The sequence below is a fragment of the Pelecanus crispus genome, chromosome 3 (assembly GCF_030463565.1).
Source record: "Pelecanus crispus isolate bPelCri1 chromosome 3, bPelCri1.pri, whole genome shotgun sequence".
Lineage (NCBI taxonomy): Eukaryota > Metazoa > Chordata > Aves > Pelecaniformes > Pelecanidae > Pelecanus > Pelecanus crispus.
In genome coordinates this window covers 9603321-9745060 of record NC_134645.1, presented here as the reverse complement: position 1 = coordinate 9745060, position 141740 = coordinate 9603321, and the positions used below count along the sequence as shown (strand labels likewise).

Here is a 141740-nt window from a genome sequence, read left to right as displayed (position 1 = left end):
GGAAAGTGCTTTCAGCTACAGTGGGCGGGGGAAGCCGTATTTTATGAGCAAAAGAGGAAGCCTTTTTAGATAGAAATGAAAACTGTTCTTTCTCAGCATGTTTGAATTGCTCTATTGGTGCAGGTCCTGAATGATACTGTCTGTAAAACCAATGCACCACATTTACTAATCTCAATTCATTTGTAATAACAGGTAGAATGATAAGCAAATCTAAAGATACAATACTGACTAGAACTGACAAATGGTTGGAAAGATAGTGCCTCTCATTGTATCCCTCTTAACACCTACATCTGTCTTTTCATTTGAAAGAAATCAAAGGGAGTCTGTCCTTATTTTCTTGCATATTTGTGAAGCATGTATAAATTGCCAAGATTTGTGAGGTGAGGGAGATGACACTTTTCAGATCCAGTAAGGTGCAGCTGAAAAAAACGGTCAAATGAAAGGGCTCGGGATGCAGGGGAACCCTGCTCTTTTTGCCTAGAAAATGAAGAATAGGACTCTCCTTAAGACCAGAAGAAAGGTGTGGGCCACAGAAGCCTTGTGAAGTTGTAGGTTAATAGAGTGATTTTTGGTTACCTGTTGGTTCATTTTGCATCACTGCAGGGTGCTGGATTTCAAATTGCTAGAGCAAGTGCAGATGTATAGTTGTCTCTAGCATATGTGCATTTACTGAAACAGTGGTTGTAAATGCTTCTGATCTGTAGATCTTGTCGCCCAACGTGGTGTGATTAAATGTCCTGATAGTAGGATTATTTCTTTGGGTACCCTTTTCAGCTCTTGGTGGTAATTAACAGCCCCCAAGGACTTGAAGCCACAGATTGAAAATCACTGCATGAAACTGTTTGTTTGTTTGTTTTCTTGACTGGGTTATAAAGAGTGGTCTTCTGATTTCCTAGACTTACTGCCAGTTCTGGCTAGAATAAACTGGGGATAAAAATGCTTTCTGTATCTTTGACCCTGTGCCTGTAATAGTATCACTGTATCAGATAGCTCTCTGCAGAACAAATGTCTAGAAAAAATTTGCAAGATTAAGACTAAAAGGTTACATTTTTCTTGAGACTTTCCTGTCTGCATAATAATTTCATGTAGTGATCTTATTTGCCTAGCAGCTGATGAGATTTCTTGATGGCATCAGCTGTAGCTAGGGTTGGTATAATTGGCTGCTTTTTTCTGAAGACATTTGTTCTGGGGAACACTGATAAGAGCTGTGGGCTGACTGCTCAAAGACCTTGCAACAACTGGAGGTAAGTACTGCATGCACAAGAAAGTGTTAGATTTTCTTCACTGATGTGCTTGTCTACTGCTGTTGTGAAGGCTTACTGCTTTTGTTTAACTCTGCTAGAGATACACGTTTCGGTCTGACTTGTGAAGTTCTTATCTTCTTGCAGTAACTGATTAGGCAGCAGAGATTGGCCTGTACAGGATACTAATGAGCTATTAATGTATGTTACTTCAATCTTGTGGAAACAATCACTTGAGTTATTTTAAGGTGGTACCTGTTTTATCACTGGTCATGTGTTGGCTGACTGGTTCAGGTTCAGGCCAGTACAAATTCTGAAGGTGATGAGTCGGGCAACAAACTAGACCCATAATTTAACAGTGAACTACCAGAGTCTGAACTGAAACAATGCCAAAAGGTCTTAATTTGTTCTTTCTTTTTCCTGTGGCAGAGACAAAACTGGGGAATTGCTTGATTCTTAATCTCGTAACAGTTTGAGTTGGGGACAAATTTTGAATACCATTAAGTAACCTCTTCCAAGAATGATGTTGTCACGTGGGGTATTTTTTAGCTTATCAGTATGTCTTGCAGGGATTTTAATGAATGTAGTGTGAAGTTCTGTGTCTATTAACTGTTTTTGTTGTCATGGAAGAGAAGAATAATTGTATTAACAAATGCTGTCTGTGGTATGATATGGTAAATTGCATCCATCTTAGCTGTGCATTTTTCCATAGCTTTGATTGCCATGATCTCATTGCTCATGTTTTCATTTACAGTGTCATCATTTGTGTGAAAAATAAAATTAGCTTGTTAGAGCTTTCAAGGAAAACATGATGCAGCATGATCACATGTATTCATGTAAATGTACAAGGCCCCTTCAGCTGAGAAGATGTGACCACACTGAGGTAAGCACTGCATGTGTGTGATTCTCCACTCCGTGCCTCTGTTCTATGCAGAGATTTTCTTGGGAATTTATATTGAGGACTGTGTGGTTTGTAGTTTCAGTTTGAGAAACAGGAGGGAGTATAACCCCATATGGCAGCTAGGTCTCTTTGCCACAGGATGTGATTTTTTTTTGCCACGGGAATTCAGAAGTGCATCTAAGAACTCCCGAGGAACTAATTTGGTGCTAATACAGAATACTACCTGTATTTTCATAGCTGTGACAAGTTTTACTACTTTAGCCATGATGAAACTGGTTTTGATGATGCTCTTTTCTCAAGGTCTGAAACACCTAGTCTGTCATCTGTGCCTGTCTGTCAGTGTTGGGATCATCATTGGATACTGCCTTTTTCTTACCATGGTAGTCTTCAGATACTCTGGATCTGTAGCACAGGACTAGAAAACCCCCTCAGCTCCTTGGTGGTAGGTGAAGATTCCTGCTCTGCTACTTTGAGTAGAAGAGTGAAGTTACTCTCATGCTGCTGGATGGGGATTCTGTGTTTTGTTCCCATAAAGCACGTTCAGGTCCTCAATCCAAAGTGTTTGGACATCCTGGGTTTTATCCTTTCACCCTGATAGGGAAGGGATAGATTCTGCTACTGAATGCTTGGTCTTTGCACTTTTAGCATAGTATGGTCACCTAAGGAATAGCTAAAAGGTTTAGCTTCCTGGCATCCTCCTCTTCTTTAGAGAAAGAGTAATTAAAAGACTGCAACTTTTTTTGTGCAGGATCGTTACAGCTGCTGGGAGCTATTGCTTTGCACATAGGTTAAAGAATCCCTTACAGGAACTGTAACTTGGCTGGACTTGCTGTTAATCTGTGTTAATCTGAAGATCTTGTGTGATTTAAGTCTTTGGGCCTTCATGTTGCAAAAGACTGCCTAATTAAAAGGGGCACTTGCCAGGGATGGGGTGCAGCTTGTTACTGTGGTACACTGTAAGTCATGGTGCTTCTGCCTCCTACCTATTTGGCAAAGTACCATCTACTTTCTGGTGTGGAATGGATTTATAACTTAAGTGGATTTAACGTTAGCTTCTGACCGGTCATACTGTTGCTGAACTCTCCCACAAGAAATTTCCCACAAGAAAAAGAAATGGAGTTTTTCCTTTTCTGGAAGGACCTGCAGAGTTTCCAGAAGAGATTTCAGAAGTCAGAATAACGACATTTGCTCATATTTTCATATCAGACTTTCCCCACTACTGCTGTCTCCCTGCAGACAAAAGGTGTCTGTAATGGAAGTGAAGTTCCTAAGTAAATACCATGAAATTTTGGATGACTTAGGCATAGAGTACTATTTTTCTTCCCTCTGTCAATAGGGAAGAATTCTCCTCTCTGGAAATCATGTTTTATTTTGCAGTCTGCTTTGCATATTGAAAACAGCTTCAGATTTTGTACTATAAAGCACCACCATTGGAATTTTACTACAGCCCAAACAATTTTACCACTGGATGATTATCTCCTCAAATGTGCTGTTCCTAGTTTAAGCAGCATATATCATACAACAATGGATACTCCAGGCTGTGCTCAATGTGAAATCTAGTTTCAAAAAACCCACTCATGTAAGCTTTGTCTGTGGCAGGAAGAATAAGATCAGTAGTGATTCTAATGCTTTTCAGCTGGTGGGGAACTCAACATTTTGTGGCTTGGGTGCATGTGTTTATGCATAAATAACCGAACAGAGGTTTAAGAGAACAGTATCACACAAAAAAAGACTAGTGCAGATTACTCATTATCATAATACTAATGAGATGAGACTATTTGTGTTGAAGAAAAATTATATTATTATGTGAAGAACTTCAACTTTATGTCTTTTCCCATTCAGGTGAAGTTGTTACATGACCCTTTCTGCAGAGTTAGGGATAACTGGTAAAATTGCAATGGAGAGTTAATGCACAGGTAGGTGAAGTATACAACTGTACTTCACAATACCATGCGAGCTCTGTAATGCATGTAAATCTCGGTATTAAAAAAAAAAAAAATGAACACTTGTTTAGTGTTGTAATAAGCACGTTATCTCTGAGTAATGCTACAACTGCATGGGTTGAATCTGGATGAATATTTACTGAGGTGTTGTGGTTTAGCCCCTGTTGGCAACCAAGCACCACACTTGCTCACCCTCCCCCCCTCCCTGGTGGGATGGGAGAGAGAATTGGAAGGGCAAAAGTAAGAAAACTCATGGGTTGAGATAAGAACAGTTTAATAATTGAAATAAAATAATAATAATAATAGTAGTAATAAAAATTTTAATAAAAAGGAGAACAACGAGAGAGAGAAACAAAACCCGGGGGGGGGGGGGGGGGGGGGGGAAGTGATGCAACTTCTCACTGCCTGCTGACTGATGCCCAGCCAGTCCCTGAGCAGCAATCGCTGCCCCCCCAGCCAACTCCCCACAGTTTCTATACTGAGCATGACGCCATAGGGTATGGAATAGCCCTTTGGTCAGTTTGGATCAACTGTCTTGGCTGTGCCTGCTCCCAGTTTCTTGTGTACCTGGCAGAGCATGGGAATCTGAAAAAGTCCTTGCCTAGTGTCGTACTACTTAGCAACAACTAAACACCAGTGTGTTATCAGCATTATTCTCATACTAAATCCAAAACACAGCACTCTGCCAGCTGCTAGGAAGAAAATTAACTCTATCCCAGCCCAAACCAGGACAGGTGTATACAGGTCTGCTGGACCCACTATTCCCAAGGTAACAGCAGCCTGTGGATGAGACTACTGCCATTCTGACAAACCTTCTCAGTGTAGTTGCAGCCAGTGTGTTTTTCCTGTTATAGCTCACACCAATTTTGGACTAGAATAAACAACACTGTAGTGGCTTTTTGGTTAACGTAATTTGCAGTTTTCTGGCTGACTTGTGCTCACAGTATTTTGCTACCTTCCTGTTGCTAACCAGCAGAGCTAAAAGTGTAGGACATGTCTGAGAAATGTTTATGTTCTGGCCCTCTTGCAAATAGAAACCATTGTGAGAAACACCTCATGGCATGGTGAGGCAGCATGCTACTTACTGATTTTGGCATACATAGCAAAGAATAAATACAGCTCATCAATACTATTTTGCCCTGCTGCATATGAACTCTTCAGCTCTAGCAATACTTTGAGCAAGACCTCACTAGCAAGCAACTGAAAGCTTTCATTCTCTGTGCCTGCATCCTGTCATCATACCCTGGGATGAAGGAGACTAATAAATGGCTCAATACCAGGGAATACATACCCAGTCTTCTGCTGATCAGATACAGTGGCAGTTACTACTGGATTTAGCTCAGGGAAGAGAGAAGGGCTGCTGTTAGGGAGAAGGAGGAGCATGTATGTAATCCTCTTGCGAGTGAACTCCTTTCTCCCTCTGCTGACCAGGACAGTCTTGATCAATAGCATGCCAGATGTACCCACATCTGGTACAGTGAGAGAGTTTGTCCAGTGTGTATGGAGGCTTCCTCTTTTTCTCAGACACATAAATGGAGATCTGCCTTTTATGTTGAACAATCTGCAGCCCTTCTTGTGTGGGCTGTTAGGTTTTTTTTTTTTTTCTTAAGCACTGCTGTTTTGAGTGCAATAAATAGAGTATATTTTAGATGAATTCTCCAGGGAAATAATTTTCAGTATAACCTGGTTGTCAACACTCAGAAGCCTTTGGATATAGCCTAAAACTGTTTGTTCCAAACCTTGGGAGGTCAGAGCCTTTGAAATAGTTGTGTGGAGTAAGCAGTGTTTTAAAAATAAAACAAAACAAAAAACTTCCCCAGACCTGAGCTGTGTTGCTTTCAGAGCCTCTCAGTTCCTACAAAGTCTGAGTGACCCGGCAAATGGACTTTTTAAAGAGGAAATGCTGCTACCTGATCAAGGCCCCTGAAGGCGCTAAAAAAAGAGTAGGCCATGTCTAAAGCCAGTAAAGCTTGTGGTACTAAGATGGAAAACATCCATCATTGAAGCATTCGGAGCTGGAATCTTCTAAAGTGCTTGGGACCTGTGGATAAAGCACTAGATTCTTGCAAGTTCTCTAACTGAAGTAAAATACAACTTAAACAGGGACTGTGCCATCTTTTAATTCATGTTAATGTGGAGTGAAATATGTATAAGAATTTAAAAAAAAAAAAAAAAACAACAAACCAAAAAACCCTTGCAGTACTGTAACTTCAGGTTTGGGAACATATCTTGTTTGCACAGTGTTCAATTCAGTGTTTGGTTTGTATAATCATTGAGGAAGAACTGTCTTCCCTAGCGGTAAGTCCTTTAGTTTATTGGTATTTTAGTAACATTGAGTGCACATTTTACTGCTCAAATGGTTAATTTGTTAGTGAACATGTACATTTATCTTGTTCTGAATAAGTCAGTGTTTGTTCTGACTGAATGCGTACATCTGTAGATGCATGCAATAGAACATTATGGAAGCTTAAAATACTCAGTTCTTGGCATCATGGTAGCCAGTTTAAGCATTTGCTCAAGGTCTCCATTCATGGGACGCCAGCTTTGAGCCTTCTCCTGTGTATCTCATGACAGTTTTGGGATAATTATATTTTGAGAGAGTTTGGGTTGGGGGTAACTGCAGATAACTTCCAGTTAAGAGATGAAAATAGTTTCTCAGGGATTGTCTGGTTCCACTGAGCTATGAGATTGAGCTGGAAGCGTGCCGAATCCCTGGGCAGACCAGTGAAAGGCTGTTGCTGTGGCCAGCCCCTGTTGCCTGCTCTCTTAGAGCTAGCATATAGGCTGTCCAGCATCCTTACTGTCCCCGTGTGTTGCGTAGTCCTGTTCAGGAAGCACACCTTGGTCAAATGTGCCCTAGTCTGTAGTAATGTGCTCCTGCCGGCCACGGTGGTGATGAAGACCACAGAACATGTCCAGACATTCTTATCTGCATAAGGTTTAGCTTACACCCTGTTATTTCTGTTCTGTTTTATGGGATTACACTTCAGTGCCTCAGTGCTAAGTTTCCTGTAGAGTTGGGGATGCCAAACCTTGATCAGGACCACAGTGATTCTTTGCTGCAACTATTAACAAATCTATCACTTTAACATCTATGAGGTGGATAAGTGTTAACCCTGAAGTCTAAGACAAGTTTTCTCGTGTACATGCTTTTCTGGATGTCACTTTGGGAGCACCTCCACTGACACTCTGTTCACACCACTGAGTTTAAATAGAGGATTTTTACCACCAAATTTGTCGCTCATTTGCTATGTGACCTTACATACTAGGTATCTCAGGTGGGCATGTAAACTTTAAGGCCTCTTTTGAAATGTCCTGTTTGAAAGGCAATAGCACTACTAGATGGAGAATTCAGAAATTCTTATACAAATACAGAGTGTATTTCTATGTGCATTGATATTTACATAGTACAATCCGTAATTACTAACAAAAAAAGTACATGATACTCAAATATGTACAATATATGATAAATTCAACATTGCTTGACATGTCCAGCCTAAATACTTGCTTGCAGAGGAAAAATTAAAAAAAAAAACAAACCCAAACTATTCTTGATTTATAAAAGTTTCAAAGTGTAATATCAGCAGTGTTAGGTGAATTTTTTAATTATCTGCAAAAATCTTCATAAGAGATAGAATATCTTGGTAATAAAATTTCAGGTATTTAAAGGGAGAAAAATCTTAAAAGCTTCATATTTTCTTTGCTTCAGTACTACAGTCTAAATGCGTGGTGAATGCAGTTTTTTTAAGTAAAGATAACTCAACTAAACTCTTTACTGTCATGTTTAAATGAAAACAGCATCTGTAAGGCTGTGTACCATAAAAGTTTGAAAACAACTAAGAATGTTAAAGGTATTAATGAGAAAATCTACTTCGAGAATGGTTAGCTGTACAATAAGCAATTTACCGGACTCTCAGCACAACTGATAGCTCTAGTGTCAGTGTTTGGGGATGTCTGGTCCCTTGCCATCTTGTAAATGTGAATGAATGTTTTGTGAATTAATAATAACGCATGGTTTTTAAAGATAAAAGGAGATTTAGTTTGACCTAATTATCTGGTTACTGCCTTTTGCAATAACATGCCGCTCCCTGCAGCTATAGCTAAATACTCAGTTGAAACAAAGATCACTTCTATAAATATATAAATATGTCATCACTGAAAAATACTTTGATAGAAGATGCTAAAGCTGTAAACCTTGGTGTTTGAGAAGATTTGGGGTTGATTTGGATGGTCTCTGAAGAGATAGTCAGATTCTAAGCTGAGTTTCTTCCCTCAAATACCTTCATTGTCTTCAGTAATAAATTTGCATGCGAACTGGAGGAAGGCGTTTGGCCTATTCTTAGAGCAAGTCAAAATTACACTCTGCTTCTTCATGAACAGCTGTACGTCTTCCTATTATCTCTTGTCTATCAACAGCTTGTGAAAGGCACAGAAGAAAGTCTTTGCCTTGGAGGAATTTACAGCCTAAATGTAAAGGCTGAAGTGTTATTCTGTGATTTTATTAAGGTTAAGATCTCACTATTCTTTACCACTAGGTTATAGTGTGCAGATAGATGCCAGGTGTGTATATTGGCTCCTGCTGTGCTGCAGGAAAAGAAGAGTATACACTGTTGGGTTTGCCTTTTTTATCTACTTGCATGAACCTGCGTGTGGCTGCCTCCTAACTCACTTCTTAAAATATTATCCCTCTTAGCTTAAGCACTTGATGTACCTGAATTTTTTCTAAAGTTAATTACTCTGACAGCTGGGTTGGGGAGCAAATACACATGTAGTTATGTTGGCAGACTGGGGAGAAGGGATAAAAATTTCAGTGAAAGAAAAGAGCAGTAATAAGTGGCTGGGAGTAGAAGTCTCTTTACTTGCCCGCTGTCCAAAGCACCACCTCCAACCACAGGTGTAGTTATTGACACCCATCGGGTGGGTAAAACTCGATTTCATTAGCAGACTTGAGACCAGGGCTGGAACTGGGTCACGCTGAGAGCTGGAGGGAGTGTAGTGCATGTGGACAGGGAAGAGCTGGCAACAGATGGCATCATAGCGGAAAGAATGAGGCAGCTCATCAGCTGGCAACGTTTCTGCCGCATTTTGCCAATTATTTGTTTTTCTTCAGGAAGGAATTCAGTGTTTGGTTAAGTTTTGTCATTTAGTTTTTATAGTCATTGATCTGAGGAAATCATCTTGTCTACTCTGAATTTAGTATTCCTTAAATTTAAAGCGATTTTAGATGCTAGGGAATATGGGTAGTGATGATATTTTAGGACTGGATTTTCTTAATCAAAAAAAGTCTAAGTTATACGTAAATGTTGTGGCAAAGGGTTCCCCAAAACTCTAAGCAGAATATTCATCTTTGTGGCAGATGGTTCTACTGCAATTACTGATGCATAATCTTTTGAAAAAGGAAGTAAGCTACGAGTTTATGAACTAAGCATTTCAACTAAGTTAACTTGTTTATATCATCTTGCTGCTTTTACATTAAGCTTTGAGTTAGGAAATACTGCTTGTATTTTACAAGTGGGGTGATTTAGTTTAGTGATTACATAGAAGAAAAGGACTCATTCATTTTTTATTTAAATAAGTATTTCTTAAGCTTTGTTAAACAATGAGATAGTTTGATTAATCATTCTTGGGTTTCTTAAGCAAAAACCTAAAATGTGTAAAACCAAGCACTAACTTCATCTCTCGGGAGTTTAGCAGTGTAGTTTTCAGAAGGTATGGCATTCTCATTGACTAATTTTTCATGTGCTTTTTTTTAATTCTTGCCATACATTTAAATTATCATTAATTTACTAATGAATAATAGTGATCATTAAGCTTTAAAATGTTAATACTTCTTTTATATCTGTTTAGTTAAAAAAATATGAATAGCTGCCTCTGAGAAGGACAACTGCCTTCTTGAAGGGAAAATTTATCTAATTATATATAAACATTTATTCCATGCTCATCACCATAGTAACTGAGGCCTCAAGTCAGTGTGCTTTGCTGAGCCGGGTTGCAAATGCTGTAGTGAGCCAAGGCCTGAATTTCTGTATGAAAGTGCAGTTTCACAGTTGGTTGAGGCGCACAGCTAGTCACTGCTGCACCTTCTTTGCCTCTCCCTTGTGCCACTGTTTGTATTCCTGTGGCTGCAAGCGTGGTGTAATCAGGGAGCTAATGTGACTGAAAAATAACCCCCCCCCAAAATTAGCGTACAGCAAATCATCCTGATCTGGCTGACCACATGACTGGATGAGCACGAGTGAGGCACTAGGAAGAGTCAAGAATGTGTGATTGTGGCAAGAGTGGGGAGAGACAGCTACAAATTAAGCTGATTACAAAGCTGCTGCTGAAGCTACTTGTTTAGGGCCTGACTATGCTGTAGCTGAAATTGTTGAAAACCAGGTATTGGGTTGGGAGTTAAGCCAGTTTAAGTGAGGAAATGATGTAACCTGTATTAATTTTGAAGTGTTGTGACTTCAGCAGTATGTTCCTGAGCCAAGTATATCTACTGCCTATATTGAAGTGCTGTTCTGAGAAAGGAAAATGCTAAAAGGATGGAAATTCGATGTCTCTTCTCATAGGCTGGCCTCTGAAAAGTGGCTGCAGTATTTTATCAGAGTGTTCACTTCAGGAGCTCTGTTACAATCAGTTCAATGCATCTCTTTATTTTCAGTTTTATCTTCTTTTTATCTGTACCTAGACAATTGCTTTCAGAGAAGCCTCAGTTTTTTACTTCAGCTTTCTTTTTAACAGCAGCAAGGGTAGTAGCTCGCTATTTCTGTAGCCTATTTGTAAATAAATCTCAGATGTATTCCTTTTTCAGCTGGTCCCTCTGCCTTATAAAACATTGCACTAGAATGTGTTTTATAACTACAAAACTTTACAGACTCGGCTTCTAAAACATATTTATCCTAAACACTTGATGAGCCCTTTTACTTTTCATCTGCTACAGTAACCAGGCCTGCCTTTGGAGCCTTTAAAATTATGGTGCCATTTTATTTTCCAGTGTACTTTAGATCATCACTTCTCCATCCAAGGTCCTGATCCCATGGAGACTTGCACACTTGTTTAACAATGGATGTTTCAAGAGGTATCACTGATTTATTACTCTTCGTGTACTGTCATCTGATTTGATGTCAGGTACCCAGTCAGGTACTGGGGCATCTGTTACTTCTGCAGTATTTGCAAAAAGATAAATGATTTGCAGGTGTAACACAGCACTATAGTTAATCATGCTAGCAAACTGCAGCATGAAATGTGATCTTGTATAGCCATTTATAGTCTTGAGTTTTTAAGAGCTGTAACTCTGCTTTTGGCTTGGTTAACTTCTGTGGCTGTTGCAGATTACGTTTGCAATCAAGTTGTTGCCAAGCTTCCACTCGGTGTTAAGGTCATGTTTACTACTGCGCAGCTGCATAGTGAACAGTTGCAGTAAAAGCAAAATAAACTTTAAGACTCTTGACGAAGCAGCTTAGTGTCACTCTATGGGAGGCTGATAGCAACTGGATGTTGGGCAGAAGCTTGAACTGACTGTAGACTAAAGCAGAGTGTTGTTGGCAGCAGTTAAATTTTACTGTTTCATTATAGCTGATGTGTCCTTGACTGCAGCGCTAATAAAAACATCTTGTGCATGTTCTGAGTACTGTTTAAAAAAGAACATAGGTGTAAGAAAACTGGAGTCTGCAGCTCTCCATATGTGGTGTTAGTACTGTGCAAGGTTTTCATGTATTAGCCAGACTGAGTGATCTGGTAGCCTCCTAAAAGAACTGTGCACATTAAATTTCTGGCACTGCTGATGAAAAGAATGCTGTTGCTGGAACATTTGAGTTCCTGTTACTTTTCCAGGGAATGGATACAAAGGCTAAATGTGGTCCGCCCAGATGAGGGTTAAAGTATGCTAGCAGTGAGCTGCAATGGAGCTTACATTATGGCTATAATTGTTCTGGATTAGACATCCACACCCACACACCCCTTTTTGTTTTAAAATCTTGTAGATAGATGCATCTTTGCTGGTGTGAATGCCAGTAACTTTGAGCTTTAAAAAAAAAAAAAACCAACCCATGGCCAAGGGAAGGAGTATTACTGCCACTGACATTTTGAGAAGCCTTTTTTAGCTAGCTTTAAGGAACAAGGTGTATGCAGTGATGATCAGCTGCATTTAACAAGAAAAAATTCTCCAAAATACTAAGTTCCCTGTGTCAAAACAGGCCACAGAGCAGAGGAGAAAGATTTTTATATTATCCTTACGGAAGGGAAGATATATAAACCTAATTTTTGTTTAACACCAAAAATCCATAGAGGACTAACACCTTATTGTCCCACTTGTATAAAAAGCTTCAACTGGAGGTCTCAACTTTTTAAAGATCAGTCAACCAAACATGGAATATTAGTGCACAGGAAACCAAACTTCTTTATTTCTGGTAGTATGGACAGATTTTTTTTTCCTGGTTTTCAGTTTCTGAAAAGTTGAGACATCTGGTATTTGGGGGGATGATTGTGCTAGCTTTCTGGTGTGTTGCAAATACAGGTGCAAAAGTTGATGGAACAGTATTAGAATTGGAGATATAATAGAGTTACGGCCTGACTCAGTGTGGTTTGTGTAGTCTCAAATCCCAGTGAACCTGATGGGGTCCAAAACCTTTTATCACAACTGGACTCAGCCTTTTTTACTACTGTCAATTACTCCTGCTGATCTGTGGTTTTTTTTAGTATTATTTCCCACTATAGACATAAATAAAAGCAATTTGGAATAATTCCAATGTTCATGTGTATCAGGGAGGAACTAAACTACCAAAAAGGGATCAATTTTGTTTCCTCCAGTTATGATCAGTGTGTTTCAAATCTCAGTGAAGATGCTCATATGCTTTCTAAATAATTTTTCTTAAGTATCGGGTATTTTTGCAGACAATTTTAATTTTTAGTTACTTACACTTCTACTTCAATGCAGACACTTTTGCAGGCTCCTGCTCTTATTTAATTGTTGTAGTCAAAGTATGGAAAGTAGGAACACTTTTGTCTCCATTGGTATTTCACAGATGCAAATTACTCAGAAATGGCAGTGCATCGCACAGAATGTTGTAAATGCTGTCGTTTACCAGGCAAATCAAATACCTTCAATAAAGCCATTCTAGACTGTAAAACTTCTAAAAGGATTCAATGCCTTCTGTAAAGCTTCATACATGTAATGATGTCCAAGCATCATGTGAGTGTTTCATGTTCCATAAAAGTGAGCTTCCAAATCAATGTATTGACTTTGCTCCTAAGCTGGAGGCACTGTAGTTGCCAAAGTTCAAGTTTCACACTCAAATAGCAGTCTAATTGAAGCAGAAAAGTCCCAATAACTGTTCTCTCTTTCTGTGCTCGCTTTGCCAGGCAGGAGTTAAATCATGCCCTCTGGAGACTGCAGTTGGACTCTCCAGTCACATCCCCTTTTCTTTAGTTGAAATTGTGGTATGTCTCCTATGCAAGAGTAGCACAAAAAGGAACCATATTGGGATAAAATATCTGGTACTCATTAATGTTCAGGGTTAAGTAGATATGTAGCTTAGTAAGGATCATACCATAATATTTATTTTTGCTAATTTGGAATAAGAGAAAGGGTTGAGGCCAAGAGAACCTTAGAGGGCCAAATGATTATTTTAACCCGTCATCTTGTTAGAGAGCAATACTTAGAAGGACGCCCCCCCCCCCCCCCCCCACACACACACACTTGACATTTATCAGTCTTATGTCTATGAGCCATAGTAATTTTACAGGCAGGCTACAGAGGTAAGTAATCTGTAGTATTACTTAGTTATATACAATCTTAGTTATGAAATACTACTTATGGAGCTCTTCAGACCAAAACAGGTTTTTGTAGAAACTTTTCTGTTACAAGAGTTTCCAGCTACTAGATCAAACAAATTAAGCCTCCCAAACTTCCAGTTAACTTCTTGTGTGTAAATATTTGGTTTAGGTAAGGTTTTAGTTGGCACATGTTTTCCTAAACTTTATTTGAAAAGTAATTTTTTAAGGTTCTTTAATATTAGGAAATGCTTTAAATAACAAGGGACAATTGTTCCCCTTTCAGAATTGTCTGAGATTTTTCTGATTCTTACAGATTCTAATGGCCCTTTTTCTTTCAAGTCAAGTAAAGCAGAGAGATGCTTAACAATTCTGAAATTCAAGCTATATATCTAGGTATCTAGCTTTGGTTAAAACATTCTGTATCAGTTTATAAGAGTGATTATTGGAACTGGAGTGAAACCAAGTCATTCTTGTTTCACAGACTTGAATTCTGATTACCTACCTTGTACGCTGTGACTTTTTATCTTAAAGTCTACTCCAGTGTTTTGTGTTTCTCAGTTGGCAGTTTCAAGTTGTAAGGGAGTGATTCTTTTCAGGATCTTTAAAAAGTCCATAATTTCTTTTCAAATGTAGCCAAAAAAAAAAAAAAAAACCACCACCTACTTAAAGAAATAGAACAGGAGTCATGGAATGAGTGTAAAAATTGACAAGCTGTCTTTGTAAGCTACAAGTTCTACTGGGAAACTTGATGTCAAGTTCACTTTAAGCCCTTGTACTCAAAAATAAGTCAAACGAGTGCTGAAAATGCAGTGTTCCTCAGTAAAGATTTTTACTTGACCTAAGGAGATTTAACCTTCCAAGATGATCTTGGCTACCTTCCGAAATTTATCACCGAGGACACTTTTTTTATCTGCTTTCTATGTTCAAACTTTATCAGTATTCACACTGAACTTTCAGGAGGCTCTGGATATTTCATTTTATGAAACATCAGCAACAGATGTAATTATGATTTTAAAAAAAAAGGGACAACAAAGGCAGCTTTACACAGCTGTCCCTTTTCCCTCTGGGCCTTATTAAGTGCTATACAAACAAGACTCTCCGGTTGCCTTTGCTTGTATTGGGACTTGCAGTCTTTTCTCAAATTATGCTATCTGGCCTGCTTTGTTTCATTATTAGTATTTTTTAGTAATTTACATTTACCATATAGCATGATAATTTTGTAGGGAAAGTGCACGAAAAGTTTTGTTCTGAAAAATTACCTTGAGCATAGAGTGTGATCTGACATGGTCTGCAGATTGTTTGGATGTTGGGGTTTTTTTCCTAAAATGTTAGATAGGGCTTTCATTAAAGAAAATCTAACACCACTAAATTGTCACACCAGAGCTGGCTTTTCTGACTTAACATTTAGCCTTCTGTTTAGCTGACCATGGTCTGCAGCTGAATCTGTCTTTACTAGTGTTGATTATGTGTAAGCCAAAACACAACCCACATGCTTATACCATAGTTGGCTTTGAAGTAATAGCAAGTATGGAAGACGGGGAAGACTGGTAATATTTTTTAAGTTATGACTTTAATAGGAGGAGAGAGTTCTGAGCAGCATGTGCTATTTTTTATGTGGCTAGTCATAAATCAAGATTGTAAGACCTTTGGAGCAGAAGATGTATTTTGCCTAATCCTTTCTACCCCATTTTGCTCCACAGAGCTTTGATCTGTGATTGGATCTGTGTGTATAGATCTGTGTACATAGCAGTTAGTTATTCATGGCAGAACCGTTTCTTGAAACTCCTACAAAGCTGGAAACTAGGTGAGTAGGGTATCTCTAGTGCTCTGAGTGTACAAACCGATAATGCATTCTTAAACACAGAAACTGGTGCCCAGGCTTATTACCTATCACAAGCAAAATATGTTTACCCTGATATTTCGAAATTACTACTACAACAGGCCTCGAGGGTTCATTGTCCCCTTTGCGTGCATGTGTTATTCCCACTGTTGATGATGGGAATTAGTTATGTATATCAGGAGGAGGTTATACCCATTGGACTAAACTTAGACAGCAGGGAATATGAAATTCTCTAGCTATTAGATGGTGAAAACAGCACAGCTTAAGCATCACTCCCACTTGGCTTGTCAGCTCAGCATTTTGTGATTTTTTTTTTTCCCCCTCCCCCCCCCCCCCCAAAAAAAAAAAAAAAACAAACCAACAAAACCCAAAACAGTAGTGGAAGTAGCAGCTGTGAAATGTGATGACAGCACAGTGCTACCTTGATAGAAATTGCAGCTCAGAGCTGCAGATCAAGTATGGCACAGAATTTTGAATGATGGAAGTAAGCTGTCTTTCTGGAAAAAGCAGCCATCCAGGTTAACCCTCATAAAAGCTGACTGTCACTTGCTGGATTAATAAGTGGTTGTTCAGAGAAAGGATTGCTTTCATCTGTGTCCTTTAAAATATATTTTCAAATTTGTATTCAGTTATTTCTTTCAGCTGTTAGGCCAGATTTCTTCTCAAGATGTTACGTTCTTTGAATTGCTGTGATTTATTGTTCCTCTTCTAGTACTGTCTGGATAGCCGATACCTTCAGTCACATGTGTGACGTTTATATATGTCAGATATGTCTGGACATAAGCGGCGTTGGACTTGACTTTCTCAGGTTTTTCTGCTATATAAGTAATTGATTTAGCGGGGTAGGGTGGGGAGGAGTAGTAGTGTGATATAACACAAAGGTCCAAGAATGGTTTAGCTTGTAAATGTTTGATCTTTCGTTTTCTGGGTTTTTTTCCTTCATTTTCTGAATCTTCTTTGCTAATCCTGTGTGGAAGCTGCCAGGCGTGGGGCACTCCAGAACTGTTCAGAGCTCCTACACGTTTGCAAAATGAGAACTGCGAAAGAGATTCAGTCATCTTTGCAAGAGAAAAGCTCCCTCCTGTGGAAGAGAGGAACCTCTGCAGTGACTACGAGCAACGTTAGGGCGTAATACTGTGATTTTAAATTAGCAGAAAAAAGGGGCACAAGCCCTGCAGGGGTTTACAGATGGTGGAATTCAACACCCTGTTCCCTGTTATTTTTTCCTAAAGCAAGTTCTTCAGATTTTGTATGACTTCTTTCTAAAAATGTGTATCAGTTATAGCTGTTCGCTGTGTGTGAGCAAAACTGGATAGTTTGAATAATACAATGTGGCCACAGTGGAATCTTTAGTGCTACAGGGGTCTAAAGCAGCTGATATTTATACAGATTTTGCTTTCTGTAGCTCTTTTCTGAAAAACCTCAGTATTTTTGGCACTTCTGTGAATTCCAGTTTGTAGAACTGACATTACTTTTTTTTTTCCTTAATGCTTTTTATTTTTTGCTTTTCTCAGAGTAATAATCTGTTCTGTATATCCTGAAGATCTGTATCAAAATGATTTTGGATTTTGCTGCAATTGGGGGTCCTTGGTAGAAGGCTCTGCTGAGCTTAAAGCCCTGTCTGACTTGGAAAATACAACTGCACAGAAAGCATAAAGACGAATTTGTGACGGAGGAGCTGGAACTAGAACTCATCTTGATATCATATTTCTGCTAGAAACAGTATTTTTACCTTTGAGCTGAATAGGATTCATTCTTGTGATCTGAAGGTGGAAGGCTCTAGGTCGTTAGCACATCAGCAAAACCCTGAGGCTTTTACTTCCATAAATGCTAATGTTGTTCCCCTGAGAATGAAGCACTTTGGAGGGGGTGGGGAGAGAGATCATTTAGCATTACGGTGGAGATTTAAATTTACCAACTCAGATTCATTGCCAGGTAGAGGAGTGAGACAGCACAGAGTGTGCTGACCCACTGCAGAAAAATGCTGTGTTGAGATTAGGTCTTGGGATCCTGTTAACTGGCAAAATGCTAAATTATGGTCTTATTCAGAGCTAGCTGGGTTCTAGCCTGTGGCACACAGCAACATGGACATAACTTTGGTTACAGAAGCATGATTGATTTGATTCTGTCTTTAGAAATTTATGGTGTACCTGCTCATTTTGATACAGTTTGGAGTTACCTTTGAAGTGGGGATCGGTTGCTCTATTAAGGAAGTAGTATCCTCACTTATAAGACCTATGAAGGTGCTATAGCTTGGATGAGTAGTTGTTATGATTGTGCATGTCAACTAATGCAAGCTCCTGAACTTGTGGGAAAGCAGAAACCTCTCATGAGGCTGCATGCAAGGAAGGCTAAAGACAGGGTAATGAGGGATGCTGGCAGAAGTGCCCTATTAGTGAGGTTCAGTAGTGCGTGAGCGTCCCAGAGCTCACTCTGTCTCTGATCTTCTGGACCACAGAGCACTCTGTGACTGCTGCTCTTCAAGTGCCAATTTGAATTAAATAGTGGAGTTCCTTTTGCATATAAGTACTTGCACGAGGTTCTGCAAGACTGTAGTGTGTTTGCATGGGAGGAGAAGTGGCCTACACAGTTACAAATGGATTGGGGAGTCTTTTTCATGTGGCTAACGGCTTACAGATGGCTCCTGGGTTTTTAAAGTTCCTTCATGGTACATATTTCCTCTTAGTAGCACCATCTAGTGATTGCCTGGAGTAATTTTGATTGCTGTTTTTTCCCCCTCTGGCAATTCTAGTCTCGTTTCTTAAGAAATTGAAGCTTGTGTTGAGCACATTTTGTCTTGCTGCTCTTCTTCCTCTGCACCCCTCCACCCCCAATGTTAAATGTTTTTCATGAAAATCGAAAGAAAGGATGATGTCCAATACTGAGTTGCTTTGAGTTTTATGAAATTACGTATCTGAACAGAGTACAGTGGTTGAAATTAGTGTCCATAATGACAGAGGGGCTGCAATATGAGTTGAACCGTAATAGTAAACCACCACAGAATCCACAGGAGATAGACAGGAAATAGTCTCCATAAGTTCCATGGTTCATTGTGATATACTACCAAGAACAAAAGTAAAGTAAAAGTTTTACTATGTTTTTAGTATTCACATGGCAGTGATTTCTGTGAAGCAACTGTGAGCTGGAAGAACATTGCTTCAAATCCCTGAATCCTCAGCAGTTAATTTTCTTTTACTGGAGCTGTGGGAATTGAAATAATGATAAAAATACAGGGGAGGAAACTTACCAGAGCTGGGCATTTATTCTTGACTGTAATGACTAATAATTTGTACCCGCTCACTTTAAATGAAGTCTTGTTTGAAAATTTGTAGACCATAGATGAAACAGAATTGCAGAGAAATGTTCTGGTATTTTTGCAGTAATTTAAAGCACTGGTTTGGATTACCTGATGCAGATTGCACTAAAGCCTTGTCCTCCTCCAGGAATTCTGCTTCAAAGGGGCTGCACAGCAGGTAACTCATAACTGATCTGAGATTATGATAGAGCCAGCCTACTTTGTCACAGCATCCTAAGAACCATTACCTCATTTAATCTTTCATTTCTATGGTATTTTATTAAAGGCACAGAAGGTAAGATTCTACTTTCTTTCTCCTGAGAGTTCTCCAGTATAAAATAAAATGTAGAGTAAACCAAGCTTGAATCCCATGAAATGAGAGGTGTTTACGTAACACTTGTAATGAGCACATAAAGGGGAAAGATTTCCTGGATTTGACACCTGAACTTGCTGTTAACTTGGGTTTTGGCCCTTTTTATTTGTAAATAATCTTTAAAATTGGGGCTAATGTTCAACACATTAAAACACTTCTTTGCATGTGATTGTGTGTATGAACATACATATGAGTGTGTCAGTTCTTCTCATCTTGCTGTCCAGAAAGTGAGAACTGGATGTATTGTAAAAGAGAAAACTAGGTGGCTATTAAATAATTTCTTTGTTTGTCTCTGAGTTTTCCTGGGCTATCACACAGTGTTTGCCAGAGAAAACACTTCCTTTCTATAGGGAGAACAAAGTAAAAATGATGCCTTCTGCAGGACTAACCTCTTTGGATTTTAGGATTCCAGTTTGTTGATTTTTCACAGCCAGGTGTAGGTTGCATGAAGTAGGATTGCTAAATAGTTTAGATTTGTCTTTTCTTTGGAGTCAGAGAAGTAAAGACAGGTAGTGGGTGCTGACCAGGAAGAATCTGTGCCTATTCTCCCAGTATAAGATTATTCTCTTCATAGTCTGCTCTTCTACAGAATCAGTAGTGACATAGCAGGTAAGACAGCTGTGATCGTAACATGGTTAATGTCTAGATTTTTGGTATTTTGATTAGAATGAAAATGGGTGAGACAGTTGCTAAGAGGCTAGCCCAGCCATGGTGTGGTATAGGTTAACATGGTGTTCTACCCAGGCTTCCCTGTAAGAATATAGCAAATCAGTCTTGATTTACACCTGGACTGTTCAGCAAGGTTTCATTTCTGTGAGGAAAATAGGATGCAGCAGTCAGAGGAAGGGGGCTGCTGCACATCCAGATTTTATCCTGGTGTTGAATTTGGGTTCAGGCAGGGCATGAACCCTGACCTGGGAACTAACAAGGGCTCTCTGATTTCCTTAGCCACCTGTTCTTTGTTGTAGCTGTGCCTCACAGGAATGCAGCTCAAAGACTGCAGTGGTGCTACTTGAACCAGAGTAGAAAGTGGCACAGAATCAGAGCAGTGAACCCTCCCTGTCCAAGCTGTGCCAACTTCTGCTTTGAGTACTCCCTAGTATCTCTCAGGGGTGCTGCTTCACAGGGTATTGATGTACTCAGTTTGTATGCCCTCCATGTAAGGGCTTCCTTGCCCATCCCATAATGTGGAATTTAGTGCTGCTTCCGCCACCCCCTTGGATTATTACATTAAAAGTTATTGAATGACTGGGGACCTTACAAGTTCTGTAAATAGCTACTTACTGCAGAGCCTTCAAGGCAAACGAGTAATAGATTGAACAGCAAATGGTGAGAGAACAGAAAGCCTTTTCTGTCTCTCCATTACAGATGAAAGGTGAGACAGGACATTAGGGGATCGTAGCCAAGCTATGACAGTATTCACTAGGAACTACTGACTGCCTGTACGATGCTCTAGTGACATCTGAAAAGTTTTGAGATTGGTATGAAATCTGTGGAAAGTTAACTGACACAGAGCTTAGTGAGCCAGAAGCTTAAAGCTACTTACCAATAAAAACCACAGGAAGTTCTGTAGGAGATTTTTGAGGTTAGGAGAAGTCTTTCTAGCAGAACCTGGGAGAGTATTAGAGGTGACTGAGATGGAGGCTACCAAAAGAATTTTTTTTTTTTTTTTGGGGGGGGGGGGGGTGGGGGGTGGGGGGGGGGGGTGGTGTGTGTGTGTGTCTCTGGTGTTGTTCTGTTTTCATATGAAGACTCCTAGTGACTGTTTCCCCCCACTGCCTGTGGGTCAAAAGCTCAGTGTCTTTGAATACGCTTCGACATTCTCCTGTCTCTCTCGCTGGTTCTGTAGTACCTTGACTCCAAGCTCATGCCCCTCCACTGTTTTCCCTTTAGATATATGGACAGAAGCTGGTGTCTCAGATAAGGCATGATCACTCGTGGATTTGTAGAATGGAGCGCATGGGGGGGGGAAAAGTGTACTTACCTTCCTAGTCATGGTTCTCCAAGCATAAAGGCTATAGGAGGACTGACGAGGTGGCTAATAATCTCCCTTTCCTGTGCTGTTTGAATCCTATCTCAGTCCTGGAGCTAAGTGTGTGGCAGCATTCCTTCTTTGCTTGCTTATTTGTGCTTGAGGGCTGCTGCTGCTGGCATTGCAAGGCTGAAGCAGAAGGAAGTAAGAACTGATAGCTGGTTTTATTTTAAAAACAAAAAAACACCTGCAAGAAATTTTTCAGTTCTGGTAGCTCATTATGTAACTGATTCTGTACCTGTATACAAGCACAAGATGTTAGTTGTTGATCTCTAGAGAAAAAAAAAAAAGATTTTTCTAAGATAGGGCAAATGATCTGTAGAGAAAATCTTTTCACTGTATTTAAAACAAAAAAAACCTTCCTGGAAGTATTTCCTCAGTCAGTTATATTTCATTTGTATTAAGATGGATAGGTCTAAATTCTTACAGTTCTGTTTTAAGCAAGGGCAGTTAATCCATGTATTAGCATATTGGGGTGAATTTGTCCCTGAAGTTAACTCCATACATTTTGGTGGAACTTTGTACCAGGAATGCATTGGCACCTTTTCTTGGTTTCTTAACCATCCACCTCAAGGGTAGCAAAGTTCAGTGTAAGCATTGTGCATTTGAAAATAAGATGATCAGCACATTTAGATATGACTATTGCCTTGCTCTGATAGCAAAATGTTGCAAGCCTCTTGAACAGTGTTCAGTCTGCAACAGAACTGAAAGATGCATGAAGGCTTTTTTGTTTTGTTTTAATGCTGTTAAATCTTTGGAGTGTAGTCACATAGTTTCCATACAGAACAGGGATGACTGCAGTTGTGTTTCTGCACAGTGGTATTTCTTGCGTTTGCTCAGCTTGCCTGTAGTGTAGTATTTAGACAGAGAGATGTCTCTGAAGCCAGAAGTAAAAATAATACAGTTAATTAAAACTAAACCAAAACAAAAAACCCACTGACTTTAGTCTATATATTCTATACATAGAATTGGCCAGGGCTTGTTCTCTATACTAAGTCTGAAATGTGGAAGTACCTTAGGTGAATCTGTTGGCATAGCAACTTAGACTGAGCAGAAGAGTGCCATCATAGTCAGAAAATAGTATATGTTGTGATATTATTGCATGCTACTGCCATTTCTCTGCAGACAAGGCCCTGTGGGGTTCACATTAAACTCATAATGATTCAGCTCAAGCTTCTGAGAACATTTGGTCCCTGTAGCACATACTTGTAGGTTGATGTAGATATTACTGACGATGTTATCACAGTCACTCCTATAAGAGCAGGATGGCACTTAACCTTGTAGTTACCATGCTGAGAAGGTCCATCGTACCTCCAACACAGTCAAGTGGTTCTTGCCTGTGCTGCCTTCATCATCATCAACTGATAGTTTATTATTGCTTCTCTCAGGATTGTTCAAAGGCTGCAGAAGTTACCGGATGGGATACGAGGCTGTTCCTTGCTATTTGGGATAAAGGGAGTAGGAGTGTCTGCTCTCAGGGGGGTGGTGGTGGGGAACAAAGGCTTTATGAATAGCATATGAAACACTTGTATATGGCAGCATTGTGCGTCGAGTTTGTCCAAATGAGGAAAAACTGAATATCAAAGCCTTACACTTGGTCAATGCAGATGTGCTGTTACAAATTATTTTTTAATTTAAGATTTTTGGCATTGATGTTGATGGAAAAGCTGTCATTGCTTTTAAGCCTTGTCTCCGACGGAGATCTGTTTCTACCTATGTACTCATACCTGAGTGGTGCAACTCACTGCGGGTCAAAAGATTACAAACTCCAACAATTGCGGTGGGAGAGCTCACAAAAGCTTATGATTCTTTACTTGTGTATATCTTACTATACAGAGAAATTCAGTGAGTGTTAGAGCACCGTGGAAACAATCTATGTAGTTGTCGGAGTTCTCCAGCACTGTCGTGGCAGACTCTGGAGGACCTCCACCACTAACCATCAGCAGTGCTTTGTGTAGTCCATCTTCACTTTATTTTTTGGTAGCTGGTCATTTTCTTCTTATTTATAGTTGGGATACAGTTGGAATCCCTGTGACATTCTTCTGCAGGAGGAGGCAGAGAAGGTTATATGTAATGTGTACATTACATGGGGTAATCCTTCCTGAGTGCACAGAACTAAGCTGTGTTGACTAATAAGAGAAATAATCAACAACTTTGAGGTAGGGACAGAGAAAACGATGCCAAGAGGAGTGGTTTGGCTCTTCCTGGGCTGATGCAGTCTTGTCCTTCCTAAGGCTGAAAGCCAGGGCTCGCAGGGATTTGAAGCCTTAAATGCTGGTCTCAGGGAGAGGGGAAGAGGAAGCACTGCAAGGAATGCTGGTGAAATCTGCCAGGCATGCAGCAGGGAAGGCTTGTGGGCAGGAGTGCCTGTCTCTCCTAGCCAAAGATCTGGATTAGCTGCACTAAGGGGACTTTTCAATCATTGCTTGGGAGCTTTGTAGAGCTAAGGGAAAACATGAATGTTGTAAGACTCCTTATACTGCTGCTTTGTGCTTCAGGGTCCACCAGCTATTAAGGCAATGCTCAATGCTTTGAATTCTGAAAGCCACAGCCCTTGTTTCAGATCTCAAAAAGAGGTTAGCATTTACAATGTGCCGTGTCCTTAATTAATCAAAGCTTTTACACGGGGGCTCTAGAAGAATAGAACTGTTCAACATAGCACATGCATCAAAATTTTACGTAGCAAGTGAGGCAGGTGCTCTTAACCAAATGGAAAACAACCTCTGCTGGCACATAAAAACCTTTTATTACAAAACTTACAGCTTCATTGTACAGAAGTCCCGTTCACATCTTTTATAGGAATAATGTAATTAATGAGGTTTTCTGGTACTCTGCTAGTCTGGAATCGCTAAGGGTCACTCTTCAAACCAATGGACAGAGCCTCAGCTGAAGCCAGTGAGACCTCCCTAACTTGTGTTAGTAGGGCATGGAGACTTCAGCAGTATTATTTCTTTTTCAGATACAGTCAGATGGTAGGAGATGCCAAAGCCTGTAGTAGCTGTGCTAAACACAAGGCCTTGTGCAAATGCTGATCTAATGCAAGCCCTATGCAGGATTGCAACTGTAATAATCATGACTAATGACTTGCTCTTGGATCCTTTTACTCAGCAGCCTGAAAGTGCTAACTGCTACCTAAATATAGATGAAAAAGTGACTCTGAAAGATTTGGTATATTTGTTTCAATCTTTCTTACAAAAACTGGATACTTAATGAGAAAAACCTTGAAGTCTCTCATGTATGTATGCACTTCACATATGAGTGCTTTGTGGTTTCAGCTGGACTGACACATTGTCAGCATTTTCTGACATTGTAGTGGATAAAAATAAATACATATTTAAGCTTAGTGTGTTGTGTCCTGTTCTGAATTTTGGAGTTCTGCCCAAAAATGGAAATACTCATTAGAAAAAGGTGCGTAAAGAACAAGCTTGTCTGGAGGTTAAATGCTGCTGACTGAATAATGCATAAAACCGTCACAGCAACAGTTTTTTAGTGACTCCAGCTTTATGAATATTTACTAGAGTTGTCCTGGATGAATTCAAAACATTACTTTCAGAGAACTGCTTGGGTCTCCTTTACTAGGAGAAAATGTTTGCTGTGTTAGCAAAGCACTTGTTGAGCAAGGGGAAGTTGATGGGACTATTTTGCTTTACGTATGCAGAGTATCGGCACTGTCATCCATGGTGGTACAGATACTCAGCAAACATCACACAAAATCTTCTATTTAGGCAGGAATAACGCAAGGCTATCAAGCCACATTTCTCTCTGCTTAAACCTCATCTAGGGGAGAAGGCTGTAACAGCTGATAAATGCCATTTACACCTTCCCCAAGATAAGCTGTTAACCAGTCCTCATCCTTCTTGTCACTGCCACTGTCTGTGAAAGGGGTGCTATGGTCCTGGGCAGCAATGTTCAGTATCAGGATATGGAGCCTGCAAGACACAGTTGGTCTGGCTGTTCTCTCCTTCCTTTTAAGAGCAACTCAATCCCTCTTCAGGCTCTTTCTTGACCACCCTCTGAACTGAATTTCAGCTGAATTGCTACAGGGCTTGCTAGGACATGAGAAAAGTGCTGCCCTGTTTGGCATTAATATGAACATGAGTATTTCTCTTGGGAAAGGTGTGCTTCCAGCTAGCTGAGAATAATAGCCCTCCTGTGCCAGGATAGGCTGGATTTATTCGTTGTAATGTTTCTTAAATGCTGGAGGTCTAGGACATCATGGGCAAGGATTTCATAGAAGCTGAACTCAAAGTGAAGGCTTGTCTTACACGTTTTAATTTCACAAGGACAGAAGTTTCTCTGTTAATTTATGTATCATACATACTTCTTGCTGATGAGCTTTCAGTTCATATCTACAAACAAGATAAACCAAAGTCTGCCAATTGTTGCAGAATAAAATCGCTTTCTAGTAGTGCAGAGAGAGAACTGATTGATGGCTGGAAGTTTAGTATCATTATAGAATCATAGAATGGTTTAGGTTGGAAAAGATCTTTAAGATAATCCAGTCCAACCATTAACCTAACGCTACCAAGTCCACCACTAAAACAATTAAGGGTAGAGTAATAATTAATTTCATGTTTCCTGGCTTGGTGGCTGGATTATTTTTTAATGAAAGTAAAAACTAGGAATCATTAAGTGTTTGGGTCTGCCCTGTGAGGGAGGAAAGGCGTTACTGTCCTGACAATTCAGGGGGTGGCTCTGGCTGTCCAGCTGGTTCCTTATTCATCCAAACATTTGAAGGCTTTATGGGCATAGCTGCCAAACATGTTGGACCCGTAGACTGCTGTCAGCAGTCATGTATTTCTGTGATCTCTTGTGCACCTACATCACCCAACTTTTAACTGAAAATAATTGGAAGCCTCAGCCAAACCCTGAATGCAGAGTTGTTGCCTCTGACAGAATGTGGTGGTTCATCCCCCCCCCCCCCCCCCCCCCCCCCCCCGCCTCTGTTTTTCTGTTCCGTTTTTCCCCTTTACTTTGGCCGCTTTACAATCTCAGGAATTCCAGGCCGCAGCTTTTGTGTAGCGAGTTGGTCAGTTAAGCGCCCCTTAATTGTACCAGAAACTCCTACATGGCTGAAGCAGAGAGCGGCCCTGTCCTTATCAAGATTCATATTATGGCTAACGAGGGGAACGAGAACAAACAGCTACCCCAGACAGCCTTGAAACAGAGTGGTATCATCGCTGCTGGAATTCCAACAACAAGCCGACCTGAATTGTGGCTCGGATGGAAATTTACTGGTGATTAAAGTCAATCATCTCACAATCCTATAAACAGCAGTCCTAAGTGAGGCCCTTTGAGCTCTCCTGGACTGCCGCGGGCTGCACCAGCATCTTCCTCTGATCGAAACGTCTCTCAGAGTCAGCGAAAACTAGCAGGTTCCGAAAGTCTGCTGCCGCCAGAACTCCATTGCCAGAGATGGACAGCGGAGCCTGGGCTGCTGATATTCTTCACTCCTCAAGGCTCTGCTCTCGCCCGTTGAGAAATGCCAAGGCATTAGACGTGAGTATTTCACTAAACTCGAGGGGAATTTTGAACAGGTATACCATTTTCATATATGCATTCATATTTGTGAGTGTGCATGCGTGAATCAATTTAAGTAGTGTGTAGATGTATGATTTAATTTTAAAGGGAGTTTTATACTGCTGTATTGTTCTTATAGCATTACTCTCATAAACCGTTGACCAAGTCTGAGACTAAGAGTGGGCCCAGCCGCACCTAGGCTCCTCTCCGAGAAGGAGCTTAGAAAGCAAGGGGGTCCATTCTGAACCTCGTGACTCAATGGGAGGGTTTCCGTATCCCCTACATTTGACTTCTCCCTCCCTCCCTCTCTCTCTCATGTAACCCAATTTCCTTTATACACTTTTCCTATGTACTAGATATACCTATATACATATATTATCCTTATTCATATAAACCGTTGACCAAGTCTGAGACTAAGATTAGACCTAGCCGCACCTAGGCTCCTCTCTGAGAAGGAGTTTAGAAAGCAAGGGGGTCTATTCTAAACCTCGTGACTCAACGGGAGGGTCCTCCTTATCCCCTATATACGTAATTCCTTTATGAATCATTCCAACTCAGTGTGATTTAATTTTCTTTTATGCGCTTCCACGTAGTAATAGAGTGAGCCTTGCCATCTTCGAATCTGTAACTAAGTCACTGTTTTGATCAATTTTGTCTAATCACTTTATTAATCATTGATGATTGAGTGCTATTAAAAATATTATAATCGAATCCTGTGATTTGCTACAAGTAAATTCTAACTGTTACTAAATCAAACTGTGTAAAGTCGCTCATTCATAGTGAATTGACGTAATCAGCAGGATTCACAAACCTGCATTCCTGACACGGAAGCCCTTCCTGAGCCTTGGACTGCCCGAGCATGGATTGGATCATAGAAAAGAATCATAGAATGGTTTAGGTTGGAAAAGACCTTTAAGATCATCCAGTCCAACCATTAACCTAACACTACCAAGTCCACCACTAAACCAATTAAGGGTAGAGTGGTAATTTCATGTTTCCTGGCTTGGTGGCTGGATTATTTTTTAATTGAAGCCTGTTATCTGGAAACTTCTGCTAAAGTACTGGCAATAACACTTCTGTCTGAAGTACAGAATTCATGTGAATTTGCTCAGTTCAGTTTTTTTATTTTGAAGAATTCTTTCTGTAGTCTAGGAAAGAAGTTAACACAGAAGACTTTCTAGAATTCCATCGCAGTGAAATTTGCCTGTGTAATATTGCCTCAGAGTAGAGATGCAGCTGGCTAGCTCACTGTTCCAGTGGTGTATTACATCAGTGCTGCTGTCAGGCTCTTTTGTCTGTAGAAATCTGCAAAAAGTCAAGCTTTTTGATTAATAATTCAATGGACAACAATATTTCTTTGGTATTTCACTTCAGTCCTAAATCTCCACTTTCCACTCTATGTTAGTGCAACAAAATGCAGTTGAATTTTATCAATAAGCTCTATTGAGTGTTATCACATTAAGTGTCTGCATTTTAGCACATTGGATCTATTTCCTAGAAGCAGTAGGTTTGGGTAAAGAACATACGGTACTTCGGACTGGATTTGCAGAAAGCACTGACTATGTACCCCCTGCTGTCTGACTTTCTAAAACCACTGCCGTTTTTGATACGGTATTTTCAACTTATTTAGATGGTCATACCAGAGAAGAAATTAAGTCCTTTATTACAAAGATCAAAAGTCATGGTTACCATTTACATACACAATTTACAAATTATTCACAAAAGGAATAACAGATATGCAAGAACTGACAGCTTACTTCAGCCCAAGTTGGGGATGGGGCAGTGTGTTTGTTTCCCTGCTTTATTTACTGAAAGAGAAGATATGTTTATTTTTAATTGTCTGTAGGTATTAAACACTGATCTAGTGTTTATGTAGCACCTTTAGTCATAACAATGCAAATGCTTACATGCTTATCTTTATTTGAAAGAGTGCAATGCATGTAGAAACATGCACTGGGATCTGTACTCTCTTCACGCTGCTGAGTGTTTGTTGGTCAAAAGTCCCGTACAATGCAGTGGTCAGGCTTGAAAAAGTTGATTTGCAGGATTTTACTGATTTGAGCAATGCATCATTAAAACAAAAATGGAGATTACTATCAGAACTCTTACTCCAAGAACTAAATTAAGTATGGCTGCTATATCTTTCAAGAATACTATATGATCTCTAGGTAGGTATTAGCCATGTTGTTAGATGTCTTTGATACCACACCTGATTCATTGCTCTTCCTTCATTCAAGTTAGCACGTTTTATACTGTTTCCTAAAGCTATGTCAGAGACTGGGAAACTGAACAACAAAGAATCCTGTATTGAGAGATTTGGTAAATCAGCAAACTTTTCACAGAATATCTTACAGCACTTAACAAAAGGGAGAATGAGTTTCCAAATCCCCTGATATGAAATCACAATATCAACAGTGCAGTAGCTGCCATTTAGCTAAACCTACAAATATCCCTAATTCGCACTTTTTGCTGTCCACTGGGATGACATGTATGACAAAATGCTTGAAGGAGCACACTGATTTAGGAGCAAACACAAATATAAATACAGAAATCACCAATGTGATGTTGCATCCAAATTCTAAGCAATAAAGCAAAACACTTCACAAAAGTTGTTAACGTCTAGTGGAACTGTTTAGTGGGCATAATCCAAATACTTATGACAGTATTATGATGGTATGACTTTCTACCCAGCTATCAAATATTCTTTACCATGAACTTTACAGTATTCTCAGGGTGACAGATAAAGAATGTTGCAGATGCCATGGTAAAGTTAAAATACAGTAATAGGCAAAGATTTTAGTGGCACCACCTGTATATACAACGTAGTTGTTGGAACCTTATGGAACAAAGCAACGTTACAGTATGCCTTTGTTAAGGCTTCTTGCTGGTTTAAAAAAGTAGATTCTTCTTTAGGGAGATTGTCCAGCAGTATTGGTTTCACATCTCTTCAGTGGAAGGTCTCTTTATTGATCCACATAAGACTGCGCGTTTCGTTTGGTTTGCATTCGTACTCAATACTACCAAAACTGTTTCCCCATTGGCAATGATCCCGTTTGTGGTAGTTGTAGAATTTGACTTGCCAGACTGTTTCAAAAACGCCAATGTCATTAAACTGCGAGGAAGAGGGAATATCAGTGTTAGCGAGCTGATTATTTTGTTGGTTTCCCTCTATCAATGAGAAACAACACTCTTATGAAACTGCGGGACATAAAACAGCTGATGCAAGGGTTATTGTTCCTCAAGTCAATAAATCAAAGATCTGTAAAGCCTGCTCTAGCAGTCATAAAGTTTTTTATGCTTAGGTGTACATAAAACATGAAGGATCAGATTCTCCATGTACTGTCCTCTTGCACTTTTATCTGGGAAAGGCAAGGGAGTAAAAATGTTCAAGTTCCCATCTGGATAAATGTTATTAACAGCAAGAATCAAAGCTATAATCCTTCTTAAGATGATACAGCAGTAGTTGTCATGATGATCTCAAAGTGGCTTATATATACTTACGATGTAGCAGTGATCTGTAGTGATACAGGCTGTCACTTCACCTTTGTACCATACCTAGAGGCTGCAGTTACAACTGGGAAGATTTCTTCTTTTGCTCAATCTGAAATATTTAATGTCTCTGTATTTTGTAGCCTTGTGTTTGCAGTGTCTTGACTGAGACATGCTGCTATTAGACCACTTACTCCTTCCCTAGGATTTTGTTCTGCATTTTACATGAAACTTAAGCAAAAGAAGTTCTCCTTTGTGCATTTCTGTCATTGCTAGTTGTACTGTGATAGTGCAGCTTTTCTAACTTAGGTACGAGTAATAGAGGCTAGGAAGGAGATAATCAGTGCATGTTAGTGTCTAAGTGTCTAATACAGTGAAAGGGTAGTGAGGCATGGACTGCAAGTTGTCCGATTGTGCTTGCAACTTTGAAGTGAATGAGACTGGCTATACTAAGTTCTGCAAAATAAAATCTCTCACTTTTTGAAGCCATTGCTAGATACCCTTGCAATATCAGAAAAACTATGTGAATGAGGCTCAACAAGGGTAGATCATTGTGGTGGTACATCCCCCCCCGCCTCTGTTTTTCTGTTCCGTTTTTCCCCTTTACTTTGGCCGCTTTACAATCTCAGGAATTCCAGGCCGCAGCTTTTGTGTAGCGAGTTGGTCAGTTAAGCGCCCCTTAATTGTACCAGAAACTCCTACATGGCTGAAGCAGAGAGCGGCCCTGTCCTTATCAAGATTCATATTATGGCTAACGAGGGGAACGAGAACAAACAGCTACCCCAGACAGCCTTGAAACAGAGTGGTATCATCGCTGCTGGAATTCCAACAACAAGCCGACCTGAATTGTGGCTCGGATGGAAATTTACTGGTGATTAAAGTCAATCATCTCACAATCCTATAAACAGCAGTCCTAAGTGAGGCCCTTTGAGCTCTCCTGGACTGCCGCGGGCTGCACCAGCATCTTCCTCTGATCGAAACGTCTCTCAGAGTCAGCGAAAACTAGCAGGTTCCGAAAGTCTGCTGCCGCCAGAACTCCATTGCCAGAGATGGACAGCGGAGCCTGGGCTGCTGATATTCTTCACTCCTCAAGGCTCTGCTCTCGCCCGTTGAGAAATGCCAAGGCATTAGACGTGAGTATTTCACTAAACTCGAGGGGAATTTTGAACAGGTATACCATTTTCATATATGCATTCATATTTGTGAGTGTGCATGCGTGAATCAATTTAAGTAGTGTGTAGATGTATGATTTAATTTTAAAGGGAGTTTTATACTGCTGTATTGTTCTTATAGCATTACTCTCATAAACCGTTGACCAAGTCTGAGACTAAGAGTGGGCCCAGCCGCACCTAGGCTCCTCTCCGAGAAGGAGCTTAGAAAGCAAGGGGGTCCATTCTGAACCTCGTGACTCAATGGGAGGGTTTCCGTATCCCCTACATTTGACTTCTCCCTCCCTCCCTCTCTCTCTCATGTAACCCAATTTCCTTTATACACTTTTCCTATGTACTAGATATACCTATATACATATATTATCCTTATTCATATAAACCGTTGACCAAGTCTGAGACTAAGATTAGACCTAGCCGCACCTAGGCTCCTCTCTGAGAAGGAGTTTAGAAAGCAAGGGGGTCTATTCTAAACCTCGTGACTCAACGGGAGGGTCCTCCTTATCCCCTATATACGTAATTCCTTTATGAATCATTCCAACTCAGTGTGATTTAATTTTCTTTTATGCGCTTCCACGTAGTAATAGAGTGAGCCTTGCCATCTTCGAATCTGTAACTAAGTCACTGTTTTGATCAATTTTGTCTAATCACTTTATTAATCATTGATGATTGAGTGCTATTAAAAATATTATAATCGAATCCTGTGATTTGCTACAAGTAAATTCTAACTGTTACTAAATCAAACTGTGTAAAGTCGCTCATTCATAGTGAATTGACATAATCAGCAGGATTCACAAACCTGTATTTGTGACAGTATGACTTGAGTTATGATGGTGATGTAAAATTTGAGTTCCTGTGCCTTGAGACCTTGCAGAGAGTCCAAAGTGTGGGTGTGAAGCCTATACACATTGTTGTTGGCCCCAGTTAGTATGGTTTTTTGATTGTGCTATGTTGTTAGAAGATACTAGATAGTGGATTCAGTGCTACTGAATGACACTCTGTTCTTCAACATTTTTTCCTTTTAAATATTTCCATCACTCACTTTAATGACAGCTTCTTCACTTGACTATTTTCCATTCCCATCATGTGCCTGCAAGCTGACCTTTGATCATCTGCCTATTATAATCACATTTGCAAAGTCGGTATGAAAGCCCTTTTACACAGTGACTCTGCCTGAGTTGCAAGCAGAGCCTTCTGTATCCAGTTTTCTCAGAAGGACATATTGGGGTTTTTTTAATTCAAGATGTAGTTTGTAAGCTGCTACTGTGTAATGGACATTGCTTTAAACCTTCCCCCAGCCCATTGTGGTAACTTAAATTTAGCCTTGACAACAGCAGGAATTGCTGTGCTGTTAGTGGAAGATTTTTATTTGGCTGCAGTTGCAAGTGTTACCTTAAAGAAGTAGCTGCAATGTTTCTGCCACTTTCTTTGACAAAGAGAATCAGATGTACAGGCTATTTTATCTCTCCCAGCAACTAAAACCTTTATTAAGGATATTTTTATTAATCATCTCTGATAAGAATCCCAATATACTAATAATGCAAGATAGCAAAGGTTAAGCACATTGGATATTACTGTGCACAATCCACACAGAGAAGTTGTCAGAGAGGATCATCGGCCACCCTCAGTCTGGAAACTGAGGAAGAAAAGGCATTTCTAATAGCATTTGTAGAAGGTGATATGATACAAGAGCAGCACTTCATTAATGTATGGAAGATCTGGATTTCAACAAGATAAAGGAAGAAGAATTCTGTCTTCCTCCAATGACCCAGTTTGCTGACATGCCCTGAGTAGTCTGACTGCTGTGGATTTCCAGGAGAAGGAGAGAATTAATTGCAGAGCTTTTCTACTACCATGTGCCTCCCCCCCAGCCCAGTACTTAGCAGATGCAGCAGCTCTGTGGCATAATGAGCATTCTGCATCCTCGGAGCTCCCCTGAACTCCCGTGGCTCCTGCAGCTGAATCCTGGCTCCTCCACTGGGCCTGTATATGGGCTTCCCCAGGGAGGAGGGGTGGCCCTACTCTTTGTAGGTCAGGCTTAGAAGCCTATTTCCCTGTCTGCTATTCTCTGTCATCCACTGCTATAGGTGTGAATAGTTATTTAATCACTCCCTCTGAATTTGCATGCTAGGATGATTTGATGGCTATTTATTATGGGAATGGAGGTCTGGCTTCTTTATCCAATCTTAATCTAGTCTGACCAAGAATAAAATGAGATCCAAGGAGAGGTTTCTGACTTAGTTTACATCATTTCCTAGTCAGTTCAGTGGTTTCTGGATAGTGTGCATACTTGAACATTCAGGTAACAAATGCATCCTCAGATACTGGAATTCAGAAATGGGATTGTTGTTTTCCATGTATAAACTATGGCTGTAACAGGTAAGATGTCTACCAGCCAGTTAAAGTAGGAGCACAAAGAATTATTTGTTTAAAGTTTTAAAGCAGATGGGAAATAAATTCTTATGGACTTTCTGGCTTTTAGGCATTAAATTGGCAGTATCAGACTGTTTTTTAACTGCAGGACTGACCTCACAGCCTATTTCTAATGTGACTTCAGATTTTGTGCCATAAATAGTGTTCTTATCTCCCTAGGATGCATCAGGATCCTGACTGTTACAGAAAAGGAAGTAGAGGCTGAAGTTCCTCATAGTTGAAGGAAATAGGAAAATTTAAAGCTGTACGCAATAAGCCTAGTTTTGAAGATTCACAAAGTAGGTATTAGAAGTAGTTTTCAAGCTGGGGTGTCTGAGGCTGGTTCCCTAAATCTGTTATGGCTCTGTCTAGCTAAGCAGCTAAATGATGAGTTAAACTCAGCCCTGTTGAGTTGCCTATATTTAATAATTAAAAGTATCAGTTGTGGACATCTAAGTGTGTACCGAAGAACCAATCTATCAAGATCAAATCCTAAAAGGAGTTGAGGACCTGCTTAACACTTGCAAATCCTGTTAGCTTCATGGTTACTATCTGTCCTGGTTTGGGCTGGGATAGAGTTAATTTTCTTCCTAGTAGCAGGCACAGTGCTGTGTTTTAGATTTAGTATGAGAAGAATGTTGATAACACCCTGATGTTTTAGTTGTTGCTAAGTACTGCTTAAGCTAGGCAAGGACGTTTTCAGCTTCCCATGCTCTGCCAGGTGCACAAGAAACTGGGAGGGGGCACAGCCAGGACAGCTGACCCAAACTGACCAAAGGGCTATTCCATACCATATGACATCATGGTCAGTATATAATCTGGGGGGAGTTGGCCGGGGGGCAGCAATCACTGCTCGGGAACTGGCTGGGCATTGGTCAGTGGGTGGTGAGAAGTTACATCACTTGGGTTTTTTTCCCCTGGGTTTTGTTCCTCTTCTTGGTGTTTTCCTTTTCACCATTTATTATTATTTTTTTATTATTATTATTTTATTCCAGTTCTTAAACTGTTCTTATCTCAACCCACAAGTTTTCTTACTTTTACCCTTCAGATTCTCTCCCCCATCCCAACAGGGAGGGGAGGGTAAGCGGGTGGCTGTGTGGTGCTTGGTTGCTGAAAAGGGGCTAAACCATGACAATATCCCAGGGTTTGATTTGTGAAAGCTACTGTTTGGACAAATATTGTGGCTATTCATTCTGATGCTGCAACAAACCATCTCAGAGCTTGTGTCTGAAAATCAGAACCTCTTTGCATTTCTTCCACTTACTTAATTTGTGATTTGACTTGGTCTTCTCTGTAAGAAAAGTTAAACTTCCTGATTTTCAGAGTTCACATCAGAGCTACACTTAAGGGTAAAGGTGGCTATCAAAATAGGGGTGCCTTAGTCAAAGCAGCTGGTTTTTGGGGAGCACTGCCCTTTCACTTCCTGGTATAAGGACATTGTGAAATATAACTGCAATACTCAACAGTGGCACCCAGCAGCTCTGTTCTGCTGGTTGAGAAGTCATACTGGGTGTTTGGTTTTCCTGGATGTTAAATGGAGGTGACTGTATAGAAAAGTGATTAACGTGGTGAAATACTTCAGGGTAGTCTTACTAACCTAAGGTTATGAAGTGGTAACTGTTAATGTGATGTGGGTCTCCAAAATTAAGTTAGGCATGCTGTAATTATTAGAAACACCAAATGGAGATGTTACAGTTCTTATTCGGAAGGGGATTGCCATGCTAAATGATGAGTCCAGAAAAAAATAGTGAAGATAAAGATCAACTCTTGTGCGCAGTGAGCAAATGTGAGAAAAAGCTGAAATTTGGTGGGCTTGACAAGGTCATAAACTTGTCTAAGTTGGAACAGACCCTTAAGAGAGTTTCAGATGAAGATGGCTTACTGCCCCATTTCCCCTTTTTGGTATAGAATAAACAGCAGGAATCCTTCACAACTGTAATCAGGAGAGGGGGGGAAAAAAGCCCAAACAACCAAACTAAAGGCAGAACAAAACAAATCTACCTCTGCACCCTGAACGTACCACCCAAAGAGTGTTGTGGAAATCTGCCCGCTGCTCTTCCTGTCTTCTGTCAGCTCTGCTGCCTTATGGGCTTGAGGTTTTGTCATCTCACTTTGGGGCCATGGCATACACTGATTCTGGCCCTTGGAGCTTCTCTTTAAGGTTGGGGTGAGGACCCCCTTGAATAAGAACTTAGGTTTGCAGATGCAGAGGTAATGTGATAATGGAAGCATGTGGGGAAAGAAGTGGGGAAAGACAGCCTTCGAGGGGTATGTGTAGTCTCGCGTCTGCTTTCAGCCTCTGGCAGGTCCTCAGACATCCTACAGATGATAGGTGGAAGGGGAGAGTGGTCATTCCTTGTGCTTGGCGCATGCTCTGCTCCAAAAAATCTGGCAGCGCTGGCAGGCAAAAGGAGGGTTCCTGTGTGCCAAGGGCTTGGGATTGGATTCCTAGCCAGGGACCTTGGTGGGAGTTGCCCAAAGTCTGTAATATGCCCTACAGAAAAGGTGAGAAGTTCATCTCCTATTTTTTTCTCCTGCAGCACCCCAAAGGGCTATGCAAATCTCTAGAAATCCCCCTACTGCTTCCTGGCCCTTGCTGCTCTCTTGGCTTCCCCTTGGGAAGCAGGACTTGTGTTTTCCAGTTACGCTCAGACCAGCGGTCTTACTGACGCAAAGCAGAGAGGAGCGCAGCAGCTGCGATCAGATTTTGCCCTGGAATATTTCGACTCCCGGAGAGGGAGCTGTGGAGGTGACCCCCTGCTGCCCTCCCTTGTCTTCCCATGCCAGCCAGGCTTGGAGAACCACATACCTGCATGTTGACCTGGATGGGTTGTCTCTCCCCGCTCTTGGTATGGGGCACCCCTTCTGTGTCGTAGATCCCTGTGTAAGAGGCCACCTGTGCATCCCTCGATTTCTCTTCCAGTGGGACGTTGACACCCCCGATGCCCATTGTGCTGCAAAGAGACAGGATTCAGCTTTTCAGCAGCCCCGCAGGTCCCCTTCCCTGGCAGCTTGGAGCCAGCATGTGGGCTGGCAGCCTCTCTGCTTGGGGGATGCTTCAGGGATTTTAGCAGACCTGCAGGTGCTGCTGACTCACTGGGGCTCCCGAAAAATGTCAAAGCTCTGCAGTCACCCAGGGAAAGTGTAGAAAGGAAAGGCAGGAGGGATCTGATCTCGAGTAGCTGGGGAAAGGTTAGCTGAATCCCTTCTCCAGGGCTGCCTCTCCACCCAGAGCCGGTTCCCCATCTGCATCCTCCCTGCTCCCGGTCTCTGCTGTGCAGCGCTGCAGCGAGGCCTGGGCACGGTGCGTCCCTGACACGCAGGGCCGGAGGGGCCTCTTCCCTCTGCCTCCAGGGCAAACCGTGGGGAAGGAGGGAGGAAAGGAGCTGGGCTTGAAAGAGCTCTGGGAGAAGGTGGGGAGGGAGAGGGAAGGCAGCGACTCCAAAACGCGGCAAAGCACTGGGAACAGCTGGCTGGGAAGCTAGAAATGGGGCCACCAAAGCAAAAGGGCGGGGAGGAAGAAATCACAGAAACCCCGTGCTGTCAGCCTGCCAGGAAAAAATATTAAACCTCTAAAAATAAAGCAGCGGGGAAGGGAGGGCCGGGGGAGCCGCCCCGAGCAGAGCAGGGTGGGAGGCTGCACTTACGTGGCCTGGACGGTGCCGGGCCGGAGGGCCACCTCGATCTTGTACTTGGCCCCGGTCAGCAGCTTGATGGTGCGGTTCTGGCCGAAGCGCTGCCCGTCCACCTTGAAATACACCGCCCCGTCGTTGGGCTGGATTTTGAGGGAGACGCTGATTTTCACGAGGCCGGGGATGTCGCCCATCGCTTGTGGCTGGGGGCGGGTGGGCTACGGGCTCTGCGCTCGTCTCGCCCCCTCCGGGGAAGGCGGCTGGCCGGGAGAGGAGAGCGAGGCTGCGAGGGAGAGGAAGAGGAGGAGGGAGGAGGAAGAGGAGGGGCTGCCAGATCCTAGCCAGCCCAGCCCTTCCCAAAAGCAGCGGATGATATATTTGTTTTTTCCCTCCCCCTAATCGCGGCGCAGCATCTGGGCGGCGGATGCTCCCCCTCCCTTCCCTCCCGCCCCATCTCCCGCCTTGGGGGACATTTGCAGCTGCTCAGATTGCAGCCGGTTTCCAGGGAGTTAATTCGGCGCCGATTACCGCAGCCTTAATCCCGCCGTTCGTCCCGGAGGGAGCCCGGGCCGGGCGGGCGCCGCCGCCGCCGTTCAGCACCAGGGGCGCGGACAGCGGCGCGGGCAGCGAGCGCCCCGCGGGGCTCCCCCGCCGGCGGGCAGCGCGCAGCGGGGGCTCGTCGGGGGGTGCCCCCTCCAGAGCACCCTGGGGATCCCCTCCCCGCGGGCAGCCCTCTCCCGTGGGCTGACCGAGCCCGCTGGGGTGGGCTGGAGCGTCTGCGTAGCGGCACGCAGGAGCCCCGGCTGCTGGGGAGGGAGGGGAGGGCGGGGAGCAAAGACGGGGTTTTGTGGCTCTTCCCTCTCCCTGGACGGCAGAGGGGTTTTGTGAGCCACCACGCCTAGACGGAGGGTCAGTTTCTTGCTCCCTGAAGGCAAGAGTCAACATCAATATTTGGTTTCGGGTTTCTGTTGGGGTTTTTTAAAGTCGCTTTATTGCAATCTTCTAATTTTAATAGCAAAAAATCCAACTGTAATTGCAGTATCGGATCAGAATCTCATTTCTTTAAGTCTAATACTACTCTTTACCTATGGCTGGTACCATTTCTTAAAGGCGAAATATCTTTGAAACTGAAAGTTGTAACGCAACTCTCCGCAGGTCTCATTCCTGTCTAACTGTTAGAGATTGCTTTTAACCCAGGAGCAGATTTGTGCATCCTTTCGCATTTGTTCTTGTTTGCTGTTAAAACTACAGTGTTCTTATGGCTGACGCAGGACTTGGGCCACAAATATATTTTTTGTTTGATTGGACGTTATGGCAGAGTTAATGGTTTCTGTTAGGAGAATTTCACAGCTACATGTTGCACTGGCCCTGACCTTTTCTTTGTTTTTCTAAAGCTGGGATGCATACGTGGTCGTAAAATGTAGTATTGCTAAGCCAAATGGAAGATATAGCATTACCCTGCTGCATTTCTTTGTGCATGCAAGTTAATTAATGAATTAATTTTACTGTCAACATTAAGTAAAAGAATATATTCTGCTGAAAACCTCTGGGGGAAAAAAAAAATCCTACTGTATTTGCCTTGATTAGGTATCCAGCTAAGAAGGGGCTTCATAATGTGTCCAGCCAGCCAGGTTTCCACAAAGATAAGGGCAGGGCATGATCTCTGCCTCTCAGAACTGTGTATGTGGTGAGTTTCCTAAGTAACATTTCACCTTTGATAGCAGTCACTGGCAGCAGGGACTCCCCTACAGGGAAGTTGTACACAATGCAGTCATTGCTTCCCCACTGAACAGTCAAGAGTGAAACAAATGCTATTAAAAAAACCCCCAACATTTCCCTATGCGTGATGAGGTAGCAGCATTATCAACATTAATGTATGAGAAGAATCTTTTGGGCTTGGTGACTCACCTAAGACTCTTGTATTGTCAGAGGGCACCTAATCAAAGAGTAGTTGCAGCTAATCAAGTAGGCAGTTGCAGGAGCAACTCATCCCATAGTGGGGGCCAACATTTGATCGTGAATCATACACTGAATTCCATCGATTTGTTGCAAAGATCTTGGCTGACTTTAAAGGTCCTCAAAAGCAGTGCACCAGAAGTTAGGTAAAATGAATCCCTCCAACCGTTGTCAAGGTCAACCATGAACGGTCTTGAAAACATCTTGGAAGTTATCAGGCAGTCAAGTGGTATGCACCAGTTTTCAGATAAGGAAGCAGCTGCTGTATATAGATACATATCTTATAACAGTATGGCTCCACAAAAGAAGACCACATGTGCATCTCTTCCTATCTTTTTTGCTCATTGCAAGAGAATTATCCTTTTTCGTTATATTCTGCTGAAACTGCTGCACTTTGTGGCTTGTTGAAAGTTTTGCTTGCAGCATTTCCCACTTCTGTAAGTTTAAATGTAATTCAGTACAAAATCACAGAGGCCTTACACATGGGGAATCTGATAGTATCACTTAAAGTGGTGTGTGAAGAATAATGGCCATTGCCAGGGATCAGTTTTACTTGCCTCATGGCCAGACATATCATGTTGTAGTAAATTGTGTGTAGCTGAAGACATTGATTGCAATTAGTTTCCCAAGTACATAAGAGGTCAGATCTATAACGAGGTTTTTTCCCCTTATTATTTCTGCCTGAATGATCATCTTTCTCTGGGCACAGCTCAGGCTGTGACTTTATTCCAGACCACTATGGCAAAAAGTGGTAAACATGAGGGAGAACTAAAAGAGCATCATGTTATAGATTATGTATGCATAGGCTGAGTAACTGTTTTACCATGTGAAAGTGAAATGTGGTGAGAGTAGAACATTTATGAAGAAGGAATTTTAAATGTAGGCATTGCCTTTCTTTTTATTGATTTGATAGCTTTCCATGTGTTAGTGTATTTGCTTATCTGATCCTACCAGATGCTCTCTATCAGTGTAGATCAAGGGGAGGGGTTCCCTTTGCTAAGTCTTTCTGAGAGGTTAGCTTTGTTGCTGCCCACCTTAATGGCCCTGAGCAGCCTCACCTGGGGCCTCCACCCATACCTCTGCCCATGGGCCCTATTTCAGCTCAGCCCTGGGCCTTCAGTCCCTTCCTGAGTTACGCTTAGGAGTGCTGGTCTTCAGCTCTGCCACAGACATATCCAGGAATGGATGCTGTTGATCTTGACCTGCAGGCTGACTACCTGGCTTGACCTCGGCCCATCCCCATGGAGGTGCCTGATGCTGTGGGCTGCCCCCTCACTGAGGGTGGTAGGATGGGCCCTGGCTAGAGAAACCCACGCCCATCCAGTCCCCATGGGGATTTTCTATGGGCCGCAGCCCCCAGGCTGCTGCATGGTTACCTGATATTAATTGCTTGATATTCTGTAGGGAGCAAACCATCTGCAGGAAGAAGGAGGCAGTGTGGTTTTGCCGGGAGCACAGTGCAAATGTGCTGACCTTTACAAGATTCAAAGCTAAATAGATCATCATAGAGTTAGGACAAGGTCCCATTTCTCCTAAGCCACAGCAGTAATTTACTTCCAGGAACAAAAAGATAAATTTGTGTTCATTCCTCCATTCTCTACACCTGCATTTGAGGGGTAGGGGTTGGAATCTTTAATGTCTTCGTAAAGTGCAAAACTGCTTTTTTTGTTTTTTTCAGTCCTTCAAATCTACCGTTTGTTCCCCTGGCACATGAGGCTTCCCAGCCTGTTGTCTGGACTCAGCAAGGTACATTAAGCTAATTCCCTTCCCTTGGGGCAGGAATGTTGCAGCACTCCCCTGCGCTCTTGTGAGCCCCTTAGTGCTTTTGAAGGGAGTGGTGAGCTTCCTCAAGTGAGCTGCAGCCAGCATGCTCAGCTATTCTCATCTCTCTTTTTCTTCCCAGAACTAGGAAAGTCTTCTCACATTGTAGCTTCATCCTCCAAGACCTGTCTTGTACCTAGGCCTTCCCTGCTCATCATAGGTGAGGTTGGATGCATCCAATGAAAAGTCAGAGCTAATGCGTAGATAAGCCATGGCCTATGCTTTGTGCTCATCCAATTTGTCTAGAAAACCTTCTGGAGAAATCCATTTAGTCTCTTGACTGCATCCACTCAATATGATCTCTCTTATGCATGAGAATATGTCAACTGCATAAGCTTTTCAGTATTACCATTTATGCAGGCCTTCCCACTTAGAGTTAATACACTAATCCTGCTGCATAGCTCCACAATAATGAAATAGATAAAATATGCCTTGAGGTCAGAACAAGACGGTTCATTTATGATGGCCAGCCCACAGCATTTAGATTCCAAGGTGACGTGGACAATACCTATAATAGTCTTTTCATGCTTGCCCCTCTTTAATTCATTTCTTAACACAGTGCTAAATTTGGAAATGTTCCGGTTTGGGGTTTCTTTTCGAGAAGCGGATGCAAAGCCACAATCTTTCATTCGTTAAAAATAGCCATATGTGTGATTCCGTATGGAGTGAATTGTGCTGAGACTTGCATCTGCCAGCTCTCAATTTAATACTGTAAATCTTTTGAGATCTCTGCCTCTGCGCAGAAGTGAGAAAGGGTTTTACTGAACTATAAGCTGGACTGAGTCTTTATCACCTTTGCAAACCACTTGTGTATATTATTTTTCCCATGTAGACAATAATTTTGAACATATAGCATTTGATTTAATTTCCCCTGGATAGGCAGCTTGATTTGCTGGAGAGATGCATATTTATGGAGAACTCACATGCTCTATTACAGATGGAGTGGGCTTATGGCATTTACAATGCAGCAAACATGTTTGAAGAACAGCTATGCAAGGGCTAGTAGAGAGAGCAGTGAAGCTGATATAAAAAGCTGAGAAACTGCCTGTCTTCCTTGCAGCTGACCCAAATTTGCAAAGATACGGTTCCAATTTTCAGTATAAATGCCCATCAGTCTCTCAGCTAGATCCCTTGCTCACATAAGTGTGCGTCGTGGTTTAGCCCCAGCCAGCAACTAAGCACCACGCAGCCGCTCGCTCACTCCCCCTACCCTGATGGGATGGGGGAGAGAATTGGAGGAGTGAGAGTGAGAAACACTCCTGGGTTGAGATAAGAACAGTTTAATAATTGAAATAAAGTAAAATAGTAATGATAATAATAACAATATAATAATGATAATAATAATAACAATATACAAAGCAGGTGATGCACAATGCAATTGCTCACCACCTGCCGACCGATACCGAGACAGCTCCTGAGCAGCAATCGCTGCTTCCCGGCCAACCCCCCCCAGTTTCTACACTGAGCATGATGCCATATGGTATGGAATAGCCCTTTGGTCAGTTTGGATCAACTATTCTGGCTGTGCCCCCTCCTAGCTTCTTGTGTACCTGGCAGAGCATGGGAAGCTGAAAAGTCCTTGACTAGCATAAGCACTACTTAGCAACAACTAGAAACATCAGTGTGTTATCAACATTCTTCTCCTACTAAATCCAAAACACAGCACTATGCCTACTACTAGGAAGAAAATTAACTCTATCCCAGCCGAAACCAGGATAGTGTGGTTGATCACTTTGTTGTTGTTGTTTTAATGCTTGCAGGAGCGGTCCCTGAAGTAGCAAAAAACCCCCAGAATTTTCTGCGGAAATACAGCAGCAAGATCTCCCATACGAGAACAGATCACTTGCCAGTAAACTGAGCTAAGATATTCTGCTCTGTTGCAGATTGTGCCATTGTGACAAATGCTGCTAATCCAGCATCATGCACCTTTACCTACTTCGGACAGAAATGGGGAGAACAGGGTATGTTATAGCAGGTTTCCACAATGCAGGTTACTTTCTCTTTTTGCCAGACAAAGCTCTATCCTCCCTTCTATGGAGAGCTAGAATAAATACAGCTCTTCTCTTTTATGCTTGGTGCTGCTCTTTGGGAATGGCTGCATAAAGAAGACATGCATCAGCAGTCCAGGCTGTCCCTCACACCTGCCATGGCCACTGTATGGTTAAGGACCATTTTGCTTCACATGAATGAGTTAGCTGATCAGCACATTTCTGCCTGGGGGAGATGAAATGCCAGTTCCCCTGTGGTGATGTGTGATAAATGAAACCAAGCCTCAGTGTTAAAAGGATTGTTCAAGACATGTAAGGTAGAAGGGCAAAAGGAATAGCTGAGCTTTGAAGATGAAATAGAAACAATATAGAGGAAAGAAGTGTTATAAAAGTAGCTGCTTCCAGCTAATATCGGATGGAGGTAGTTTTGTGCTTTGACACTAAGTTGCTTAAGTAGCTAATGATAAATTCTGGAGTCATTGGCTTGGTGCCACTGTGTCTAGAACTGCATTTCACACCTCCAAGGGCTTTTCATGCAGGTAAATGAGAAACTGAGCTTTTGCAAAACTGTGGAGTCAGCAACCTTTTCTGTTCACATTAAACCACATTTAGTATAAGGTCATATAGATGTTCTGTTGAAGAGGATCTGTCCCTGGACATTTCATATAATCAATTTATCGTGGAGGGCCCTGTCATCCTGACTCAGCACAAACAGTGAACCAGCAGGACCAAGGGAGCAGGAAAACCTGTGGAAAGGCTGCCTGCAGGGAGGAAAATGCTGGCAGGTTCTTTTGTCTTTGTTCCCCATACGCCCTTCCAGCTGGAGAAGGAGTTTCATTTCCTCAGGTCTGAGGGCCAGCAAGTTAGACAGAAAGAGGAGCTAACTGTGAGCCAGCTCTTGGTCTCTAATGCTCGCCCCAGGCTCTGTAGCATTATGGCCTCAAGGCAGCTAATAAAGGGATAGTTTGGCTTCCAGCTGTACAGTGAAAGCTATTTAATTTGAGTTGTCATTGTCTATGACCTGTATTTTTGGGTTATCCAATCAGAGCAAAATCAGTACCTTTTCCCAAAGATGGAACCGCTGGAATGGAAGGGAAGAGAAGGAGATAATTCACCTTCTTAAAGCAAAAGGAATTACTGACCAAAAAAGACATTATACAGGAGGAGTCTATCAGCTCCTGAGTCCATCAAGCATCATTTTAAGCCTTATGGGAGATGAAGGGAGCCTTCACAGAAATATAACTCAGAAATTCAGTTAGATCATCTCAACTCTGGAATGCGTCTTCAATTCATTCCAGGTCCTGGGACTGGTAGGCAGATTCTTTACTGTAAATGTGACACAAAGCTTTTTCATCACTTTTTAGTGGCAAATTTTTACTTTTAGCTCAGTTTCCAAAGAGCATGAAACTTTTATTAGCTATGTATGAGTTTCTGTGTGTCTAATCATTTTAGAATCTGTTGGCTGATGTCAAGTACACTTGACAGCCAGGGAATTGGAAAGCATATATTGAATCTTTGATTTGTATACTGCCTAATGGATGATTGGCTTGGTCAGCAACTAGGGCCTTTAATAGCAATCAGATCCTCACAACAGCAAGATTAACATGAGCAAAGGAACAATGTACTGAGACTCTGTAGGTTCTAGAAACAAAACCCGGACAACCTAATAATACATAAAATCATCACAAAAAGGTATGCTTTGGACAGAATGAACTGCAAAGTGTATAGCCTGAGATTACTGGTATAGACAGGTGCTCTACCTGAAGATGAGACTGGAGGGGTCATTTGAGCAGCAGCTAGTTGAGAAAGATCTGGAAAGGAAAGTCTCAATTCACACAGCGAGGAGAAACATTCAGCAGTTGGGAGAGTGAAGGACTAATACAGACAACCAAGGAAGGAGTGGAGTCTCATCTGTGGGAGAACCACTAAATAGGCATCAGTGAGGAGTGGCTAGAGAAAGTCTCTGAGGGTTCTTCTAACCTTCTGATCCTCTATCACAGACCTTGTCAGACTTCTGTATGCTTCTGAGTAAAGGCTGAGACAAACAGGGAGTCAAACGGAGAGCAGGAATTTCTGTCTGCGGAAAACGTCCCTGTTTGGGGATCTTTACAAGTGGCAGAGGTGACAGATGGAGTAACCCTGGGCTCAACCCATATCTGAACAGGCTCAGCTGTAAAAGTGATTTGGAGTCTTGTGTGTGGGAGAATACTTGGTTCTTGGCAACGCAGCAGCCTCCTTATTGTGTCCCATATACCACCACCCTTCCTTCTGCATGGGGAAGAGGGATTGTGACTCTGGTATATATCAACTTTTGGAAAATTATGGTTTTGCCTTATCTTTTACCAAATATAGCCAAATGAGCTCTGCAGCAAGTAAAAGATGTTTGTAGAAAGTGACGTTCTGCGGTGCTTTATGTAATGTGCCCATCTAATCCATTTATGCCTGTTTGACAGCTAATCTCTTTGGGAGGCCTCAGCATCAAACTCCAAAACCTGATCAAGTTTGATAAACAAATTTCTTGTATCAGCAGAGGGCGCATCGTCATTAACCAAGCGAGGGCCCTCCAGCTCGCCGCCAGACCCCATGTGCTCACCCACTGGGAGTTAGACTTCAAAGATGGGATGAAGTGACAGAACCGGTGAGTTGGGAACCTGTCTCAGATCCTTTTGGCATGCACCAAGCAGCAATACAGTACGCCACCCTGTTTGTTGTTTTGCTAGTGTTGTGGTTTAACCTGGTAGGCAGCTAAACACCACACAGCCGTTCACTCACTCTCCCCCTCCCCAGGGGGATGGGGGAGAGAATAAAAAAAAAGTAAAATTTGTGGGTTGAGATAAAGGCAGTCTAATAGGACAGAAACGAAATGGAAAATAATAATGATAATATAGAAAATAAGTGATGCACAATGCAATTGCTCACCACCTGCCAACTGATGCCCAGCCAGTTCCCAAGCAGCAATTGCTGCCCCCTGGCCAACTCCCCCCACCTTATATACTGAGCATGATGTCATATGGTATGGAATATCCTGTTGGTCGGTTTGGGTCAGCTGTCCTGGCCGTGCCCCCTCCCAGCTTCTTGTGCACCTGGCAGAGCATGGGAAGCTGAAAAAGTCCTTGCCTAGTGTCGTACTACTTAGCAACAACTAAAATATCAGTGTGTTATCAGCATTATTCTCATACTAAATCCAAAACACAGCACTATGTCAGCTACTAGGAAGAAAATTAACTCTATCCCAGCTAAAACCAGGACAGCTAGAGTTCATGTATTTGCAGAGTGGGCCTGATTTCTTGGGATTAGGCACTAAAATGCTTATTTAATTTCCCAGGACTCTGCCATCAAGGCTGGCCATATTTGATACAGTTGAGCGTTTTGTCAGGCTGTTGCCTGTCCTGTCAGAGGCAAACTAAATACACACGTGCTTCTGCGTTTCCCTCTTACTCTGTAAGAGGAAATGGCTTGTTTTCATGTGATTAGAAGGCAGAGGAGCTTGTGAAAGTGACACAGCTGTACTGTAAAAACGCCAGCCCACGGACTTTGCTGCCAGAGGAGCTTAACTGCCAACACGGATAGACCTGAGCGCAGGATTGCACAAGACATGGAGCGAGAACCGATGCGCATACGGGAGGGCTACTTGGTTAAGAAGGTAAGTGGGCAGTTTTGGATTGAGTGGAGGAGGAAGTTAACTGTGAGATTAGGGAGGTGTAGGGAAACATGCTTTGATTTCAGTTATTAAAAAAGCGTCATTTTTTCCAAAAAGAAAAGGCAAATGAACAGAATTGCTTGAGCAGTAAACCAGCGTGGTGTTAGTGATTACAGAGGTACTTGCTAGCAGTTTTATCTTGTCAGAATAATACATAAGGCATTTTGCACATACCTCAGATGTACCTTTGGATCAAAAGATTTGTATTTTTATTAAGTAACCTAATGCCCTTAGTGGAAGCTTGGCAAAACAGGTAACAGCTTGGAATGGCCACAGCCTATTCGATTGCACTTAATCTCTGAGTTAAACGTCAAGGAAGTATAGTGAGATTAAAGAGGTCAGATCACCTTGGCCTAGAGACAGTGTGTGGGGCCACGGGCACTTCCCTTCTTTGGGAAGGCAGTCGCTGCCCCACAGCAAGCTCTGTTCTGGAGTCTTTTGTGGTAGACCCCATAGGATAAGGCCTTGACTTTCATTTAAATCCTTAGTGAGATCAGTCTGGCTTAAAGCAGCCTAACTAAACAGTGTCAGTCCTGGAGCAAGAGGAGTTCTCTCCTGTGGTGTCTCTGCTCATCAAAATGAGAATTTCACTCATTAGAACAGCAGGCTGGAGGCATCCCTAATCGGGGACCAGTGTTGTGAAGAGGCCACTCCTCAGTCTTATTTCTACTGACACTGAAAGGAATTAAGTTCATAAAGTAATCGCAAAGCTGCAGTGATGCTGTCATGAGGAAGGAGAGAGATACAGTCGTGCTGTGCAGATTGCAGATCTCTAGTTCTAATGGTCTGATATACAGAGCAAGTGGCTCACGATCTATATTCCTCCATGACAGGGGAATGGCTGGAAACTTAGCCACTGGGACAGTCCCCAGCTGTGCGCCTGGCCGGGTATGCCGGGGAGAAGATGCATACAGATGCGCCAGTGCCAGTCCCTCACGTTCCTGTGCGTGTTGGGTCCCCCAAAAGCCTCTCTGTGAAAGTACTACTAGAGCTGCTGCTGGGTGCTGTTGCAATGGCAACAGGGAAGTGGAAATTGTGCCCATTTCCTAGAACAGCCTCGTAGGTGGCTCTGTCCTTACGGAAGTGAGCTTATGCTGGTGGTGAGGAGCAGCAGTGTGCTAGAGGAAGGGCTGGAGGGCAAAAGGAGCAGAAGATACAGATCAGACAGGTACCAGCTGTTTGATACATCAGTGAGGCTGCTGTGAATTCCACAACCAGAGCTTCCAGCAAGGATGAGCATGCTCCTGATTAACCTTACCTGCTAATTATGTACTCTTCTCCTCTCCTTTATGCCTGTAAAGTGAAACCAAGAATTTGATCTCCCAAAGGAGCTATCCATGCAGCCGCAGCTCTCTTTGCAGAGTGAAGGCCATTTGACTTTCTCCTCTTCATATTTACATTAGGCTGGGGAACGGTGCTGTGCTTGGGAGTCAGTGCTTTAAGTGGGACAATATGAACTCCACTAAATGTAGGTTCAGACTTCAGCGTTGATTTAGGTCAACTTAAACCTCTGTTTGTATGTTTTGGGGATCTTGTGTCATCTTCTGAGCATAAGAAGCATAATTTTCTAATCTTGTAGTGCTGCAGATGTTATAAAAAGAAGTTGTTCTACCAAAAGGAAGTTGCTTGTGTTTTTAAAGTGGTTAATGATTTCAGAGAGCTATTTAAGGAACACCTGTCTGTATCTGCCGTCTTTGGAGTAGGTGTGACAATTTGATTTTTAGTCCAGGAAAATAAAATCCAGCACCCTGCTTGCTTGTGTTTCATGAGATGTTTTAGATGAGAACAATTTGACCATGTTTGTTTTTGCTGACAGTGTGGATCTGAGACTGCCAGTTTAACACTGCTCCGTAGTGGCTTCCATTCGCAGAGCGTGTCAGAGTCTGGTCTTCAGGAAGTACTGGACTTGTCTGTTTCTGAGCAGAAGTATTGTAACCTGTAGTAAACCCACAAACAAGAGGAAATTGAAACAGTTCTTGTCTTGGCTTATCATTTTAATTGATTTCTTAGCAGAAAATCAACCAGTGGGTCAGTTTGGGCTCTCAAAAAATGGTAAATTCTTATAGCTTATTAAAAAAAAAACCAAAACCAAAGGAAAACAGCAGTCAACCCATATGTGGTACCCAGATGAGACTCTTTTTGTAGTTCCCTGTTTAGCTGGGTTTCCAGAGAACCCCCAGGGCAGTGACTTTCCTTCAGAAAGTAGCATTCATTTGTGGGGCACTTTCTGTTTCCAGTGAGGGCTGCAGAGGCTGGAAGCAGGTCCTGCTCTTAATAAGATCTCAGTTGACAGTTTTCCCTCTCTACCCTGTAACTGAACATAAGGTCTGATTTGAGTGCAAAAGACCTTTCTTGGAAGGTGGGGCAGCAAAAAAGGATGTGACAGACAAAGGGTTACTTTGAGGAATAATAAAAAAACCTCAGCTTGTTTCTGTCCCAGTCACTTCTGCAGAAATACAAAATGCAGGTGTAACTAACTTTGCCCAGCTCTCAGGTTTAACAAATCAAAAGAAGCCATTTGCACAGCACAACGGTGGCGCCTTGCTTCTGTCTGCAGCTTTAGCACTGCATAGCCACCATGGTCTGAGGAGGACAGCGATGCTGTGGATGGAGTTGTAGGAGTATAAATTTAGGTCTCTTTGTAACAGAAGAGCAAGGGAAAATAATATTTTTGAAGGACGGCCTCTGATTTGGGGCCCACAAATGTTGGTTTTGCTTTGGTAACTCTTCAGAGGAGCTGGTGGTATTCAGCATATCTAAATGTTCATTTGGCTGAGCAGTAAGTCACTTGGTATCTGGGATTGTGACCACTTCTGAAGCTGATTGCAGGCAGGACCAGAGAGGTCATCTAGCTAGAGTGCAACAGTCTTAGTAATTCTAGTGGTTAATCATGTTCAACACAGATAAACAGGTCATTCCTCTCTGAGTCCCTGAAAATTTTGCTGTGTGTTTCACTAGATGTAGGATCCACCCCTGTCTTTATCTCTCTATTTCTTGCATCTAACAGCTGTGTTTCAGGAGTAGGAGGAAGTAAAAGCTTTAAAAGATTAAATTAAGCACTTCAGTTCCTCACCACAGCAGCTAGAGATCTGCAGCCTTAGGCCCTTAAACTATTCATTACTCTTACAGTTTGTTCTTGTATGTCTAGAAATCCTCTGAGATGCGTGCTTTCTTATCAGACAGCTAAGTCTCAACGATTGACTGTATTGTAGCATCAAGTCCTAAATATAGCACAGGATGCCCAAGTTAATGAGACAGTCCTAATGTGCCAGTCCATATCCAGAAATTTTGAGGATTATTCATAATATTGCCACTATGTCATCTTGAAGACAGTGGTTGGGACTAACTGATACTGAAAAGAAACACCTGCTGGGGCAGGCAATGTGATTTTGGAAAAACTCATGGTTGGGGTGATAACAAGGGGAAATTAATGGTGGTCAAAAGAATAACAACAACGTTTTTTAACTGCAGAGTAAGATGGGTGCGGTTGTGGTGTGTTCCCCTTGAGACACTAACTATAGCCATTTTAGCGTCAGTCAGACACTCCCTGGAAGGTCATATCTTTGGTGGATATCACGTGAAGAGTGATCTATGTGAACATATGTAATTATGTGAACATAATTATACACAGTGATTTATCGATGCAGGGCAGCATGTTTAATACCTGGAAGCCGATGTGGGTCGTGCTCTTAGAAGATGGAATTGAATTCTATAAGCGGAAGGCTGACAACAGCCCCAAAGGGATGATCCCACTAAAAGGAAGCTCTATTAACAGCCCATGCCAAGATTTTGGCAAAAGAATGGTAAGTACTTTTTTTATAACAGTGATCGACAGTACTCAATCCTCAGCCTCCATACTCCTGGAGGTATTGAAGGGGCAAAAGGCTGGTGGTTACAAATTCCTTACACTCATCCTAGTGGTGACTCTCACTTGTCTTAGAAGGTCACAGACAGGCTTGGACTTGTGTAGTATTTGAAAGGTGTGATGGCTCAGGAGAAATTCAGGATACTTCAGGAGGAGCATTTCAGAAAGTTTTGTTGTGGTTTTGTTTTTTTTTTTTTAAATCTCTGTCAGACAGCAGAGCTAAATTATATTGTTGTGAGGACACTTAGCAGCTGAATGGTGCAACTCCTGTATTAAATACAAATCTAGCTGTCACAGCATAAAGATGTAGGAGACTATTTCATGAGCAGTGGAAGCATTTATTTATTGTCAAAGAGGAACAACTGGCTTGCTCAGACAGGAAGGAGATAAATGTTGTGTCACAAATGCCCAAGTAAAGCTGTAATTCCAAACCTTTTTATTACCATTTATTACCTTTTTATTACCCGACCCCACACACTTCACATTCATGAAATCTCTATTAATCGCACACTGCATTGTTACTTGTAGGACTTTTGCAAGTGACGAAGAGTCACACCTACACTCAGAGAGAGAGAGAGAGCAAAAACCGAAACTAATACAGAGAAAGTAGTTCAAATGTTGCCTACACATTTGGGATCTCTAAGGTTGAGGGTAGCAAGTGCACAGACTGAGGTCCCAATTTCCAGTGAAATGCACAGATGATTATATTTACAAATGCAGAGTCTCATTTGACAGAAAATAAGATACAGGAAGATAAATGCACAAGCATACGTATTTTTTTATAGGGTTCCTGAAAAATAGTTGTTGGTAAAACAGGATTTCTCGTATAACCAAAGAATCATATCTTTAGTCAGTCATTTGTTATTTCAGCAACTCAGTGTCATCAAATAGGCATTATACCCCCAGGGATCCCTCTGACAAAGGGGTCCCGCAGAATCTGGAAGATTATCCAATTACAGTTTAAAGAAATTTACTGCAAGGATGCCTGGCTAAAGATAGAAGTCTCTGAGAACGTTAGAAAAATGGAAGGAAAGTGCAAGAGAGCGCATGAGACAGCAAGCTTCACTTTCTCATACGAGTAAAGTGAAGAGAATTATACCTGTCCTTAGGTTTTGTGGTAAGTGGAGTCAGAGTCCCTGGTATCAGGTTTGGACCTGCTGGTTTTCCTTTTTCCTTCCTTTCTTTTCTTTCTTCTACTGCTTGCTTTCTTTTATTTTTTCTTCTTTTTTTCTTTGTGCAGACCTCTTTTATATTAAAAAAATCCCGTTGATTCTTATGGAGTCTTTTTAGACTTACATCTGTTAAGAAAAAGGAGCTCTTAACTTAAAAGGTCTCTTTGAGGCAGTACAATAAAAGGATGGGGCAGAGAATAAAGATTGCTGTTAATCCTGTGCTGAGTCAGAGAAGTTGTAGATGGCTGCTTTTCCTGGGAACAACAGGTTTTAGAGGGCCCTTACCTTGGAAATCCTACCCACAGCAGGATCATCAAGAGCTACTTGCTCTTCCTAGCTCTCTCTAGGTACTGGGAGCTGTCCACAGAAGGAGACTGTATTATCGTGCCTGGAAGGAGAATTGCATGATAATGCATTCCCACCCCATGCCCATCGTAGGTTTTTTGATCCCTGAGCTGGCAAGGGCGATTGTCCAACTGATTCAGAGGGTTTGAGGCTGACTGCTGGTCAAGCCCCTTTACTTTTCCTTACTGCTAACAGCTCCTGCCTGAGCCACCCTTGGGCATGGCTGAGCAAACCTTACTGTTTAACCCCTGCAGCTTCGGATCTGACTTTCTGCTTCAGCCAGCATGGCTGTGTGTCAGTGCATTGCCTGGGTGCCAGCTGAGAGCTCTTTGTTACAGCACTTGGCTTTACATCTTTTGCAAACTATGAATAATAAAGGTGAACCATAATTACACCTTAGGGACTAGAGTACGGGGCAGAAACATTAAATAACCAAATAAAGGAAATTGCACACATATTGCACACATTTGGTTCTAATTCTGCTGATTCAAAACCGTGTTAGTGTATTATCTAATTAACAAGCCTCAGCACAGCACTCCTTACTCTATACTGAGGCATACTCTATAGTGAGGTATAATGCATGGGGAGAAGGGTACTGTGTTCAAGAGTATCACAGATCCTACATTATAATGGTAGAAATTAAGTTTTGCTGATGAAGCATTCCTTTCCAAACAGTTTCATGGGGTTTTTTGTTTTGTTTTTTTTTTCAACTCCCACAGGAGTACTGACATCAGTGTTGGTCTACAGTAGTTGCTTGGAAATGTCAGTAACAGTAACACATTTAACAATAATGAAAAGATAATTCACCAGCGTATGTGCATTCTACAAAATAGGCAGAGAGGTCTGAAGTATCTGATGTCTGCTGAGGGCAGAGATCCTCATCTGCCCAAAGGGTTGCTTGCAGATGTACCAGTTTGCAGAAGATGCATTGCATCTGTATCAAAGGGTGGTGAAGTCTTTGAAGATCATTCCTTTGACTGCAATGAATTTTATATTATGCTTCATTTTACATTCTGAGTTTACATAATGAGTTTTACATTATGTTTCATTTTAGTTGCTGGGGCCTTTTCTGAGGGAGAATAGAGAAAAAAGGAAGGATCTTGGACCTGGGGGTTGAGGCACCCAAAACACCTTTTCATAAGTAAGATCAGATGCAGAGTTTGCTGAAGTCAGTGGAAGTGATCCAAACGACTTCAGCAGGTGTTGGAGCAGATCCTCCTTATTGAGTTCGTGAGACCATTCTGCAAATCCATAGACCAATAGCCCTGGAGACTTATTTTCTCTTAAAATTTGCACTGTTCAAACAGTCAAAACTGCAACTTCATCACTGGGATTGTTCTTACAAGTAGTTACTGCCCAATAAGATTAAACCTAAATTTCTACATGTATTCCTTGAAAATGTAGTATCTTGATTTTTGTATCTTACATTTTACAGCTTTACTATACTGCTGAATCCAGTGCCTCTGCATTTCATCCTGCCTTCTCATTGGTTACATGCCAAAACATACAGTTCTTCCTCTTATGGGAATTATTCTGGTTCTTAGTGGTTTGCACACATTTACTTTGTATGGCTAGAAATGAAAGTATGTTTTTAGGACAGGAGTTCTGTAGGGTGAGAAGTGGGATAATTCTCATTAGGTCAGTTTTAAGTCCAGTCTCGCTCATTTGGCAAGCCCAGTTTGGAGCAGGGACTATTGAGCCATGAGCAGATTTTTGTATTCATCTGGTTAGATTTCAGCTTCTTGAATCAGCTTGTGTATCTGCAACAGGGCCTAGCTTGAAACCTCAGGGCACATCACCAACACGCTTTGTTTACTAAATCAATTGCAAAAAGCAGGTGCTGAGGGGAAAGGAAGCAATCTTGGATTTGTTAAACAGAGATATAGCCTGTTCGGAAGAGGCTGCCACTGTGTATTTTGAGATTTTATTTCAAAATGCATTCACCACTGTTTGCTGTTCTTGATCTGAAGTTTGATCATTGCTTAATACGATATTAATTCTGCTACACTTGCACTTTCTCTCTTTTCCCCATGGCTTTCCTGTGGATAGCATTATTATGTATGGTTGCTCATAGTCAGATTAATTTGTCCTAACTTAAACTATCTAAAATGTTGGCGTTTAGTTCAGTCTAATGGTTTAACTTTCTCAAAAGCACAAACACATACGCATTGTCAGACGGAGACTTGGACACTTCTAAGATTGGAGACTCAACCTCTTCACCAATTTCAGAGGAAGTCCAGATGCCTAGCTTAGTGGCCTAGCTTTCTAAAAGCTGAAGTTAAGAGAAAGAGCTTTTCCAGTCTCCTCTGTGTACTGGAAATTAAAACTCTCCTTTAGCATTTCACTGTACATTGCTTCTCAGCTCTTCGACTTCAAGAATGCTGATTTTTCCTTCAGTAAAAGCTTGATTTAATGCTTTAATATTTAATTTTGTTAATCTGGTGTGTTAGCATGACTCTTGGATATTGGGATTTGGAGAGATCTGTCTGTTTGCTTTTCACATGCACCGTACATTGATTTTCAGGATGTAGCTCTTTACTGCATAATAGAAAAGGTGGGTGTTGCTGGAAATATGAACAGTGTCAGATAAGAAATGGTTACTTTTCTGCCTGGAATGGATTTTTGAGGACCCGCTGCTTTGTAAGTTTGAAATCTGTCTTCCATGAAATTCAGTGGGACTTCTGCACAATTTCAGGGTGTCAGAATTTTTCTCACTGGCAACAATCTGGAAGATGTGTATTAGGGACATTCAGAAATGTGCCATTTACAAATGCAGGTTTCAGCAGACTCATTTGTTATTTTGATTTCATTCCTGTATATTCACTGCTCTCTGCTCTTTGACGATAGTCTCTGCTTTTACTTGCCCTCATAAAGCCACGCTGTTTGCTTGCTGATTAGCCTGTCATTTTTAGACGCCTGCTGAGTCAGAACCTGTTGTATTTATTCTAATACAACTAGGGAACAAATTACAGTTCTACTTATGGGGAACTATATTTTAGAGGAAGTGGAAACCCTATTGCCTGAGTAATTAGATCCGGATTTTCCATCCAAAAGATCACTGGGTGAAAATGAGATCAAAAAGTGTGAACTTTGCCGGGGGGTTCAAGTTGTTGTTTTTTTCTGCTTAGAACTACCTTTAAAAGGTATTTTCTAATTTTTGGGAAATACAGTCCTTCCATTGTTGCTAGTGTGTTTAGATAGGTAGTGATCATAAGGTGTAGCCAAGGGTTGGATGTATCATCTCCTTACTAAGCCCTTAAAGGTTCGCTAGGCTGCAAATGTGTTCAGCTACCCTCCAATGTGACTACGACCTTTTCTCCCCTTGTGAATCAGTGGCTGAGCAAAATGATGTGGGGCTTTTTTCCTCCTTCAGGCTGACCACATCTCTATAAACATTAAGACAAATTTGTGCCCACTGCAAACCTTCAGGGGCTGGGCACTTCAGCCTTTCAGCTGTGTTGCACTTCCCAGAAAATTTAAAACCAACAGCTATATAAAGTGCCACTCACCTTGGCTGTACTGACAACATCAGGATCGCTTACAGGGAATTAACAAAAGGAATCAGTTACCTGCACTGCCTGTTTATGTTTTTCTTCAGAGTTTTTTTTTTTTAATTTAACTGTGGCTCTAAGGCACTTTCCATAGTCCCTTAGGCACAGGTAGGCTGTATGTCGTGGTGGTACTAGGTTGATTGTGCCCAACTGGCTACACCAAAGTAACTTTTAAAAAACCATCATTTATCATTCCAGTTTGTCTTCAAGCTCACTGCAGCCAAGCAGCAAGACCACTTTTTTCAAGCTGCCTACCTGGAGGAGAGAGATGCCTGGGTACGGGATATCAAGAAAGCAATTCATTGCATAGATGGAGGCCAAAGGTTTGCCAGAAAATCCACGAGAAAGTCAATCAGACTGCCTGAAACAATCAACCTGAGGTTTGTTTTCATAGCTCTGCTCCCCCATTTACTTCCATCTGCGGGCAGTGTGCCAGACATATAGCCTCGGTCTGGAAGAGCTACAACCTTGTCTCTCCATGTTATCTCTCTGGTTTCACTTAGAGTCCTTTCTGCATGACTAACAGTTTCAGAGCATACAATGTGGCAGAAATGAGCTAGTGATCAGAACTGGGAAGAAAATTTTTACTACATCATCTTTTACCAATTATCAAAGGATTTTGTTGATAAGGAGATTTCTGAGCCCACTGCAGTGTAAAAGGAGAACCCAGCCAAAGTGTGATTCTTCCAGGAGAGGCATTTTTATACAACATATAATTTATTGCAAAAGTATTTTAAACCTTTTGTTTGCTCTCCAGAGAAATGCTGATGTTAGCCTAGTTTTTGGATGGTGAGGGGAGAGTGGTGCCTGCCAGAGAACTTGGAACTGGCAAAGGGAGAAGGAGAAATAAAGGGCACACACAGGAAGCCATCTGTTTATCAGTACTTTAAAAAATAAAGGACAACTTATTTTTTACCTCTGAGCAGTAAACACCAAGATACAAATGAGCCTGCAGTGCTCCTTACAAGACAGCAGAACGGCACAAGGCCAAGATCCAACTAAATCTGACTTCACAGGTTTCAGCAGAGGATCACCTTGACTAACAGGGCAAAGGACTTAGCCTGTGACATGTAATATTCGTCCTTCTTGTCATTCCAGAGCTCCAAGGAGTTAGAGTTCTGAGCAAGTAAAAAGCAGGTGGGAGGAAGGAAGTCACATCAAGGTTCACTGAGGTTACTTAGGGCCTCTGAGAGCATGCAGGCTTTGGAGATGTCACAGTGACAGGTTTTCTGCTCAGCCAAGGACCTTTGGGGAACATAGCGCAAAGCAGTGAGCTCCCCTATTGGCACAGAGGTCATGGGGGCCTTTGAAGGTGCCTCAGCAGTGGGTGTTCCTCTGTTCACACTACATTCACCACAAGTTGTTCCATTCTCAAAATATGGGGGTGTGGTGAGCCATTTGTGCACTCCCCCCTCTGCTCCTGCAGCTGTGACAGTGATGTAGTGAAGACTCCAGGCTTTGCAACGTAAATTTTTCCGGAGATTAAATTAAGCCATGCTATAGCTCTGCAGAGAACAATATGCCAGCAAAACATGAAGACCCCATGAATGACAATGATATTATTGTATGAACTGGCTAAAGCTTTTTATTTGCTAACAGTTTCTGTGGTTCTTTTTATGCACAGTGCTTTGTACCTCTCCATGAAAGATCCTGAAAAGGGGATAAAGGAGTTGAAGCTGGAAAAAGATAAAAAAGTGTTCAATCATTGCTTTACAGGTAAGGAGCTCTTGTCCCTCTTTTCCATACAATAAAGGTAGTACAGGGCCGAGAGGCTAAAGATAGATAAAACAGCTCTAGGCTCTGTAGAGCACAGAGAAGTTTGAGAAGAAAACCTGCCAGATGTTTTCTTGACCAACACTGGAGGTGCTCAAAGCATGAAGCTTGAAAAAGTGTTCAGTTATGGCCATGGTAAGCAAGAAAGGAGGACAAAATTTAACCAGTGCCAGAAAGACTGAAGTAGATCTTTGTAGAAAGTTGCATGAAACACTTAACTCCAGAAGAATTATGCCTTTCTGAATTTTTCATCAACAAACTGTATCACATTGTAATTCCTGTCCTGCTCCAATCTGTGTGGGCTAGAGTCAAAAGTCACCCTGTTTCGACAGCACTGTGTCAGTGACATAACAGCCTTGAAGACTGCCTTCTCCAGGCTTGGTTGTCATTCATACTTCCCCAGTCCCTGCCCTTGAGGCTTCCCAGCTCAGTCCTGCATACCCTCCCAGCTCTCTTCTCCCTCAGGTACAGTGTTCAAAAGTTGTACTGGCCCCTGCCATCAGTCGCACCGGCTGTACCTCACTGGACCTTTCCAGATTAGCGCTCTGTGTTGTCACTAAGAACTTCTTTCAGGAGATTGATGAATAGATGGAGTAGGCTTGTTGCCTGTGTATTTTTAGGCTTCTTTGTGTTTGTCTTGGTTTGTGGCTGCTATTATTTGTTCCTTTGTAACCAGGCACCTGTGTGATTGACTGGCTGGTGTCTAGCAACTCCATCCGAAATCGCAAAGAAGGTCTCATGCTTGCCTCTTCCCTCTTGAGTGAAGGCTACCTACAGCCTGCAGGGGATACGTCCAAGGCTGCTGCTGAGGGACTGTCAGACACCCCCTTCTTAGATCTCAGCGATGCCTACTATTACTTTGTGAGTGTTGTATTCTCTTTTTTTTTTTTTACTGTCCCAGACTTGCTGGTGCTCTGCTTTTCTCAGGCTTCTTGTTGGGTTTCTTAAATCCTGGAGGAAAGATTGTACAGCAATGGAGAGATCCATGTTAATTGTCTTTCTCTACATGAGACTCAGAATGAACTGGCTCACTTTAATATGTGTAAGCAGGATGGTTTTTTTCTGGCACCCTTCTAAGTGTGAACTGAGTGCTGAGATCAAGCTGGGTTCTTTTTAACTTAGGCTTTGTTCCTGGTAATTTCACCAGTGACCAGAATTTAGCCATCAGTTCCCCTGATGATTCAGTGGAAGCGTAGAGCGTAATTCATTATCATGGGGTTTCTCAGAGTGGCACAAGCTACAAACCCATTTTTGTGCAGAGCCATCAAATCTGACTCAGCACGTGTGTGCACACACACACACACACACACACACAGAGCTTGCCTGTGAGCGGAGAAGCAAAAGTTTTTAATATCTGCCAGTAACACCTGTCCTGTGTAGCTTACCCAACCTTTTCAATTTATTGCTTCATATTCTGTAGATTGATTTGAAGAACTTGCAATATCGCAATCACAGTCAAATACTGTTTTAAAAATGTTTGGCTTATGAACTTATGCTAACAAAAAAAGTATGCCTTCTGTCAAGTAAAATGCTTAAATATTACAATTCTGTTTGTATTTATGACATAGAATCACTGACTTCAACAAAATGAATCTCCCATTCCTTCGTTTGTTTTCCTAGAATGTGTCCCTGGTAGGGAGACTTTACCTGTGCAGCAATGGAAGCAGAGACGCTGTTGGTGAAGGCAGCCTTGTGGCCATCACAGTTCCTGGCTACCTGGGACACTTCTCCTAGCAGGCCATGTGCGCTCTGCTTGCTTTCAGCTTGTTTCTAGTTCGATTCAATACTAATGTGGTGTGAGGAGGCAACAGCAGGTCAATATCTGACTCGCTATCATACAAGTAGGCAGCACAGAGGTTTACTCTAAGCCATACAAATGGTTACCTACATTTACATCATTTGAACAGTGTAAGGTTTCAGTAAGTAGCATCACAATTTATCTGGTGTGGAATGGATGAGAGACATGCATCCTGAGACAGCCTATGCTCAGTGCACACATCACAGCATCACAGCTATAGAAAACTGTGAATTTAAAACTCTCATCGTTGGAGAAGACAGCCTAGAAGGAGCATTTCTTCTTCCCAAATTCTAGATGGTTGTGATGGAGGGAGGAAGAGGAAGGGTCTGTTGGGTGGAGGGATGACCAGCCTAGAGTGTATTGGCTGTGCTGGCATTGCTTCATATGAACTGCTGTCTGTGCATTTAAAAACCTGTGACATCATGGGATTGAGGCAGCCTGTCCATCATGGAGGAAATGTGACACCAAGAATCATGGAGAATGGAGGCACTGACATATACACAGATGCTCCAGCTCTCTTCAGATGCCCTGAGACTCATTGGTGTAGTCCTACCTCACACTGAAACGCTTCCATGGTGACTTGGAGAGCTTCTCAACTTCACTGGGAGATTTTTCCAGTAAAAGGGTTGATTTTTTGGGTGGCAAAAAACAGGATGGAGGGAAGCCAAAGAGAAGCCAGGTTTGTACGTGTACATAAACACGCAGCAGCTGTGTAACTTCTGAATTTTCTCTTGTGGTCATGCAGCCAGACAGTGGGTTTTTCTGCGAGGGAAATTCTAGCGATGATGATGTGGTCCTGAAAGAAGAGTTCAGAGGCATAGTAGTCAAACAAGGATGTTTGCTGAAACAGGTGAGTATCACACGTGTTCCATCCTGTCACTGGGATGATGTTGCATGGATACAAGATTACTCTTTTACACCTAAAAGCTTTAGAGAAGAGAGAAACTAGCCTATGCCATCTCCATACTTGACAGGTTTCATCTCTGTCCCTCTTGCCTTTGCATGAAGAATGCTTGCTGTAGCATGGCAGCAGGGCTTTTGCCCAGTGTTGCAAGGTTTATTGCTCTTATTATGAAATAAGACAGTTTATAGTTTTAATTGGGAAAGAGTGCTAAAGCAGGAGATGTGACAAGTCATTGGTACAATGCAGAATTGAACTCAGATAAAACGGCTGCCAATCCAGTGTCCCTTTGGACACACAATTGGATTCAGTTGCCAGTTTTCACAGGCTTTTTCAGCATACCTGAGCAAAGGAGTCCTTTCAGTCACTAATGTTTGTTCCTGTCCCATCTGTAAGACAGAAGATAACTGTATACTTTCCAGCAAAACTTTAAGCAATACAGTGAACATCATGGTAAGATCCTGAGGCCATTGCAAACAGATATTAGTGAACTGAAGGCAAGACCAGGATTCTTCAATGAACAATTCAATGAATGTCCCTTCAGTTGGAAGGTACCTACAATGATCATCTAGTCCAACTGCCCAACCACTTCAGGGCTGACCAAAGGTTAAAGCATATTATTAAGGGCATTGTCCAAATGCCTCTTAAGCACTGACACACATCAGGCATCGACCACCTCTCTAGGAAGCCTGTTCCAGTGTTTGACCACTCTCTCTGTAAATAAATGTTTCCTGATATCAAGTCTGAACTTCCACTGTTCAAAATAGCCCTTGGAAACCTAAGAACTTTTTGGTGGTGCTCAAGTGTATTTCTCTTTGCTCAATCAGATAACCCAAAAGCAATGTAAGAAATTAGTTATGCGTCTTTCTGGTAACTTCTACCCTGTCACGTTCACCTCTGCCTAGTTAGTAAAAGCTTCCTTGCAAACAGCATAGTTAATTGAGAAACTAACATTATGAAATGCTGAGAGGAAGTGATTCATGACAGTCTTCCACCAGTGTTAGTCTGGATTTGGTCACCCTCAGTGAGTCGTGGATTGTTGCTTGGAAGTGTCACTGCTTCTGCTGAGAATACCTGTTTCCGAGACTGAAATGATGGGTGGAGAAAATCTAGATCTGCTGAAAGCAATGAGGCATCTACAACTGTATCAGAAGGTGGTGTTATTTCTGCTTGCGTTTCTCAGCCACAAACCCTCTCTAGGGTGGTTGACCCAGATAAGCCTTTTTTGCTGTTGTTGTTGTCTTTGCAGGGAGAGAAGAACCTTCAGCTCATTCTTGCCAATAGTTCAAGGTACTTTCCTGCAAGACATTTCACAGCCATGTGTTCTGGCAAGCATTTAAGCCCAGTTCTCACAGACCTCATGTGAATATCATAGCTACCAGACTGTGAGATGTGTTTAGGGGAATCTCCCATGTTGAAGCTGTTCTACTTGAGTGTCAATATGCTCAAGGGTAGGATGGCCCTGCAGAGGGACCTGGACAGGCTGGACCGATGGGCTGAGGCCAACTGTATGAGGTTCAACAAGGCCAAGTGTCGGGTCCTGCACTTCGGTCACAACAACCCCATGCAATGCTACAGGCTTGGAGTAGAGTGGCTGAGGAGCTGCCTGGCCGAAAAGGACCTGGGGGTGTTGGTTGACAGCTGGCTGAACATGATCCAGCAGTGTGCCCAGGTGGGCCAACAGCATCCTGGCTTGTATCAGGAATAGTGTGGCCAGCAGGAGCAGGGAAGTGATTGTCCCCCTGTACTTGGCACTGGTGAGGCCACACCTGGAATACTGTGTCCAATTTTGGGCCCCTCAGTACAAGAAGGCCAGTGAGTTGCTGGAGCATGTCCAGAGAAGGGCAACGAAGCTGGTGAAGGGTCTGGAGCACAGGTCTTATGAGGAGCAGCTGAGGGAACTGGGATTGTTTATCCTGGAGAAGAGAAGACTGAGGGGAGACCTTATGGCTCTCTACAACTACCTGAAAGGAGGTTGTAGTGAGGTGGGTGTTGGTCTCTTCTCCCAAGTAGTTAGCAATAGGACGAGAGGAAATGGGCTCAAGCTGCACCAGGGGAGGTTTAGGCTGGAAATTAGGAGAAATTTCTTCACAGAAAGGGTAGTCAAGCATTGGAACAGGTTGCCCAGAGAGGTAGTGGAGTCACCATCCCTGGAAGCATTAAAAAAATGGGTAGATGTGGCACTTTGTGACATGGTTTAGTGGGCATGGTGGTGTTGGGTTGATGCTTGGACTGATGATCTTAGAGATCCTTTCCAATCTTAATGATTCCTAGTTTTTTACTTGCATTAAAAATAATCCAGCCACCAAGCCAGGAAACATGAAACTACTTCTCTACCCTTAACTGATTTAGTGGTGGACTTGGTAATGTTAGGTTAATGGTTGGACTGGATGATCTTAAAGGTCTTTTCCAACCTAAACGATTCTATGATTCTGTTCTATGATTCTAGACTTTGTACAAAAAAAAATAGAGAAACCAGTGTGATAGCCCAGTTGTTGTGCAAAACAGTGGGATGCAGAAAGGCCAGGTTCAAGTCCTACTCCAGTGAATATTTCCTGTCCAAAATATTCAGCTTTTTCCCTTTTGTATTTGCCTGTTCTCTCATGTGTGGGTAAGCTGACTGTAAGCGCTTGCGGGCAAAGCAGTTCACGACATTCCTGTTTTTTAATTTTCCTAGGGACATCGGAGGAAGAACTGGAAAGTGAGAAAGTTTGTTTTAAGGGACGACCCTGCATATCTTCACTACTATGATCCTGCCGGAGTAAGAGACATTTGTTTTATTTCCCTGTTTGATTTAAAGTGAATACCTTGTAGAAATATCTGAATGGAGTATTTGCATGGGAATGTGTGATAGGAGAGAACAAGCAGGACAGTGGGGCTGTTTGTGCTCACAGGGCCTAACCATCCTCTAGAAAAGCAGAGTGAAGTATGGTTTCTGGGGCTGCCGAGTTGGGGTGGCAAGTGGCCACCCAGACCTGGGAACAGCTAACATTGAACCAAGTTCTCTCTCACCTCTCACCTCTTATCTGTGATTAATTAGAATTAACGTGTGCTCTCACCTGATTAAAATGAACTAGGTCATAAGTGCAAATGAACACAATACAGTCATTTTGCAGTTTATAATTGAGGTATTTTCTGTGTCAGGCTAAGACATGGTGTTCCGTTTCTCGTGTAATTCTGATGGGCCAAACCCTGCCCTAAGAAAGGAGCACTGGCACAGGCAAAACCTGCCCCCCAAAAGCTGGCATTCAGGTAGATTCAGCCCACAGATTTTATTTCATCCTGCATTGCTGCAGGAGCAGTCCTGTTGTGGGTTGCAGGTGCTTTATGCTGTGCCTGTCCCCCTTGGCAGAGGCAGCCTAGACACACTGGAGAATCAACACTGAGGAGTTTCTGACCTCCCTATTCCTAGCATGCCTTTCCTACTCCTGGCATCCCCTCCCAAAGTGCTGAGGTGTGTCAGCTTGTAAAGGAACTGCTTCTTTGAAACTTATGCCAACAAAAATGCATCTTCACACATTCTTTGACTGTCACAGTCCTGAAGTGCAGAAGAGGCCAAATTGTAAATAAGGGTATAGCTGCTCCTGCTGCTTGGTAAGAATACTATTAAGATCTACTCTTTTTTCTAACTAATCTTTTTTCTATTCACTGTGATATAAAAAGAAAAGCTTTAGTTGGCACAAGGCTTATATTCTTCTTGTACCTTTGTTCAGGACATGCTAAATAGTCTGCAGATCCTGAATTCTAAATCCCAAAAGAGATTACCTATTTATTTGCAGGTCCTCCCCCTACCACACCCCCTCCCCCTCCATGTCACACACAGACTGAGGATCCCCTGGTTTCCCAGGTGACATACTAAGTCAGCAAATGTTTTTGTTTCTGTTCTGGAGTTGTAGCCAGATACTAACACGTGAACAGTTTCAGAAGCATTGCATTTCATTTTGCTTTCATGTTCTCACCAGGGAGAAGAACCACTAGGAGCAATTCACTTGAGAGGCTGCGTGGTGACAGCTGTGGAAGATATGCCAGACTGTAAGGAACCATACTGAATGAACTGTATACTAAGTTTTTGGTACACTCTGCCTGAAATAATGAGTGTTTTTTACTCAAAAGCACTCTACGTACAATGATTCAGTAATTCTTCTAGTAACTAGTCTCTCTATTCCTGTCTTAATTACTGGAGAAGGATACTGTGGTAAAGGTAGCAACAGGGAATCTTGTGTTTTGTCAGTTGTTTAGAGAAGATTTGTCAAAAGGATGACACTGTCCCTATGTTAGGATCATTGGTCTTAGACGAAGTAAGCTGAGTTTGTGCTTTTTAGTTGATGAATTTGGGATGGAAGATTTATGTTAGAAATGGTTACGCCAACAAATTATTACTATTCACATTCTGTTCCCTCCCAAAACCAGAAGTTGTGGGAACAGCGACGGTTAAGCATTGCTGCAAGAAACACTCGTTCCATGCATTCTCCTCTCCACAGCAGAGGCAGACTATCATACCCAGTGAGAAAATCTATTTGCATCTCAGCAACTGTGTAGGCTGTGCTGGCAGATATGAAAAGAACCAGAGATTCTAGATGTGATGTGAACTTAAACATCTTGTTTTTGTAGCTGGCAAGGTACAGGAGGGTTTGGGGAATATGACCTGTCTGCAAGATTGTGGATTCTTCCATGATTGGAAATGAATTAACCAGAGACTCTGAAGGTGAAATGTGCAGAATTCATGGGTTGTTTCTCCAAGAGAGAGTCCTATCTCATGGACCAAATCTTGCAATCTGTTCGAGAAGGCTTGATCAAGCATAGCTGTAGAAAGGAAGGAAATCCCCTTACAGTGTGTAAAGGAAGAGGCGTTGTAAATACAAGACTTCATTCTTTCATAGCTGACTTCCTTATTTTTTCTCTGTAGCCAAGAAGTATGATGCTGACAACATCCTCTTTGAAATCATCACAGCAAACGAAATCCATTATTACTTGCAAGCAGCCTCATCTGCAGAACGTACAGAGTGGATTAAAGCAATTCAGGCAGTTGCTAGGACTGGAAAATGAAGATGATCTGCCAGCGAGAAGACAGACAACTGAAATCAGTTACTCAAAACAAAACAGGAATTTTAGCACTTCACTGAGAGAAAGCATATCATCCAGAAAGGCGTCCTAAGGCTTGCGGGTTGGGGGTGAGGGCAGGTAGTAAGCTTCAATTCTGTAGTGGGCACTAACAAACTAACATTTTTCCGCTAGTGTTTTGGTAATATTTTACTAACTTACTGCATAGAACATGCCATATTAGTGTGTGTTGCTTAGAGTAATCAGCTGATAGTGAGAATTCCACCATTAACAGGGACAGAGTCATGTCACTGACTGTGAGGAACTCAACTAGTCACCTACCATTCAGCCTGTGTTGTGTTTCAGTATTTTCAGATATTTCAAAGTCTTCCCAAGACAAACGTTACACTTTCTTCTTTACCAGATCTTTTTACTGCTTGTTCACCTTCAACAAAAAGAGAGCCAAGGAGAATTTTCGTCATTTATTGGATGGGGGGGGGAAGATTGCCACCAAGGATGAGGAGAAAGCTGAGGTACTTAATGCCTTCTTTGCCTCAGTCTTTAATAGTCAGACCAGTTATCCCCGGGGTATTCAGCCCCCTGAGCTGGAAGACAGGGACGGAGAGCAGAATAAACCCCCCGTAATCCAGGAGGAAGCAGTTAACGACCTGCTACGCCACCTGGATGCTCACAAGTCTATGGGGTTGGATGGGATCCACCCAAGACTACTGAGGGAGCTGGTGGAGGAGCTTACCAAGCCACTCTCCATCATCTGTCAGCAGTTCTGGTTAACAGGGGAGGTCCCGGATGACTGGAGGCTTGCCATTGTGATGCCCATCTACAAGAAGGGCCAGAAGGAGGATCCAAGGACCTACAGGCCTGTCAGCCTGACCTCGGTACCGGGGAAGATTATGGAGCGGTTCATCTTGAGTATGCTCAACAGGCAGATGCAGGTCAACCAGGGGATCCAGCCCAGCCAGCATGGGTTCATGAAAGGCAAGTCCTGCTTGACCAACCTTATCTCCTTCTATGACCTGGTGACCCACCTAGTGGATGAGGGAAAGGCTGTGGCTGTCATCTACCTGGGCTTTAGTAAAGCCTTTGACACTGTCTCCCACAGCATTCTCCTAGAGAAGCTGGCGGCTCATGGCCTAAGCAGGTGTACTCTTCGCTGGGTAAAAAACTGGCTGGATGGCTGAGCCCAGAGAGTTGTGGTGAATGGAGTTAAATCCAGCTGGCAACCAGTCACAAGTGGTGTTCCCCAGGGCTCAGTTTTGGTGCCAGTCTTGTTTAATATCTTTATCAATGATCTGGATGAGGGGATTGAGTGCACCCTCAGTAAGTTTGCAGATGACACAAAACTGGGTGGAAGTGTCGATCTGCTCGAGGGTAGGAAGGCTCTGCAGAGGGATCTGGACAGGCTGGATTGATGGGCCGAGGTCAATTGTATGAGGTTCAACAAGTCCAAGTGCCGGGTCCTGCACTTGGGTCACAACAAGCCCATGCAACGCTACAGGCTTCGGGAAGGGTGGCTGGGAAGTGGTGGAGTCACCATCCCTGGAGGTGTTCAAAAAACGTGTAGACATGGCACTTTGGGACATGGTTTAGTAGGCATGGTGGTGGTGGGTTGACGGTTGGGCTTGATGATCTTAAAGGTCTTTTCCAACCTAAACGATTCTATGATTCTATACAAGTGATGCCATAGATTCAAGGAAAAAAATCAACTCGCTTGAAACCCTGATCCACTCCTTTATAATCCTTCATTGTTAAGGAAGGAGGAATGGAGCCAACTATGGAAACACCATGTGGAAAGCAAATACAACTCAGTGATAGCAGTATGAGGAAAAGTCTCTTCCCACAGTACTTCAAGCACAGTTCAACCTCTTTATCACCTGATTTTGACCTTTTCTAAATTTCTCCACAAGAATCTGCTCTAGGACCATTGTTTCCCTTCATTTAGGTCTCCAAAACAGTTGCTAGGGTGTCCTGTACTGCTGATTTGACCTGTATTTGAATTAAGAATCTTACAGGAGAAGGGAAAGGATCCATGGGTTGGTTACTTGAACTACTGATTGAAGTGGTTTTGTTTAGGTTTTTTCTTTTTCTTTTTTAACCTCCAGCAACATACTCAGTCCTTGGTTCAGTGCCTTAGTAATGTAAGAGAAACCTTATGCTTGCTGTGACTGAAATAAACATTATTATTTGACAGGGTCAGTTTACCTGATCAACCCTTAATATTTTTGTCTGACTGTATGTATCAAACTTCTAAGTCTTAACTTTGAAGCAGGAGTTGAAAGTCAAGTTAATGAAAAGCCTAGTGGCTCTCTGTGAAGGAGTAACTGCATCAGTGGACAAGGGAAAAGCAATGGATGTCATCTATCTGGACTACTGTAAAGCCTTCGACACAGTCCCCCACAACATCCTTCTCTCTAAATTGGGGAGATATGGATTTGATGGGTGGACTGTTAGGTGGATAAGGAATTGGTTGGATGGTCAAATCCAGAGGGTAGTGGTCAACGGCGTAATGGTCCAGATAGAGATCGGTGACAAGTGGTGTCCCTCAGGGGTCCGTACTGGGACCAGTGCTGTCTAATATTTTCATCAATGACATAAACAGTGAGATCGAGTGCACCCTCAGCAAGTTTGCAGATGACATCCAGCTGAGTGGTGCAGTTGACATGCCTGAGGGATGGGATGCCATCCAGAGGGACCTGGACAAGCTGGAGAGGTGGGCCTGTGTGAACCTCATGAGGTTCAACAAGGCCAAGTGCAAGGTCCTGCACCTGGGTTGGGGCAACCCCCCATATCAATACAGGCTGGGGGATGAAGGGATTGAGAGCAGCCCCGCGGAGGAGGACTTGGGGGTGCTGGTGGATGAAAAGTTGGACATGAGCCAACAACGTGCGCTTGCAGCCCAGAAAGCCAACTGAATCCTGGGCTGCATCAAAAGAAGCGTGGCCAGCAGGTCGAGGGAGGTGATTCTGCCCCTCTGCTCTGCTCTGGTGAGACCCCACCTGGAGTACTGCATCCAGCTCTGGAGCCCTCAGCACAAGAAAGACACGGACCTGCTGGAGCGGGTCCAGAGGAGGGCCACAAAAATGATCCGAGGGCTGGAGCACCTCTCCTGTGAGGCCAGGCTGAGAGAGTTGGGGTTGTTCAGCCTGGAGAAGAGCAGGCTGCGAGGAGACCTTATTGCGACCTTCCAATACTTAAAGGGGGCCTACAGGAAAGATGGGGAGAATCTTTTTAATAAGGCCTGTTGTGACAGGACAAGGAATAACGGATTTAAACTAAAGAAGAATAGATTTAGACTAGACATTAGAAAGAAGTTTTTTACAATCAGGGTGGTCAAGTACTGGAACAGGTTGCCCAGAGAGGTGGTGGAGGCCCCATCCCTGGAAACATTCAAGGTCGGGTTGGAGGGGGCTCTGAGCAACCTGATCTGGTTAAAGCTGTCCCTGCTCACTGCAGGGGGGTTGACCTCTAAAGGTCCCTTCCAACCCAAAGCATTCTATGATTCTAATATCAGATCCTGCATGTAGACTGTTTCTGATGCAGACCGATGTTTCTGAGTGCAAGTAAACTTCAAAACTTTTAGAACTCAGTTTGTGGATATAATAAGGTACCTTATCCTTAAGAACTGCTATTCAGATCTCTTCAGTCTAAAAATTAAACTGGAGCTAAAGCTTCTCTTCAATTCTGCTTAATTATAGCTGTATCTGAGCTAATGAGCCTGAAGGTCTTTTGCCTTAGTATTGCTTATCACAAAGAAAACAGAGTCTTGCAGGGGAAGCAGGCTGGCAGACACTGCATCGTCATGTCCATTTAAGACATCCAGAGGAAGCTGGCTTCTGGCAGGCATTTCCTGTATCTCATGCAAGCTGACAGGATCGCTGAAGTCTGGTCTATCATTCTGAGGAAGGAAGACTCATGGCAAAAAGATACCCTGTTTGCTCAGCCTGCTTTCCTGATAATTGCTTTGTTGTTGCTGCTCATTTTTGCTTTCAGAGCTCACTAACCCAAAAATACCCTATGGCACAGGAAAATAGAAAGAAAACCCACACAACCAAACAACAGAAACTTGCCCAGCTTAGCAAATGAGGGATGCAACTGCCAATTTTTAATAAAACCAAAAAGTTTTACCAGTCTCTGACCTTGTCATTTTTCCCTGTGCCCAGTCAAGGGTACAGCTGCCCACCTATGCACGGTACTTTCTCTGGTAGATGATGCTAGCCAGTGTATTTGTGGAAGAGCTCTGGTGTTTGTACCAGACTATATCAATAGGGTCTCTAGCCTCATAGGGAGTTCTTTTGAAGATAGATCACAAGGGTTTGTAGGTGTCTCTGCTTCTTGGCTGAAATGGGAAGACTGGAAGTGTATGTCTGATGCCACCCTACCTACATTTCCTGCTATAAATGCTTTCATTTGCCTGAGACTGGTACTGGGAGTGACTCCAAACTGTTCTTCCTTTTAGTCAGGTTCTCAGGCATTTCTTGACATCAATAATTAGCTCTACATTCCAGGGTGAATGTGATCTAGTCCATTTTCAGACAAGGCCTGACAAGAAAAGCAGTACATTTCACAGACCTTTCCCTCTGATAAGCTCTTCACAAGGGATGAATTGGGGACTGGGGTTATTACAGGGATAGTTTTCAAAGACATTTGGTTTCCTAACTCATGGCAGTGCTTTTGAAAATCAAAGTAGGTACCTGAATGCCACCAGCACTCTGACCTTAGGAACTGTGCATGAGGTGATGACAGTTGTCACAACCCTTGAACTGAGTCAGGAAAGTTGCTAAGGTGAGAGCTACTGGAGTTGAGACAAGGTGGCGAGGACTACTGTAATACATGTCTGTATATGAGAAAAAAAAGAAGGTTAGTTTTACATGACTACAATTTCTAGAGATACTAAATAGATCTTGTCCAAGGGAATTCAGTATTACAAAGCAACTACAACTCTATCATAGATTATGAGGCCAGCCTAGTTACTCAGAAGGCATGGAAGGGAAGAGGCATGTATGCTGAACGCTAGCAGAAGAGAAGAGAGGGCAGGCCTAGTACAAGGAACTACTAATTGAAAAAGGAAAAATAGAAGAGCAGACCTTCATGTGCCATGCTTCCTCCACCTGTTTCCACCATCTAACTATTTAAATCACACTTCTGAAATCAGACTTCTGCGCACTCAGCAATTACTACATCAACATCAGTTTCTTTTTTACTTATAACATGAATTAGTCTTTTTTCATAGGCTAAAGCACAGCAAAATAAACTATTGGACTATATTTATAATTTTCAATTACAGTAAGACTTGTATGATACAATCTACTATCAAGATCCTTTTAGGTTCGTGTTTGACTTGCCACATCTTGCACTGAGCAGTTTTCCCTCCCCTGGAATGCTGACTACATGCTTACTACAGTTAGGTTTTCAGGATCGTTTATTAACCATGCACCCATAGAGACACCCATGTAGACATGGAGCTCCTTCTTCTATGGTTTAAAAGCAAACAGGACAAAGCAAACCACACTCACATACACTGAAAAAATAACACCCATGAGGACTGTAACTGCCCAACAAGCTTTCAACCACAGGTGTTACTTTTTATAATCAATAAACACCACATATGGAGGTAGTTGTGTCTTAATGTGTCTCTAGCAGTGTTTTTCAGGAGCTGTATGCTTTGTCTGTGGTGCAGCTTTCTTCTGGAAGGGTCAGGTCAGAATTATTTTGTTGCTAAATGTAGTTATTTTAGTGCTGTTCTTTGTAGTGTGCTGTATTTGCTTTTTATTTGAAAGAATAGTTAACAGAAAGTGTTAAAGGTCTACTGAAAAATGTATTTTTAGTAATAGAACAGTTTATTGAGGAATTATTAATCAAAGTTTGTTCATAAAGAGAAAAAAAAAGTTCAGGCCTCTGAAGTGTGATCTACTGTGTACTGCCAAATTTCTCTTTTAGACAAAGTTTTTATTTACATTTGTTCTTGCAATATTAGAGATAATTCTTTAGTGCAGTAATACTGCTTCTGTCTTTGTCTTAGAGGTTGCTTTATTACAAATGTTAAACACCAATTATATCCTCTTTTTTTTCCTAATTTGTTCTCAAATACTTCAGAAGTTATTTTAAGTTTACACAACTTGCTTCACAAGGCTCTGGATGAGCACTTTTTATTGTTTATAATGTGCCTCCATTTGTTCAGAGTTCAGGCTTGGGTAGCACTAAAACTAAGAATCCTGAAAACTTCCCTTAAAACCACCCTTTTTGGTGAGGGCCAGAAACATTTTAGTAGGGTGGGGTTTTGGGGGGTATTTTTTGGATTTTTTTGGTTTTGGGGTTTTGTTTTTTTTTTTTTTTCAGTTTGTACCTTTTAAAACTGTAGGAGACTATAGGAGGAACTTTAAAAAGCAAAATGAGTAGGTAACAGTCCTCTGCTGGTTGTTGGTAGCCGGTATGTCTGTGGGTGCCTTCAGTTGGTGTTTTAAAAAGTGCACCTTTTTTTGGCTTGTGAACTGTAGTCTTCTCATTGATGTATAGTGATTTTCCTGTGCTCAGTGTGAACTTCTGTGTGCAGTAGAAGACTTGAAGATGGGCTTCAAATTTCTGTCTCCCTTTGGGTTTCCTGCTGGCTAACAGGGGGATGTGTGCTCTAGCCTTTTCTTCTCACCAGCCACCTTTCTTGGAGGTGTTTTTGGGCTTGATAACTTTGGCAGCCTGAGAAAACTGCATGTGCCATGCAATAAATAGTGCCACGTTCTGAGCCTACCCAGTTGAGTAATTTTTAAGTAAATATGTTGAGTTTGTCCTAAAGTAAATAAAAGTGAATATATATGCTCTTATGCATTAATAATATGCCATAATATGCAAGAGGTTCTTTTCAAAAGCATTTTGATTCATGAAATCAAATGTAAGGCTGTTTGCACAGCCTCTGGTTTGAAGGATTGCTTTCAGGTTATACAATTAAGTAATTGCATAGTTATATTATTTAGCCTGTAAGGTGAACATTTCTCGGTGTATAAAGTGTCAGATCAAGACACAGGATGAAAATCTCAGTCCTGTGACCAATGTTGACAGTGAGTCAGGGGTCTTTCTCTTGCTTTCTAACCCTTTCTCTGCTACCCAGGAGTGGGGTTCCTGAGTATTTCTCTCATATCTTTCTGTGTTACTTGTGTGACACTAAGGAACGCAAAAACGACTTAAAAAGAAAATGGTTGAGGCAGAAAGTGGTGTTCTGAGCAGTGAAGCGCTGGTGCCTTTCCAGATGACTTTGCCTGCCCGCCCCACGTGGCTCAGCTGCTCGAGGGAGCCTTGTTGCAATGTGGAGCCTTTGCAAAGCTCCTACCTGGCTTCAGCAGTTGCTGGATTGGAGCCTGAAAGAGGAGAGTGTCTTTTGCCGGCTCTGTGGAAGTCGCTTTGGTATGAGAATGAGACTTAGTCCTGGCCAATCTGCAAAATGAATGTGGCGAGGAGCTGCTATCTGTATCTGTGAGTTGGTTTTGTTGTGTGGGATGATGATATAACTGAAGTCTTAACCTGCTGCATGAAGAATAATTTGAATGTGGTTACTTCATCACCTTTTGAAGGTATTTTAGGAACTGCTTTACCTCTTAAAATGGCAGATTGGTGATCTGCAAGCCAGGCAAACAAAAAACACCCTTGAAGATCTCTGACTGAAAACAAGGTGGTTCTTTTGTTGTTAGTTGTGAGGCTTCTTGAAATAGAGTGTCTCATTTGGCTTCAAAATAAGTATTTTTTTTTTTCCAGGATTAGAACAGAACTTCCTGCTTTGCATTTAGAACCAAAACTGGCTTTCCACGCTTTGTTTCTGGTTCTTGTAGATTGCTTTTTTTTTTTCCCTTTCAGTTTGATTGAAGGGTGAGTAAAACTGTGTATGAAAGCTGAGGAAAATGCCGCTTTTCATATTTCGTTGGACTTCCATTGCAAGTGTAACAGGGTATAGTAAAACTCTTCACCTTCCCTGCATAGACTCTGCCTTTTTTTAAGATTGCAACGTGTTTCCCTCTCTTTCTCCATCCCATTAAAAGATGACTGAGAATGAGGGAGGAAAGGAATCAAAGGCAAATGCTGATGAAACTGATGGATTTTTGCTTCCAACAGTTGAAAGGGAGGGAAATTATGTTAGTATTTTTTTTTAAATTTACCTTCAGTATGTCTTTCACCACAATAAACCAGAGTGATCAAGGGAGAGGACGAGGAACTGGGGACTAGTTTGTTTTTAAAAAAAAAAAAAAAAAAAAAAAAAAAATTCAAAACTAGACACCCCAATCTTTCTCGTCCTCAAACCTAGATACTAAAAGGGCATTGAGAACTTTCTTCTTAGAGTATTGCCATTAGCCCCTTTCTCCTTATCAAATATATTAGAACAACCTATTGCAGACTGATAGAGTATCAATTATAGAAATCAATGTATAATCAGTCTTTTAATGTACCTGCTTCCACATCACAAGGAAAAGTCTGAAAATCCTTTCTTAAGCACCCAGGTATATCAAAACAAAAACAAGAAACTATCTCTTTTGTCCTTCATTGCTTCTGCTATGTGTGTATGTAGGTGTCCTGCTTTGAAGAGTTAAGTTGCTGTGTGTCTCCCTAGTATGTGATGGTGAAAGTACAGTAACAAAATCAACATGCATGCATGAGATATTTTTGAATAATAGGAAGAGTTGTTCATACCAGATTTTTAATGCTCCTATGCAGTATTCTGATTAATAAAAGGAAATATTTCATTATTCTGGTATACAAGTGTAAAATAAGGTTGGGGTTTTTCTTAACTTAACGTTTTTACTTAAAGGAAGGCTTTTTTTCCCCAAGTTACATCTTCAATTTCCTCTTTCTCTTCTTCCCTCCACCCCACCTCCTTCTTCTTAAAGCTATTTTGACCTAAACTTTCTAATCTAAAAAGAGAGCTTGTGGCTCTGCTTTGTAGGCCTCATAGAGTGGAACTCAGATACATAAACAGAAATGCCTAGTGGCATTTCAGATGTGCTACAACATACCACATGGTCTTTAGTGACTCCTCTAGAACAGGAAAAACTTCCTCTCATCTCCTCGTACCTACGGGTTGTGTATAGATAGTTACTTTATGGGTATTGAGTGCTGTTATAGTCTCCCTAGTTAAGCATTTGAAGAGCCCCCAGCATTATTATCTCTAAGTACATGTATTGATAAGAGTTGCACGTTAGAATGACTTTAAAGAGCAGCATAATTTAGTGATAAAATTGTCTACAGACTAGTGATGTTCAAAAATAAAGGTGCATTAGAAAAGCTGATTAGTTTGGTCAGCCACAGTAGATGAAACTTTCTGTTATTTGCTATACTGTCAATGGCTATATACTGTATCTTGCAAAACCTAGGTGTTAGGATTTCCTAGCTGAACTTGTACAGTACTCTTGTTCTTTAGCATTGTGACAGGATAATAGTGGAAGTTATTGAAAATATTCCCTCAATTGAAGAGATGAGTAAAGTTCTTATGGGGTATTGTCATACTTCATTTATTAGCTAGCTGTAAGATACTGCTACTGCAAAAGATACTTTGCCTTTCTTAACTTTTCTTTTTTTCCCCTGCTAGGGTTAAAGGCTTAAGGTGTCTGGTTGGTTGGTTTGTTTGAAGTTTTCCCTCTGTTCCAAATTTGCTCAACCTATACCTTCAATTCAGCCTTCAAGTTGAATCCTCCAATAGGTAGCTGGTAGCATCTTGTGGTCTTTTGTATTTGGTGTTCTGAGATCATAAGATGTTTAAAAGCAATATTTAGTGCTATGATTAATACATTATCTCATGGCTAATGGTGTCCTGTGGTGTCTGGAGAAGTCTTTGTGTAGAGCTTCAAGTGTCTGGAATCTCAGGAAAAAAACCCAGCCTGTGCAGCCAACACTCCCGTATTGGCAAGCAGCAGTTTCTTTCCCTGTTAAGATTTTTAAGGACCGTGCATTAAAACCAGCGCATGCTGTTCTAATAATCTTTTTAAATGCGAATCAAAAAAAGCTAATGTTGTACCTGATTTGCATGCGCTAGCAGACCGCTTTTTATTCCCTCCCTGGCTTTGTAAACCCACGGTTGCTGGACACGGGTGGCGGTGATGGACAGGACGATTCTGAGGAGTTGGAGGTGGCTGCAGGCAACTGTCCCAGTACATAGAACTGTCCTTTCGGGTTTCATCTGGGTAGGTCCCCCAGGACCTCTGAGTTGCTGTCCATCACCTCTCTCCTTCCCCCTCTTCTACCCACAGTTGTAGCGTGGGTTTTTTTGGTTTACCAGAATAGTAGAAGTGGGTCTAGCCCTTAGCGCTGAGGCCTAGAAGAAAAAACCCCACACCACCAACCACCAATTTTTAGCATTGTTGGGCTGATCAGAAGCTGCTGCCGTCTCAGAGTTAAAAAACAACCACAAAGTGTCAGGATGATCTTGGGAACCTGATATGCCTCTACCCAAGTTATTTTATCTCCAAATGAACCCCCCCCCACCCCCCAAAATGCTCCCATCTGTATGCCTTTATTATCTGTCAGGTCTTGCAGGCTGAAGCAGCTGATCCCGGTCCTGATCCCAACTGTTCTGTCTTCCATTGGGATAACTCTGTTACTTGGGACCTTCCGGAGATGAACAGGACAAAGACATGAAGTGTTAGTGCCTGCCTATCAGGAGAAAAGTTTATCTTGAGAAAATCAGCTTTGAAATTTGAGTGGTCTAATGAAGGTGGTGATTAAACATCTTGTGCTTTCTTTTTCATTTAGTCTCACTCTTAATGGCAATGGTGCAAAGCCACATCCTGCACCATGATGAAATAAAGCCACACTGTCAGCTCCTCCCTTCAATAATGGAGCACTGCAATACCGAGTAGTCACAAAGAAGGTTCTAATACCACAGGCGGTTTTGGAAATGCAGAAATAAAATACTGACCTCAGGCTGAGCTTCAGTGTTGGGCATTTTGATGTCCAGCTCTGTGCAGCAGCTCGGGGCGTTTTGTGCAGCAGGGAAACTTTTTCTCATCGCAGAAGCCTGGCTGGTTTGAGTCCATGTTACCTATTTGGGGTATACGGGCAGAGGACATCCTATTTGCCGTGCACTACATAGGCTTCGCATGCTCTTGAGCAAAAGGTCTCTCTGTCTTAGGAGAGCTGGGTGGGCAGGAGGGCAAAGGGCGGGACGGCCATGTGGCTAACGGGATGCCTGCGCGATGGGTGCCTCGGGCACCTTTGCAGCTGACACCTTCTGAGTAGGAGGGTAGGAGTGGCATGTGAACCTAGTGGGAAGGTCAGTGGGGTTTGCTATAGTAGAACTTTCCACTTCCTCAGAAACTTGCGGGTAAGAGAGCTGGGCACTGGAACGGAAAAATGGTTTCACCAGTCACCTAGGTGTGAGGCTAGCTGGTGCGTGTCCTGGGGTGGTAGGTGGGTTTTATGTGTGTGGCCTTAGCTCCCGAGGACGCTCTCTGGGGAAGGATACCTACGCATTAGTGCTAATTTAGCCACAGGTATGGTCTTCCTGTTGCTGGCATTTCAGTGGGTTTTGCTCACAGGTAGGAGGGGAAAGAGATGAGCCCAAACCAGCTGGTGTAGGAGGTGCCGCTGTTTGGAGTCATGGACGCTGCTGGGGTGTCTTTAAAGGGAAGTGAGCACGCCCAGCCTGCCGCGGAGCTCGGAGGCTGAGTACGTGGTGAAGGGGCAGAGAGGAGTAGAACAGAAGACCAGAATTGATGTAACGAAATCTCCAGGGGGAATTAAAACCCTTAAAGGAGGGGCTCAGAGTCGGGAGAGGAAGCAAGCTTTGTTTTCATGAGAACTTGTACTTAAATACTTGGGGTTTTTTGGGTTTTTTTTTTTAGTAATAGATTTTTCATGAGAAACTTACACTGCTGCTACTCCAGGTTTAAAGATCCAGGCCTTGTCTAATTGCATAGCTGAGTGTTTAATTCCTTGTGTGTTTAAAGAGGCACAGCCACCTGATCTGGACAGAGGCAGAGGCATGACAGATACTGGTGATTCCTACACTCATATGAGAATGGGGAAAAGCTACAGCTGAGCACACAGCGAACAACTCTGTGTCAGGATTTATTCCAGAATAATTATTCATTTAAAAATTGTAGCCTGAGATAAATATATGAGAACTGACAGCTGAGGGGCAGGAAAGGAGCAGAAAGAGGGGATAGATGTCTGGGAGTTAGAGACTGGATGTAACAGGAGGAGGTTGGGTGAAGGACTAGATTGCATTATTGTGCACTTTTCCTGTCTTATGATTAATAAATTGGGCATGCCTGATGTGATGAGAATGCTAGTATTATTTTCTTCTTTATTAATTTATATGCACTTTTTTCCACTTCTAGCTCTCTTAAAGTCAGGGTAAAAGATACTGTGAGCAGGGAGTGAGGCAGCACCTTCAGTGGAAAAACTGTTGTGCTTGGGTGTGGCTTCTTTTTTTAATGTGAGATTACTAGATATAGTATTAGAGCAGAATAGCTAGTAATAAAGGAAGCAGCATTTGCAATTCATTGAGGTTTGTGCTACGCCCACTGTACTTAGCAATCCTCTTTACCATGAGTTACACTTAGCAGGGTGATAGTGGAAGCTTCAGTGAATTTTGGGTACTGCATCCATTTTGGCTAATGTAGTCATCCCACAAGAAGAGCGTCAACTCTTTTGGCAGTGAAGAGAGACGTTACACATCTTTATAAAACCTGGTGCAACAGAGTCCTGATCTGGGACTAACACTTACGTATAAGGAATAAATTACAAAAGATGCTTATGAAACATTATCCAGTCATTGCATCATGTCACACAATGTTGTTGATGAGAGAGCTGTCTCAATTAGATATGCTACTCGTGATTTAGAAAAGGTATTGGTGCTTATGAACTGAAAACCTGTTCTAACAGGGAAAATGTAGGAGGCTGAGGGCACTGGATCAGTTTTGATGAAATCTGTTGAATGCTCCAAACTAGAAAAGGGATCAGGTAACATACTGTTCTTGGAAGCATGTTGGAACTACCAGTTTCACCTGGCTGTTTTGTTTCCTCCTTGGTCTGTAGATATGGGCACCTACAACAAACAGCCTGTGTGCCCAGACACTTGCAATAAAGGGCAGTAAAAAATACTAGATATTTTCACCATATATTCTGCAATGGTTAAATAACTGTGAGAAAATAAAAATGTGTAAGTTGGAAGTAAGTTTAAACTAATGGTTTGTTTAACCACCAGCACCATCGAACAAAAAACGCTACTGGATCTTAACCCAGAGGACCGTGGTCTGTATTTCTGGAGCAGAACTGCTCTACTGCTCCATCTAGTGTTATTGCCCCCCCCCCCCCTCGCCCTTAAAGGTAAGGGTTGAACCTCATTTAAGTAAATTCTGTATCTAACAGAAGCCTGATCTAGTGCCATTGAACCTCATGGTCAGGACAGGACACTTCTGTCCTTATGTTGCCAGAAGGTCCTCTGCCAAAGTCCCCAGTAATTGATTAGAAATCACTTCATATTAACTAAGTTTCATAAGCATGGTAGAAATTTTCTTATAGAAAATTGGTCCCAAATTGGTGACTGAATTTTGTAGGAATACCTCAAGCAATAGGGACCTTCCCAGCATTTTCCCCCTTACTTTACTCTTTAGTGCAAAGTAGGCAGGGAAAGGTGATATTCAAACAGAATTGTAATAAATTGATTTTGTGGTCACTTTTATGTTGAGTAATGTGACAGGCATCTCCTCTTTTACTAGCAGCAGTTTTTAAAGTCAGTGCCAAAAATTGGTGTTGGTAAAGCAGGGTCTGTGTGATGGGAGATCATCATACAGGAAAAAAATGAGTTTCTGAATGTGTTTCAGCCTGACTACAAAAATATATGAAGTTGTGCTATCTCGTACAGTTATCTGAGTTTTGTTTAAAGTAGAAAATTTTGCTCTACTCCTCATCATGCAAATGACTAAAATGCATAGCTAATGGCAGACAGACTGTTAGTTACGTGGCTGCTTCAGTCCTGCCCGTTGCCTGCATCTGTGAGTCCTAATCCAGAAATCCCACAGCTGGGCAGTTCGATAACCCTAACCCTAGGTTAGGAGGTGTCTGCCAATACCTCCGTGGGTGCAGGATCAGAGAAGATCCTCGTGAGGGCTCTGTCCCTTGAGATGGGCACTGGGGATATTCAGCTGATCCTGAGGTGACTGCCTTGTCCTCTTCTTTCCAATGTCTGGCTTTGTCCCTTCCCCAGCCTTCCTTTGTGGGCTCTCATGTTATGCTGCTGATATGATACACTTCAAGTCAAACACGCTTCTCTTTTAAAATAATCTCTTCCAAAATAAAAAGTGCAAATTGAAAGTACAATCAACATCTTTTTGACAATACAGCAGAACATTAAATTTACAAATATAAAATTAGAACTAAATATTTAGTCTTATTTAGAATTTTACAGAAAATCGGATAAAGTGCAAATAAAAAAAAGACTTAACTTTTTTTTTAAAAGCTATCTTCATAAGTTTGCAAACACAACTGATTTTTGAATGGCAAAATATTTACAGTTTGGCAGTCTGTGAGTTGTTGATAGAAGGCTCTTGACTTGCAAGAACCAGCACTGGTTTCTCATCTCTCAAGTTCTGCTTCCAGGATTTCTCCCCATGTGTCAACATCCATCGGATACATGCTTTTCTCTGGCAAGCTGTTTTGTGAAGGAATGTTGCTGTATTTCCCACTCAGCCATTCTTGCTTCACTTTGCTTTTCCAGTAGTTTCTCAGTAACGTGATCTGATGGAAAAACAGACAGCTCAAATCTTGGAAATGAACTGATTCAAGCTGCATTCAATACAAGTAAGTTTTGCATTGGAAGAGTAATGCTAGAAAGAGGATGTGGAATGGGTCTTTGGGTATCTAGACGCTAAGCCCAGGAAGGTGCACTTGCTGCCAAGGAGCAGACCTTGGTCTACTTCCAACTCCTCTGTTCTAAGTTGGGTGGAGAATCACTTCCTGCCTCAATTATTTCAGGGTCAAGATGAGAACCCTAAACCAGGAATTCATCTTTGTCCTTACCCCTTAAAAGAGGTGCCTTTCACTTTCCCTTCCTATTTAAGTTATTTGTGAGCTTTAACTCTTGTTTGGGCTCTTAATGCAGGCTGGCTGGGTTCTTCTCTTCAGCCATCCTTTTAGTGCAAGAAAATGCTGACTTGGTGTGTTTGTTGCTTCTACTTCAAAACCCCTCCGGATAAAAGAGAACCAGTGCAGGGAGTTCTGGAAATTCCTGTGCAAGAGTAGTAAGATCTGTACATTCAAAGGGCAACCACTGCCTGCCCATGGCTTTGCCTCATACCAAAACAACTCTACTGAAATGTGAGAGTCCAGAACTGTGGGGTTTTTTTTGGTTTGTAGTGGGGTTTTGTTTGGTTGGTTGGGGTTTTTTTTGCTGCTGCTTCTCTTTTCAACCCTCTACTGCCCCCCTGCTCTCAAGCACACCAGCTAAAATGAGGTGGGAATCACCCTCTAGCTGCTGCAGAGTAGTAACTGTGCAACCACTTCTTTCCTGATCTACCTCAGCTTGCAGGCTGGACTTGACAGTGATAGCTCTTCCAGCATGTTCAGCTCCTAACTCCTCAGAGCAGTGGTAACTGGGAGCGTGCGTGAGGAGAGTTTCAGAACAGCTTCTCGGAACTCCTGCTTGTTTCCTCTTCTCTACCCTGATTTTTTTTTTCTCCTGGATGCATGTTGCTCAAGGCTTATTGAGGCAGAGCTGCCCAGGATGAATTTCTGGGAAGTCATCCCTTGCCAGCAGAACTACTCCCACAAAATACAACCAGAAAGCACACGCTGCCTAGCGGGGGTACATTATCTTCTCCCCCCCAGCCCTGTCTACTGGGATGTGGGCGTTCTTCGCGTTAGGGCCGTGCAGTTGATAATGATGAACGTCAGCGCTGAGGCCGCGCAGGGCAGCGTGAGGACGAAACGGGGTGTGGCGGGCCGGCCAGATGTGGTCCTGGGTAGGAAACGGGACAGCCTTGCTTTTGTCTCTCTCTGCATTTAACCAGATGTCCAGCTGTTGGTGTGCGCTACCCAGCCACGCTGTCATTACAGCCTGACGCGATGTAATTTCTTTACATATTTCTAGTACCAATCCCAGAAGCCTCGACGCTGCCAACATCACGTCACTGCCGTTAAATTTACCTTCCAGGAATACCCATGTCCTCGATCGCAGTCGATCTCCCGCTGGCAGACAGCCCTCGCACTCAAGCAGTGGTGCCTCCATAAGCCGTCATTGCTCTCGATGACGCGGTGCCAGCCCTTGCACGTCACGGCCGCGTGACACAGGCTCTCAACGTCCAGGTCGCTGAAAATCCGAGAGCTGACCTCCGGCGGGAGGAGAGCCACGAAGTCGGCCGGGCCCCCTCCTCCTCCTCCTCGCCCCCTGTCCCGGCCGGCAGGGAGGGGCGCGGCTCCCCCGGCGGCAGAGCGCTCCCGCTGCATCGCGGCGGGGCGGGGCGGGGGTGCCCTCCGTCACCGCGGCCGCTCCGCCTCCGGGCGGCCGCAGCCAGCAGCACCCGGGGCCGCTTCTCCGCCTGCCGGCATGTCCCGGCCTGTCACGCCGCGGCGGGAGGAGCGGGCCGCCGGGGGGGGTTTCAGGGCGAACCTTTCGCTTTTTCGGGCCCGCGGAGGCGGCGTGGCGCTGCCGCTGACGGAGGCGGGTGACGTAGCGGCTCGACGTCATCACGCGGCGTCCGCGCGCCGGCGGCGCCTCCTGCCGGGCTTCGCCCCGTCCCCGCGGCGCCGGCAGCCCCTGAGGTAAGGCCGGCCCCGGCCCCAAGAGGCAGAGCCGCGGGCGCCGAGTTCATGGCGGCTCCCCTTGCTTGCTGGCTGCGGCCTCGGCCCCCGGCCCCCCGTGAGGGGAAGGGGGAGCTCCCGGCGCTGCGCTGCGAGGGGCCCGGCCTCGCCCCCCGTGAGGGGAAGGGGGAGCTCCCGGCGCTGCGCTGCGAGGGGCCCGGCCCCGGCCCCCGTGAGGGGAAGGGGGAGCTCCTGGCGCTGCGAGGGGCCTGGCCTCGCCCCCCCGGCCCCCGTGAGGGGAAGGAGGAGCTTGCTGCGCTGCGAGGGGCCCGGCCTCGCCCCCCGTGAGGGGAAGGGGGAGCTCCCGGCGCTGCGCTCCGAGGGGCCCGGCCTCGCCCCCCGTGAGGGGAAGGGGGAGCTCCCGGCGCTGCCGCAGGCCGCTCCCCGCCACCCGTGTGCTGCAGGTGCCGCCCCCCGTGTTCCCCCCCACCCGCGGTCAGGGTGGTTTTGTGGCTGGATCCGCTGTGTTGAGAGGGGCACAAACGGCAGCCCCGGGTCCGGGGTGGTTGCGCCGCCGGCTCCATCTCGGGTGGAAGGGTGGGGGGGAGCCCGTGCAGAACCGAAATCTCTCGAGAAGCACCTGGAGGGGCCTGTTTGGGAAGGTGGGGGGCGGGGCAGAGCGGGGCCTCTTGTGTTTCTGTTCACGACGAAATGAAAAGTTCAGCTGGTCGGCGTGTGCCTCCTGTGTGATGCAGAAAGCGGTGGAAGGGACAACAGTGACTCCCGAGCGGTGCTGTGCAGCGGGTACAGCAGTAATCAGACTTTTTTTTTTTCCCCCCTAATCCTCTGTGCTAGTGAATTGACGAGCGGAAGGGTGAAGTGTTGAAGGAAAAACAGTTGCAGTTTCAATGCACTTTCACGACTGAAAAGGATTTCAGACGTGGTGGCTCCGCGCTGAGGCTTTTAAAACCGTCTTCAAGCACCTGAGTACATGGTGTCACTTCAGAGCTGCAGACTTTGGTGAGAACTTAAAAAGAAGTGCCAGATTCACTGGACATCTGACCCTGAAAACTATCTTAGCGTTGTTAACTGACTTTTAGTATAGAAGCACATTTTGAGAAGTTGCACAGATTTACGGTGAAGCAAATTCTAAACTGTAATTTCAGCTTTCTCAAAGTTTTGTCATGGTAGTGACTAGTATAAATTACGTACTTAAAAAACAAAGCACAGTACAGTAGGGGTCGGCAGTAGTTGGAAAATCTTTGGTTCAAAATACTTTCAGTGGAAGGTGCAAAGGAAGGCATGTTTATTTCTTCTGTAAGTTGATGTAAGAGCATGTTACATTCAGTTTAGAAGTGTATTAATAGCAAACCTTCAGCCCAACCTCTGTGTTTAACTGAAAAGTAAATGTTTATATTCATGATGAGTTTGACTAGCTAAAAACTAATTTGCTTTCTCAGAAAAAAATCAGGAGTCTGATGCAGAAGAAGGACCAACTGTTCATGCTGTTGAGATGTCTTGTAGTCCATTGTTAATAGAACCGGCATGTTCCAACTCTGAGATACAGGGAACTGCAAAAATGAGAAAAAATGACACTACTTCCAGACATTTGGTAGGTGCTTAGTTTTTAAATTAAATTTAATATTTGTAAGTATGTGTTGAAAATGACATGTGTTTTCTAAACCTTTTTTCTTTTTTCTTTGAGAAGTAAACTCTGGCAAAGTTGTATGCTCAAAATATATCTTGTTTTATTGATTGGGATTGTATGCTATACAAGTATGTAAATACATTTCTATTGTGTATTTATGTTTATGTTAATTACGCTGCAGTAATTGGTTCTCTGGAACATACAAAAAATGCTATTGCTACAGGAATATTTTGAACTAACAGTACGGTAGCTGAGTGCAGTACTAGAGAGCAAAGTCCTCTTCTGGTCTGTATCAGTAACTGTGCTGTAAGTACCTGTGAAGGCCTAGGGGAATGAATTCTCACAACCAGCCTAAAAGCCTCTGAAATTTATATCTGGAGAGCGTGCGCTTGGACTGTAGATACCTTGTGCTGGCTGTAATGTCTGTTTATAGTGTACTAGCAGCCCATTTAATTTGAATCGTACAGCTGTGATGGAGTTGTGTTGTCAAGATCCATACAAACACACAGATAAATAACCCCCCTGTTTTTCCCTGGCAGCCAGCATCTTGTCCAGCAAATCAGAGTTTTTATCTTTTGCTTTTTTTAAATGTTGCTGAGTAAAAATGGCTTTCAGACAGTCCGATGAATAGTGTATGGGAGCCAGTGGGATTTTTCTTAGGTCTTCTGTTGTGTATCGAGCAATGTCGTGCTAAAAGGGACGCAAATGATGGTCAACATCACTTTACAGTAGATAACTACGTACAACAAAGGAAATGTCAGCCTTTACTGTAGCTGAGATTCCTGGGATGGATACTTATCTTTTAGTAAGTAGAGATTCAAACTGATAGCATTACTTTCAGTACGTAAGTATGTACTGAACATGCCTTTGCTGTATTTAATTTTTTTAGAGTGTGGCTCCTTTCTGGAGAAAGGAATTGAGAGAATGCTAGCAAGACTTTTCTGATTTTTTGACAAAGAGGCATTTGTTTGTTAAACCTCCTCTTTCTCATATTTCTGTGTGTTGAAGCTCTATAGCAAGATGCTGATATAGCTCTTCTATGAAACTTTCAGTCTGTAGCCTTTTAGATATTTATTCCAAAGGTCTAAGGAGGTTTTTTTTACTACATGAAGGTTTCTATAGACATTGTTTTTCTGAGTGAGTAGGAACTGTAAAAGCTGTGTTTGAAGGACATAAACTGTGTACAAACTTGTGTTCTAGTTTTTCCATGTCTTTTGTAACTGGAGAAAGGTACTAAACAGTAATTATTGTTTCAGGTTCCTCCTGCTGATGATAAGGAAAGTGAACAGTCAAAATCTATTCAAAGAAAGAGAGTGCTTCCATCTTGGATGCTGGAAAGCGACCTCCCGGTTCAGAGGCTTTCTGAACCTGTAATGAAAGGAGGTAGGTTTGCAGTGTAGTATGTTTGCATACCAATATACATTTATGTGCTTTGATCTCATTTTCTTAAAATATAATTCTGGTAGTAGAAAGTATTAATTTGCTACTTCTCTTTCCATGTTCTGTGCCCGGAAGCTGACAGAGGACTGACTTCTGTTGTCTCCTTGGTCATCGGTCCTACAGGCGTGACAGAGCTCTTTCTGATTAGTTGATTTTCTTTCTGTTCCCTTTTTTTGTGCCAAGTAATATACTCTCTTTGGACAGCCGAACATCTGATATTGTGGAGCCCTTTCCTATAAACTCACCTGCTTTGTTTAGTATGTAAATTCTATGTAGTTTCTGTACCTTTAATTCCAAGTCTTCTCCACATTTAAGTCACTGATTGCCCTTCTAAATTTAGATTCTTCTAATTTCACAGGTTTTAAAGGTGGGTTTTTTTGGGTGGTGGTATGCGTTAGTTTATTTTTAACTGTGACTGAATCAGACTTGATCATTTAGTCCACAGTTTCTTCTTAGGAGGAGCAGTTCATCACATTATAGTAGTTTCTTACTAGTATGAGGCTAAAATAGTATTGCATTCCCTCTCGTCCCTCCCACAAAAGGAAATTGCTGAACACATGATAAACTTCTACCACTGTGTATCGGTGGTAACAGCAGCAGCACACTGTGTTTAGTCTCTATCAACGGGAGACACAAGGGCGCTGCATTGGCACAATCCCAAGAAAATCTTCTAGCACGTCTGGCTGTGGTCCTGGGAGCTTGTAAAGAGTTCTAAAACTGCCATTAGACATTCTCTAACAAACTTATCGCATGGCATTTATTGCTTTGATGACTTTTATTGATGGAACTGGGAGGACTAAAGAAATGAGAGAAGAGAAGGAAAATGACTACGTACGTTAACAATGCTCCCCCAGTGTTTCTGTCTTTCTGTGTGCCGAAGACGGCGCACCTCACCCTGCTCGCCGTTCTGTGGTGAGGTTTCGGTCCTAACTCCTGAGTTTCCTTCATTAGTCAGTCTAAGTGTACGAACTGTGGCTGGTGGCCATGTGTCCCCTCCTCTGTGTCCAACAGCTATTCTTTAATGCCTCTGTTTCCAACCGCTATTTCTGCTGAGATGGTGCAATGGAAAAATTTGGGTCTTGATGCCCGAGCAGGCCTGCAGAAGTATTTCATGTGATGTCTGAACAATTGCTTCTTATCTCCTTTAGTAAGTGCAGGTGTCTGGATGGATTGACCGGGGCAATTCTGGCTTTAAACACCTCTGTTGTAAGCCATTGGCTACCGTGCCTATTCTTTTCTTCAAAAGCTAATTTTGAGAAAATTATAAAAAAGAAAAAAAAAAAAGAAGGGGGGGAAGGTAAAGATTCTTTTCTTTTTTTTTTTTTTTTCTTTTTTTTCCCCCTTTCCAAATCTAGACTGTTCCCTGCTGGCTTATTCCCTCGGATGTAAAATATTGCATGTACCAGAGGACTTCTGCTGGCTATGTTGAGTTGTTGAGTCCTGCACTAGTGTGATTTGTTTTCTTATGTTTGGGGTTGGGTTTTCTTTTGGGTGTGTGTGTGGGGGGGGTTTTTTTGCTTGTTTGTTTTTCCTCCAGAAGTACTCTAATGTTTGTTATATATGTGTATATAATGTTTGTTTCAAAGACTGAGCATTTTGATCATGTAGGTGCTGAGATTTGGAGCTGTGTGGGCCAGGGGTATCTGTGTGCTGTTGAAGGCCTGACCTTGAGGGAGCTAGGGATACACATGAACACTATTGGAGCCATTTAAAAATTCATTATGTGAGATAATGATTCCAGCTTAGAGTGGGCTGCTTTAATAAAACAACCAATCTCTTCTGCAAATCTCATATTTCCTTAAAATTGTGAAATGGTTTGCATCTTTTTAGGGTGGTATTGGATGGAAAGGTAAAATGAAAAGGCTGCCCTTTTGTTTCTCTTCTGCATGTCTTCCTACTGGAAAGGGAACACCGATTTGCTGTTTTGAAGTCGGACATCAACATTTGGAAAAATTCCTTGCTTCCTGCAGATGTCTCTCTCATGACTGTATTTTTTGAAGGGGGAGAGTTTTTGAATACTTGCAAAATGGCCTCAAGTATCTTCCTTCTGAATGCGTTTTGCAGCAGATGGAGCTATAACAAAACCGGCACAATGGCCTTAGCTGTCTCCCAGCTATATATCCAGAAAATACTACTTCAGGACAGAGAACTTATGGTTTTCTGTGATGTGAAGCTTTCCAAAGAGAGGCACAACATTTGCTGTCTTTCCATTGGTTACTGGCTGATGACATAATCAACCATGATGTCGTTGACTAGGCAAGTGGGCATACCCTGATTTTGCCATGTGCTAATTAATTGATGTTTTTGTGTATAAACTGGTAGTCTGAAATGATATTTACTTGAAAGGTCTGTGGTAAAAGTCATCCTTGGATGCTTGGTTTACTTGATCAGCTCTTACTGTGTAAATGAAATTGTCAGTCATACTCGTACAGTCAGTCCAGAATATCCTTTGCCACATATTTATTGTTTTCCTTCAAATTTCCCCCTCAAACATCTGTTTCATTCTAAAACATACTTTTTACTCCTATAAGTGGGAAGTGAAAAATGTGTTGTTGAAACAGCACATGCACAAGTGCTGCTCTCTCTCATGCTTTTTGCCCAGAGTTCTGCTTTGATGTAGCTCTAGATTTCTAATGTGATCAGGATTTCACTGTAAAAAGTTGCATTCCAAAAGTACCATTTTATTTTTCTTTTAAGGTAGTAGAATGAAAAAAGGCCAAGGAAGGGGAGAAAGTAATATGGAGTCATTACAGTCAGAAGTAAATGTGCAGCAGAAAAAAAGATTAGCTTCTGAAGAAACTATAGAGGAGTTTGAAGGTGAAGAGCAAGATCAAGGGAAAAGGAGCTGTCTTTTCATCCCTGTCCCTTCATCTCAGGTAATTTTTTGGCTCGGGGCAGAACCGTGGTATTTCAAAAAATGAGAATGTAGTTGGAAATGTCATGTTGAAGGTTGGGTCTGCATCATAACTATGTGTTCTGCTTGTGATTTGTTGTTTAACAGTTGTTTTGAAATGCCAGTCCATTGGACAGCTCTATAGCAAGGATCCTGGAAGTCTTCAGAGAGTTGGTTTTCTGCACTTCCTTCTCAGGATCTGGGATTTAGGCCCTGAATGTTGCACAGAAATACCGGACTTTCAGCTTTGTAGCAAGAGGCTGGAAGACACGGGCCGAAGTACTGGTCCTAGGAGTGGCTTGGTGTGTGGCTTCTTTTTCCGAGAACCCTTTAGGGATAGGTGATGGTATGACACTGTAATGTGATGCCATACTTTGCCCAAACTAGTGCCATTCTAGTTGGTGAAGTTTTATGGCCAGAAAATTATGGTATGTGGCTTAGCAACTGCTACGTTTTGAAGAAAGACAGCAGGGAGTGTGCTTATGCCACTATCTCAAAATCGGAGTCAAAAAAAAGAAAGAAAAAAAAAGTAATCTGAAATGCAAAATGATCTGTGGCAGTGAGTGAACAGATGCTTCGGTCCAGCTGGTCAATGTGTCTGTGTGTCTTTAAAGTACAGCTGCGTTTATAGACAGTTAAATGCTTACTGATAGCACCCTGCTAATAATGAAAAGAGAAGGATCGTTACCAAAGACAAACAAAACATATTCTGGTGAGAGCAAAGTGAGGCTTTCACTGACTTTCCCCTTAAGTGAAGAACTTGGGGAGGTGTTTCTAATCTCTAGCATTAGAATTGCCTGGGTCTGTTCTAGGATCTGATAAAATACTTAAAATACTATGATTTGGTATGCTTCATTGATTTTGACACTGAAAACAATTGGGGATGGTTTATTTTTTTAATTAAATTTTAAGGTTAATTGAAATGATCTACTTATGGAGAGCATACCCTTCAGGGTACTTTTGATACAACGTAGTGGTATCTTTTAATCTGAAAAAGTGTTCCGAGTGGTGAGCTTTGTTGTTGGCTAGGTGCATTAACACCAGCTGCAGTGCTCTTTTCTCTTTGTCGAATTATAAGGTGAGTGACTACATAATGAGTTATCTCATTCTGCAGTTTATAAGTATGAAGCCTTACTTATTTTCTCCTAATAATTTCATAAATAATTTTTATAGCACAGTGTAAGAAATTACCTTCAGAACTTTGCAGAAAAAATAATGAGTTAGTGCAAGCAAAAGTAATAATCATAGAGAGCTCTAAAAGATTGGAATGTTGATATCAAAACTAAAATCACTCTGCTGCTGTCATATTTAAGGCAATTGACAAAATCTGCTATAGGGTAGGAAGTAAAAAAAAGAATCTTAATTCTTCTAAGTGCCAGCAGCTGGCAGATGGCAGTGAGGTCATATACGTGTATAAGCAGTTCCAATAGTGCTGTTGTCTTTGGTTTTCCTTGATTGCAACATGTTTTTTAACTAGTCATCATAATAAATGTGCAAGTATTTATTCTCATTATATGCAATATAGGCAATGGATTGAAGTATGTAGTAGAGAAGTCACAAGTGGGAGTGGCAGATTAGGGTAATTTAGTGTTCCTTTTGCAAATGAAGGCTTATTTCCTAAGCTGCAGTTGTTTCTGAGCCTTATTTTGGGAGTCTCGATGAAAGAGTCGTCTTTGTCTCTGATTTGACTTACTAAATATGCTGCTGTCGGGATCATTTGATATTAATGCTGACTTTGCCCTTTCTTGATCACATTGCTGCTCAAATGTTATTGTCTCTGGTTTTGGTTAATGTTTTATGAGGCTTGCATTGAAAGGAACAAAATCAAACAGGAAGCCACCAGCTGATTTTCAAGCTCTGCCAAACACATCGGTGTAAACTAAGTATAAATTTACTGGAGGGGGCACTTAGATAATAAACTGTAGAGAGCAGAGACCTTTGAATAGTTCTGTAATGTATCAAAGCAGTTCAGCCTTCAATATAGGTGTGCTTCCAGGTAATGTCTTGGTTGTCGAGACAGTGTTCTTGTCTTGGTTATGTATTTCATTGTTTTTCTAAAGCACACATCTCTTATTTTAAATGTACATGTGTTCCGAAATTTAAAATGCGGTATTTATCAAAACTGAAATCTTTGCCTGATGGTATCTACTGACAAACTCTTTTATGGTTTAGAGTCACGAGCTGAAGCATTTAAGATGTATTGGGATGGGATTAACTCAAGTTGTATATTATGAATTCCCATATCTCTCCCATATGTAGATAAATATTTCTATTCCATGTATCTTGGTACTTAAGGGATTAAAATTGGTCCTTGTATAGGAGCATATGTTCTTCTTAGAGTCTACTGTATCTTCACATGTCTAACCCCCATTCATTTTTCAGGAGCAGTACTTTTAATTGAAAGTTAATTTAAACTGAAGTCCTTGGGCTATTCACAAACTGAGGTGGTGAGAAAGAAGCCTGACTGTGTTGTGAGGGAACTGAAGCTGATGGGAGCTCTAGGCTAAGTTTTTCTTTAAATTGTGCGTGTGTGTTCTTAACCTTGAGCCTTTCATTCAGCAGCTGTATTTAGCAGCTAACTTAGGTTCGGAAAGTGGAGTAGAAGATTTTAAAGGCTGGACCAGATGATCTTTTGAGGCCCTTTCCAACCTGGGCTGTTCTATGATTCTCTGATTTTGAGAACAGGAATGATGAGATGAGGCAGAGTTTGACCTTAAAGCTTTTAATTCTGAAGAGTGTAAATTTTCAGGTCCTTCAAAATGTAACCTTGTTCCACAGAATACATCTGGATTTCCTCTTGAGAGTACCATGAGAAACATGGAAGGAAATGGCAAGACTGGAACAAAAAACCCTGGAAGTTCTCTGGAAAAAAATGGTAGGCAGCTGCATAGTAAATGGTCTAAAAGAGTAGGTCAGATCTCCAGTAAAGAAAATAGAATTGAGGAAACAGAAAACAAAGAGCAGATTACTGGTTCTACAAGCCAACAAGCTCACTGGGGCAGGACTTCCCAATATTTTGGTGCCCAGGAAGGGACTCTTGAGCCTGATGCAAATCTGGATTACGAGACTGAGATTTCTGATTCAACCAGAAGTGCAGATGCTTCAGAAAGCTCCAAACAGATCAAGCATAAGAGGACACCTTGCATGTATGGAACAGGCTGTTACAGGTAAAGCAAAATTAAAACTAGCTTAAGATAGCTTATTATTAAGAAGTAATGTCTTAGCAATGGAAGAGAAAACAGTAAAGTCGTTACAAGCTTTGAGTTGAAAAAAAATCTTTTGGTAAGCAGGGGACTGATGAGAAACAAATAGCGCAACAAGAATTTTAAAAATACAAAAAAGAGGAGGCAGGATGTCTTGCTAACTGCTAATACAACCCAAACAAAGGATGAAGTACTTCAACAAATTAAAAGATGAAGTGTGTAGGAAATTAGAAACAAAGGTCCATTTTAAAAAGAAAAGAAATAACCCACCCCACCCCTCCGTGTGTACCAGGAGGGAGGAGAGATGTAAATGGTTGAAATGTCCAATATAGACCCTGTAGGCTTGTTTTATTAGCAGATGAAAGTTTTGTGAAAGATGATTGTATTTATTGAAGTGATTGCATGTTTTGTGATCTGAATATTTAAAATGCTTATTATCTGTCATTCCTTAAATAATCAAGAATTACTTTTACTATAACTTGACCAGTCTGCTGCTTTTCATTAGCTTCCACTCCCTCCCTAAAAACAGAACAAGGCATACTTACAAACTCCGTGTTAACCCTTATCTGGTCAACATCCTTGGTAATACAAGTGAAGAGCTTGTTTCGGTGTGTTGTGGTTTGGTGGGATTTTCTTTTTCCTTCCCCTTCTTCTCTCATATCCTCTCAATTCACAGTGAAAGATCTGTTATACAAATCTTCTGTGGGATACAAATGTTCCAGTGAAGTTCCAAAACATCAGTGCTGAGTGCCTTGTCTCCTGCTAGTTCTTTCTGCCCAGAAAAGATCTGGAGTGCCATGTGTTGATATATCAAGGGGAAGATAAAAATATAGAGGTGATCTTGAGGCTAGCAAATGACCAATGACCTGAGAACTGCATTTAGGAGAAGGCTTTGAGCTCTAGGTAAATCCATGGACATTGTAAGCACAAAAGACTAAGCCAGGAAATGGTGGGTCCTGTGATTTTATTTTTTTTTTATTATTATGACACCCCCCCCCCCCAAGGGGCTTGAGCAATAGGAAAAACAGTGAGGTTGTCTAGAAAACTAGCAAGCACAAGTAAATGGGTTCTTGTATGTTTTTGGTGTGCCTAATGCTGCAAATAAGTGTGTGAATCAAAAGGGAAAAGCTGTTGTGTTAATGAACACATCAGACTTCCAGTTTTCATGTAGCTTGCTTTCACAAATCTCAGATTTTGCCCTTAATGAATATGATGAAAACATGTTTTATTAGGCAGTTAAGCTGATCCTGTAGTACAAACACAGCCTCTAGTTTGCTCCAGCTACTTTTAATTTTGCTCAGACAAGTTTTCCCCTGCATGGGGGTTAAGCTCACTTAATGCTCTGATATGCTGAAGGATTCCTAATGTTTAGGAAGGCAAATTTTAGTTACAGATAATATGGAATAGGAGTCTGCATGTGCACATTTCTTCTTGGGTCTTTATTCTCAAATGCTTGGCAGCAAGATTTTTGGAAAGTATTGCTTTAATAAGCAAAAAGAATGCTCTGAAATAACACATAACAAATTCTTACTTTGTTGGAGAAATTTATAGAGATGAAGTATCAAAAAACACCAGCTTTGATCTTCAGGAAACGTCATGAGACTAAATGTGCTAGCTTGCAGCAAAAGAAATGTGCTTTGTAGTCTGTCTTAGTATTTCCTTTTAATACAAGACCACCAAGTAGTCTTTCTGCATCGCTGGGGTAGTTATGTTAGAGTAAAGCAAGTCATTGCAGTTACCCTTATTTTTAACAGAACATGTACCTAAGTGTGATGCGAATGGGTGCTTTGAAGGAACACATTGATAGCATATTCAGTTTTTCATTGCGTAGTGTTTTCCTTGAGCAAAACCTAGTTTTTAGAGTTGCTGAGGAAGAGGGGCTGCTTTGAGTGCTCTTTTGAGTACAATGGGTAGTTGGTTTCCCTCTCCTTCATCACTTTAACCTTATGAAAGATGTCTTCTAACAAGATGTGCTGTAGGAGTCAACTTCTTAAATGAGTACTGCTTTGGTAACTGTAACATTTCCTTAAAGTTTTTTTTTTTTCCTAGGTGAGGTTTCTTATTCATAAAATGTCATTTATGCAATAACTAATTGCTCTTTGGAGTTCCAGTCTTTATTTTGTAAACTCCTGTTAAGATACTTGTTTTCTGGATATGACTCTGGCAACTTTGGTAGGTGCCTAGTAAAATAGCACAAATTGAAAAGATTAGTTCTATTAGTTAGTTCTATTAATTTTATGAGATTTCTCTAGCACATATCTTAAACATTTAGGAAATAACTTTGTAATCCATAGTTCAGTTTCTTCATTTATGAATTTGAAATCACTGGTTTTGAAAGAATCAAGCTTGATGCACACCTCTTGCTCCAGGGATTGTTCTTGTCATCATCCTTCAATGTCAGGTTATCTTTCTGAGGTAGCCTGAAGCTTTACCAAATTGAAGGAAACTGCTATTACTACCAGGAGGCAAACTGCTCTGTGTGTGTTATATCTGACTATATTTGTTGTCAAGGAACTTGCTCTTTGAATACTGTCTTGTGTTTGTTTTCTTGTCTGTTGCATGTTCTTCTGAACTGAGAAGAATTGGGAATTAAAAATAAATCCAAACACAACCATCCTTTTGAAGGGCTGCATAGAAGGGGTGCGGTAGACCTGAACTCATCTCTAAAACTGTAACCCACAATTTTTGTCTACAATTCTATCCTTTTGCTAGCCTGCGATACAGTGCTCTGCTGCCTGGGTGTGTGTAAATCTTGCCCACAGCTGTCAAAGCAGGGCATCCTCAAACAACCTTTGGATTTGTATGTGCATTCTTCTAAATACTTGGCTCTTGTTTGTTTGTGAAAATGAGTATTTTTCCTTTCACCTTAAGCTTGTAGAGCTGGCAGCTGAAGACTTGCATGTGTCTCTTTCCGAGTCCTGTCTTCTAATAAGACTTACAATTTAGAACTTACAAACATCTTACATGTAGTTCTGGCATAACTTCAGGCTTGAATTCTATGGCTTTAGAACTAGTGCTGGTAATTCATTACATTTTTCGCTATCAGTTTCTTTAGTAGCTGAGAATATAAGCCCTTGAGATGGCAGGGGTCTTCTGCATGTGATTATGAAGAGCCAGAGACTGACATAATCAGTTAAACTTACTTTAGAAAAAGCTTTTAAGTTGCTTTTGGTAACTGCACAGACAGAAAACTGTCATAAGTATTTCACTGAGCAATGCTCAACTTCTGCCTGTGATGAATGCATTGATTCTGAAGGACTTTATCAGTTTTATTTGCATGATTTTTATTTGCATAATTTTCTGCATCATGAAGCGTCAGTACACAAATTCAAAGCTTTTGTGAAAGGAAAGTTGCAGTAACTGTGTGAGTATGTTTATGAGAAGGCAAGTCTCCCATAAAACTTAGTTCTTAAATTGGTTAATTTTTGTCTGAGTAAAGCTTAATGATTTTGTTTTGATCAAATGAATAACATATTCCTGTGCAGTGAGGTTCTGTTGTGAAACTAAATAACTTTGGAGTGCAACTCATGAAGTGATAGATGTTGTGCTCTTACAACTCAAATCTCTTGTGTCTAAAACAAACAAACAAACAAAACCCCACAACCCCTCAAACAAACCAAACCCTTAATAAAAGGAAGAAGTTTGAGAGTTTTGCAAGAGGGGAAAATGTTTGCTTCATGTAAGCTATGCACTTCTCTGCTTCTATTTATTTTGCCAGATATTGTTACACAACACATGGAAATGGAATAAGTACAAATTATCCAGGTAAGGGTAAGATGAAATACGATGTTTCTGCTAGTCCTGAGCATCTGAAGTAGGACATACTTAAGATGCTTCACAAGTAACGTATAATTTGAGGAGCATCATCCTCTGGCCCAAAGAATCCCGAAGCCTTGTGATAGGGATTGTACATCAAGACCCTTTCATTTCTCTTCCTCCTTCCTCCCATACTACTTACTCTCCCCCCCCGCCCCCCTGAGTAAGGGGTGTTTGGTGTTGTCCAAGTAGGTTTCAAAGTAGATTTGTGAAAGGAAGCGGATCCATCTCCTAAAATACAACAGGTTGGCTAAATGACAGCTATTAGGCCTTCTTTCCTTGGTGACTATGATGCTACATGTATTTTATCGTAGGAATAAATATAAAAATGATTTGACAGAACATTAGTTGCTTCTGTATCCCTTTGAGAAGACGAATTGTGTCTCAAATGCCTCAAAATTCTTGCTAATATTGTTAATAAGCTAGCTCTATGTATCTAGAAAACAAAGCAAGTAGCCTCTAAAATGACTTGGTTTCATCCCATTTATTTTTAAATGGGAAAAGAACTAGGCAGCCAGCCTTAATTTGGTGTAAGAAGTGATGTTTCCTGAGAACTTGTGGTAGAGTAAATGACTGGTAAATGCAACCTGGCAATGATTTCTAGTGAAGCAGTATTTACATACCCTACAGTTTGCAGAAATTAACAGAAAAGACCAGATGTCTGTCACCTATGTAAATAGATCAAAGGGATACTGGGTCTTTGATAAGTAGGTTATTGAGGAGTTTATCTGCAGCTTGCTTGTTGAGCTTCCTGAGTGAAAGATACCAGGCAAATGGAGATTTCAAGTGTTAATACTAAATATCTAGTAATTTTCAAATGCCTAAAAGGAGGCCTGAATGCCTAGTAGAGCTCACAGTGTTTAAGTAATCATTTTGCAAAAGCTGTAACAGAAGCTTTTTTTTTCTTATGGTAGTAGCTGAAATGCTGAAATTAATGTTGGCTGTTCCCTATAAAGTTCATAAGAGGTAGTTGTAAGTTTAAAGGAAAGAGTGCCTGTGATCAGTGAGGAAGCTGTTGTGTATGTAGCTAGCTACATACTTGTTTCTGGGTTTGTGTTTCTAAATGCAGCTGTTAACACGTGTAAATTAAAGCAGTAATTACTCTGTAGTTTAAAGTTGTCATTCCTTTTGCTTGAGGCAAGCAGTTAACTTTTATAATTTGCACAAACATATTGAAGATTATGTACTCTGGGAATTAGTGTGGTAAATCACTGAAGCATTTTGTGGATGTCTTTTGGAAAAAAATTTATTAAAATATCTCCCATTCCATGCTTTTAAATATTATGCTTGGAAGAAAGTGTCTCTAAAATAAATCATAGGGAAAAAGTAGATTTGCTTTTGGTACCAGTATGTTTGCTGTGACGTAATTTTTGTAGTATGTTTTGATCTGTCACATGAATTTCTCCTGAAGTCGTAACCTGTTTTTCTGTGTTCTTTTTCACATCACTTACAGAAGTTTTATAAAGCAAACTCTTCTCTAAGTAGTGTTGTTTGTAGCTGCCTTGTCTTATATGGTATGTATGCAAACATACTGCCTAGAAGCAGTAGAAATGTTCTTTCAGTGATGCATATATTTGTATTTGCTACTTGCCTGCCTTGGATTCAACTGTGTAGGTGTTGTAGAGCAAAAAGTCATGGATGCTAGTAATGCGCTCTCACCGCTAACGTTGGTGTGACTCAACTACATGCAGAACTGTTATGTCTTGCGGTACAACTTTGTGTCATCATTGTAATTTGATATTTCAAATAAAATGTCATGGTAGCTAACGAAACTTGATAGCATAATCAATGTAATGTCCAATAGACTGGTTCATCTGGAATAAGATGCTGGCATTTGAAGTATTCAAGTGAGTAGTATCTTGCATACAGAACAGAAATAATAGTTGAGACAGATCGCCTGAAGCTAATATGCGATAACGCAAGGGTGTGGGGTCTTTAGTCCTGCAGTTGTTCAGCTGTCATGTGTTGGCCCTTCCAACTTGAGCTAAGATGTCAAGTAGAAGTTTCTATTGCACTTTGATAGCTCCAGATGGAGTCGTAACTGAGCAAGTTGTCCACTGAGTAAGATTTACGCTATATGACTACATCAGTAGACTGTGTACGTGTTGGAGGTCTGAAACTTAAAGCTGATGGCAAAGAGGAAAATTCCTGTTTTAACCTCCTTTGCAGCCTGTGCAGAGACAAAGCTTTTCTTATGTTATCTTGAAAGTAGGTCTTACATTCTGCATAAAGTTAGACATTAAAAGCTCCTCTTTATGTAACAACAGAAAAATGAGTTGTCGCTGATTCAGTAACACCTTTCTTATCTCCACTTCTCATGTTTAAATAGAACAGTCAGTTCTCGATACATAATTTGTCTTTTGCAGGAAGAATCCTCTTCACTTTCAGCAGTTCAGTCACCCTAATGATGATGACTATCATGAAACAGAGATCGTAACTCAGGATAACAATGATAACCGGCCTGAATGTCCATATGGAACGGCTTGTTATAGGTAAGAAACACGTACAAACATAGCAGAAACATGTCAAAATGGCTTTTCTTGTTTAACAGGTTAAGACTCCCCTGGAGTTACAAAATGACAATAGAATAATGAGTAATTCTTGATGTTAAATCTTGAGTGTAGCCTCAGCTCCTTCAAAAGTCTCACTGCCTTCTGAAATGTGGACAGGCTGCTACCTTTAAGGCACCAAAGTCTGTGCAAAAAATATTTGTTAGCGATTTCAGCTGATGAACGTGAAAACTTGAATTTTGGAACCTATTCAATGACCTAGAGATCAGCACTTGTTTTTCGCTTGTCAACAGGTAGTAAACTGTTCTTTTTTTATATAAACAGTATATTTTTTGTTACATGGTGTTCTTGATACATAACTTTTGGCTTAAATTTTGATAGTGTTGAGATTTTGTACAAAAACTCTATTTTAATCAGTATTTGATTTGTTAGAAAGCATAACAAAAGCAATAAAATCCAGTTTATGGCTCACTGCAGTTTCTTTCAAGCACTGTTGATTTTCCAAAAGATTGTTTTATTCCAGTTTGTTTCTCAAGGTCTAGGTTTTACACTTGTATTTAGCAGAGTTTGACTGCTCTGTAATTGGCACAGTGGACAAAAGGCAATAGCACTTCTGTGGGGGCATATTAAAACTGACAGCTGCTGTTAATAAAGATCGTGCGTGAGCAGAAATGTTTTATCCCCTCTCTCCCAGAAAGTGTGGTGATCCTAAAGAATGTGTTCTTTATGAAATGTAACAAAATGAGGGTAACTTTTAAGAAAAAGCCGTGTAATATTCAGCTAATGCAGAAAAAGTGTTTCTCTTCTGAAATATAGTAATGAGATTAATTTCTTATCTCAGGATGAGAAATCTGGATTTATACTGGTAATGAAATCGCCAACATACTTTTCAGGAGTACAATGGATACTTTATTCAAAACTAAAACTCCCTCTCCTTCTGGATGAGATAACCTCCGTGCTGTTTTAGTTGATCGTTTCTTAATCTGTGTTTCATCCGGGATACATCCTGGCTCTATTTCCATTTTTTTAATTCCAATAACTATCACTTCTAATGCACACATAATGTACTTTGGGATGGCAGTAGCTGTAGAAGTGTAAATCAACTTGAAGTGTGTGAATTTGTCACAAGTAATTTGACATAAAAATAAGATTTTTCTACTGAAGACTAACTGTATTACTCTGTTTTTTGAAGAATAACAAAACAAATAAGCAACTGATTTTACAAGGCAGTTTTCACAGCAGGGGGATTTTGTAAAATACACAAAAACTTCTGCAGTTGCAGAAATTAATCTCAAGTTTCAAGCAATACCATGTGGTATGCCCCTCTTAAAAGAGTGGGCTTTAACTGTTGCTTATTTTCAGAAGCAAAAATTAGGACAACTGCACTGGTTTTCTTCCAAAGTTAGAATTTTTAAAAATTTCTGCACAAAAATACATTGAGTTGAAACTATTTTAGCATGCAGTCCTGAGAAAAGCTTCTAACATACTAACAACATAGATTAGCACAATGTAAGTTGGACCAAGTTAAAACATTAGAGCAGCATTAGATAGTGTGTGTGGGGGAAGATCAACCAGTGCGTTAACGACCTGGATCACAGCCTGAATAAGGGGAACATGTATTGCAGATCCAAGAGTAAGTTGACTTTAAATTTGCTTTCATTGCTTTGATGCTGTTTTTTTATAGAAGACATACAAACTTGTAAACTGAATTTGCTGGATTGCAGCAGCATACTGCAGAAGTTAGTAATCTCTCTGAAGAATCCTTCTGTGGCCTCTCCCTGTGATCTTTGAGACAAGCAGTTCTTTCCAAATTCTTTAATTTTCCCAAACTATTTAATTTGTAGCCTTATGTTTCGGAGTGTGGAAACTATGCCTGGATGTCTCAGACCTGTAATGCGCTGTGCGTGCATTGTACTTAATGCACCAGAAGTTACGTTCTGGTTTCCTTTTTAGTGAGAGTAAATAATTGGATCGGTTCTTATTACACTGAACAAATGCATCTTATCATACAACTTTGGGAAACTCATCTCTTGGTTTTGATCGGCCTTTTTTTTTTTTTTTAATGCTGAAACAAGAGGAACTCTTATTTAACCTGATGGTTTTTTTTTTCTTTCCCCCCACCCTACATTCTATAAACCGAACCACTGCAATAAGGCATTGGCCACAGAATTTTATTTTAAAAAGAAACAAAAATTATCCATAAAATACCAAGGAGTTTTGGGCTTGTTAAGTGTGGAACAAGGTGGCAAATCAAGCTTTTACTATTTTCTTCTTTGCAGGAAGAATCCACAGCACAAGCTAGAATATAAGCACAGTGCACCTCCAGGTAAGACAAGTTGTTCGATATAGCTCAAAGTGGGTTGGGGGGGAACCCCAAAACCCAGTAATGGATACCAAAAATTTGGACTAAAATGCTTTCAGCTACTGTAAGTGAAAAACACTGCATTTGCAGCTTACTTTGTACTGCCCTGCAGCCTTGCTCTTCTTAAGTATGAGGTCTTGCCCTTGTGTGTGGTAAGGAAGGTTGCTTGGCCGCTGTGAACTTGCACTCACTTTTTCAAATGTTTCTCAACTGAAGTGAGATGGGCTATGTCAGACTCAACTGACATAGTTTGTGTGTTTTGTATCTTACATACTGACAAAAATGCTGTGTGGCAAGTGGCTATTTTAATGAGTTGAACAGGTTTTATTGAAAATTAAACATGGTATATTGCGATATTACCAGGTCTTTGTATTTTCCTTCCCCTATTCAGAGCTGGAGTATTACAGTGAAAACAGGGAATATATTTAGGTGTTACTGAAGTATTTCTCAACATTTCAAATGGCTACTGCAGTAAATCATTTCTATAGCTTTTCTCCTGTCCCCATAGCAAAATGTGTACACAGAAATATTTTGTTTTAACTGTATAGATTTCTATCTCAAGATTTCATACTTACTTTTTATTCTTATTTGTCTTTTGATAGGAAATCCTCTGTAACATACAATTTTAAAGTCTTGTGATGCTCTAAAACAAACATTTGAAATGTGTCTGTCATTTTATTTGAAATTTTTGGGTTTTTGGACCAGTGATTTTCTTACTGAGAGAACAAACTTTTGCATGTATGTTCTCTTGGGGCTTGGAGGGAATATAATTAAAACTGAATCTGAGTTTCTGTTCTAAAATTTTCTAGTCTTTTATATTCCAGTAACTAGACTTGTTGAAAAACACAGGGGAATGTACTGTTTACATTTTGTCTGTTCTTAAAGAATTCAAAGAGATACTTTGTATTTTTTTGTGCTTTTTTGTGATTATGGGGACTTGGAGATTTTTTTTCCACTTGAAATCCCAATGCAGTAAATCGTACTTCAAAGCAGAACAATTATGGAAATGTAATGATAATATATTTTACTTTAAAGAATCAGGATTATGACCTTACTAAGGAGAAATTGCATTTATGGAAAAAATGGTGTAAAATATTTAAATGCTTTGAAATACTCCAGTTTTCTGCTTAAAAATAAAAAAAAACGAGTCCTGATGACATTTTTCTGCAGATGGAATGGTTCATAATTGTAAGAATAGTTCATCTGGGTATTCTCTCAGAAATCATTCAATACAAAAGAAAGGTTTTTTTGGGCAGGAGGCTAGTTTTTATGCTTGAAAATATAGCACAGTCATTGCAGCATTTATTTTAATAGGTCGGTCTTTTATTGTAGCAACCTCTATGAATAATCCTTATGCTAGGTTGTACTCTGTCCTGACTAATAACCTTCTTTTCTTTAGTAACTGAAAGAGGAACCCGACAACGAACTTCAAAGAGGGGTGAGTATGTTCTAATGTTGTGAATGGGCCCATCAGCATGGGATGCGACCAGTCTGCTTTGTTTTTTGGGCATTTAATAGAGCTGGAGATGCTTGATAATACTTATCTGAGGAGAAAGTAGTTGTTATTTTAGTAAAACCCTGCTTGCTTTTTTGCAAGTAATAGTGCTGACGTTGGCTTTGTGCCAGGCTTCCTGGATGAGCACAACCTGGAAGCAGACAAGAAAACAAACAAATGTTCTAAGGAGAGACACATGTGGCTAAATTGATTCTGCCTTGCACAGGGGTCATAATAGGATGAAAGGAATCCCGTATTTCATGCACAACTAGTTAAGGTTGCCCTAGTAAAGATTGATTGCTCTTGAAACGGAGATATTCCTTCTGCGTTGCATTGACCTTTAAATAACTTTCAAGTGATATCTGTGCATGTGCTGATAAGCTTTTCTTATGCTTAGTATGAGGTATCGATGTTTCAGATAAGATACTGGCTTGTTAGGACTAAAGCATAGAAGAAGGTTAGCGCCTTTCAGTTGGGGGCAGTTTTCACTGTAAACTACATATGTATCCTTCTTACTTTAGTTTCTGGTCATCAGTGAGGATTATGTAGTAGCACAGGCAGGCTGTAGTCTCTCTTGATAATGTAAAATGTAATACCATGTATTAATATCTCCTCCACTTAGCAGTGGCACACCTAGCTTGCTTTACTGCTGCCAACAATGTTAACTTATATGTTGTGGGTACCTAGACTCCAGTTTTAAATATCCTTTAGGTCTGTTTCCAGGCTTCTTCTGTGTCTCAGCTTCCAAATGTGAAGCTTCTTATTCTTTTTAAAATAATTTGAAAGTGAGCTTTAAAAAGTAGTTTGAAAGTCTGATGATATGCCATCTTCACTTTCACTGGCCTGAACAAGGCATGAGGATGTGGAACTGCTGCATCTCAAGTGGAAGTGGGAACTGGCTTGTCTTTCTTGAGATCACCGAGGTGTGGCTGGGCATTTCCTAAAGAAATCCTCAAAATAGAGAGATTCGCCTTCTAGAGAAAATAAATAAAAGTTCAAATAGCTGCAGTTAGTTTTCTAGGTAAAGCGTTTTGGCCTCCATTTCTGTTGTGGGTGGATGCAAGAGCTTGCTTTTATACTTTCTGCTGAGAAATTTCATTCTCCTCCCATTTCCTTATGATGTATGTGTGCACTTTTGCTATTACTGAACGCTTGACATGGTTGTGTCTATGTACTGGTATATTCTGAGGCATATGCGTTACCTGTCTGTTTTGCCACATCCCATGATGATGGTCTTGGTCACTGCTTCCTTATAGAAATGTGTGTTATGGTGTGGTGAGAATTGTTAGCAGCATTGTAAGAGCAGCGAGTGGTTAAGATTTTATAGTGAAGCAAGCTGGACTGTGTGTGTATCTCAAGTCCTTACTCTAAATCTAAATCTTGAAGGTTTTAAATTGTAGCTGTGCCTTTCGTAAGGACCCCTTCCTTACCCAAATGGTGGGTCCTATATGTACAGCTCATGGCAGGTGGTCAGCCAAGGGTGACTACAGATGGAAAAGCGCTTCTCTTGTAAGTGTGCAAAACTTTAACACGGAAGTGAAATTCAATCTATCAAATTCAACTCCTCTTACTAAGTAAGAAGCAGGGAAGAATTGATATTCTATGCACAGGGAAAAGAAGGGAATTCATTAACTAAAGTGCTGTTCATATTTGCTGGTTGTTTGGTTTGTTTTTTTTTTTTTCTTCAATGTCTTGTTGACTGGCTTGCTTAGCTCTCTTGAGGGCAAAGCTTGTAAAAGGTTGCGCTCAGGACATTCACATCTGAGGCTGTTGTACTGAGCCATGCAAAGTCACACGGGCAGTCAGGGCTCCACTAACCTTTATTTCATGGTGTTTGGCACAACTGCACTGTTAAGCACAGCAGGATTAATTTCCATACAGGTGTATCTAAACTCCACCAGCCAAGAAAAGAAGGGTGCTGTCTACATGACATTTGACATGTTTCGTTTTTAACATTTTTAGTCTAATTGCTACCAGAGGGATTGTAAATTTCCTGTAGAGAATGTGGTCTATGTTCTGAGAAATAATCTAATGCTACTGGGGGAATAGTTGTAAGGGAAGGAAAAGGGAAAAAAAAACCAAAGGTCAGTTATGCTCTCATTAAAGTGTCACTAGTGAATGATCTCACTATATTGTTGCTACTTAAATGAATGACCTGTTGTGGCTATGGACTATGCAGGATTCTCCTACGCACTTCTTTGTAGGTTTTCTAGCAAGCTCATCCACTTAATTCCAAACATAACTCTCTGAAAGAGGTGGTCAGCAAGCTTTTTCTCCCCACATGGAGCGGATACTTCCAGAGAAAGTTGCAAGGTCATCTTGATAAATGTGGTACTAGGGAACAGGCAGAATTGTGCTTAATGAGCAGCTTTAGGGGCTGTGGGACTGAAGTAAACTGTAGCAGAAAGAAGTGGAGTGGGAAGACATGGAAGGAAGTGCATCATTCACTGCTGAAATCTAAAAGCATTGATGTATGGGGAGGAAGAACATAGTATGGACCTCCTACCTTTTTAGGAAAAATAAATAAATTTAAAAATATATATAGAGATTGTTTGATGGAAGTAATCAGTATTTTGCCAGAATTCCTACTTCTGTTGTAAAATATCACCCACAGTGCTGTGAAAGTGAAGAAGAGCTTTTCTTTGCTAAGCAAGTTTTGGGCTTATTATTCTTGTAAGCCGAGAAGAGGGATTTTGTTCTTATTGTATTTAGCATCTTTGTTTTGACTTCTCCTCTCCAAGACATAATTCATTCTGCAGAACCATGGTCTGTGATTCTTATAAGAAATTCTGCTGGTAAACATGGATGTGATTGAGTTCCTGTGAAGTCTGGTAAACAATAAACTAGCAAGCATAATAGTGGATTACAACTCAAATTGGCGGTTGGCATTTTCAGGGTTTTCTGCTAGGTGGTGCGCGGTCGGTCCTTCAAAGAATAGAGATTGCTAACCATAGGTTATTTCTCAGCTATGTTACTGGTGTGTCACACGTGGCTGACATTATTCTAGGAGGTCATTCGGTGCCTTTGTAAGCACAATTCACCCATAAAATTGTGTATCTTTGAGAAACTTGACAAATGCTGTAAATGCTTTTGAAAACCTTGGCTGAGAGTTGCTATAGAATATAAAACCTTAATCAGACCATAAGATAATTCTGGAATAGTAAGGTTCCAACTAGTAGAAAAATGGAACTGATAGAGGATGTGATCTGACTAGGTAAGGTACTGGTGTTCTCGTTTGTTCACCACATGTGTAGCTTGAGTGCCTGGGGCTCTGACCTGAGGTTGCTAAGAAATGCTTATGGTTAATACAAACATTGGTGGTTTGGGCTGGGGTCTGTGGCTGGGGGGAAAACAACCCCCATGTTTATAGTTTCATATGAAAGATGATGACAAGAATTGCTCAGCAGATAAATTATCTGTATGACATCACTGACAGGTTATCTCTAGGTGAGATAATGCAAAAATTGGAGGCTGGGAAGAAGAGAAATGAACATGGTTTTACTCAGAGGTATGACTTAAGGGCAGAATAACACAATTGGAATATTAACAGAATGTGGCTAGTTAGGAATTGTGGACATGTAAGAAAAAAGGGAGACAATGTAAGCTTGTAGAGCAAGGGTTACGCACATCTGCCAAAATTGGGAATCAGAGAAAATAAACTGGTTGAAGGTTCACAGCTGCTGATAAATAAAAGGAGAAGGCAATGCTGCCATTGCAGCAGCTTTGTATAGACACTACCAAGTCAGATAGATAAGACTTCTTCAAGTAGCAGAATTATCCTGCCTCTGGGACGTGGTTTAAATGTGCCAACATATTTGAGCAATTAAAAGAATACTGCAAAACAAGCTGTCTAAAAAACTTCAGGAACATGCTGCGAACAGCATCTGTTTCTTGTAAATAGAGGTTTCTGATTCTTTGATTCCTGCCAATACAAAATCTTGTGAAATACTATGAAGGCAGAAGGCAATTTGATCACAAAATGTAAGTTGTGAAGATGGGTGGGCAGCAGTTTAGAAAGCAGCGCAATAGAATAGACTGAACTGGGAAACAGGAAGGCTGCACCCAGCTCAAAAAAGAAGTGTTCAGTATTTGTTGTTTCCTTAACCTGTGTTCAGAAAGGAAGCACACACTATCCAGCATGGATGCCAGTTGAGAACGTAGGAGGCGAGTGGTCTAGCAGATTCCCTTCTCTCACCTGAAGCTCAGGAAAGAAGTGAATGGAAATTAAAAGCCATGTCAGATTCCAAAGGGTATGAGAATAAAATAGCCCTAAGTAAGTATGTATGGATAAAGGCAGAAAATCTAGTGTCAAAATAGCCGCCTAGCAATACCTAGAGGCTAAATGGCAAGATAGATGTATTGTTTAGGTACAGAAGTAGCAGGAAGACGACTAGGAAAATTTTGTGTCCCACCCCATAAGGAAAGGAGAGTTATCAGAAGACATTATCCAATATTGTCATCTTCTGATATCAGAAGACATTATCAGAAGAGGCCTGATACTGTTTTCCAAGTGCTGGAAGAAAAGCCAGTAAGGAAAACTTTCTAAGTGATCAGACTGGTAAGTGCTGCAGTCGGTGTCAGAGAGAGGTGGTTCAGTTTTTCATGAAAGTCTTGAAAATCAAAATAGTAAGCATTGGGTGCTTTCGTCGATTCTCTCTCCTCTTGATGAGAGAGACAAACTAGATAGTCTCTGAAAGGTCTCTTTCTTTCTGTTTTTATGATTCATGAATAAATTACATTTTTGTTCCTACAGGAAAAAGGGCTGTGGAGAAAGATGGTGATGATCATGAACCAAATGAATATGACCTTAATGACAGCTTTATAGATGATGAGGAAGAGGAGTGCGAACCTACTGATGAAGACTCTGACTGGGAACCAAGTTCAGAAGACAAGGATAATGAAGATGTTGAAACGCTTTTGCAAGAAGCACGTAGATTTGTTAAGACGAAAAAGTAGCTGCATAGAACGTTACGAACGTCCAGTCTGGCTGTATCCAATCATGGATGCGCGAGGAGAGGAATTACTTGGAAAACTGTTTTTTCCTCAGTGATGTGGGCATTACAGGGAGATTCGAATGGGGGCGAGGGGATTCAGGAATGCCTTTCTTGTCCATATGTATTATTTTAGTGGGGTTTTTTTTGTTTTATTAAGTGGTAGAGCCAGAGGACTGAGCTCTGAAATTTTTTTGGTCTTTTTTTTTTTCTCATCTATTTCTTTTGCAACACCACTGGTGTCTCATAGTTTGAAATACAATTTTAAAGGCTGTTAATGCTTCATCTTCCTGTGCTTGAAAGAAATATTGGCATTAGGAAAGTCTTCTGTTTTGTTGAAACACAATATATACTGTAGAATGTTGAATGTAGAGAAGTTACACTTCACGCCTGCAGTTTCGCAGACTAATTCTCGGCCATCACTGGGCAATTTATCTAAACCATTTTTTAATGTTCTTCTGAGTTAGTGCAGTCTTAAACTTCATTAGTCTGCTACTAGCTTTCCTTTTATTTTCCATTTTTTTGATTCTCTTGATGTACAGTAGTTAAATACAGGTTGTCTGAATCACTTGAGAACAGTATCTCAGCGTATCGAACCACTGGTTGTCTCAACAATTATGGTGTATTTGCTCTAATTACAGTAGTATCTCTTTCCATACATGTACATCACCCGAATTGTGTTCAGTTCACAACAAAGCTGAAGTCTTGATGACTATTTTTGCACAATTAAACTTGTAACAGACTGTGGGAAAAACTTGTATCTGTGTCTCTGCGATTTCTAAAGACTTTGTTGGAAGTTCTCATCTTCAGTGTGTTCACAACTTTCCTGAGCTTTCAAGGAAGAAAGTTAAAAGTTTTAGTATGTTTCAGGACAGAAACATGGACTGGGGCCATGTGAATTTGGCACTTTTTTGGACACATTCCAGAAATTCAGCAGGGGAAGTGTTCTTGTGTGGCTCTGGCTCCCCTATGAACATCTGCCCAATCATGGTTGAAAATAGACATCCAAATACACTCAAGCTTTTCAGTTGGGTGGCAAAATGTTGTCTGCTTAAAATAAAATGGCCACTGCTGCAAACTGGCATTGGGCTGCTTTTGGATGCAGGATCATCTTTTGCCAATTGCATGTCAGAAGCTTCTCTCAAAAATTGTAGATACTGAAAATATAAACATTCACGATGGGCAACTGTTCCAAATTCAGAGATGTCGTGGTTTAGCCCCAGCCAGCAGCTAAGCACCATGCAGCCGCTCGCTCACTCCCCCTGCCCTTGCGGGATGGGGGTGAGAATTGGAGGAGTAAGAGTGAGAAACACTCCTGGGTTGAGATAAGAACAGTTTAATAATTGAAATAAAGTAAAATAATAATAACAATATAATAATAATATCCAAAGCAAGTGATGCACAATGCAATTGCTCACCACCTGCTGACCGATATCCAGCCAGTTCCCGAGCAGTGATTGCTGCCCCATGGCCAACTTCCCCCAGTTTCTATACTGAGCATGATGCCATATGGTATGGAACAGCCCTTTGGTCAGTTTGGATCAACTATACTGGCTGTGCCCCCTCCCACTTTTCTTGTGCACCTGGCAGAGCATGGGAAGCTGAAAAGTCCTTGACTAGCATAAGCACTACTTAGCAGCAACTAAAGCATCAGGGTGTTAATCCAAAACACAGCACTATGCCCAGTACTAGGAAGAAAATTAACTCTGTCCCAGCCGAAACCAGGCCAAGAGAACATCAGCTTCTGTTGGCCAGTGGCTTACAGTTTGCTAAAGCTATTTCATACAGAAAGAATCTAGTTGGTGTTTTTCACAGTCTGATGATTTCTGTGACTGTAATCTTCCTCAAGCTGAAGCATTCTGTATCATAGCATTACCTTGTGAATAGCTGTTGAAGCTGCTCTCAGGAGGTACTAGCCTTTACTTGGAAAGTAGAAATAGCTTTTTATCACTGGAGGCTCCCAGTCAGGTATGTAACCATAAAAGCAAATTTAGAAGTAATTCTTGGTTTTTGCATGACAGATCAAGTTTTATTACTGATACATCAGGACTGAAAAAATTGTGTATGACCAAAGCAGCCCACTAGGAAAGTCAAAGCTGTAATCAAATCAAAGCTGCTCTATACTGATAGACTGAAGTTACCTCTGCTGAAGCATATTTTCCTTTACTTTTATTCTTTCCTTAACAGCAGGATATATTTTTATTCTTCTGGAGAGATGAACTTGTAACTCCAGGATATGGAATATTCATTGAAACTACTCTGTTTGAGGTACATGGGACTACTCAGGCAGTCAGCAGATCCTCAAATATCAAGTTACCCAATATTTTTTCAGTGAGTCAGGAATGCACCGCAACTTAGCGGGCTGAGTCTAGATATAGTCCTATGATTAGACTCAATCTGGTTATAGTTTATTTTGTAAATATATTAGTGAAATAACAAAAGGCACATTCTGACCATCTATTACAATTGCTTCCAAAAGGCAGAGGATAACATTCACCATGTAGTCTCTGCATCAAATTACCCTGTAATATATGCTTATTAGCTCTGAAAAAAATAGACTGATGAAATCTTTACATCCCCTTCCCCCCCAAAAAAAAAGTATTTTGAAATGCTGTACTTTAAATGAAGTGAATAAGTGCTTTTCTTCATTTGTCACCTTAGAGGGTACCTATCTGTTTTCATAAGACAGGGCTAAGATGTGTAAGCGCTCTGGTTTTTGCATTGCGAAGCGCAAACCCTAATTCCTTCTTCTTTTAACTCATGATACCATAGATCTCTTTCAAACTGTCTCTGACTTCTCTTTCCATAACGCCCCAGCTACATTTCCTTTGCTTCATTTAAAGCCCATTCTTCCTGCCCTCAACACAGAGGCATTTGCAGCATCCTTCGACATATTTAAAGGCCCTTACACAGCTCTCTTCTGCCTTCTCTTCCTGACATTAAACAACAGGTTTATTCACCCTATGATTAATCCTATGAGACCATGTTTCCTGCACCCCAGATCCTTCTTAGCTGTAGTCTCTGGATGCTTTCTAATTGGCATCTATCTTGAAGGGTGGCCCTCAGAAACAGACGCTGTTTCAGATGAGAATTAACAGGAGACCCCAGCTCAGGCGTGACTCTAGGAGCATTTCCCATCAACTGTCAGTAATTTGATCAAGACTAACCTGTTAGCCTGTTTATGGAAACAGCATGGGAGAGGGTGTGGAGACTTTCTGGAGTCCACATCCAGGTACCTGCCCTTGGCAAGGTCTTAGGCTGTCAGAGGAGGAAAGTGATTTGTTGTTCCTTTCACAGCACCCCTCTTTGTTGTCATTTTTCGTTGATTGCCTGAATACACATGAACTCTTGGATAATGACTTTCGTTGGGTGGGAATTGAAATTGAACTCTTTAGTTCATAGAATCATAGAATCGTTTAGGTTGGAAAAGACCTTTAAGATCATCCAGTCCAACCATTAACCTAGTCGACACTAAACCAATCAAGGGTAGACTAGACTAAACCATGTCCCACAGTGCCACATCTACCCGTTTTTTGAACACTTCCAGGGATGGTGACTCCACCACCTCTCTGGGCAGCCTGTTCCAATGCTTGACTACCCTTTCCGTGAAGAAATTTTTCCTAATTTCCAACCTAAACCTCCCCTGGCGCAGCTTGAGCCCACTTCCTCTCGTCCTATTGCTAACTACTTGGGAGAGGAGACCAACACCCACCTCACTACAACCTCCTTTCAGTTAAACTGACGGTATTTAATTTTTAAATTAATTTAATGGATTTTCAACTGAATTGAATTTTGCTGTGCTCCTCTTGCCTCTTAATTCTTCACTATCCCGCCGTGGCAAACCACAGTTGTGTCTGAACAATGAGGGAATGAGAGATTCCCGTTACGCTCAACTCTGGAGTTTCAGCGAGTTTATTCCCAGTTTGTTCCTTGATGCTTTTGCTCAAGGCAGTCAACGCGAACGTTGTTGATGCTCTCACGGAAGACCGCTCCCGGGCTTGGCCCAGTGCCCTCTGCCTCTGCCAGGCCGGCGGCCCAGGGCCCAGCTGGGGCGGCTGGCCCTGTCGCCTGGCAACAGGTGCCAGGCCGCTCGCCATTGGCTGCGCCCGGAGGCGTCGAGGCCGCCGGCCAATGGGGCGGCGCTCTGCTGTAGGGGAGAGGCTGGGGTGGGCAGCAGGGGGCGCCTCGGCCGGGGCCGCCGAGCTCCCCTGCGGCGGAGCCCCTTCGGGGGACGCCGCCCTCGCAGCGGGGAGGCAGGGCCCGTCCTGCCCCAGGGCAGCCGGCCTGGAGGCCGTGCCCGGGACCTGGCTGGAGCCGGGCTGTGTCGGGGCAGAGCCGCCTCAGCGAGCCCTCGCTAGGAGCAGGTCTGTAGCGCGGGGCTGGGGCTTGCCCCAGGCTTGGCTTGGGGTGGGCTTTGGCCGGGGTGGTGCTGTCGGGGCTGGGCAGGGCTGCCCGTCCCGTCCCGTCCCGTCCCTGCCGGGCTTTGCCCCCGGGGCCGGTCCCTGGGGCAGGCTCTGCCTTGGGCGCCGCTTTCTCTCCCCTCTCCCTGCCCCTGCCAGAGCCGCAGGCGGGCGCTGCCAGGCGGGAAGCTCTGCCGGGCTGCTCTCGCCTGCGGCCGGAGCTGCCGGCGACCCCTTCTTCCCTTCTCCCCCCGCCCCGGGGCCCCGCTCCTCCTCTCCCGTCTCCCCGGCGGCGGCTGCGCGCGCGGCTTCGGGAAGCTTCGGGAAGCTTCGCGCGGTACCGGCCGGCGCGAGGCGAAGGGAACGTTGAAGGCAACGGCCGCCGCCGGGGGGCGCTGCGCTCCCAGCTGCCGGCGGGGCGGGGCGGGGCGGCCGGAGGAGGAGGAGGAGGAGGAGGAGGGCGGCGAGGGCGTTTTCGGGGAGGACGGCGGTGCGAGCAGAGACCTTGTGCCGAGGTACGGGCGAGGGGAGGAGGCCGCGTTGCTCCAGGGAGCAGGCGGCGGGCAGCCAGCCCAGCGGTCCGGAGCCTGTGCCCGGCCCTGCCGTGAGGATGCGGCGCTGCCGCGGGCACCGAGTGCGCTCCAGGGCGTGTAACGTGGGTGTGACACTGGGTGTTGGAAGCGTGAGGTCCCAGCACTTCAGAGGCTGAGCACTGGAGTTAGAGTGGGGACCGGAGGTGCTGCCTGTTTCCGCCTGAAAAGAGGTCAATACACCGACCTCCCTTGGCGTTTGGAAACTAGCGGAGTTGTTCCAGAGTTGAAACAAGGGGCGTGTAAGAAGGTTCATAAACATAAACCTTCAAGACCTGTTCTTCAAACAATTGTTTGTGTGGAATACATGAAGCCTGGCCCGTGCACTGAGCTCCACCTGGGGCGGGTGGGGGGCACGGGCCTTGTGCTCGGTGAGCTCCAGCCTTCCTGCGCGGGACGCGTGGAGAAGCTGCCTGAGCAGGCTTAATTCTGGCACGGCCCAGCTTTGCGGTGCTTGACCGAAAAGGCAGTGTGGAGTCATCTTGTCAGAGCAGTGTCACCGGTGTGTCTTCGCTTGTGGTGTGGGTGCCTGCTGCTCTTCCATCCCTGCTGCTCGCAGGGGGAGGAGGTGAGTCGCTTTCCGAGAGGTCCCCCTGCCCTCATACTTGTGAAAGTCTTGTAGGGTCTAGTGTAAAGTGCGCCGGCTTGCTCATGGCTTTCCCTCTAAGTACCCGCTTGCAGAATTTGCTGGTTTCTGGTGTTTGAAAGGTTCTAACCCATCCTTTTTGTTTGTGTAATTTGTCGAAGAGTGTTGTATTAGGGACAAGAGCTCCTAAAGTGCAGGCTCCCTTCCATCTTAAGGGTCGCACCTTTCAGGCTCAATTACCACACAGCCAATAGCACCCTTTATCATGAGGGGCGGGCCAACCCTTCACAGTATGGTTTCCTCTCCTGTTTTGATTTTGGGAGAATATATTGGCTCCCCCATAAGTACCATATGTAGTACAGCCAAGATATTCTCCTACAGGTTCCAGTGGACAGCAGTTAGGATCAGTGTTGTTTCCTCCTTGGTTTCTGTGAGTAGAATTTAGGAAGCATCTTTGATAGCAAGTCACATGATAGAATCATTAACTAATGGGATAGTGATAGGTGACTCTGCTACTTCTAGTCCATAGTGGGATGCGTTTGATTTGGTGAGCAAAGAGTGGATATTGTGAGGTAAAGGGATTCCAATAAGGGGAATGTTCATATTTGAGCCAGGCATCTGAGTACAAATCCAACAGTTTTATTAAGCATGTTTGTAATATTTTGAAACAACTTGATATGTAAGTTGTTCTCCCAGACCCTGTCAGTTTTAGGGAGCTCGATTAAGAGCTAATTAAGATTAACCATCGAGTCCAATGCCCTTTCCTCATGGTTATCAAGTCAGCGGTGACTACAAGGGCTTTCTAGGTAGCAAAAATTTTATTAACAGGCCAAGTATAACTACTAGTACAGCTACTGGAGCTTCTGCTTTCTGGAATGCTATATTCCCGATTTTGCCACTGCTTAAAAGGCTGTTGTACGCTTCAAGGGGCAGGGCCCTTTTTATCCTAGAGTAATAATCTCAAGTTATAGACAGTGCCTTGCTCAGTTGTTTAAGAATTCCTGCTATAAAGTGAGGCCCATTGTCAGGTGACATACCTAAAGGAATGACAAACCTTGGAATGATTTCTTTGAGCAAATTTTTAACAACTACTCTTGCTTTGTTGGTGTGACATGGAAAAGCCTTAGGCCATCCTGAAAAAGTATCAACAGTTACCAACAAATATCTATATCAATTAGGTAATTTGGAAAAAATCAATTTGCCAGTATTCCCCAGGCATAAACCTCTTTTCACGTCTCTGGGAGGGGGTCTCCTTTGGATCTGAGGATTATTTTTGACGCAAATTTCACATTGTTGTGTAACACTTTTAGCAATTGGCATCATACTGATTCCTACAGCGTAACTCTTTACTGCTTCAATTAAAGCTTCAGTTTCCATATGGGTACTCTTATGGGTTCACTCCATTAACTGCTTCGTTATTTGTGGAGTTACAACACATTGTCCAATTGGGGTTACCCACCATCCTTCAGTAGTCTTTATGCATTTCAATAATTCAGGCAACTTATTTTCTTTTTCTGTATAATTAGGGGTGTAGATTTTGAAAGTTCTTTCTGGGACTAAGGCTGCTACAGTTGTTGACAGCAACAGGCTGATAGTTGTCTCTCTGCATTCTTCAACTGTGTCGCCCCCAATAAGGTATTGTATACATATTGTAACAAGGTAGTGGTGGTCTTCTTACCTTGCCATTGCTCCAGTTCTTTTGCTAGTACATTACCAAAGATTGTGGGGCTGTTCGTGAATCTTCAGGAAAGCGCTGTCCAGCACAAGTGCATTTTGCATCCTGTTGTAGGGCTTTCCCATTCAAAGGCAAACAGCTTCTGGCTTTGTTCTTCCAATGGAATGCAAAAGAAGGCATCCTTTAAGTCCAATCCTGTAAAATAGACATTTGAATCAACTATTGTTGTTAACAAAGCGTAAGGATTGGGTACCACTGGATGCACATCAGTGGCTATTTGATTAATAGCTCTTGGAGCTTGTACTAAGCGGTATTCCTGTGAATGTGGCTTTTTAACTGGCAAAATCAGGGTATTATATTCCAGTTAGCATTCTCGTAACGGTCCGTATTTTAGAAACTTAGTAATCATGGGCTCCAGTCCAACATGGGCCTCCATTTTTATTGAATATTGTTTTTGTCTTACTGGCTTTGCTCCTGGTTTCAATTCCACTCTCACCGGTTCTGCTTGCTGATTCAGCTCTTCCAGGTTTCTCGATTGCCCAGACAAAAGGGATTACTGCATTCATGATTTCAGAGGCAGCTTCAATTTGCTTCTCCTTATTTCCAGCACCTTGTGTCTCTGAAAATTCTTGTAACGTATATACTTGTGCCTTCCGAGCATTATTTTGCAGAATATGTACTTGAACGTTGTTTTGATCAAAGGTTATTTGTGCTCCCAATTTATTTAATAGAACCCTTCCCATCAGAGGTAACAGACATTCTGGCATATACAAAAATTCATATGTAAATATTTTATTCCAAATTTCACACTTAATTGGTTGAAAGAAAGGTCTGACCTCTCGCTTTCCTGTGGCACCAATCACTGACATAGAGAATTTGCTTGTGGGCCCTTTACAGCTATTTAGTACAGAATAGGTTGCCCCTGTATCAAGTAGGATTTTAACTGTCTCATTCCCCAGCTTGACCGAAACCAGGAGTTTGGCTGGGGAATCTTAGTTTCTCAACCTCTGGTTCCCTTCACTCTGAATCTTCCATGCCAATCATAAGTAAGTCTGCCTCCAGAATGGATGCAGACGGGGGTGTTCATTTCTTTGAGCATTCATTTTTCCAATGTCCCTTTCCCTTGCAAACCACACGCTGATCTCTCCCCAAAGGGACTCTATTTCCTGTATTTCTTCTTGTTCCTCGCCCCCCTTCCCCAAGAGGAAATCTGTGCTTGAGCAAAGGCAGCTGCTAAAATTGCAGCATTTTGCTTTCCATCCTTCAATTTCTCTTTCTGCTTTTCCTTCCTTTCCAATCCTTTGCTATTATTGTATACCTTATATGCAATTCCTGTTAACCGAGATATTGACATTCCAGACATGCCATCTACCTGTTGCAACTTTCTCCTCCTGTCCGGTGCTGAGTGCCCCACAAACAAAGTAGTAAAAGTCATTCTATTAGCCTCATCCTCAGGATGCAAATCTGTCCACTTACAGGCTGTTTCACACAGTCTCTTACGAAAGACAGAGGGGTCCTCACCTTTACCTTGCGCCACCTGATACAGTTTTGCAAGGTTTTTAGGTCTAGTTACCCCATGCTTTATTCCATATATCAACTGCTGATATTGATTATTCATTAATGTGCCCGCCCCTGTATTTGGATCCTAGTCCAGCTCTTGTGTGAGCATAAAACGATCTGGACCATCCCCTGCATTTAGGCTCTCGTTTTCCTCCTGAGCTTTTTCCAGCACCATTCTCTTTTCCTTAGGCAGAAATAAAGTGTTGAGCAACACCTGCACATCTTTGCAATCAGGGCCATGATTCTCAATTATCCTTTTAAAAGACCAATACATTTTCTCTGGGTTTTCCTGATATGACCCAACAGACTCCTTCCAATTCATTCTGCCCACTATGGAGCTAAATTGTTTACTCCTCCTTCTCATACCACCACCAACATCCTGATCCCTATCTGGGGAAACCAACAATTGCACATCTCCCTTCTGTTTTCAAACATTTTTCCCAGTACTACAAGCAGCACCTTTCTAGTTACCGGTCCTTCGTTGCTGACTACTTGGTGGAGAGGGGCTTGAAGCACATCTCCCTGTCTGCCTCTAGTTTGTCCTGCTATAGAACTAGGATTGGAGAGTTCATTATTCCTTAGATCATTTTTTCTATTGCTTGGTCCCGAATCTGCATGGGATTCTGCAGGAGAACCCATTTGCCTTTGGGGTGCAATAGCTAGCTCGGTGTCCTCCTCTCATTCTTGCACACAATTTCAAACACTTCTGCCCTATGCTACAAGCCAAACAACATCTTTTCAGCCTATTTCCTTTTCCATTAACTTTTCTGTCCTTGTCCACAGAAAGAACAGAAGAGTCACTAGGTGACGTGTTAACACCACATTCTCTCTGCCATTCAGGGTGATTTCTCAAAGTGAAAACCATATCAGAATACATAACTTCATCCCATTTTCCTTCCCGCCTTAAGAACAACATTGATTGCAGCATGGTATTACAGTTCAAAGTTCCATTCACAGGCCGCTTTTCTCCATCATCCAACTTATACAATGGCCACCACTGATTACAATACTTAATCAAATCTTCTTTATGCACATTACCACCTGATGATACCAAATCAATACCAAGAGAGTTCGACCAGAAGGGGATTCGAACTCCAACCAAACCTGGGCGTCCTTAAGGCTTTCACCTGAGGGACTATCGAATGGGGATTCAAACCCCTCAAGGATCCTTTTAGCCCAACCCTGCTGGGCTTTCACCCAGACTGATGGGCAGGCATACAAATTATCAAACACCCAAAAGAATGCCTTAAACATTCTTACCAGGGCCCTTGGCTTGTGAGCTTGGAGGAGCAGGCATCAAGGGTCTTCCTGAGAAATGTCCATGTCAGGTGGAGGTCCTGTGATCCCGCATCCGTTGAGTCTCAAAAGCAAAGTCCCACCTGGGTCACCAAAATGATACCGAAAATTACAGCTTACGGAAACTCTGTAAGACTGATCTTGGAGTTTTAGAAAGCAGGCATTCTTTATTTATGGCGATGGATGCACAGGGGATACTTCTGCCTAACGTGCATGCCGCGCAACAAAAAGCATAGTTTATGTCGAACAAAGATATACATATTCATCATATTTCCTGGAAAAGGCAGCCTTATGATAATGAGTTCCCGGAATGTATTTACATATTCTCTTCCCAGTTGCACATGTTGAGTGATTTGAGTCGGTGGTCCTTGGGGGTCCCTAATGGTTGTTGTAGAGGGGTCCCTCAGTGTTCTTTCCGTGAACTCTGGACCTTTCTTCCATATGTGATCATGAGTTGGGTTGCTGAGCAGCTTGTAACAGCCTGTTGCAATATGTGGTAGTTTCAACTGGTTTTTCTGGCCTGTCTTGGGTGATGATGTTCTTAGTTCCCCTGACCTTGGTGTCTGCCAGTTTCAGGCTGTGACTTAAAGAACTTTTTCAAGGTTTGTTAGTCTTACAACAAAGAGATACTGTTTCAAAGAGTCTCTAAACAAGTCAGCATTTTTCTCTCACTGAGAGTTAAAGCCGCAGGCTGAACATTTTGATACAGAATGTATAAATCTTATATTCTGTATCAGCGTCCCAGAAACTAATCTCTGCGCTTTATTTTTCTTCTGGAATGGGCTGTAGTAATGTGGTTTGTCTCTTGCAGCATCTTCTGACAAGCTTGAAAGTAAGATGAGACTAGAGCAGACTGTTCACCAAGTGGTCTTCTGTGCTATCTACAGCTGGGATGAGTTCTTAGGTGACTTCTCCAGCTTCAGGTAGGAAATACAAGTTGCAAAGAGAGAGTATTCTGAAGGTGAAGAGTGGAACGGAAGCCAAACTTGGTAGAAATGAATGCCTCGCTTAGCTGACGCCTAGTCTGGATTTCACGAGGTAGTGTAGCGGTAGCTCGTGTTCCCACTCTGACCTTGGTGGTGCTGCCTCACCCTTCAAAGCCAGGGGTTTGATTCTGTTACGTGACTGAAAGCCAAGTGTAGCCTGTTCTCCCTTCTGGCTTTTCCTCTACGTGTATCCTCCAAGTACCAGTACTTGATGCCTCCCCTGTGTCTGTCTGACAGGTCTGTTTGCACCCAGCCACACCAAATGGAGAAATTTGGCAGCACTCAGATTATTCTAGAATACCCTTTACTTCGAAAAGCATTGCTTTTTGCTCAAAAGTGCGATGCAACCAAGACAAAAATACCTTCTACTTAATGTATTTCATGCAAGTTCACCTCTATTCTTAGATCAGCCTATTGTCTCCAAAATGTATTGCATTCCTGAAGGATAATCTCCTTGGTTCCTTCCTCTCTGCCTTCCCAAGGTTAATTCACTTGATAGGTGGGAAGGATTCCCCTTTCCGCTTGGTAAGTACAGTGTTCTGTCTGGTGCTTGTGATAGCATCTTGCACTAAAGGAAGAGCAAGCGCGAAACATTTGTTCCCATTAGGGAGGCCAGTAGCAAGGTTTGCAGTTGTTGTGGACCCTCGCCGAGCAATATTGCTCCTGAGTGGTCCTGAGAGCGCTGTCCTGGGACATTGTGCTTTCTCTTTGGTGTCTGTGGCTCTCTGCGCTTGAAGTGTAGTCCTGTCTGCAGCACTAGCAGAGACTCTTGCCTGCTCAGTCAAGGATGCCCTGTCCCTGGACCAGCAGTCCAGTCTTCGAGGAAGGATCCTGTGGTCATAGGAGCTGAAACCCTGACTGCGCCATCAGCCCAATGGTGTAAAGGAGCAGGGTGTGTTTGCTCCCCTTTGTGCCTTCCTTATGAGAACACTGCCAGGGCTTGGGGTTCTTCCCCCGGCTGGTGCTTGATGTCCATTGGTGTCCATGTGGATGCCTGGGAGATAGGTGGGAGATGAGGAAAGGAAGGCAGGAGGTGGCTGGGGTAGCAGGTCCCTGCAGGTGTGTGCGAGCAATGGAGAAGGCCTGCCCTGCTTCCCCCAGCCCATTGGGATGTATTCTACAAGAGAGAAGTCTTGCCTTGCCTCGCCCTTCTGCCTGTGCTATACAAAGAGGGCATGGCCTGTGTACAGGCAGGAGTACCCCACTTTCCCCTGCCTCTCTGGGTCTGTTGTACAGATGAGCAGTGTATTTTCTAAGTACAGAGTCATCTCTCTGGTCTATAGACAGCCTATGTTCCACATACAGGCAGAAGAGCCCCGTGCTACCTGTGTGCCCCAAGTCTTTGCTCTGCAAAGTGGCAAGCCTCACCTCCCCTGTTTGTGTGCTTCTATAGGCAGAACATGCCTGATGTATAGAGAGACCTGCCCCCCTCCAGCCCCCAGCCTCCCCAGATTTCACATGCAGGTGGGTGGAAAATCGCTGCCTTACCTGACCCGTCTCTGCTCTGTAACCAGAATATGTTCTGCGTCCCGACAGGAAGGTGATGTGCGGTGCTCTCCACATATATTCTCCGTATGTCCATTTTATAGTCTGTACGGTGACAGAAAGGTACTGTCCCACCTCAGCCTTCTGTTGTTTTCTATTCTCTATACAGCCAGCATACACTGTATAAGGAGACTAAAAAAATCCTGCCTTGGCCGTATCTAGTCTATGACTAGACAGAAGAGACATGTTTTGCCTGCATACAGTCTATGTATAGATGGAATATAGTCTATATCTGGAGAGACAGCCTCACCGTCTCTTTTCTGTAGGCAGAGTATATCCTGTTACATATTACATACTAGAAAGGAAGTCTGGCTTGTATGTCTGTGTGTAGTCTTGAGGAAGACAGTATGCAGTCTGTACAGGGACAGAAAAGCCTCCCCTTGTTGTCGGCGCGTCATGCATACAGAGATGGTAGATGCTAAATGTAGAGATAGGCGAGGCATGGATTTTCTATGTGCATGTATATTTAGCCCATATATTCTGCGTGCAGACAGAAAAGCCTCCCATCACCTTGCCTGTGTATATTCTGCATATGGATAGGCTGTATTCTTTATAGACTGAAAAGGCTTCCTCTCCTATCTGTAGATGTGCTATGCACAGAATGTATTCTCTAGAGGTAAACAAAATCCTATTTTCAGCCCTGTCTGTATTTTGTAGATTGGATCGCTTCTGTGTACAGCCAGAAAAGTGCTGCTGTATGGGTCTTTGTCCTCTGTAGAAAGAGGCTATCTTCTGTAAGCAGAGACAACCTGCCTCATCTGTTTGTATCTACCTGACATGCCGAGTGACCACAGTCTGTATGCGTACAGTACACGTGTTCTCTACAGCCAGGAAAACCGTGCCTTGCCCCTTTCTCTGTGTATGTCTGCAGGAAAAGTGCATGTATTTGTGTGCATGTGTTCCAAGTAAAGACAGCATACATTCGACCCACAGAAAGAAATGCCCTTCCTCCCTTGGCCTTGAAAATGTGTATGTTCCATGTAGAGATAGCTTATGTTTAATATAAAGGCAGAAGATTGTAGCTTCCCCTCACCTGTCTGTCTGTCTTATGAAGTATGTATGCAATTTCCAAATTGCATGTCTATTCTGTATGTTCTCTGTATGTGTTCTGTGTATAGAGTGCATTTACAGGTAGGAAAACATGGTTGTGCTTCCTGTGTCTGTATACTTTTTTATGCGTAGATGGTGTATCTTCTGAATCCAGAGAGGGAAAAAAGCCTGGGTGAGGTGAGATCAGCTGAGGCTTCTCTTTCTGGATATAGAGAGTGTGGTGCCTGTATAGAGTGTGTCAGGGTGTGTGTATATATGTATTCTCGAAAGATATATATTTACATGTATCTCTCTCTGCCTATCCGTATATATTCTTTATAAGCTTGCTGCATGTTCTACATGTAGAATCATAGAATGCTTTGGGTTGGAAGGGACCTTGAGAGATCATCGAGCCCAGCCCCCCTGCAGTAAGCAGGGATGTAGATTCTATGTGTGTGAGTCTAGCTAGATGGTGTCCTAGTTGTGTATGTTTTATATCCCAAGGAAAATTGCCTCACTCGGGTAATGCTGGACTTGTTCTTTACGTAGAATATGTAGTACCTACCTCTAATGTAAATGAAATGAAAAAAAGCTTCAGCTAAGCAAGGTGTAAAATACCTACTGTCTTGTCAGTGCCCCGTTCACAGATAGAAAAACCTCAGTAAAACTTTTCCGAGCGTACGCAGTAAATATACTGTCAAGTTCTATTCAGCCTACAGATGGAAACAGGGAAATAGTCCAAATGCTTTTGTCCATATGCAGACTCTTTGCTGTCTGAATGTCTTGTAGCTTCAGCCTGGGGAGCTCAGCGGAGTCTTCTGAGTTGGCACAGATGTGGAATTTGTGCTGCTTGTGTATCTCCTGTGTAGTGGGCAAACAGCAAGGGCAAAGTGAGAGTGACCCCAGGAGCAGAGAAGTGGCTTCCAGGTGAAACAGGATCTCTCCAGGTGGTCGTTTGAAGGGGCTGAGGGGAATGTTTGGGGGCCAGCTTGTGTCTCGGCCAGAAAGAGCCTTGTGTGAGTTGCAGGTTTCTTAAAAGGTAGAGAAGTGGGTTGTGCCCCTGCGCAGGTGCCACCTGTGAAGGCTGAAAGCTCTTTAGGAAGCATTAAGAGAGGTTGCCTGCAGAGTTGACTAATCCCTGTGCCATAGCAGAGCTCTGGGAAGAGGTCGGGCATTTGTGTCCCCATCAGGTGTAGTCTGGTTAAACACAGGCAGAATTTCTGTTGCGAGAATGTACAGTGTGGTTCTTTAGCACAGCAAACCACTGAGAAATGAGGAATTTCCCAGGAACCCCTAGGAGGTGACGAATTTGGATGCACTCCAGAACTTTCACGCAACTTGCTAGGAATTAGTATCTCTAGAAGACTGACAGGAACATTGTACAGTTGTTGGCTGGGAGTTTCCAAATGAGAATAAAAATTCGTTATTTCACTGCTGTTTTCTAGGACTACCCACGCCAGTTTTGAAGCACATGAGGAGTGCATCACCATGTGGCCCTGGAACAGCGCTTCACCGCCCAGCTCTCGAGTCCTTCAGCAAGTGGCTTTTTTGGGTTCTTCCACTGCCTGACTTTATGGGGTGGTTGACCACGTGGACTATTTGGACAGCTTCGCTGTGTGTCTTTTCAGCAGTGCTTCATAATCAAGCTTCTATTACAGTGGGTCACCACATGACACTGGTGGAGTGTATGACTGGATGGCCCCAGAGGGCCCCTTCCGTGATGAGCTTTTTATGGGGTCCTTCCCTGTTTGGCGTTTTTTGAGTGTTTCACTGCATACCTTTTTTGTGGAGTGCTTCACTGCCCGGCATAATTTGGAGAATGTCACTGTGCTGTGCTAGAGCAGCCCATCATTCCACATCAGGGAAGCCTGTGGTGGCTGCGCTGTGCTGGGGGACACCATCGTGGCCACGCCACCCTACAGGAGCCAGTCAGTGCATCGCACCAGAGGATTCTATCGTCATGGCAAGCTGTAGGAGCCTGTTGCTGCACAGCTTTACAGGACCCGTCTTTGCCGTGCCGGATGAGCTCTTCGTAACACTATGCCTGATGAGCCTGTCAGCACGCTGCACTACAAGACCTTGTCAGCGCATCACGCAAGAGGAGAACGTCGTCGTCGCACCACCCTACAAGAGCCTGTCATTGCTGAGTGGGATAAGCTCTTTGTAAACACCAACGCCGTGCCAGTGGACCCTGTCGGCGCATTGCTTTGGAGGAGTCCATCGTCAAGCTGCGGAAGCGGAGCCTGTCAGCACATCGTGCTGGAGGATCCTATTGCCAAGCTGCGCCAGGGAAACCTGTCAGCGCCTCGCTCCGGTAGATGCTATCGTCAGGCTGTGCCAGCGGAGCCTTTAAGCGCATCGCTTTGGAGGATCCCGTCGTCAAGCTGTGGCAGAGGCGCCCGTCAGCACATCATGACTGAACACCCCATCGTCCAGCTGCGCCAGCAGAGCCTGTCAGCACATTGTGCCAGAAGATCCCGTCGTATAGCTGCACCAGCGGAGACCGTCAGCGTGCTGCCTTGGAGGATCCTGTTGTGAAGCTGCCCCAGCAGAACCTGTCAGAGCATCGCTTTGGAGGATGCCGTTGTCCAGCTGCGCCAGCAGAGCCTGTCAGCACATCGCGCCGGAGGATGCGATCACCAAGCTGCGCCAGTGGAGCCTTCAGCACATTGCTTTGGAGGAGACCGTCATCAAGCTGTGACAGTGGAGCCTGTCAGCGCATTGCACCAGAAGATCCCGTCGTCAAGCTGTGCCTGTGTAGCCAGTCGACGCATCGCGCCGGAGTATCTTGTCTCCAAGCTGTGGAAGCGGAGCCTGTCAGCGCATCGCTTTGGAGGATCCTGTTGTCCAGCTGCGCCAGCGGAGCCTGTCAGTGCATCACTTTGGAGGATCCCGTCGTCAAGCTGCGCTGGAGGAGCCCGTCAGCACACCATGACTGAGGATCCCGTTGTCCAGCTGCGCCAGCAGAGCCTGTCAGCACATCGCGCCAGAAGATCCCGTCGTCCAGCTGCACCAGCGGAGCGTGTCAGCACATTTCTGTGGAGGAGTCTATCGCCAAGCTGTGCCAGCGGAGCCGGCCAGTGCATGGTTCCGGAGGATCCCGTCGTCAGCTGCACCAGCAGATCCTGTCAGCACATTGCTTTGGAGGATGCCGTCGCCAGGCTGCACCAGCAGAGCCTGTCATAGCATCGAGCCAGAGGATCCCGTCATCAAGATGTGCCAGCGGAGACTGACACCACATTGCGTTGGAGCATCCCGTCAGCACATCAAGACTGAGGATCCCGTCATGCAGCTGCGCCAGCAGAGCCTGTCAGTGCATGGCTCCAGAGGATCCTGTCGTCCAGCTGTGCCAGCGGAGCCCGTCAGCGCATCGCTTTGGAGGAGTCCATCGCCAAGCTGTGCCAGCAGAGCTTGTCAGCGCATCGTGCTCGAGGAACCCGTCGTCAAGCTGCGCCAGCGGAGACCGACACCACATTGCTTTGGGGGATCCTATTGTCCAGCTATGCCAGCGGAGCCTTTCAGTGCATCGCTTTGGAGGATGCCGTCGTCAAGCTGTGGCAGCAGAGCCTATCAGCGCATTGCTTTGGAGCATCCCGTCAGCACATGAAGACTGAGGATCCCGTCATGCAGCTGTGCCAGCAGAGCCTGTCAGCACATCGCGCCAGAAGATCCTGTCGTGCAGCTGTGCCAGCGGAGCCCTTCGACGCATCGCTGTGGAGGAGTCCATCGCCAAGCTTCACGAGCGGAGCCCATCAGTGCATGGTGCCGGAGGACCCTGTTGTCAAGCTGCGCCAGCGGAGCTTGTCAGTGCATCGTGCTCAAGGAACCCATCGTCAAGCTGCGCCAGCGGAGACCGACACCACACTGCTTTGGAGGATCTCGTCATCAAGCTGCACCAGGGGAGCCTTTCAGTGCATCGCTCTGGAGGATTCTAACGTCAAGCTGTGGCAGCAGAGCCCGTCAGCGCATCGCTCTGGAGGATTCTAACGTGAAGCTGCGCCGGAGGAGCCTGTCAGCGCATCGCTCTGGAGGATCCTATCGTCCAGCTGCGCCAGCGGAGCCCGTCAGCGCATGGCTTTGGAGGATCCCGTCGTCCAGCTGCGCCAGCGGAGCCCGTCAGCGCATGGCTTTGGAGGATCGCATCGCCAAGCTGCCCCAGAGGATGCTGTCAGCTCATTGTGCTGCCTGCGTCCGTCATCGCCACACGGGAGGAGTCCATCGTCATTGCAACGGCAGAGGAGCCCGTCACTGTGCCACCCCAGAGGAGCCGGTAAGTATATCGCTGTGGAGGGTTCTGTCGTTGCAGTGCCGGAGGATCCTATTGCCAAGCTGCGCCAGGGGAACCTGTCATCGCCTCGCTGTGGAGGAGTCCATCGCCAAGCTGTGCCAGGGGAACCTGTCATCGCATCGTGCTCGAGGAACCCATCGTCAAGCTGCGCCAGCGGAGACCGACACCACATTGCTTCGGAGGATCCTATTGTCCAGACGTGCCAGCGGAGCCCATCAGCACATCGCTTTGGAGGAGTCCATCATCAAGCTGTGCCAGAGGAGCCCGTCAGCGCATCGCTCTGGAGGATCCTAACGTCGAGCTGCGCCGGAGGAGCCCTTCTGCGCACCGCTGTGGAGGAGTCCGTCATCAAGCTGCGCGAGCGGAGCCCGACAGTGCATCGTGCCGGAGGACGCTGTCGTCAAGCTGCGCCAGCGGAGCTTGTCAGCGCATCATGCTCGAGGAACCCATCGTCAAGCTGTGCCAGCGGAGACCGACACCACATTGCTTTGGAGGATCCTATTGTCCAGCTGCGCCAGGGGAGCCTTTCAGTGCATCGCTTTGGAGGATGCTGTCGTCAAGCTGTGGCAGCGGAACCTGTCAGCACATTGCTTTGGAGCATCCCGTGAGCACATCAAGACTGAGGATCGTGTGGTCCAGCTGTGTCAGCAGAGCCTGTCAGCACATTGCTCCCTAAGATCGCGTGGTCCAGCTGCGCCAGCGGAGCCTGTCAGTGCATCACACCAGCAGACCCTGTCATCCAGCTGCGCCAGCGGAGCCTGTCAGTGCATCGTGCAGTGGGATCCTATTGCCAAGCTGTGCCAGCGGAGCCTGTCAGCGCATTGCTTTGGAGCATCCCGTCAGCACATGAAGACTGAGGATCCCATCATGCAGCTGCGCCAGCAGAGCCTGTCAGCACATCGCGCCAGAAGATCCTGTCGTGCAGCTGCGCCAGCGGAGCCCTTCTGCGCATCGCTGTGGAGGAGTCCATCGCCAAGCTGCACGAGCGGAGCCCGACAGCGCATCGTGCCGGAGGACTCTGTCGTCAAGCTGCGCCAGCGGAGCTTGTCAGCGCATCGTGCTCGAGGAACCCGTCGTCAAGCTGTGCCAGCGGAGACCGACACCACACTGCTTTGGAGGATCCTATTGTCCAGCTGCGCCAGGGGAGCCTTTCAGTGCATCGCTTTGGAGGATGCCGTCGTCAAGCTGTGGCAGTGGAGCCTGTCAGCGCATCGTGCCGGAGGATCCTATTGCCAAGCTGCACCAGCGGAGCCTGTCAGCGCATTACAGTGGAGCATCCCGTCAGAAGATCAAGACTGAGGATCCCGTCATGCAGCTGCGCCAGCAGAGCCCGTCAGCGCATCGCACCGGGGCATCCCATCGTCAAGCTGCGCTGGAGGAGCCCGTCAGCACATCATGACTGAGGATCCCGTCGTCCAGCTGCGCCAGCGGAGCCCTTCCGTGCATCGCTGTGGAGGAGTCCATCGCCAAGCTGCGCGAGCGGAGCCCGACAGCGCATCGTGCCGGAGGACCCTGTCGTCAAGCTGCGCCAGCGGAGCTTGTCAGCGCATCATGCTCGAGGAACCCGTCGTCATGGTGCGCCAGCGCAGACCGACACCACATTGCTTTGGAGGATCCTATTGTCCAGCTGCGCCAGGGGAGCCTTTCAGTGCATCGCTTTGGAGGATGCCGTCGTCAAGCTGTGGCAGCGGAGCCTTTCAGCGCATCGTGCCGGAGGATCCTATTGCCAAGCTGAACCAGCGGAGCCTGTCAGCGCATTGCTTTGGAGCATCCCGTCTACACATGAAGACTGAGGATCCCGTCATGCAGCTGCGCTGGAGTAGCCCGTCAGCGCGTCGCACTGGGGCATCCCGTCGTCCCGCTGCGCCGGTGGAGCCCGTCAGCGCATCGCACCGGAGGATCCCATCACCCGCTGCGCCGGAGGAGCCCGTCAGCGCATCGCACCGGGGCATCCCGTTGTCCAGCTGCGCCGGAGGAGCCCGTCAGCGCATCGCACCGGGGCATCCAGTTGTCCAGCTGCGCCGGAGGAGCCCGTCAGCGCATCGCACCGGGACATCCCGTCGTCCAGGTGCGCTGGAGGAGCCCTTCAGCGCATCGCACCGGAGGAGCCCGTCGTGCAGCTGCGCCGGAGGAGCCCGTCAGCGCATCGCACCGGAGGATCCCGTCGTCCAGCTGCGCTGGAGGAGCCCGTCAGCGCATCGCACCGGAGGAGCCCGTCGTCCTGCTGCGCCAGAGGAGCCCATCAGCGCATCGCACCGGGGCGTCCCGTCGTCCAGCTGCGCCGGAGGAGCCCGTCAGCGCATCGCACCGGAGGAGCCCGTCGTCCTGCTGCGCCGGAGGAGCCCGTCATCGCATCGCAGTGGGGCATGCCGTCGTCCAGCTGCGCCAGAGGAGCCCGTCAGCGCATCGCACCGGAGGAGCCCGTCGTCCAGCTGCGCCGGAGGAGCCCGTCAGCGCATCGCACAGGGGCATCCCGTCGTCCAGCTGCGCTGGCGTAGCCCTTCAGCGCATCGCGCCGGAGGACCCGTCAGCGCATTGCACTGGAGGAGCCCGTCGTCCAGCTGCGCCGGAGGAGCCCGTCGTTGAGCTGCGCCGGAGGAGCCCGTCAGCGCATCGCACCGGAGGAGCCCGTCGTCCAGCTGCGCTGGGGAGCCCGTCAGCGCATCGCATCGGGGCGTCCCGTCGTCCAGCTGCGCTGGAGGAGCCCGTCAGCGAATCGCACCGGGGCATGTCGCCGTCCAGCTGCACCGGAGGAGCCCGTCAACGCATCGCACCGGAGGATCCCGTCGTCCAGCTGCGTCGGCAGGAGCCCGTCAGCGCATCGTACCGGAGGATCCTGTCGTCCCGCTGCGCCAGAGGAGCCCGTCAGCGCATCGCACCAGAGGAGCCCGTCGTCCAGCTAAGCCGGAGGAGCCCGTCAGCACATCGCACCAGGGCGTCCCGTCGTCCAGCTGCGCCGGAGGAGCCCGTCAGCGCATCGCACCGGGGCATGCCGTCGTCCAGCTGCGCCGGAGGAGCCCGTCAGCGCATCGCACCGGGGCATCCCGTCGTCCAGCTGCGCCGCAGGAGCCCGTCAGCGCATCGCACCGGAGGAGCCCGTCGTCCAGCTGCGCCAGAGGAGCCTGTCAGCGCATCGCACCGGGGCATGCCGTCGTCCAGCTGCACCAGAAGAGCCCGTCAGCGCATCGCACCGGGGCATCCCGTCGTCCAGCTGTGCCGGAGGAGCCCGTCAGCGCATCGCACCGGAGGATCCCGTTGTCCAGCTGCGCTGGAGGAGCCCGTCAGCGCATCGCACCGGAGGAGCCCGTCGTGCAGCTGCGCCGGAGGAGCCCGTCAGCGCATCGCAGCGGAGGAGCCCGTCGTCCAGGTGTGCCGGAGGAGCCCGTCAGCGCATTGCACCGGGGTATCCCGTCATCCAGCTGCGCCGGAGGAGCCCTTCAGCGCATCGCACCGGAGCATCCCGTCGTCCAGCTGCGCCGGAGGACCCCTTCAGCGCATCGCACCGGAGGACCCCGTCGTCCAGCTGCGCCTGCGGAGCCCGTCAGCGCATTGCACCGGAGGAGCCCTTCAGCGCATCGCACCGGAGGAGCCCGTTGTCCAGCTGCGCCGGAGCAGCCCGTCAGCGCATCGCACCTGAGGAGCCCGTCGTCCAGCTGCGCCGGAGGAGCCCGTCATCGCATCGCACCGGGGCGTCCCGTCGTCCAGCTGCGTCGGAGGAGCCCGTCAGCGCATCGCACCGGAGGATCCCGTCGTCTAGCTGCGCCGGACGAGGCTGTCAGCGCATCGCACCGGAGGATCCTGTCGTCCAGCTGCGCCGGAGGAGCCCGTCAGCGCATCGCACCGGAGGAGCCCGTCGTCCTGCTGCGCCAGAGGAGCCCGTCAGCGCATCGCACAGGGGCATCCCGTTGTTCAGCTGCGCCGGCGTAGCCCTTCAGCGCATCGCGCCGGAGGACCCGTCAGCGCATCGCACTGGAGGATCCCGTCGTCCAGCTGCGCCGGAGGAGCCCGTCAGCGCATCGCACCGGAGGAGCCCGTCGTCCAGCTGCACTGGGGAGCCCATCAGCGCATCGCATCGGGGCATCCCGTCGTCCAGCTGCACCGGAGGAGCCCGTCAACGCATCGCACCGGAGGATCCCGTCGTCCAGCTGCGTCGGCAGGAGCCCGTCAGCGCATCGCTCCGGAGGATCCTGTCGTCCCGCTGCGCCGGAGGAGCCCGTCAGCACAGCGCACCGGAGGATCCTGTCGTCCCGCTGCGCCGGAGGAGCCCGTCAGCGCATCGCACCAGGGCAACGCATCATCCAGGTTCGCGGGAAGAGCCTGTCAGCGCTTCGCGCCAGAGGAGCCTTTCAGCGCATTGCACCGGAGGAGCCCGTCGTCCAGGTGCACCGGAGGAGCCCGTCGTCCAGGTGCGCCGGAGGAGCCCGTCAGCGCATCGCACCGGAGGAGCCCGTTGTGCAGCTGCGCCGGAGGAGCCCGTCAGCACATCGCACCGGAGGAGCCCGTCGTTGAGCTGCGCCGGAGGAGCCCGTCAGTGCATCGCATCGGGGCATCCCGTCGTCCAGCTGCGCCGGAGGAGCCCGTCAGCGCATCGCACCGGGGCATCCCGTCGTCCAGCTGCGCTGGATGAGCCCGGCAGCGCATCGCACCGGAGGAGCCCGTTGTCCAGCTACGCCGGAGGAGCCCGTCAGCGCATCGCACCGGAGGAGCCCGTCGTGCAGCTGCGCCGGAGGAGCCCGTCAGTGCATCGCACCGGAGGATCCCGTCGTCCTGCTGCGACGGAGGAACCCGTCAGTGCATCGCACCGGAGGAGCCCGTCGTCCAGCTGCACCGGAGGAGCCCGTCAGCGCATCGCACCGGGGCATCCCGTCGTCCAGCTGCACCGGAGGAGCCCGTCAGCGCATCGCATCGGGGCATCCCGTCGTCCAGCTGCGCCCGAGGAGCCTGTCAGCGCATCGCACCTGAGCAGCCTGTCAGCGCATCGCACCGGAGGAGCCAGTTGTCCAGCTGCGCCGCAGGAGCCCGTCAGCGCATCGCACCGGAGGAGCCCGTCGTCCCGCTGCGCCGGAGGAGCCCGTCAGTGCATCGTAGCGGAGGAGCCCATCGTCCCGCTGCGCCGGAGGAGCCCGTCAGCGCATCGCACCGGGGCATCCCGTCGTCCAGCTGCGCTGGATGAGCCCGTCAGCGCATCGCATCGGGGCATCCCGTCGTCCAGCTGCGCTGGATGAGCCCGTCAGCGCATCGCACCGGAGGAGCCCGTTGTCCAGCTACGCCGGAGGAGCCCGTCAGTGCATCGCACCGGAGGATCCCGTCGTCCTGCTGCGACGGAGGAACCCGTCAGTGCATCGCACCGGAGGAGCCCGTCGTCCAGCTGCACCGGAGGAGCCCGTCAGCGCATCGCACCGGGGCATCCCGTCGTCCAGCTGCACCGGAGGAGCCCGTCAGCGCATCGCATCGGGGCATCCCGTCGTCCAGCTGCGCCGGAGGAGCCCGTCAGCGCATCTCACCGGAGGAGCCCGTTGTCCAGCTGCGCCGGAGGAGCCCGTCAGCGCATCGCATCGGGGCATCCCGCCGACCAGCTGCGCCAGAGGAGCCCGTCAGCGCATCGCACCGGAGGAGCCCGTCAGCGCATCGCACCGGAGGCGCCCGTCGTCCAGCTGCGCCGGAGGAGCCCGTCAGCGCATCGCACCGGGGCATCCTGTCGTCCAGATGCACCGGAGGAGCCCGTCAGCGCATCGCACCGGAGGAGCCCGTCAGCGCATCGCACCGGAGGAGCCCGTCGTCCAGCTGCGCCGGAGGAGCCCGTCAGCGTATCGCAACGGAGGAGCCCGTCGTCCAGCTGCGCCGGAGAAGCCCGTCAGCGCATCACACCGGAGGAGTCCGTCGTCCCGCTGCGCCGGAGGAGCCCGTGAGCGCATCGCATCGCGGCATCCCGTCGTCCAGCTGCGCCGGAGGAGCCCGTCAGCGCATCGCACCGGAGGAGCCCGTCAGCGCATCGCACCGGAGGAGCCCGTCGTGCAGCTGTGTCGGAGGAGCCCTTCAGCGCATCGCACCGGAGGAGCCCGTCGTCCAGCTGCGCCAGACGAGCCTGTCAGCGCATCGCACCGGGGCATCCCGTCGTCCAGCTGCACCAGAAGAGCCCGTCAGCGCATCGCATCGGGGCATCCCGTCGTCCAGCTGTGCCGGAGGAGCCCGTCAGCGCATCGCACCGGAGGAGCCCGTCAGCGCATCGCACCGGAGGATCCCGTTGTCCAGCTACGCTGGAGGAGCCCGTCAGCGCATCGCACCGGAGGAGCCCGTCGTGCAGCTGCGCCGGAGGAGCCCGTCAGCGCATCGCAGCGGAGGAGCCCGTCGCCCAGGTGTGCCGGAGGAGCCCGTCAGCGCATTGCACCGGGGTATCCCGTCATCCAGCTGCGCCGGAGGAGCCCGTCAGCGCATCGCACCGGAGGATCCCGTCGTCCTGCTGCGCCGGAGGACCCCTTCAGCGCATCGCACCGGAGGAGCCCGTCGTCCAGCTGCGCCGGAGGAGCCCGTCAGCGCATTGCACCGGAGGAGCCCTTCAGCGCATCGCACCGGAGGAGCCTGTTGTCCAGCTGCGCCGGAGCAGCCCGTCAGCGCATCGCACCTGAGGAGCCCGTCGTCCAGCTGCGCCGGAGGAACCCGTCATCGCATCGCACCGGGGCGTCCCGTCGTCCAGCTGCGTCGGAGGAGCCCGTCAGCGCAGCGCACCGGAGGAGCCCGTCAGCACATCGCACCGGAGGAGCCCGTTGTCCAGCTGCGCCGGAGGAGCCCGTCAGCGCATCGCACCGGGGCGTCTCGTCGTCCAGCTGCGCTGGAGGAGCCCGTCAGCGCATCGCACCGGGACGTCCCGTCGTCCAGCTGCGCTGGAGGAGCCCGTCAGCGCATCGCACCGGAGGAGCCCGTCGTCCAGCTACGCTGGAGGAGCCCGTCAGCGCATCGCACCGGAGGAGCCCGTCGTCTAGCTGCGCCGGAGGAGCCCGTCAGCGCATCGCACCGGAGGATGCCGTCGTCCAGCTGCGCCGGAGGAGCCCGTCAGCGCATCGCACCGGAGGATGCCGTCGTCCAGCTGCGCCGGAGGAGCCCGTCAGTGCATCGCACCGGGGCATGCCGTCGTCCAGCTGCGCCAGAGGAGCCCGTCAGCGCATCGCATCGCGGCATCCCGTCGTCCAGCTGCGTCGGAGGAGCCCGTCAGCACATCGCACCGGAGGAGCCCGTCAGCGCATCGCACCGGAGGAGCCCGTCATGCAGCTGTGTTGGAGGAGCCCGTCAGCGCATCGCACCAGAGGAGCCCGTCGTCCAGCTGCGCCGGAGCAACCCGTCAGCGCATCGCACCGGAGGAGCCCATCGTCCAGCTGTGCCAGAGGAGCCCGTCAGCGCATCGCACCGGGGCATGCCGTCGTCCAGCTGCGCCAGAGGAGCCCGTCAGCGCAGCGCATCGCGGCATCCCGTCGTCCAGCTGCGCCGGAGGAGCCAGTCAGCGCTTCGCACTGGAGGAGCCAGTCAGCGCATCGCAGCGGAGGAGTCCGTTGTCCAGCTGCGCCGGAGCAGCCCGTCAGCGCATCGCACCGGAGGAGCCTGTCGTGCAGCTGTGTCGGAGGAGCCCTTCAGCGCATCGCACCTGGGGAGCCCGTCGTGCAGCTGCGCCAGAGGAGCCCGTCAGCGCATCGCACCGGAGGAGCCCGTCGTCTAGCTGCGCCGGAGGAGCCCGTCGTCTAGCTGCGCCGGAGGAGCCCGTCAGCACATCGCACCGGAGGAGCCAGTTGTCCAGCTGCGTCGCAGGAGCCCGTCAGCGCATCGCACCGGGGCATCCCGTCATCCAGCTGCGCCTAAGGAGGCCATCAGCGCATCGCACCGGGGCATCCCGTCGTCCAGATGAGCCGGAGGAGCCCGTCAGCGCATTGCACCGGAGGAGCCCGTCGTCCTGCTGCGCCTAAGGAGCCCGTCAGCGCATCGCACCGGGGCATCCAGTTGTCCAGCTTCGCCGGAGGAGCCCGTCAGCGCTTCGCACCGGAGGAGTCCGTCAGCGTATCGCACCGGAGGATGCCGTCGTCCAGCTGCGTCGGAGGAGCCCGTCAGCGCATCGCAGCGGAGGAGCCCGTTGTCCAGCTGCGCCAGAGGAGCCCATCAGCGCATCACACCTGAGGAGCCTGTCAGCGCATCACACCGTGGCATCCTGTCGTCCAGCTGCGCCGGAGGAGCCTGTCAGCGCATCGCACCGGAGGATCCCGTCGTCCAGCTGCGCCCGAGGAGCCCGTCAGCGCATCGCACCGGAGGAGTCCGTCGTCCAGCTGCGTTGGAGGAGCCTGTCAGCGCATCGCAGCGGAGGAGCCCGTCGTCCAGCTGAGCCGGAGGAGCCCGTCAGCGCATCGCACCGGAGGAGCCCGTCGTGGAGCTGCGCCGGAGGAGTCCTTCAGCGCATCGCACCGGAGGAGCCCGTCGTCCAGTTGCGCCGGTGGAGCCCCTCAGCGCATCGCACCGGAGGAGCCCGTCGTCCAGCTGCGCCGGAGGAGCCCGTCAGCGCATCGCACCGCAGGAGCCCGTCGTCCAGCTGCGCCGGAGGAGCCCGTCAGCGCATCGCATCGGAGGATCCTGTCGTCCAGCTGCGCCGGAGGAGCCCGTCAGCGCATCGCATCGGAGGATCCTGTCGTCCAGCTGCGCCGGAGCAACCCGTCAGCACATCGCACTGGGGCATCCCATCGTCCCGCTGCGCCGGAGGAGCCTGTCAGCGCTTCGCACGGGGGAGTCCGTCAGCGTATCGCACCGGAGTATCGTGTCGTGCAGCTGCGCCGGAGGAGCCTGTCAGCGTATCGCACCGGAGGAGCCCGTCGTCCAGCTGCGCCGGAGGAGCCCGTCAGCGCATCGCACCGGGGCATGCCATCGTCGAGCTTCGCCGGAGGAGCCCGTCAGCGCATCTCACCGGAGGAGTCCGTCAGCGTATCGCACCGGAGGATGCCGTCGTCCAGCTGCGTCGGAGGAGCCTGTCAGAGCATCGCAGTGGAGGAGCCCGTCGTCCAGCTGCACCGGAGGAGCCCGTCAGCGCATCACACCTGAGGAGCCCGTCAGCGCATCGCACCGGGGCACCTGTCGTCCAGCTGCGCCGGAGGAGCCCGTCAGCGCATCGCACCGGGGGAGCGCGTCATGCAGCTGCGCCAGAGGAGCCCGTCAGCGCATCTCACCGGAGGAGCCCGTCGTCCAGCTGCGCCGGAGGAGCCCGTCAGCGCATCGCACCGGGGCGTCCCGTCGTCCAGCTGCGCTGGAGGATGTCAGCGCATCGCACCGGGGCGTCCCGTCGTCCAGCTGCGCTGGAGGAGCCCGTCAGCGCATCGCACCGCAGGAGCCCGTCGTCCAGCTGCGCTGGAGGAGCCCGTCAGCGCATCGCACCGGGGCATGCCGTCGTCCAGCTGCGCCGGAGGAGCCCGTCAGCGCATAGCACCGGAGGAGCCCGTCGTCTAGCTGTGCGGGAGGAGCCCGTCAGCGCATCGCACCGGAGGACCCCGTAGTCCAGCTGCGCCGGAGGAGCCCGTCAGCGCATCGCACCGGAGGAGCCCGTCGTACAGCTGCGCCGGAGGAGCCCGTCAGCGCATCGCACCGGAGGAGCCCGTCGTCCAGCTGCGCCGGAGGAGCCCGTCATCGCATCGCACCGGGGCGTCCCGTCGTCCAGCTGCGCCGGAGGAGCCCATCAGCGCATCGCACCGGAGTAGTCCGTTGTCCCGCTGCGCCGGAGGAGCCCGTCAGCACATCGCATCGCGGCATCCCATCGTCCAGCTGCGTCGGAGGAGCCCGTCAGCGCATCGCACCGGAGGAGCCCGTCAGCGCATCGCACCGGAGGAGCCCGTCAGCGCATCGCACCGGAGGAGCCCGTCGTGCAGCTGCGCCGGAGGAGCCCTTCAGCGCATCGCACCGGAGGAGCCCGTCGTCCAGCTGCGCCGGAGGAGCCCGTTAGCGCATCGCACCGGGGCATGCCGTCGTCCAGCTGCGCCAGAGGAGCCCGTCAGCGCATCGCATCGCGGCATCCCGTCGTCCAGCTACGCCGGAGGAGCCCGTCAGCGCTTCGCACCGGAGGAGCCAGTCAGCGAATCGCACCGGAGGAGCCCGTCATCCAGCTGCGCCGGAGCAGCCCGTCAGCGCATCGCAGCGGAGGAGCCCGTCTTGCAACTGCGCCGGAGTAGCCCGTCAGTGCATCGCAGCGGAGGAGCCCGTCGTGCAGCTGCGCCGGAGGAGCCCGTCAGCGCATCGCACCGGGGGAGCCCGTCGTCTAGCTGCGCCGGAGGAGCCCGTCGTCTAGCTGCGCCGGAGGAGCCCGTCAGCACATCGCACCGGAGGAGCCAGTTGTCCAGCTGCGCCGCAGGAGCCCGTCAGCGCATCGCACCGGGGCATGCCGTCATCCAGCTGCGCCTAAGGAGGCCATCAGCGCATCGCACCGGGGCATCCCGTCGTCTAGCTGAGCCGGAGGAGCCCGTCAGCGCATTGCACCGGAGGAGCCCGTCGTCCTGCTGCGCCTAAGGAGCCCGTCAGCGCATCGCACCGGGGCATCGCGTCGTCCAGCTGCGCCGGAGGAGCCCGTCAGCGCATCGCATCGGGGCATCCCGCCGACCAGCTGCGCCAGAGGAGCCCGTCAGCGCATCGCACCGGAGGAGCCCGTCAGCGCATCGCACCGGAGGCGCCCGTCGTCCTGCTGCGCCGGAGGAGCCCGTCAGCGCATCGCACCGGGGCATCCTGTCGTCCAGATGCACTGGAGGAGCCTGTCAGCGCATCGCACCGGAGGAGCCTGTCAGCGCATCGCACCGGAGGATCCCGTTGTCCACCTGCGCCGGAGGAGCCCGTCAGCGCATCGCACCGGAGGAGCCCGTCGTCCAGCTGCGCCGGAGGAGCCCGTCAGCGTATCGCAACGGAGGAGCCCGTCGTCCAGCTGCGCCGGAGAAGCCCGTCAGCGCATCGCACCGGAGGAGTCCGTCGTCCCGCTGCGCCGGAGGAGCCCGTGAGCGCATCGCATCGCGGCATCCCGTCGTCCAGCTGCGCCGGAGCAGCCCGTCAGCGCATCGCACCGGAGGAGCCCGTCAGCGCATCGCACCGGAGGAGCCCGTCGTGCAGCTGTGTCGGAGGAGCCTGTCAGCGCATCTCACCGGGGCATTCCGTCGTCCAGCTGCACCAGAAGAGCCCGTCAGCGCATCGCATCGGGGCATCCCGTCGTCCAGCTACGCCGGAGGAGCCCGTCAGCGCATTGCACCGGAGGAGCCCGTCGTCCAGCTGCGCCTGCGGAGCCCGTCAGCGCATTGCACCGGAGGAGCCCTTCAGCGCATCGCACCGGAGGAGCCCGTTGTCAGCTGCGCCGGAGCAGCCCGTCAGCGCATCGCACCTGAGGAGCCCGTCGTCCAGCTGCGCCGGAGGAGCCCGTCATCGCATCGCACCGGGGCGTCCCGTCGTCCAGCTGCGCCGGAGGAGCCCGTCAGTGCATCTCACCGGAGGATCCCGTCGTCCTGCTGCGACGGAGGAACCCGTCAGCGCATCGCACCGGAGGAGCCCGTCGTCCAGCTGCGTCGGCAGTAGCCCGTCAGCGCATCGAACCGGCGGATCCTGTCGTCCCACTGCACCGGAGGAGCCCGTCAGCACATCGCACCGGAGGAGCCCGTCGTCCAGCTGCGCCGGAGGGGCCCGTCAGTGCATCGCACCAGGGCAACGCATCATCCAGGTTCGCGGGAAGAGCCCGTCAGCGCTTCGCGCCGGAGGAGCCTGTCAGCGCATTGCACCGGAGGATGCCGTCGTCCAGCTGCGTCGGAGGAGCCCGTCAGCGCATCACACCTGAGGAGCCCGTCAGCGCATCACACCTGAGGAGCCCGTCAGCGCATCACACCGGAGGAGCCCGTCGTCCAGCTGCGCGGGAGGAGCCCGTCAGCGCATTGCACTGGAGGAGCCCGTCGTCCAGCTGCGCCGGAGGAGCCTGTCAGCGCATCGCACCTGAGGAGCCTGTCAGCGCATCGCACCGGAGGAGCCCGTCGTCCCGGTGCTCCGGAGGAGCCCGTCAGCATATCGCACCGGAGGAGCCCGTTGTCCAGCTGCGCCGGAGGAGCCCGTCAGCGCATCGCACGGGAGGACCCCGTCGTCCAGCTGCGCCGGGAGAGCCCGTCAGCGCATCGCACCGGAGGAGCCCGTCGTCCAGCTGCGCCTGCGGAGCCCGTCAGCGCATCGCATCGGGGGAGCCCGTCATCCAGGTGCGCCGGAGGAGCCCGTCAGTGTATCGCACCGGAAGAGCCCGTCGTCCAGCTGCGTCGGAGGAGCCCGTCGTCCAGCTGCGTCGGAGGAGCCCGTCGTCCAGCTGCGTCGGAGGAGCCCGTCGTCCAGCTGCGTCGGAGGAGCCCGTCAGCGCATTGCACCAGATGAGTCCGTCGTTCCGCTGCGCCGGAGGAGCCCGTCAGTGCATCGAACCGGCGCATCCCGTCGTCCAGCTGCGCCGGAGGAGCCCGTCAGCGCATCGCACCGGAGGAGCCCGTCAGCGCATCGCACCGGAGGAGCCCATCAGCGCATCGCACCGGAGGAGCCTGTCGTCCCGCTGCGCCGGAGGAGCCCGTCAGTGCATCGCACCGGAGGATCCCGTCGTCCTGCTGCGACGGAGGAACCCGTCAGCGCATCGCACCGGAGGAGCCCGTCGTCCAGCTGCACCGGAGGATCCCGTCAGCGCATCGCACCGGGGCATCCCGTCGTCCAACTGCACCAGAGGAGACCGTCAGTGCATCGCACCGGATAATCCCGTCGTCCAGCTGCGCCCGAGGAGCCTGTCAGCGCATCGCACCTGAGGAGCCTGTCAGCGCATCGCACCTGAGGAGCCTGTCAGCGCATCGCACCGGAGGAGCCCGTCGTCCCGCTGCGCCGGAGGAGCCCGTCAGTGCATCGTAGCGGCGGAGCCCATCGTCCCGCTGCGCTGGAGGAGCCCGTCAGCGCATCGCACCGGAGGAGCCCGTCGTCCAGCTGCGCCGGAGGAGCCCGTCAGCGCATCGCACCGGGGCATCCTGTCATCCAGCTGCGCCGGAGGAGCCCGTCAGCGCATCTCACCGGAGGATCCCGTTGTCCAGCTGCGCCGGAGGAGCCCGTCAGCGCATCGCATCGGGGCATCCCGCCGACCAGCTGCGCCAGAGGAGCCCGTCAGCGCATCGCACCGGAGGCGCCCGTCGTCCAGCTGCGCCGGAGGAGCCCGTCAGCGCATCGCACCGGGGCATCCTGTCGTCCAGCTGCACCGGAGGAGCCTGTCAGCGCATCGCACCGGAGGAGCCTGTGAGCGCATCGCACCGGAGGAGCCCGTCGTCCCGCTGCGCCGGAGGAGCCCGTCAGCATATCGCACCGGAGGAGCCCGTTGTCCAGCTGCGCCGGAGGAGCCCGTCAGCGCATCGCACGGGAGGACCCCGTCGTCCAGCTGCGCCGGGAGAGCCCGTCAGCGCATAGCACCGGAGGAGCCCGTCGTCCAGCTGCGCCGGAGGAGCCCGTCAGCGCATCGCATCGGGGGAGCCCGTCATCCAGGTGCGCCGGAGGAGCCCGTCAGTGTATCGCACCGGAAGAGCCCGTCGTCCAGCTGCGTCGGAGGAGCCCGTCGTCCAGCTGCGTCGGAGGAGCCCGTCAGCGCATTGCACCAGATGAGTCCGTCGTTCCGCTGCGCCGGAGGAGCCCGTCAGTGCATCGAACCGGCGCATCCCGTCGTCCAGCTGCGCCGGAGGAGCCCGTCAGCGCATCGCACCGGAGGAGCCCGTCAGCGCATCGCACCGGAGGAGCCTGTCGTCCCGCTGCGCCGGAGGAGCCCGTCAGTGCATCGCACCGGAGGATCCTGTCGTCCTGCTGCGACGGAGGAACCCGTCAGCGCATCGCACCGGAGGAGCCCGTCGTCCAGCTGCACCGGAGGATCCCGTCAGCGCATCGCACCGGGGCATCCCGTCGTCCAACTGCACCAGAGGAGACCGTCAGTGCATCGCACCGGATACTCCCGTCGTCCAGCTGCGCCCGAGGAGCCTGTCAGCGCATCGCACCTGAGGAGCCTGTCAGCGCATCGCACCGGAGGAGCCCGTCGTCCCGCTGCGCCGGAGGAGCCCGTCAGTGCATCGTAGCGGCGGAGCCCATCGTCCCGCTGCGCTGGAGGAGCCCGTCAGCGCATCGCACCGGAGGAGCCCGTCGTCCAGCTGCGCCGGAGGAGCCCGTCAGCGCATCGCACCGGGGCATCCCGTCATCCAGCTGCGCCGGAGGAGCCCGTCACCGCATCTCACCGGAGGAGCCCGTTGTGCAGCTGCGCCGGAGGAGCCCGTCAGCGCATCGCATCGGGGCATCCCGCCGACCAGCTGCGCCAGAGGAGCCCGTCAGCGCATCGCACCGGAGGCGCCCGTCGTCCAGCTGCGCCGGAGGAGCCCGTCAGCGCATCGCACCGGGGCATCCTGTCGTCCAGCTGCACCGGAGGAGCCTGTCAGCGCATCGCACCGGAGGAGCCTGTCAGCGCATCGCACCGGAGGATCCCGTCGTCCAGCTGCGCCGGAGGAGCCCATCAGCGCATCGCACCGGAGGATGCCGTCGCCCAGCTGCGTCGGAGGAGCCTGTCAGCGCATCGCAGCGGAGGAGCCCGTCGTCCAGCTGCACCGGAGGAGCCCGTCAGCGCATCACACCTGAGGAGCCCGTCAGCGCATCGCACCGGGGCATCCTGTCGTCCAGCTGCGCCGGAGGAGCCCGTCAGCGCATCGCACCGGAGGAGCCCGTTGTCCAGCTGCGCCGGAGCAACCCGTCAGCGCATCGCACCGGAGGAGCCCATCGTCCAGCTGCGCCGGAGGAGCCCGTCAGCGCATCGCACCGGGGCATCCAGTTGTCCAGCTTCGCCGGAGGAGCCCGTCAGCGCTTCGCACCGGAGGAGTCCGTCAGCGTATCGCACCGGAGGATGCCGTCGTCCAGCTGCGTCGGAGGAGCCCGTCAGCGCATCGCAGCGGAGGAGCCCGTTGTCCGGCTGCGCCGGAGGAGGCCATCAGCGCATCACACCTGAGGAGCCCGTCAGCGCATCGCACCGTGGCACCTGTCGTCCAGCTGCGCTGGAGGAGCCCGTCAGCGCATCGCACCGGAGGATCCCGTCGTCCAGCTGCGCCCGAGGAGCCCGTCTGCGCATCGCACCGGAGGAGCCCGTCGTCCAGCTGCGTTGGAGGAGCCTGTCAGCGCATCGCAGCGGAGGACCCCGTCGTCCAGCTGCGCCGGAGGAGCCCGTCAGCGCATCGCACCGGAGGATCCCGTCGTCCAGCTGCGTCGGAGGAGCCCTTCAGCGCATCGCACCGGAGGAGCCCTTCAGCGCATCGCACCGGAGGAGCCCGTCGTCCAGCTGCGCCGGAGGAGCCCTTCAGCGCATCGCACCGGAGGAGCCCGTCGTCCTGCTGCGCCGGAGGAGCCCGTCAGCGCATCGCACCGGAGGAGCCCGTCGTCCAGCTGCGCCGGAGGAGCCCGTCAGCGCATCGCACCGGAGGAGCCCGTCGTCCAGCTGCGCCGGAGGAGCCCATCAGCGATTCGCACCGGAGGAGCCCGTCGTCCAGCTGCGCCGGAGGAGCCCATCAGCGCATCGCACCGGAGGAGCCCGTCGTCCAGCTTCGCCGGAGGAGCCCGTCAGCGCATCGCACCGGAGGAGTCCGTCGTCCCGCTGCGCCGGAGGAGCCCGTCAGCGCATCGCATCGCGGCATCCCGTCGTCCAGCTGCGTCGGAGGAGCCCGTCAGCGCATCGCACCAGGGGAGCCCGTCGTGCAGCTGCGCCAGAGGAGCCCGTCAGCGCATCGCACCGGAGGAGCCCGTCGTCTAGCTGCGCCGGAGGAGCCCGTCAGCACATCGCACCGGAGGAGCCAGTTGTGCAGCTGCGCCGCAGGAGCCCGTCAGCGCATCGCACCGGAGGATCCCGTCGTCCAGCTGCGCCCGAGGAGCCCGTCAGCGCATCGCACCGGAGGAGCCCGTCGTCCAGCTGCGTTGGAGGAGCCTGTCAGCGCATCGCAGCGGAGGAGCCCGTCGTCCAGCTGCGCCGGAGGAGCCCGTCAGCGCATCGCACCGGAAGAACCCGTCGTGGAGCTGCGCCGGAGGAGCCCTTCAGCGCATCGCACCGGAGGATCCCGTCGTCCAGCTGCGTCGGAGGAGCTCGTCAGCGCATCGCACCGGAGGAGCCCTTCAGCGCATCGCACCGGAGGAGCCCGTCGTCCAGCTTCGCCCGAGGAGCCCGTCAGCGCATCGCACCGGAGGAGCCCGTCGTCCTGCTGCGCCGGAGGAGCCCTTCAGCGCATCGCACCGGAGGAGCCCGTCGTCCAGCTGCGCCGGAGGAGCCCGTCAGCGCATCGCACCGGAGGAGCCCGTCGTCCAGCTGCGCCGGAGGAGCCCATCAGCGCTTCGCACCGGAGGAGCCCGTTGTCCAGCTGCGCCGGAGGAGCGCATCAGCGCATCGCACCGGAGGAGCCCGTCGTCCAGCTGCGCCGGAGGAGCCCATCAGCGCATCGCACCGGAGGAGTCCGTCGTCCCGCTGCGCCAGAGGAGCCCGTCAGCGCATCGCATCGCGGCATCCCGTCGTCCAGCTGCGTCGGAGGAGCCCGTCAGCGCATCGCACCAGGGGAGCCCGTCGTGCAGCTGCGCCAGAGGAGCCCGTCAGCGCATCGCACCGGAGGAGCCCGTCGTCTAGCTGCGCCGGAGGAGCCCGTCAGCACATCGCACCGGAGGAGCCAGTTGTCCAGCTGCGCCGCAGGAGCCCGTCAGCGCATCGCACCGGGGCATCCTGTCATCCAGCTGCGCCTAAGGAGGCCATCAGCGCATCGCACCGGGGCATCCCGTCGTCCAGCTGAGCCGGAGGAGCCCGTCAGCGCATTGCACTGGAGGAGCCCGTCGTCCTGCTGCGCCAGAGGAGCCCGTCAGCGCATCGCACTGGGGCATGCCGTTGTCCAGCTGCGCCAGAGGAGCCCGTCAGCGCATCGCACCGGGGCATCCAATTGTCCAGCTTCGCCGGAGGAGCCCGTCAGCGCTTCGCACCGGAGGAGCCCGTCAGCGTATCGCACCGGAGGAGCCCGTCGTCCAGCTGCGTTGGAGGAGCCTGTCAGCGCATCGCAGCGGAGGAGCCCGTCGTCCAGCTGAGCCGGAGGAGCCCGTCAGCGCATCGCACCGGAGGAGCCCGTCGTCTAGCTGCGCCGGAGGAG

General features: G+C 46.0%; 4 protein-coding genes across 8 annotated transcripts; 2 read left to right on the top strand and 2 right to left on the bottom strand.

The window, feature by feature from the left end:
• Positions 1-29854: 29854 nt before the first annotated feature.
• Positions 29855-37800, bottom strand: CNRIP1 (cannabinoid receptor interacting protein 1). Its single transcript, XM_075708370.1, has 3 exons — positions 37622-37800; positions 36784-36928; positions 29855-30019 (listed from the first exon to the last, which is right to left on the bottom strand). Exons 1-3 carry the CDS (start codon positions 37798-37800, stop codon positions 29855-29857), a joined length of 489 nt encoding a protein of 162 aa, XP_075564485.1.
• A 9066-nt stretch (positions 37801-46866) lies between these two features.
• PLEK (pleckstrin) lies at positions 46867-66732 on the top strand. The gene is made up of 9 exons (XM_009488034.2): positions 46867-47014; positions 50719-50874; positions 56203-56384; positions 57629-57720; positions 58454-58638; positions 60321-60425; positions 63154-63237; positions 64439-64508; positions 65383-66732. Exons 1-9 carry the CDS (start codon positions 46967-46969, stop codon positions 65520-65522), a joined length of 1062 nt encoding a protein of 353 aa, XP_009486309.1. The 5' UTR covers positions 46867-46966; the 3' UTR covers positions 65523-66732.
• A 13055-nt stretch (positions 66733-79787) lies between these two features.
• On the bottom strand, positions 79788-81953 carry FBXO48 (F-box protein 48). Its single transcript, XM_009489749.2, has 2 exons — positions 81654-81953; positions 79788-80246 (listed from the first exon to the last, which is right to left on the bottom strand). Exons 1-2 carry the CDS (start codon positions 81951-81953, stop codon positions 80085-80087), a joined length of 462 nt encoding a protein of 153 aa, XP_009488024.2. The 3' UTR covers positions 79788-80084.
• Positions 81954-83197: 1244 nt separating this feature from the next.
• Positions 83198-106756, top strand: APLF (aprataxin and PNKP like factor). 5 transcript variants are annotated; one of them, XM_009477945.2, is made up of 9 exons: positions 83198-83267; positions 83708-83859; positions 85152-85278; positions 88033-88211; positions 91007-91395; positions 97614-97739; positions 100037-100083; positions 101519-101557; positions 106368-106756. In XM_009477945.2, exons 2-9 carry the CDS (start codon positions 83761-83763, stop codon positions 106568-106570), a joined length of 1209 nt encoding a protein of 402 aa, XP_009476220.1. In that variant the 5' UTR covers positions 83198-83267; positions 83708-83760; the 3' UTR covers positions 106571-106756. The 5 variants fall into 5 exon arrangements, with proteins under 5 accessions (XP_009476220.1, XP_075564192.1, XP_075564190.1 ...); XM_075708077.1 differs by lacking the exons at positions 83198-83267; positions 83708-83859 and adding an exon at positions 87400-87591 and having other exon boundaries at positions 85239-85278; XM_075708075.1 differs by lacking the exons at positions 83198-83267; positions 83708-83859 and adding an exon at positions 87166-87591 and having other exon boundaries at positions 85240-85278.
• Positions 106757-141740: the final 34984 nt, after the last annotated feature.

Bases quoted from the DNA above. Each gene is read 5' to 3' on its own strand.
- APLF (XM_009477945.2), top strand. From the start codon at position 83,761: ATGTCTTGTAGTCCATTGTTAATAGAACCGGCATGTTCCAACTCTGAG. The intron at 83,860-85,151 runs GTAGGTGCTTAG...TTATTGTTTCAG, and splicing joins ACACTACTTCCAGACATTTG to GTTCCTCCTGCTGATGATAA. The intron at 88,212-91,006 runs GTAATTTTTTGG...CTTGTTCCACAG, and splicing joins TCCCTGTCCCTTCATCTCAG to AATACATCTGGATTTCCTCT.
- PLEK (XM_009488034.2), top strand. From the start codon at position 46,967: ATGGAGCGAGAACCGATGCGCATACGGGAGGGCTACTTGGTTAAGAAG. The intron at 63,238-64,438 runs GTAAGAGACATT...TGTTCTCACCAG, and splicing joins ACTACTATGATCCTGCCGGA to GGAGAAGAACCACTAGGAGC. The intron at 64,509-65,382 runs GTAAGGAACCAT...TTTTCTCTGTAG, and splicing joins TGTGGAAGATATGCCAGACT to CCAAGAAGTATGATGCTGAC.
- CNRIP1 (XM_075708370.1), bottom strand. From the start codon at position 37,800: ATGGGCGACATCCCCGGCCTCGTGAAAATCAGCGTCTCCCTCAAAATC. The intron at 36,929-37,621 runs GTAAGTGCAGCC...GTCTCTTTGCAG, and splicing joins CCCGGCACCGTCCAGGCCAC to CACAATGGGCATCGGGGGTG. The intron at 30,020-36,783 runs GTATGTGGTTCT...TCTTCCTCGCAG, and splicing joins CCATCCAGGTCAACATGCAG to TTTAATGACATTGGCGTTTT.
- FBXO48 (XM_009489749.2), bottom strand. From the start codon at position 81,953: ATGCAGCGGGAGCGCTCTGCCGCCGGGGGAGCCGCGCCCCTCCCTGCC. The intron at 80,247-81,653 runs GTAAATTTAACG...TTTTTCCATCAG, and splicing joins GACATGGGTATTCCTGGAAG to ATCACGTTACTGAGAAACTA.